The following is a 144,179-nucleotide window of genomic DNA, read 5'->3' as shown; positions in this document are numbered from 1 at the left end:
AGAAAATTTTCTCAACCTACTCATCTGACAAAGGACTAATATCCAGAATCTACAATGAACTCAAATTTACAAGAAACAAACAAACAACCCCATCAAAAAAATGGGTGAAGGACATGATCAGACACTTCTCAAAAGAAGACATTTATGCAGCCAAAAAACACATACAAAAATGTTCATCATCACTGGCCATCAGAGAATTGCAAATCAAAACCACAATGAGGTACCATCTCACACCAGTTAGAATGGCCATCATTAAAAAGTCAGGAAACAACAGGTGCTGGAGAGGATGTGGAGAAATAGGAACACTTTTACACTGTTGGTGGGAGTGTAAACTAGTTCAACCATTGTGGAAGTCAGTGTGGCAATTCCTCAGGGATCTAGAACTAGAAATGCCATTTGACCCAGCCATCCCATTACTGGGTATATACCCAAGGGACTATAAATCATGCTGCTATAAAGACACATGCACACGTATGTTTATTGCGGCACTATTCACAATAGCAAAGGCTTGGAACCAACCCAAATGTTCAACAACAATAGACTGGATTAAGAAAATGTGGCATATATACACCATGGAATACTATGCAGCCATAAAAAATGATGAGTTCATGTCCTTTGTAGGGACATGGATGAAACTGGAAACCATCATTCTCAGTAAACTATCGCAAGGAGAAAAAATCAAACACTGCGTGTTCTCACTCATAAGTGGGAGTTGAACAATGAGAACACATGGACACAGGTAGGGGAACATCACACTCTGGGGGCTGTTGTGGGGTGAGGGGAGGGGGGAGGGACAGCATTAGGTGATATACCTAATGTAAATGACGAGTTAATGGGTGCAGCAAACCAACATGGTACATGGATACATATGTAACAAACCTGCACATTGTGCACATGTACCCTAAAACTGTTTTAAGTATAATAATAATAAAAAATAAAAAAAGATAAAAAAAGATATTTTAAACTTTCATTAAGATTTTTTAGTAATATTGATATTATATGAAAACTATTTTTATGTTGTCTTATAAGTCAAAGAAGTGATTATGTTAATTTATTAAGATTCAATATTTTTTAATGTAATGGAAAATAAAGTAAAAAATAAGTGAAATCATTACAGTATTAAAATTGAATTTTATTATTGTGAATTGGTGATTAAGAATCTCGATTTTTTTTTTCATGTTATCCACTAGGAGTTTTATAATTTTACATTTTACATTTAGGCGTGTGATCCATTTTCAGTTAATTTTTTTGAAGAGTGTAAAGTTCGTGTCTAAATTCATTTGTTTTTTTTTTTTTTTTTTTTTTTTTTTTTACATGTGGATGTCTAGTTGTTTTAGTCCCGTTTGTTGAAAAGACTATTTGACTCCTTGGTATTTTGCTTTTGCTCCTTTGTCAAAGATGAGTTCCCTAAACGTGGGCGGATTTATTTCTGCTCTCTATTCTGTTACATTGATTCATTAGTCTATTATTTTACCAAAAAGACATTGTCTTGATTACTGTAGTTTTATAGTAAGTCTCGAAGTAGAGTAGAGTCACTTCTGTGACTTTACTCCTTCATTGTTGTGTTAGCTATTCTGAGTCTCTTGCCTCTCCATATACATTTTAGAATCAGTTTGTTAATGCCCACAAAATATCTTGCTTGGGTTTCTATTGAGATTGCATTGACTCTATATAACAATTTTGGAAGAACTGACATCTTGAAAACATTAATCCATATTCTGCATGAACATGAAGCATCTCTACATTTATTCAGCTTTTCTTTGGATTCTTTCATCAGATTTTGTAGTGGTTTAAAAAACTAATCCTGTATATATTTTGTTTGAGTTAAGCTAAGTATTTCATTTTGAGGTCAGCATGAAGCAGCTTATCAACTTGGTATTACACTGCACAAATTACAAGATTTCAAGAACAAAAAATTATTCAGTTGAAAAATCAACCAATGAAAATCCATGAGTCCAAAATTAAGAGAGAGAGAGAGAGAGAGAGAGAGAGGAAGGAAGGGAAGCTAGCTAAAAATTGCCATTTGAAGCAGCAATGAAACTAACCTACTCCTTTGAAAATTGGTAACTAACAGGAAAAGTTAAAACATACATTTTAATTTTAAATTAGAAATTGCAATTTGCATAACCAACTAAACCCTGTTGACGATGAAAAGTTCTATTTTGGATAAGAATAACAGCTAATAAATGATAGAACAAACAAATCACCATTCCACAATCCCCTCTAATGAAAATATTAACTCAGACAAGGATTATAAATTGATGTCAAAACTATTAGTCATATAGTTAATGAGAGAACAGGAAATTGTATGGTGATATCAAAGTGATATCACATTTTAGCTTCTAGTTGCAAAGAGGGAAATGTGAATATACAGTTGAGGGGTCAGACTATCATGATCCTACTCAAGCAATGAGTCATCAATATTAATACAAGACAAACCGTATGGTATGTGTTGTCTGACAAGATGGAATATAAAGTGTACATTACCAGTTAGGATGTGTTTTTCCAAACTTGCTTAACTTAAACATTTTAGCCATTATATCTAATTTTCATATTACAGGATCCACAAATGACAAACAACTTAAATGACACCGTAAGAAAGGAACCCCACAAATATAGAAAAGTTGGCTTTTAGTAGGACCTCAAGCCAGGTTTTCTCAGAAAGCAAGAGTCATTAAAAGTGACTTGCTAGGTAAATGCAGCTGAGGAAAAGCAAAAATCAAATGAAATATGTGCCTCTCGAATGGATTATCTTAAGACCAAACTGGTTGCAAAGACGTATTGGAGACATTTGAGGAAATTTTCTCATACAACTTACTGTAATATAAGATAAAAATGTATTCTTTTGGAAGATGGAAATTATTAACTGAAGAAAGCATATTATGAAATTGTATGTATAATTTCATTTTGGTAAAAAAAAAATGGACATTCATATATAAGTAGAACAAGTGTCTGCGAGAATATATCAAAAGGTAAGACAAACTATCCTCTCAGATTGGATATGTGTTTTTAAATTTAAGTTTTTGTGATCTGTGGTCTCAAAATTTCTGCAAAACGGAAGTTGCTTTTGTAAAGTGATATTATTTATTAAAAATAAAAATATCACCCCTATATGATACATTAGCCTATTAAGAAACCATTCGTATGATCTAAAGTGGTGACTAACATCAGGCAAAGCAGATATTGTGACAAGCTGGATGATGATTATTTTGAGGGAATAGAAAGGGGGCCATTTGTGCATGTATAAAATCAGTTCACAGCAAAACAAAGCAATACAACAGAAACAACTCAATATAACTGTGGCTGACACCAACAGTAGTTTTCTTGATGAATCCCTAAAGCAGAGAGGGTTCTTGGAACAATTTTGCTGAGGATGCCATCAAGTGCTAGACGTTTGTCTGTGCGCTTTTATCATGAATTTGAAGACTGAGCTACAACACGAGTAAATCCTGACACCGTTTTGATGGTGACAGATCATGAAATATTCAGGATGGAGACATCTCACCATGCCCCTCAATCTCATTAACACTTTATGTTGGTTATTATGACCTTCTGCATCTGGACAGCTTTCTGTTAATGGGAAGGAAACATTTGAACTTTAAAAATCTTAACTGTATGAAGTCAGCCCAACCATTTGGATATGGAAAGTAAACGTCAATACTGATGCTGATATTTTCAAAACTAATATATGAACCTCTCATAAATAATAAACATATCTTAATTGGTACCTTAGAGTTCTATCTTTGAAAAAGGAAATATTTAGTCAGCATTCTAGTTTTTTACTCTTTGTATATGCTAAACTTTTCTTTTGAAGAAAATGCTCTCAAGAACATTTTCATGGTTCAGTTATGATACCTGAAAATGGCAGTGTCTTCCCAAATAAAGTGCTTGCCCCCAAGTTTATGAGACATCTGTAATAATGGCAAAGGGTTTTATTTTTATTTGGAAAATATTTTACAACAAAGAATCCTAATTATTTTAAGGATGATGAAATTATAAATTTCTATGTATAATCTATCTCACATACTTATATACATTTATACATTATTTTAAAAGTCACTATGAGTTTCAATTTTAATCTTAATTTTTTTTAAGTTTTCATTATGTATAGCCTTTTATATTTCTAGGATATTTTCAAAGACAGACAAATATTAATGTATACTAATGTGCATCATAGAATTTTGATTATAAATTTAAGTCAGGCACTTCATTCAGCATCTTTATAATATTAAAAGTCATAAGTTAATCAGGTATCCACTGATTAGGGAGTAGTTAAATACATGTTGAGAGCTTGAAATGTAATCACTAGGGAAAATAAGTTGATATACAGAAGTGTTTCTCAATAAGACATAGTGATTTTTGCCCCCGCAGAGGGCCTTGGTGATGTCTAGATTCATTATTGTTGCCACAGCTGGGGGAATGGAGGTCCTGCTACCACTGTCTAGTGTGTGGAGCTCAGGATGCTGCTATACATCCTATAATGCACAGGACAGCTCCTAGCAGCAAACAGTCATCCTAGCTAAAGTGCCTAGAGTGCCAAGGCTGAATAAACATGGTCTATATGTATGTTGACAGAGAAAATATGCACCTATATATTTAAATAAAAATAAAAAACAAAACAATACATTTAAAAGATTTTGTATTAGAAATTATATAACCACTGAAAACCTATAATTTTTGTAATGATAAATCAAGACATTCTAGACACTATGCTATTTTACATGAATGATTCGATTAGATCTTCATAACAACCCTGTGAAGTAGGTTTAGCAATTAACTTTGCGTAAGGAAGCCAAGACATAGCAAGTGTAAAAAACTGGCCTGCGGTGGCTCACGCCTGTAATCCCAGCACTTTAGGAAGCTGAGGCTGGCAGATCACCTGAAGTCAGGAGTTCGAGACCAGCCTGGCCAACAGGGTGAAGCCCTGTCTGTATTAAAAATACAAAAATTAGCCAGGTGTGGTGGTGTGCACCTGTAATCCCAGCTACTCGGGAGGCTGAGGCAGGAGCATCACTTGAACTTGGGAGTCAGAGGTTGCAGTAAGCTGAGATTATACCACTGCACTCCAGCCTTGGCTACAAGTGAGAAACTCTATCTTGAACAAAAACAAAAACAAAAACAAAAAACTGGCCAAAGGGCACTAAGCAATAAACTGGACTTAGCTCTAGACAGGGTGAGGAATTTACACCAAAGGGTAAAAGGTGCTATCTTTGAAGGAAAGATTAGAGGAAGAGTTCACTTCTTATACATTTGTATTTTATTATTATTGTATCATATATACATGCTTTTTAAAAATAAGGTGATCCTATATAGCATCTAATGAAAAAAGACAACCTGTTTTTCACTAGGTCCGATCTCTATGCCCCATTCCCTAGAAGCAACAATTTTTGACTCATTTAGCTCTTTCTTTTTTTTTTTAATTTACTTCCATTTTCCCAAATAAGCTCATAGCTTTATCTGTGGACTTCCTAGTATAGTATTAAGTGGAGCCCGATGTACTCTTCCTCAAATCATAAACACCCATCTCTTATTTTTCCACTCAAGCTATATAATAACTTTCAGCAGACTAATATTACTGTCTTCACCATATAACTATGCCAATTAATATTACAACTGGAATGCACTTTGATTAACTGTATAGTTTTTCACCAGTTAATAATTACATAATTTCATTTTTTTCTTTCCTTTTTAACTATTACTAATTTATCCCCAAACTCTCAAGTAAAATGTTCATCATAACGCCACTAAGCACGTCAGGTAAATTACCTCTGTCATTTTTAAAATTTGAAATCTCCCCTCCTAGGTGTCTTTTTTTCTCCTCTTCTAATGGGAACTGAATGTTCTGTGTCAGATGCAGACCATTTATTCCAGGATGCCCTCCCCGTTGTCCCTGGGAGTGCCTTCCCCTTTCTCCTTTGCCAGCACCCACCCCGCCGTCTCCTTGACAGTCATAGCTTCCTCTTCTTCAGTTTACTCCTTCAGTCCATTGAACAGCATCTTCCTCTGTTTGTTTGTTTTTGTCCTTGTTCTTATTAAAGCATTCTTCGCATATCTGACAAACATCATCAGTTTTAATGTTAGAGTGACTTCAAACTCTAAGAATGGGCAGGGCTCATCACACTGGGCCACAGAGTGACATGAACTAGTGCAATATGGTGGTTTAATTGGGGAAACTCCAAACAACAAGAAATATAAGTGTGTTATCTATCCTTCCACCTCCAGCATAATTTTGCAACTTCTTTTCCAGAAGCTGAGGGAGGAAATTAGAGTACACAGCTGGGTGTAGGTTTGTACACAATCTCCCTGTCTTCAATATGGCACCTCATTCATCCCCCTCAGTTCTTTCTGGTGTCCCAGAGTCCAGGGCTCTTGAGCCTTTCTGCCTCAGCTTGCTTTTTTGCTTCCAGGAAAGGAGATTGTTTTTGTATAAACAAAATACATTGTACAGATAGTAAACTTCTAGCCTTTTCTGCCAGTAAGAAAAGAATAGTTGCCTGACATAGAGGGATGTGGTCATTAAGTGTGGGGATGTATATGTTCCTTAACATTTTTTTAGGAAAGCCTAAAATCTTGTACATTTTAAAATCATTTCCTAGATCTCTGCCTTCAAACAGTGTTTTCAATTCCTGAGACTTTCTGATGGTCTGTGACACAATTTGGCCTCTTTGCTCCCCCTTCCTTCTTTCTGCCTTTGATAACAATTAACTCCACTTGACAAGCCAGGATGGTTTTAGGTTTAAATTAACAATTAAAATCATAAAACACAATACAGTTCACCTAGTACCAAGTTTACTTAGTTTTTAAAAAAGAGTATAGCACAGGGAGAAGACCAAACTTAGCAGCAAGCAGCTAGCAGATGCCTCGTGATTCCCAGAGGCAGACTCCAAATGTCCCAGTCATTTCCCATTGGATCTAAGTCTTCATGTGGGAGGAGGCTGAGGAGAGCCATAAACTGGTGTTTTTAGTTATACCTCATTTTTATGCAGCACTCCCAGAGGTATTTGACTAATTCTCATTCCCTGGTGAAACTGCATCTCATCAATTGCCCATTATGCTTCAATTACAGCTTATTTATCAATTTCATGTTATTCATCAATAATAGCTTACTTAATAAATAATCTCTACAACCAGGCAAGGGAGTTTGATTTGGTACAAGCTAACTTCTGCAGGACCTTCATTTATCTTGGAGAAAGAATACCAGACTTTCCTTACATTGGTCTTTCAAGGAGGAGTTATTTGAGGGTCAAATTCTCAGGCATCCTTAAAGCTAAAGGAAAGACAACAGATGAGCTGTTAATGCTGCCATAGGTACTTAACTAAGTGGAAAAGTGGAACGTAAGTTCACTGTCACTTATGCATCTAATTTGCATCTTCCAAATCTTTTTTGACATTTTTTCATCTGCCATCCTTCCTCTCCCTAGTTCTCTCTCCTTGTTGATTTGATTCCTCTGCCATCCTTTTTTTTTTTTTTTTTTGGTATAAGAGAGGATGCAGAGAAGAAACATATGCATCTTTAATCTGTAATATGCAAATTTATAAATGCTATAAGAATGCTTTGGATACATACATGTTTTAAATCATAGAAGAAAAGACTGAAAGAAATAATGTTTCTCAGGTATGTAAATTAATTTTATACAAAATTTTTTGGAAAAAAAAGGTATATTGTTTTCACCAGCCATTAAAATGTGATTTGAAAGTGGTTTTATGGGAGAAGACATTTGCTCGATATGACAACCATTTCTCTAATTAGAATCACATAGGAAATAAATTCTGCATGTGCGTTAGATGTGGAAAATATGGATATGCTACAGTGGTCTTCTGAATCCTTAATGAAGTAGGCAATCACAACCTGAAACAAATTAGTAGCAGCAGTTAATACTGAAATATATATTATTGGGTAAGTTATATACAATGTGATGCAAACAGTAGTGTATTCGTAAATACCATTAGATGCATATCACATAAAATATCTCTCTGTCTAATGTTTGTGTATAAAACACCTTCTGACTTTTAATATCCAAATTTTATGGAGCTTACACACTTTATACAGGAAAAAAGTATATTTATGTTCCATATTATTAATATAACATTTTTAAGAGAATACAGAGCTTATACAGATTTCAATAATAATCCAAATAAAAGAAGTAAAAAGAACATCAGAACCAATCTATGGATTTTTGAATTGAATGTCAATGAAAAGAGATTGTGTTTGGATATTAATGGTACTAAAGGAGGTATCACAGCATCATTTTTCTGTGTGAGACACTCTGCCATTTTATTTGTCCTGATGTCCTTTCCTTGGTGCCTTTCAAATTTAGACCTTGCTGTCGCCCAATATTAAAATGAATCTCAATAATGTGTTAAAATTATAAGATGGAGCAAAGCAAGCTTTTTAAAAAAAAAACTATACACACATACAGAAGTATGTTTTGTGTGTTTTATTATTATTTTAGAAATTGTTGAGAGTTTACAGGGTTAAATTCTAATGCATTATGTGTTTCTCCATTTAAAATAATGGCAAATAGGCTCTTGGTTCACATTTTCATACAGAACGGATTACCCATGTTAGGTAGGAAATGCCTGTGTTGTATTTCAGTGCATATTAGTAGCTAAATGTTAAATCAAACTGTAAAATAAAGTTGCATTAATTCATACAGTGTAATGCAGTCAAAACAGGAAACATGGTACAAAACAAGTCATGTCCTTATATTTAAGTAAATTCCTTTGCATTTAGCAAATGCTTATCTTAGTGAAATCTTGTACAAAACATGTAGCAAGATAATGCTTAAGCTATTTTTTATGTGTGGACTTAATCTTTTAGGTCATATTTGTTCATTTTTGTTCAACACATTTTTATTTTAAATGTTATTGCTTGATCTAAATGTATGGTAAATATACATTAAAATCTCCCAATACACTTGTGAGATTTTTAATTATGCTTTGAAATACTGTTATGTTATATAGTTTAGGATTATATAGATCATATCAGTATGAGATTTTCATTTATTATTTATTTCTCTAAATTTTGGACTCATGGATTTTCATTGATTTTTCAATTGACTAATTTTTTTATTCTTGAAATTTTGTAATTTATGTAGTGTAATAAGAGGCTGATAAGCTGCTTCATGCTGACCTCAAAATGAAATTCTTAGCTTAACTTAATCAAAATATGTACAGGATTTTTTTTAAAAACACTACAAAATCTGATGAAAGAAACCAAAGAAAAACTGAATAAATGTAGAGATACTTCATGTTCATATAGAACATGGATTAATGTTTTCAAGATGTCAGTTCTTCCAAAGTTGTTATATAGAGTCAATGCAATCTCAATAGAAACCCAAGCAAGATATTTTGTGGATATTAACAAACTGATTCTAAAACGTATAGGGAGAGGCAAGAGACTCAGAATAGCTAACACAACATTGAAGGAGAAGATAAAGTCGGAGAACTGACTCTACTTCAAGACTTACTATAAAACTACAGTAATCAAGACAGTGTCTTATTGGTGAAAAATAGACTAATAATATGAAAATCTCTGTGGAATGAATAGAAATATTTTCTAAAAATAGTCCTAATCTTTTTGCTTAGGACTGCTTTTGCTATTCAGGGTTTATTTTGGTTCCATGAATTTTAGAATTGTTTTTCCTGATTCTGTGAAAAATGACATTGGTATTTTGATAAGGATTGCATTGACTCTATAGATTGCTTGGAGCAGTATGGTCATTTTAATGTTATTAATTATTCTTATCCATGAAATGAATGCAAATATTTCTTTCACTCTGTAGGTTGTCTGTTTTCACTCTCTTGATTATTTCTTTTGTGGTTCAGAGCTCTTCAGTTTAAGTTGCATTTGTTTATTTTTCATTTATGTTGCCTGTGCTTTTGAGATCTTAGTCATGAATTTCCTGCCTAGACCAATGTCCAGAAGAGTTTCCCTGAGATTACTTCTGGTAATTTTATAATTTCAGGTATTACATTTAAGTCTTTAATCTATCTTGAGTTGATTTTTGTATATGATGATATAGTGGTCCAATTTCATTCTTTTGCATATGGGAATCCAAATTTCTTGGAACCATTTATTGAATAGGGTGTACCTTCCCCACTATATGTTTTTGTTAACTTTGTTAAAGATTAGTTGGCTGTGGATACGTGACTTTATTTCTGGGTTCTCTATTTTGTTCCACTAATTTATATAACTGCTTTTATACCAGTAAAAGCAGTAACAGTAACCCAATATCTTTTGGATTAGTGTAGCTTTGTAGTATAATTTGAAGTCAGGTAATATGACGACTCCAGCTTAGAAATTTTTGCTTAGGACTGCTTTGGCTATTCAGAGTTTATTTTGGTTCCATGACTTTTAGAATTGTTTTTCCTGATTCTGTGAAAAATGACATTGGTATTTTGATAAGGATTGCATTGACTCTACAGATTGCTTGGAGCAGTATGGTCATTTTAATGTTATTAATTATTCTTATCCATGAGCATGGGATATTTTTCCATTTGCTTGTGTAGAAAAAATTGTAGAAAAAAAATCAGGGTTTATAGTTTTCCTTGTAGAGATTTTGTACCTCTTTGGTTAAATATATTCATAGGCATATTTTTTGTAATTATTATAAATGCAGTTGCCTTCTTGATTTGATTCTCAGCTTGATCGATGTTGGCATAGAGAAACATGACTGACTTTTATATGTTAATTTTTGATCCTAAAACTTTACTGAATTCTTTTATTAAGTCTAAGAGATTTTGGTGGAATCTTTTGGGTTTTTTAATATAAAGCCATTTCATCAATGAACAGGAATAATTTGACTTCATCTTGCCTAATATGGATATCTTTTATTTATTTCTCTTGCCTGATTGCTCGGGCTAGGACTTCCAGTTATTATGTTGAATAGAAGTGATGAAATTGGGCATCCTTGTCTTGTACCATTTCCTAGAGGGAATGCTTTGAATGTTTCCTCATTCAGTGTGATGCTGTCTGTGGTTTTATCATATATGGTTTTTATTATCTTAAGATATGTTCCATCTATGCCTAGTCTGTTGAGGATTTTTATCATGATATGATGCTAAATTTTATCAAATGTTTTTTATACATCTATAGGGATGATTACATGCCTTTTGTCCTTAATTCTGTTTGTGTGATATATCATATTTATAAAGTTGAACTATCTTTGCATCTGTGATATAAAATCCACTTTTTCATGGTATGTTATCTTTTCAGTGTGCTGTAGTATTCAGTTTGCTACAATTTTGTTAAGGATTTGTACATCTATGTTCATCAGGGATGTAGTCTGTAGTTTTCTTTTTTGTTGTGTCCTTGTCTGATTTTGGTGTCAGGGTGATACCGGCTTCATAGAATAAGTTAGAGTGGGCTCCTTCCTCCTCAATTTTTTGGAAGAGTTTTAGGAGGATTGGTATTCACTCTGCTTTGTGTGTTTGATAGAGTTCTGACATAAATCCATCTGCTTCTGGGCTTTCTGCTGTTGTTGGCATATAATTTTACTACTGATTCAATCTCACTACTCATTATTGGTCTCTTAGGATTTCCATTTTTTTATGGCTCAATCTTAGGGTGTTGTGTGTTTTGAGGAATTTATCCATTTCCTCTAGGTTTTCTAGTTTTTTTGCACAGAGGTGTTATTAGTAGTCTCTGATTATTTTTTGTATTTCTGTGATACCAGTTGTAATGTTTTCTATTTCATGTCTGATTTTGTTTATTTAAATCTTTTTTTTTCTTTTTCTGGTTAGTCTAGCTAGCAGTTTAAAAATTTTGTTAATCTTTTCAAAAAAAAAACTTTTCATTTCATTGATTTTATGTTTTGTGTCTGTTTCATTTAGTTCTGCTCTGATCTTTGTGGTTTCTCTTTTCTTCTAACATGGGTTTTGTTTGTTCTTTTTCTAGTTCGTTAAGGTGTGACATTAAGCTGTTAATTTGAGATTTTTTTTATTTTTTTCATGTGTGCTTTATGTATCCCACAAGTTTTGGTAAGTTGTGTTTTCATTTTCATTTGTTTCAAAAGATTTTTCTAATTTTGGTCTTAATTTCTTCATTGGCTGATTGCTCAGGAGCATGTTATTTAATTTCCGTGTATTAGTATAATTTCCAACATTTCTCAATATAGATTTCTAGTTTTATTCCAGTGTGGTATGAGAAGATACTTAATACAATTTTGATTTTTTAAAATTTATTGAGGCTTTATTTGTGGCCTACATTTGTTTTGAAGAATATTCCATGTGCTCATGAGAAGAATGCATATTCTGCAGCTGCTGGGTGAATGTTCTGTAAATGTCTGCTGGGTCCATTTGATCAAAAGCCCAATTGAAGTTCAGCGTTTCTTTGTTGATTTTCTGGAAATGTATTAACAATCCCTGGTTCAGATATTTTTTTTCTCCTCCATTTCTCCTATCTTCTTCTTTTCAAAATCCTACAAATGTTCACATTGTATCATATTTGCATAATAGTTATTTATTGTTGTATATATTAGAGATTATATCTTCTTTTACATTTTAATTTCTAATTATTTATTTTATAATCACCTGATCTTGTCTTATTTCTATTTTTAAAAAATAATTTATTATTTTACATTATTTTTATATTATTTTATATTTTTTAATGGATGCCTTCTTTTAACTCTTTGAACATCCTCAACATATTTATTTTCAATAATATCAGCTATTCTAGTATTTAATTTCATGTGCTGTAGGTTTCTTGTCCAATTGTTCACTTTAATTTGCAGGTTTTCTTTCAATGGGTCTGTCTCTCTCTCTCTCTCTCTCTTTCTCTCTCTCTCTCTCCCCACCCTCTTTTTCTCCTCCTCTTTTTTAAATTTTTCTGTTTCTTCTATCCAAGTCTATTACAATTACCTAAAGCATAGTTGTATAAAAGTATTCCAGTTATTGCCATGTGAGGATATGGGGCTTGAGCTCGATATCAGTCATCTGCTTCTGGACCTAGACATCTCAGTTTCAGTCTCTCCCCACCATTTTACACTTATGTTTTACTTCTTGACTGGAGAAATGTGGATTCTATAGTTGAGCTTGGCTACGTGATTTTAGGTTTCTTTCACATTTGTTATGTTTTATTGCAGTCTTCTAAAGTGGAGTTTACTGGTGTCATGCTCACCTGAGCGACTATATCTTAATTGTATGTTAAAATACTAAATGATTCAACTAAATCATTATATTACTTTTAAAAATCTAATGACATTTTTTCAATGTTTAGATCTACATTTTTAACTGGATTAGATTCTGATATACACTGCCTTTGCCAGTGCTAAAGCACATACTCTCCTCTAAAATATTTATTTATTTATTAAATATAGACTTTTGAATTAGCTGTTACACTTATTCTACTAAAATTGAAGTGAGGATTATTTTCATAATAATATTGCATTTTGAATCATGACTTTATATTTCTTCCTTCATTGATGTTGGAATTAATAAGCATTTCATATAATTTCTATCTCCATCTTTCTATCTACCTACCTACCTACCTTTCTATCTATCCATCCATCCATCATCTATTGAAAGAGCATATTATGACTCAATATTGATAACTTGGTGCTCATACTGTTGGATTAAGCCATGGATATTAGGCAAGTTATTTATCTTCTCTTTTCTTTGGGAACCTTAATTTCTTAAATAAGAATCATAATAGTAGAATGGCTATGAGATAACACCTTAAAAGTATTTAGAACTTTCCCTGAAGGAAAATAGGCATTAAATAAAATGTAAATACTATTATTGTTTTGTTAAAATGTAAAATACTATTGTTATTTTTTCTATGATGCTAAAATAGTTTTGATAGTTTTGTTTTTAAAATACCAGCAAATTAATTTTTGCATTATTTGCATAAACCAATAATCCTTAAGTATTTTTTTTTTTATTATACTTTAGGTTTTAGGGTACATGTGCACAATGTGCAGGTTTGTTACATATGGATCCATGTGCCATGTTGATTTCCTGCACCCATTAACTCGTTATTTAGCATTAGGTATATCTCCTAATGCTGTCCCTCCCCCCTTCCCCCACCCCACAACAGTCCCCGGAATGTGATGTTCCCCTTCCTGTGTCCATGAGTTCTCATTGTTCAATTCCCACCTATGAGTGAGAACATGCGGTGTTTGGTTTTTTGTCCTTGCGATAGTTTACTGAGAATGATGTTTTCCAGTTTCATCCATGTCCCTACAAAGGACACGAACTCATCATTTTTTATGGCTGCATAGTATTCCATGGTGTATATGTGCCACATTTTCTTAATCCAGTCTATCGTTGTTGGACATTTGGGTTGGTTCCAACTCTTTGCTATTGTGAATAGTGCCACAATAAACATACATGTGCATGTGTCTTTATAGCAGCATGATTTATAGTCCTTTGGGTATATACCCAGTAATGGGATGGCTGGGTCAAATGGTATTTCTAGTTCTAGATCCCTGAGGAATCGCCACACTGACTTCCACAATGGTTGAACTAGTTTACAGTCCCACCAACAGTGTAAAAGTGTTCCTATTTCTCCACCTCCTCTCCAGCACCTGTTGTTTCCTGTTTTTTTAATGATGGCCATTCTAACTGGTGTGAGATGGTATCTCACTGTGGTTTTGATTTGCATTTCTCTGATGGCCAGTGATGATGAGCATTTCTTCATGTGTTTTTTGGCTGCATAAATGTCTTCTTTTGAGAAGTGTCTGTTCATGTCCTTTGCCCACTTTTTGATGGGGTTGTTTGTTTTTTTCTTGTAAATTTGTTTGAGTTCATTGTAGATTGTGGATATTAGCCCTTTGTCAGATGAGTAGGTTGCAAAAATTTTCTCCCATTCTGTAGGTTGCCTGTTCACTCTGATGGTAGTTTCTTTTGCTGTGCAGAAGCTCTTTAGTATAATGAGATCCCATTTGTCAATTTTGGCTTTTGTTGCCATTGCTTTTGGTGTTTTAGACATGAAGTCCTTGCCCACGCCTATGTCCTGAATGGTATTGCCTAGGTTTTCTTGTAGGATTTTAATGGTTTTAGGTCTAACATTTAAGTCTTTAATCCATCTTGAATTAATTTTTGTATAAGGTGTAAGGAAGGGATGCAGTTTCAGCTTTCTACATATGGCTAGCCAGTTTTCCCAGCACCATTTATTAAATAGGGAATCCTTTCCCCATTTCTTGTTTTTGTCAGGTTTGTCAAAGATCAGATAGTTGTAGATATGCGGCATCATTTCTGAGGGCTCTGTTCTGTTCCATTGATCTATGTCTCTGTTGTGGTACCAGTACCATGCTGTTTTGGTTACTGTAGCCTTGTAGTATAGTTTGAAGTCAGGTAGCATGATGCCTCCAGCTTTGTTCTTTTGGCTTAGGATTGACTTGGCGATGCGGGCTCTTTTTTGGTTCCATATGAACTTTAAAGTAGTTTTTTCCAATTCTGTGAAGAAAGTCATTGGTAGCTTGATGGGGATGGCATTGAGTCTATAAATTACCTTGGGCAGTATGGCCATTTTCACGATATTGATTCTTCCAACCCATGAGCATGGAATATTCTTCCATTTGTTTGTATCCTCTTTTATTTCATTGAGCAGTGGTTTGTAGTTCTCCAATTAAAAGAACTAGAAAAGCAAGAGCAAACACATGCAAAAGCTAGCAGAAGGCTAGAAATAACTAAAATCAGAGCAGAACTGAAGGAAATAGAGACACAAAAAACCCTTCAAAAAATTAATGAATCCAGGAGCTGGTTTTTTGAGAAGATCAACAAAATTGATAGACCGCTAGCAAGACTAATAAAGAAGAAAAGAGAGAAGAATCAAATAGATGCAATAACAAATGATAAATGGGATATCACCACCGATCCCATAGAAATACAATCTACCATCAGAGAATACTACAAACACCTCTATGCAAATAAACTAGAAAATCTAGAAGAAATGGATAAATTCCTCGACAAATACACCCTCCCAAGACTAAATCAGGAAGAAGTCGAATCTCTGAATAGACCAATAACAGGTTCTGAAATTGTGGCAATAATCAATAGCTTACCAACCAAAAACAGTCCAGGACCTGATGGATTCACAGCAGAATTCTACCAGAGGTACAAGGAGGAACTGGTACCATTCCTTCTGAAACTATTCCAGTCGATAGAAAAAGAGGGAATCCTCCCTAACACATTCTATGAAGCCAGTATCGTCCTCATACCAAAGCCAGGCAGAGACACAACCAAAAAAGAGAATTTCAGACCAATATCCTTGATGAACATTGATGCAAAAATCCTCAATAAAATACTGGCAAACCGAATCCAGCAGCACATCAAAACGCTTATCCACCATGATCAAGTGGGCTTCATCCCTGGGATGCAAGGCTGGTTCAACATACACAAATCAATAAATGTAATCCAGCATATAAACAGAACCAAAGACAAAAACCACATGATTATCTCAATAGGTGCAGAAAAGGCCTTTGACAAAATTCAACAACCCTTCATGCTAAAAACTCTCAATAAATTAGGTATTGATGGGACGTATCTGAAAATAATAAGAGCTATTCTATGACAAACCCACAGCCAATATCATACTGAATGGGCAAAAACTGGAAGCATTCCCTCTGAAAACTGGCACAAGACAGGGATGCCCTCTCTCACCGCTCCTATTCAACATAGTGCTGGAAGTTCTGGCCAGGGCAATCAGGCAGGAGAAGGAAATAAAGGGTATTCAATTAGGAAAAGAGGAAGTCAAACTGTCCCTGTTTGCAGATGACATGATTGTATATCTAGAAAATCCCATTGTCTCAGCCCAAAATCTCTTTAAGCTGATTAGCAACTTCAGCAAAGTCTCAGGATACAAAATCAATGTACAAAAATCACAAGCCTTCTTGTATACCAATCACAGACAAACAGAGAGCCAAATCATGAGTGAACTCCCATTCACAATTGCTTCAAAGAGGATAAAATACCTAGGAATCCAACTTATAAGGGATGTGAAGGACCTCTTCAAGGAGAACTACAATCCTTAAGTATTAACTTTAAAATATTGAAATTAAGCAATTGTTTATTTTTTAATCATGTTACATGATATTAAAGACAACTTTTTAATCAACTTTGGACTTGTACTCATTCTCTGTGAGTTTGCTAACAGAGTCTAATACACCGCGGAACTGATTTTCTGGAGCTTGAGTTCAGAAACTAGAGAACTAGACTTTTGGTTTTGGGGCTGTGTAATTGGGGCTTCCCTTGGAGTATGGTGTAAGAACAGGGAAAGGACCTGGTTTCTGGTACATCTTGTGGCTAGACTGATTTTTGCTACACTGATAGGTGTTGGATATTGCCCCTCCCTAATCCTCACACCCTACTCACAACCCAGCATGCCACTTCATAAAACCTCAAGAGCGCTGCTTCCCCTGCAGCATTGGTCATGAGGAATATTTTTTGCTATGCTACTGTAAAGGCTGTAGTACTTATATAATGAATCTGCAGGCATCAATATTCTTTTCTGAAGTCCAGCCACATCCCAGGAGTTTAAGTGGAAAAGAGAAGCATAATCTATCACTCCTTAGTCTTCTAAGGTTTAGGAAATCATTCTCTTTCAGAGTCAACTAGAGTTAAGTTCCTTGATGGGAAAATCCAGTGGGTTCCAAACTTACCTTCACTTTAGCATCAGTTTTACAATTTGCTGATGCCCAGGTACCACATAAGGCCAATTAAATGAGTTTAATTTATTTTAAAGTAACTTAGTAAGCTCCGATGTGACTCTAATATGCAGCCAGGATTGATAACCACATTTTCTAAATAAAAGCTTAATTCATCAGTTCTCAAATGTTAGCAGGTGTCAGAAACACCTGTAGGGCTTGATAATACATAGATTATTAAGCCTCACCCTCAGAGTTTCTCATTAAGTAGGACCAGGGTGGGCTCGAGAATGTGTGTTTCCACAAATTCTCAAGTGATACTGATGCAACTGGTGTTGGGAGGGGCCCTGAGTTAGGTTTTCTTCAGTAAAGGCTCTGAAACGTGGGAGAGCTGTTAACAAAAGCTGAAGTTGAGGCCAGAGAGAGACAGTAGACAGGAGAGGATGAGAAGAACTTAGGTGAAAAGTCACATTCCGAAGACCCACGGTTCATTACCATCCTGCAGATTTGTTTGGCTTTTAGCTCACGTGGAATTTTTAAACAAAACAAACCCATTGCCAACACTTAAAAAATAAGGAGATTTTGTGGCCAAATCATGATTATTGACTTCCTTTTAAAAATCAGATTTCCCAACTTGGGGCATGTATTCCTATAGAGGAGCTGTGAGCTGAAGCTAAGCAGCAAATGCTCATTCACCCCAGGCATGCAGTCTCTTAATTTGAAAGTGTCTCTACTGTCATGCTTCACTTTTCTGTGCCCTTCACCTGACTTCTGCAGGCATTTGAGTTTGAGACCCTTGATTAATATCTTATATTCCAAATTTTTAGCTCTATTTCCAAAATTTAGTAGATAGGAAAGTACTTCTCATACTTTGCTTAATGGGTATAGAGCAGAAAATAATAATACATTTTTAAAAGTTATCAGGTCAAAGTAGAAAATTCTAAAATAAACTGTTAAAAATAAAATAGCCTGTCCAATTTTTAGAGCTGTCAGGGTCTTTGGAGATCATGAATTTCAACCACATAATTTTGCAGATAAAGGTACCAGATTCCAGTTTAATATACTAAATTCTAGAGATGATAAATGACACATCTAATGTCTTGCATCTGGTCTAATATTCATTTTACTATACTCCATTGTGGGGTTAGAAACTCAAATTCTTCAAGCTCCAGGCAGCTAAAGCAGAATATTAAAGCTGACCACCTAAGTACCAAGGCCAGTGACAAGCATATGTCCAGTCTGGAAGAGGACATGCAGTGTCCATCAACTGGGGCTAAAGGGAAATGGGGGCCTAGAGTTAGGGCAACACTGCTAATTTGTTTAAGAAGCTATAAATCTGTCTGTCTTTGTTTTCTAATCACCTGCAAGCCAAACAAAATGAAACAAAACAACCAAAACACTGAAATTGTCTGCAAAAAAGGTGATCATTTGAATACGAAAATTTGATCATGTCACTTAACCCATTCAGATAAATCAGTGGATTCCTGCTGTTCTAAAGACCAGTGTCTTTAACAACACTATGAGATCCTAGTGTTTCCACCCAGTTCGAATCCCCCTTTGCCTTCACCTGTCATTTCCAAGCACTAGGAACTTCCCTTAAACAAATTTCACTTCACTCATCATGGCTCAAGCTCTTTAGATTGGTCATGTCACCATTACATGTCCTTTAGAACTTCTTAATTTTTTTAATGTCTCTCACAATACTTTGTATATTTAAAGATGCCATTGTTTTTATAACCTTCTCTACTTCCAGATCATAGTCTCCATGGGATTCCTGTTCCAGCAAATGTGCCTGGCAAATAATACATGTTCCTAATATAAGCAAGATAAAAGTCACAAAGAGAAAGCAAGGCTGTTTAAGCTTATTACTTTTGGGAGCAGAGTTAAAACGCACTGAGCTAACAATTCCAATAGTTCTGGGGCCTGGCATTTGCATGACACTTCGTGGATGTATGAACTTATATATGTGTCTTAAATTCTATAAGGGTTAGTATACTTAAATATGAAATAAGTATAACACTTTTCTTATGGGATTGTTTTGCAAATTATCTTTGGAAGCTATCATACAGAGGGATGATTAGCATTACTCTTTTTGTGATTTAAATAGATGAATATTTGACTCTTCCAGGATTTAAAACATTTATTATAAATTTCAAGTAATTTCTTATAATTGGATCTGCCCAAAACCAGAATGCTAGGTCTCAAGAGATAATGTTTTCTCAGTGTTTGAACATAATCTAGTTGACCACTTATGAAAGAGCTTAGGCTGTCAGCTACAAAAGTTAGCCTAGGGCTGCTTCTGAGATGCTATGTTTTTGTAACCCAGTGAATTAAATTCATTAAGCAAAAATGATTCTCACCATTTTTTTATAGTCACAGCGCCCAGTTAATTGACTTTCTTTTGCTATTTTAACTGATTATGTTGTGTCCTTTTAAACCTTGCAGCTTTACTTCAATACTCTAACATTCTGCAAGCTGACTTCTATTGAAACATATAAAAAGAAAGTGGTCTACAATTTACTCTCTACATTTCAATATTGGTGTCAGGGAATTACAGGCTTTAACCTTAACTCTATTGTTTCATGAACAAACATGATTCTTCAAGTATTGTTTCTTAGCTGCCCAGAGGGAGATTCTTTTTCTCTGAGAAGAGAATCTTACACCAAGCTATTAGGATGTGAAACAAAGAAAGTGGCTTAAACTATTGAGCCCGTCTTTGTATTTTGAACTGATGCCAAGAATTATGGAGCCCAAGAAAAGTATGTTTCAAATTAAGTACCATCATCTTACGTGCTATTTCTCTATTGCAGTAGTCTCCCCTTACCTGTGGTTTCTTTTTCTGAAGTTTCTGTTATCCATAGTCAACTGCTGTCGAAAAATATTGAATGGAAAATTCCAGAAACAACTCATAAGTTTTAAATTCCACACCATTTTGAGTAGTATAATGAAATCTTGTGCTGTCTCACCTTCTGGGGCTTGAATTATCCCTTTGTCCAGCATATATATTTTGTATATGCTCCCTGCTAGTTACTTAGTAGCCTTCTAGGTTTTCAGATCAGCTATCGTGATATCACAGTATTTGTGTTCAAGTAACTTTAATTTTTCCTTTATAAGGGTTCCAAAGTACAAAAGTAGTGATGCTGGCATATTGTTAAAATTGTACTATTTTATTATTAGTTATTGTTAATCTCTTACTATGCCTAAATTACAAGTTAAGCTTTATCATAGGCATGTATGTATAGGAAAATCATAGTGTGTATAGGGGTCTGTACTACCTTCAGTTTCAAGCATTCACTGGGGGTCTTAGGACATATACTCCTCAAATTAGAGAGAATTACTGTACTTATTACCGAACATTTTTGAAAACTTGTGCTAGGCGTGGTGCTTGAGAAGCTCCTAGACTGGAAAGCCCCTGTAATTATGCAAACTCAAGATTTTGGATGGTTCTAGAATTCTTGATATTAGAAATTTCAAACCTGGAGATTACACAGAAGTGAGATATCAGAGTAGATAGTTATTGGTTAAAATATTGTTTAAATGGCCTCCTGGGATGGTAATGTTAGTGGCAGCAAATTCGTACTGGTTTGCAACAACTTCCATTCTTGCCTCCTCAGAAGAAAGTATTTGACTGAGGGGTATTAGGCAGAGTGAAAGACCAAGGCATGTTTTAGAGCAGGAGTGAACGTTTATTAAAAAGTTTTAGGGCAAAAATGAAAGGAAATAGCACACACTTGGATGAGGACCAAGCAGGCGACTTGAGAGAGTTGAGTGTACGGTTTGACCTCTGACTTGAGGTTTTATATGTCGGCAAGCTTCTGGGGTATTGCATCCCTTCTCCCCCGAATCTTCCCTTGGGGTGGGCTGTCCATATGCATAGTGACCTGCCAGCACCTGGGAGGGGCTACATGTGCAGTGTGTTTACTGAAGTTGTATGCATGCTTTCTTGAGGCATTCTTCCCTTACCAGTCAAGTGTTCCTGTAGGGACATACACAAGTTAAAATCAGCCATTTTGCCTCTTAGTGTACAAGCTTGACTCCACTCAGCAAACTCCTGAAATCTTATCGGGAAGCTGCTAATCACTAGTTTCGGGTGTTTCTATCCATTGGGAGACTACCGTTCCCTGGTGCCAGCTGCAACCAATTATTTTAGAGAGACAGTCAACAACTACCGGCGCATCACCTAATGGTCACCTGACATTCCTGGTGGTAGTAGGGGGCCTCTCTGGCCCTGCTCATGTCTGTCTGACTAGCTACTGTAACAGTAAGATATAAATGCCTGAGGGCATCATGGATAACAAAATAAATCTACTTTACCAGTAATTATTGGTATCCTATAGCTATTAGACTGAGATTAGATGTGTTTGAGAACCGGGCGCAGTGACTCACGCCTGTAATCCCAACAATTTGGGAGGCCGAGGTGGGGGAGGAGGGTGGATCATCTGAGGTCAGGAGTTCAAGACCAGCCTGGCCAACATGGTGAATCCTCATCTCTACTAAAAATACAATAATAAAATATAATAATAATAATAATTAGCTGGGCATTGTGGTGGGCACCTGTAATCCCAGCTACTCCAGAGGCTGAGGTAGGAGGATTGCTCAAACCTGGGATCGGAGGTTGCAGTGAGCCAAGATCGTGCCATTGCACTCCAGCCTCGGCACCAAGAACGAAACTCTGTCTTGAAAAAAAAAAAAAAAAAAAAGAAGAAGTGTTTCATAAGGTAGCCTGGCATAATTTGGTCTGGGCTCTTACCTGTTTCTTGTCTGTTGTTCTGTTTTCTTCATTATGACCATGTTTCTCTTCCACTAATGCTAGCAGAAGGCCTTTACATCTGTTCACATACCACCTGGAAAGGATTAGCTCTCCTCCCTACAACAGTTGAAGGAAAGCACCTGTTCATTCTGATTTGATGAACCAGATCCAAATACCATGACCAGGTAATACCTAGCTTCCCAATTGTGCAAGTCCTCATACATCTTTTAACTAAGCTGTGTAGTTTTATTCCTAGGTTCAAAAGTTTGGGGCTTCCTCTTTACTCTCCTCTTCTTCACTGTCTCCTATCTCCTTTTTTATCCTTCCCTTTTCCTCTCTTACCCGTCTCCTGTTTCCCCCTTCCTTTCTCCCCTCTTGCCTTTCCCATTTCTTCCCTTCCTCCGTTTTTCTCTCCTCTCTCCCCACTTTTCTTACCAGTGTTTAGTATTTCCCCTCTTGCGCCACCCTTTTCTAACATTCTCTTTCCTTTTTCCTTCCCTAGCTCTCTCATCTCCCTAGCCGTCCCCCCATCAACCACTGTGTGGTTCTGTCCTTACCCCTCACCTTCCCTAGAAAGGGCAGAATGACTGTAATCTGAATTTGCTGGGCCCTCCACACTCTTTATTCTTGTTTTCTGAAGGCCTGATCAAATTCTTGTGATGTCCCCAAGTAGTTATGCGCCTCCTATCTGTGTGCCTCCTGGATACTTCCCACAGGTTATTGTCGACAATGGTGTCCTAAGAGTTGTGGTTCCTCAGGCACCAGAGTTTCACCCTAGTGGTCACATAGTCATCTGCCCTTCTCCACATTCTTCTCTGTCTGGTTTCATTCCTGTCCCAACCATGATGCCCCCTCCATCAGGCCATGTATACTCACCAGTGACTGGAGCTGGAGACACACAATATATGACAGCTATAGTATCAGTCTTCACAAGTATAGGAAGATGTAGATTCTTACTCTATACATGGAAGTTCCTAGCACTAAAAAGAACAAAGTGATTCTGGTGATGTTTGTGGTAATTCATGGATACTTTAATCATTTGTTTCTATAACAAAGATATTTGCTTTAAAAAATATTTTATTGAAATATTTTATAGATAAAACTGGTTTGTCATCATAAGAATTATAAGAATCAATGAATATGAATAAAGTATACCTAACTGTGCAACCAAATAGCCAGACAAAGAAATAGAATACTCCCAGGAAAACAGAAGCATCTACTCATGTGGCTCCTCCAATGACTGCCCTCAAATATGTTAACACTATCCTGAGTTTTAATACAATCTTTTGCCCATTTTTGAATTTTATGTCAATGGAAGCAGATAATAGATATGTTTTTGTTTTCCAGCTTTTTTGTGCAGTATATTTGACAGTCAACCATCATAGTTTCAGGTGCTTTTTTTTTAATTTTAAAAATAAATGTTTAATTTTCTATTTGTTTTGTTGAACTTCATGATGTATGCATTTTAGGTTTCAGTATACTATGGGTTTTTTTTTTTGCATGTTTGTTTGTATTTTATTGTCTCTAATTTGTACTATTTTACGAGTTCTTTCCCATAGTGTCTCGGAAAGTATGCATCGTTTTATAATTTTATAATTTTGTGATTCCTTATCTAAATCTATTTCTTCTAATTATCAATGTTGAAAATAGGAGATATTAATTTTAAAACCTCTCCATAAAGAATGTGAGGAAATGATAATAATTTACTAATTTCTATTAGTAACATGTGCTGGCTTATACTGCAGTTTTATGCCCAGCTTTTTATTTCAAATTATTATTAATTTAAAAAATAAATAGTTACTGATGACATATAATCTTTTTAAATTTTCTGTAATTTTGGCAGAAACTGGGTTATTTTTTACAAAACTTTTTATCTTACCTAATATGCACAGAGGTAGGTTTCATTTTTCAATATAGGTGTAATAGTGTGAGTTATTGCTAATAGAGTGCAGGTCCATGTGATAAATGCATTTCAAGCATAACCAATAAAAGCTTTGTTTGATTTGTCAACCTTAGTCTTTCTTGCATGGTCCAGCAGGACACAAATGGCCTTACAGAAGATTTCAAGGCTCTAAGAGATGAAGAAGTCATAAGATAGAATGTTGCTCATAGATCACTGGCCTTGCCTTATTTGTGAGCTGGAAGCAAACTTGTATTATGTCACTAAGATTTGGTTCCCCACCCTGATCACACAGGTAGCCCACTCTAATTCAATAACCTTATTAAAGCAATTACTTAAAATTAAGTACACCCCTCAAAGGCTTCAATGCTTACCAACCATCTTCTTAAACCATGGTCCCTTTGATTTGAAATTTTAAATTATGCTTTAACTTTGTGTTAAGTTGGAAACTTTTTCGAACAGTATTTATTATTATTTATAATTGAGCTATAAATTTAACTTTTTTGAAACCCTTAAAATGTGCTTATACCTAAGTGTAATTTGGTTATATTTATCTGTTGGTGATAATTTTTATACATATAAACTATCAAATTTTCTTCAGTGTAAGTGCTTCTGCTTTTTTGAAAAAGAATCCTCTGTTTTTTACACAAGATAAAATGCACCTAGGAATCCAGGAAGCAGTCGGGAGAGAAGTTAGATTAGAGTGGGGAGGCAACTAGCACAGTGATGAAACAGCCCAGCCCTGAATGAACTTGCACACTGTTATGTCACTCCATTCCTGACTAGGCATGCCCAAACCTTGAGGATTCTAGAGAAAATGCTGATTCCTGTCACACCACTGCTACATTTCTGTGGTATTTCTTTTTTTTTTTTTTTTTTTTTTTTTTGAGACGGAGTCTCACTCTGTCGCCCAGGCTGGAGTGCAGAGGCGCAATCTCGGCTCACTGCAAGCTCCGCCTCCCGGGTTCACGCCATTCTCCTGTCTCAGCCTCTCCGAGTATCCGAGTAGCTGGGACTACAGGCGCCCGCCACCACGCCTGGCTAAGTTTTTGTATTTTTTTTAGTAGAGACGGGGTTTCACTGTGGTCTCGATCTCCTGACCTCGTGATCCGCCCGCCTCGGCCTCCCAAAGTGCTGGGATTACAAGCATGAGCCACCGTGCCCGGCCTTTCTGTGGTATTTCACAGGGCTTCTACAATCTTTTGTTTTGCTACAAGTTTATTGAAATGTCTTGTGTACTCTATGTGATCTATAACCTTCAGATCTTTTTATTAGAAAGTAAATGTAGTCATTTAATTTAATGTTATTTCAATTTTATGAAGAAGAAGGGAAAAGTACTTGCCTTTTCCTGAACTGGAAGGCTTCATGCTATTCTTAGCCTGTGTAAGTAGTTTTAATTAATCAATTAATTTAGAGATAGGATCTTGCTCTGCCACCCAGGCTGGATTGCAGTGGGGCAATCATGGCTCACTGCAGCCTCAACCTCCCAGGCTCAGGCAATCCTCCCACCTCAGCCTCCCAAGTAGCCAGGCACTGTAGGCACATGTCACCACATCCAGCTAATTAAATTTTTTTTTTTTGTACAGACAGGGTGATACGGTTTGGATTTGTGTCCCTACCCAAATGTCATGTCAAATTGGAGGAGGGGCTTGTGCGAGGTAATTGGATCATGGGGACAGATTTCCCCCTTGCCGTTCTCGTGATAGTGAGTGAGTTCTCATGATATTCAATAATTTAAAAGTGTGTGGCACTTCCTTCTTTTTCATTCTCTCTTTTTACTGCTCTACCATGGTAAGATGTGCTAGCTTGCCCTTCACCTTCCACCATGATCGTAAGTTTCCTGAGGTCTCCGAAACATGCTTCCTGTTATATCCAAGGAACTGTGAGTCAATTAAATCTCTTTTGTTAATACATTGCACAGTCTCAGGCAGTTTATAGCAGTGTGAAAATGGACTAATACAGAAAATTGGTACCAGAAGAGTGGGGCACTGCTATACCGATACCTGAAAATGTGGAAGCAACTTTGGAACTGGACAATAGGCAAAGGTTGGAATAGTTTGAAAGGCTCAGAAGAAGACAGGAAGATGTGGAAAAGTTTGGAACTTCATGGAAACTTGTTGAACGGTTGTGACAAAAATGCTGATAGTGATATGGGCAGTGAAGTCCAGGCTGAAGAGGTATCAGAGGGAGATGAGGAACTTACTGGGAACTGGAACAAAGGTCACTCTTATTTTGCTTTAGCAAAGACACTGGTGGCATCTTGCTCCTGCTCTAGAGATCTGTGGAACTTTGAACTTGAGATTTTGAGTATCTAATGGAAGAAAATTTCTAATCAGCAAAACATTGAAGAGGTGGCCTCGCTGCTCCTAAAAGTCTGTGCTCATTTGCATAAACAAAGAGAACTTATATTTAAAAAGGAAGCAGAGCATAAAAGTTTGGAAAATTTGCAATCCAGCTATGCAGTAGTAAAGAAAACCCATTTTCTGGGGAGAAATTCTAGCCAGCTGCAGAAATTTGCCTAAGTCAAGAGGAGCCGAATGTTAATACCCAAGACAATGGGGAAAATGCCTCCAGCACATTTCAGAGACCTTTGCATCAGCCCCTCCCATCACAGGCCCAGAGACCTAGGAGGGAAAAATGGTTTCCTGGGATAGGCCTAGGGCACTGCTGCTCTCTGCAGCCTTGGGACATGGTGCCCTGTGTCCCAGCTGCTCCAGTTCCAGCCGTGGCTAAAAGAGGGCAAGGTACAGCTTGGGCCATTGCTTCAGAGGGTGCAAACTCCAAACCTTGGTGGCTTCCACAAAGTGTTGGGCTTGCAAGTGCACAGAAGGCAAGAGTTAAAGTTTAGGAAACTCTGTTAGATTTCAGAGGATGTATGAAAATTCCTGGATATCCAAGCAGAAATCTGCTGCAGGGGCAGAGCCCCCATGGAGAACCTCTACCAGGTCACTATAAGGAGAAATGTGGGCTGGGAGCCCACACACAGTCTTCATTGGGGCACTGCTTCATGAAGCTGGAGAAGGGAGCCTCCCTCTTTCAGACCTCAGAATGGTAGATCCACAGACAGCTTGCACCATGTGCTGAAAGAGCCGTAGACACTCAATGCCAGCCCATGAGAGCAGCCACAGGGGCTGAACCCTGCAAAGCCACAGGGGCGGAGCTGTCCAAGGCCTTGAGAACCCACCCTTGGCATCAGTGTGCTCTGGATATGACACATTGAGTCGAAGGTGATTATTTTGGAGCTTAAGATTAAATGACTGCCTGCTTGGTTTTGGAATTGTGTGGAGCCTGTAGCACCTTTGTTTTGGCCAATTTCTCTCATTTGGAATGGGAATATTTACCCAATGCCTGTACCCCCATTGTATTTTGGAAGTACTTAACATTTTTTGGTTTTACAGGTTCATAGGTGAAAGAGACTTACCTTGTCTCAGATGAGACTTTTGACTGTGGACTTTTAAGTTAAGGCTGAAATGCATTAAGACTGAGGGATTATTGAGAAGAGATAATTGTATTTTGCAGTTTGAGAAGGACAGGAGATTTGGGAGGGGCCGGGGCAGAATGATATGATTTGGATTTGTGTCCCTGCCCAAATCTCTTGTCAAATAAGAGGAGGACCTTGGTGGGAGGTGATTGGATCATGACGGCAGATTTTCCCTTTGCTGTTCTTGTGATAGTGACTGAGTTTTCATGAGGTATGATGTTTTTAAAGTTTGTAGCATGTTCCTCTTCACTCTCTCTCTTTTGGTCTGCCATGGTAAGACACGCTTGCTTCCCCTTCTCTGTCCACCATGATTGTAAGTTTCCTGAGGCTTCCCAGTCATGCTTCCTGTTAAGCCTGCAGAATTGTGAATCAATTTAACCTCTTTTATTCATAAATTGCCCAGTCTCAGGTAGTTCTTTATAGAAGTGTGAGAATGGACTAATACACAGGATCTCACTAAGTTGCCCATATTGGTCTCAAACTCCTGGGCTCAAGCTGTCCTCCTGCCTCAGCCTCTCAAATTACTAGGATTAAAGGCGTGAGCCACTGCACCTGGCTTATTTAATTACTTATTTATTCGATTTTATTTTACTTCTCTTGTTTGCTTCCTAGTTAATGTATTTTTACAAAATTTAAAGGTTTATTGTAGTAGAATTTACAAACAACATGATGTTTTGATATACCTGTACATTGTGAAATGATTATCATTATCAAGCTAATTAACTTTTTTTGTCACATCCCTATTACCAACTGTTCTGTGCGGGAAACGCATGAGAGGAGAAGAAAAGATACACACACACACACACAGTATCTTTAAGGGGAAAACAACCTTTATCCCATGTAAATGGAAATGCAGTATAATAAGCAAACAATATAATAATAAGCAAATGATATAAAAAGCAAATTGATATAATAAGCAGATTGAATATAATAAGTAAATTTCAATGGGAATCGAAGAAGGGAAAAGATATTTACACTCAGCAGACTATGATGGATTCACCACCAGACTGGGAAGCAACAGCCTGGGCTCCAGAGTCAGACACTGCACTCACCAGGCTATGGAGGATTCACCATCAGACCCAGCAGCAATGGCCTGGGCTCCAGACTCAGCGGCTTATCCGTGCACAGATGGGGAGAGGTCTCAGGAAGCTTCAGCGCAGTCTGGGACCCTAGCTCTTTTTGTAACAAGTTGTTTGGTATGAGGTCCATTCACAAGGGCCCTTCATGACTGGGCTCAAGGAACACAAAAAAGGTCAACTTGTTTTTGTGATTGTCTATTGTTTTTTTAATAACTACCATATAGGAAGAGATTGAAATAGAGGTTTCTCCAAAACAGTGCTGGATGAAAGCCTCAAGGGGCTCAGACAACCTGTTCCAGGACTTGGTGACCATTGTTTGTGTCCATGTTCAATTGAGTTCGAAATTAATTTTTAACTTTTCCTCTACACCTGGCCTCAATTTGATACTCAATTGTAGGAAAATACCCTTAGAGATACACGGGGAAGTCATAGTTGCTATAGGTCACAGATACAGGGTAAGCAGAGGAGAATTAAAAGCACAATTAATAAAAACCACACCATCACAGCTTTGCAAGGAGAGTAATATTGTGAGAATTGTCAGGGATACACACATAATATTAAGTATGCAGTAAGGCATAAACCCCTCCCTGGGCTGTGGTAAGCATATCTAATGTCATTCGATTTTCCAACACAACAGTATGCAGCTGAGCAAATTCATCTGATAACAACACAAGTCCAGTGCTACTATCGTTAAGAGCTTTTTCTACATGTAATCTTAATATTTTAATTTGTTGCTGAGGCAGGATTATACCGGTGGCAGGGGTGAATACTGTGATAGGGTACCACCACCAGGGAGTCCGGCACATTTATTACCAGTGATGTTTGTAAGCATTTTAGATTACTGGGGAGGGGAATATCATCCCAGATGGTGAATAGAATTAATGGCCACCCTCAAGTGCATCTCCCCGTCCAATGTGAGGACAGATATCACTATCCAGAGGACCCACATACCCAAAGGGCCCCCAGGGGACAGCAATGGTTTGACTATAATTGTACTGTTGCAATATGTTATTTAAGTAACAAAGATGCTGTGTTTCATTGGGCTTGGACAAAAATAGACTGGTTTGGTTTGGTTAAAAGAAGTCCAGGTTGTACTACAGGTGCTATCCTCCTGACCCCATTGGTAGTGACATAGCCACTCGGAAATATTGGCAGAGATAATTTTCCAAGGTAATTCATTCCCTGCAGCTGGCAACTTGGTGCATAACCAGCAGTGACTGCGGTTAGCTTGTGTTGCAGTGGTGGCTACCTAGGGGATGAACTCATTCCCAGCCTCAGACATGATGACCCAAGTACCGATTACTAGCAGATAGGTTATTCTCTGTAATAACAAAAGCAGAGGGGAACATGATACCATTTTTCATCTTTAGGAAATTGTACTTTGCCTTCATGTTCTGCTCCCATAGCTACAAGGTCACCAGCCTTAGGGATGGGATCTGATAGACACTGTACTCGTATTTTGGCACCAGGATTTAAGTTGCCCACTCTGGTGGACCTGAATTCTCCAGTTCTATATGTTGTTTCTATTGGGGCAGAAATTTCCTTGGGGGTTAATTGTTGACAAGGTACCACTAACAATTAAGCAACCTGCATCTGCAGTTTTATAGCAAAAGACTCTGGAGCGATATTGTATAAAATGATTTCTAACTCTCCCCGGTACTTACTATCAATTATACCACCATACATTATAATGCCTGCCATTGCAAGGCTTGAATGTGTTGTAATCCATCCGCATTTAAGTTTGCAGTTATGGTGGAAATTTTGGCCTGTTGATCTGCCTGCTGATTAGTCTGTCAAGAGAAAGCAGAGGTGCTTAAGCATCAACACAGAAAACAGTGATAATGGTAGTGTGCGCTAGGATTAGGATATCTTCCCAGTATTGTTTTTCCCAAACCTCTTTATTCTCAATTAACCATTTATTTTGTTGCTGTTGGGGCATCCAGGTAGTAAGACCATTTGCTACTGACCAAGAGTTGGTATTCAAGTGACAAATCCCTCTGGCCTCCTCCTGAATAGCTTGGATGGTGGCTACTAGTTCAGCCAGCTGGCTGCTCCCACCACTTCCTTCATTCTTTCATCAGAAATGCTTATGTTTTTAACAGGATTACAAGCCACAGACTTCTAGCATCGGGTCCCACCAATATATCTGGCAGATCCATCAGTAAACCAAGCATGTTTCTGATCCTCTGGTCTTAGTTCTTATAAAGGATTTATCCCATTGGGCGGGCGAGGTTTCCTTCCCTATCTGCAGGACTGGAAAGTTTTGAACATTCTCATGTAAAAGTGATACCCCCTTTGGTTTTGGCTTAGCCTGGTCTTGTATGTACTATTTCCATTTTGTGATGCTACTTTTTTGGGTCTGCCCTATCCAGTGAGTTTTGAGGGAACTCATGAGCCAAATCATAATAGGAATTTTAGGCCTCGTAAAGACATCATGGTTGAGGCAGAGGTGCTCTGTTTCCAGCAAAGCTGAACAGCAAGCTGACGGTTGCTTTTCGAAAGGGATGTAAGCTTTGCTGGCCTCTGGCAGCTCCCGGATGCAGAACCACAAAGGTACCCTCTTCCCATCTTGTTTTTGCTAAAGCCTCCAATTAGCATGTTGATCTAGGACAGTTCCTTGCAGTTTTACTTACCGATCCCGTATGAGTCATAGATTTAGGGCCAGTTGCACTGGTTGTTTAGCTTGTTCAAAACCCATGCTCTCTTTCTTTCCCCAGTGAAAGTCGTAGCATTTTCTAGGGTCTTCATGCAGATGTTGTAAAATGTTACCGACGTGAGGAATAGGATGCCTCCATAATCCAAACAAGCCAATAAATTTCTAAGCCTCTTTCTTAGCGATAGGGGTTGCAAATTCTAGTATTTTAGCTTTAGCCTTTGGTAAGACAGACTATTTCCCTTATTCCACAGGATGCCAAGGAATTTTACAGTTTGTGCAGGTCCTTGAATTTTACTAGGATTAATTTCCCATCCTTGAGATAGGAGCTGGATTTTTACCTGCTCCAAACCCCGTCTGACTAGTTCTTCAGTTTTGTCCTGACCAAGGCCACTCAGACAGCTGCTTTTTTCAGCAATAGGCTGATCGCTTTGAGCCTGATCAGTCAAGACATAGGCCTGGCATTGGGCCAGCGCCAGTCTGGAAGTCAGATTAGCATTTTTCTTTTCCAGCTTACATTTCTTCTGTAGCAACCAGTCCCTATCTTGACACATAAACTTATAAGCAGTAAGCAAGCACCATCCATGCCGGGAAATTCCCTCAGCATCCCCTTTACCATCTAGGGTCCCTGCAGCACCTCACACACAGCCAATGATTCAAAATGCACAAATTTAGATTCCCAATTTTCACAAAGGCCAGTTACCCTGGACCATTCAATCGCCAAGGAGGAGAACTGGGGGAGTTCCCATCCCAGGGCATGGGATGTCCAGCCCTGTCCTTGTGTCCAAAAAGTGGCATACTTTCCTTTTCGAATCTTGTTCGTGACGCCAAAAATGTTATGTGCGGGAAACGCATGAGGGGAGAAGAAAACACACACACACACACACAATACCTTTAAGGGTAAACAACCTTTATCCCACCTTTATCCCATGTAAATGGCAATGCAGATATAATAAGCAAATGATATAATAATAAGCAAATGATATAAGCAGATTGATATAATAAGCAAATTGCAATGGGAAGGGGAAAAGGCAAAAGATATTTACACTCACCAGACTATGGAGGATTCACCACCATACTGGAAAGCAACAGCCTGGGCTCCAGAGTCAGACACCGCACTCATTAGACTATGGAGGATTCACTACCAGACCAGGAACCAACACCCTGGCCCCCAGAGTCGGCCACTCGTCCGTGCACAGAGGAGGAGAGGTCTCATGAGGCTTCGGTGCAGTCTGGGACCCTGGCCCTTCTTGTCAAGAGTTGTTTCACATGAGGTCCAGTCACGAGGGCCCTTCGTGACTGGGCTTAAGGAACACAAAAAGGTCAACTTGTTTTTGCAGTTGTCTATCATTTTTTAATAACTAACATATAGGAATATAGGAATAGATTGAAATAGAAATTTCTCCGAAACAGTGCTGGATGAAAGCCTCAAGGGGCTCATACAACCTGTCCCAGGACTTGGTAACCATTATTTGTGTCCATGTTCAACTGAGTTCAAATTTAATATTATATTTCCTCTACGTGAACAGAAGAATTTAAATGGTTTTTAGAAGCAGATTCCATTGACCTTTTCTTTTTTCTCTCCCTGTTTTTTTTAAAAACTTGGTCTTACTGAATAGTAAACAAATTCGAAGACCTAAATCAAATACAATTTATAACTTTAAAAACTTTTGTATTTCTTTGTTTTTAAGCAATTTTTAAAATTTCCAGTCGTCTCTTAAATGCTCTTTTGATTGCTATTCTTTTATTTAACACAGGAATAACATTCAAGGATTGTACTTAGTTGATTTATTTTTGAGCATTTGCGTTTAACAACTTTTTGTTTACCTTTCTCTAATAACTAAAGTTTGCTTGGTGCTTAACTCTGAGGATGTATTATATTTTTTCCGCTTCAAATCTCTACAGTTAATATTCCTGTGTAATCTACATTGGACAAGGTTAACACCGTGCCATTTTTCTTCTTCTGCAGGTTAGTGAGTCATTATTTATCATAATTATAAGCATCTTACATTTCCACCTTAATATAGCTAGATGGACATCCTTTTCATTAGTTTAGTCTAAGACTCAGTGAGCTTTTTTATGCCTCTTAAAAAAATCAGCTTTGTGCCTTTTCTATCTGCAAATTTTTTACTTTTCTATGATTCTCCTTTTCTCATGTTGATTCAAATTAATTTCACGAAGGCTATAGCCTCATGATTTTCCTTGAGAGTACAAATCAGATATTTTCTAAAGTTTTCTTCTAAATTTTCATGCAAATACACTTTTAAAGAGGAAATTATTCTGAGTCTTCATACATTAGGTGTTCTCTCCCAGTGTTGAGAAATTTTCCCTAGTCTATCTATACTCACTGCGGAGGTATGTTTGTTTAGGATTGATTTACAAAACTTTAGCAATGGACATGGGTATTGTAAAAAACCACTGGATCCTTTCCAAAGAATTTCACAGTAGGTCACAGATTTAGGTTCTGAGTATCTGTTGTTTTTGTGCTATAGAGGGATTAGAAGTATTAGAAAGTGCCCAAGAATCAAGTTTATGGTGTGATTGTTTTTCTGTCAATCTGATGCTAATGTTATGCCATTAGCAGAAGTGCTTACAGGTTTGCTATTCGGGTGTTTTTTTATATGAAGGTTTTGATGCCAAATCCAAGTTTAAAAATATGTATTTTAAATTTAATTTTTTATGTTTATAGATTTAGCGGTACAATGCAGTTGTATTACGTGGATATGCTGCATACTGTTGAAGTCTGAGCTTTATTGCACCCATCACCAAGATAGTGTACATTGTACACAGCATGTAGTATTTCATCCCTCCTTCCCTTCCCACCCTCTGTCCTTTTGGAATCTCCAATGTCTATTATTCCATTCCTTATGTCCATGTATACCCATTGTTTAACTCTCACTTATAAGTGAAAACATGTGAGCAGTTTTTGACTTTCTGTTTCTGAGTCATTTCAGTAAAGATTATGACCTCTAATTCCATTCCTGTTAGGGCAAAAGCTGTTATTTTATTATTTTTTATGTCTGAGTAGTATTCCATTGTGTGTGTGTGTGTGTGTGTGTGTGTGTGTACACATATGTGCGTGTGTATATATATGACTTTAAATTTAATATATATATAGTGTGTGTGTGTGTGTGTGTATGACTTTTTAAATTTAATTGTCAATTGGTAGACATTTTGGTTGATTCCATATCTTTGCTATTGTGAATGGTGTTGCAGTAAACAAACCAGTGCAGGTGTCTTTTTGATAAAAGTAATTTATTTTCCTTTGAGTAGATACACAGTAGTAGGATTGCTGGATCAAATGATAATTCCATTTTTAGTACATTGACAAATCTCTATACTATTTTCCATAGAGGTACTACTAATTTACATTTCCAACAGTGTATAAGCATTCCCTTTACTCTGCATCTTAACCAATATCTGTTGTTTACTGGTATAAGATGGTCTTGAATTGTGGTCTCAATTTGCATTTCTCTGATAATTAGTGAATTTGAGCATATTTTCATGTTTGTCAGCGACTTAAATGCCATCTTTTGAAAGTTTCTGCTTGTGCCCTTTCCCACATTTTAATGGAAGTATTTGTGCATTTTTTTTTCTTGTGGTGGTTGTTGAGTTGATTTTTGTAGATTTGCGATATTAACTTTTTGTTGGATGCATTGTTTACAAAGACTTTCTCCCATTTCATAGGCTTTCTGTTTACTCTGCTGATTATTTCTTTTGCTGTACAGAAGGTTTTTAGTATACTTTTAAATCTATATATATTTCCATATATATTTTCACAAAAAGATGTATGGTGGTTATTTTAGTAAATGTGCTGGAGGAAATGAAGAGCAGCATCCAAATGTCTATAAATATGTGCTCATCTTGCCTGGAAATCATGTTTTTAAAAATTTTAATTAAAGATATTAGGTTATGACAGAGAGATCATAGTAATTATTAGCACAGCCCTTAGCAAGGTGATGGAAGACATTTGCCTAGAATTAACCTGGTGGAAAAAAAAAACACACACAACTCTGAATAACTTTTGATTATACAGGCTGAATAAATGAGAAATTTTATTCATTTGTAATGTGAGTCTCCATATATTTCTTATGTTAAAAAAGGTCATGCAAATTCAAAATTTTGAATTGATAGGATCCAAGTTAATTTCAATAGTAGGATAATATGTGGCAGCTGTAGAATAATGGCAAATAAAGGCTATTAATGTTTGGAAATTTTCAAATAAACAAATTAAAAAATTTTAAAACATACAATGAATATACTAAATAGAAGAGAGCTGCTTTTCACTGTTTAATGGCAGAGTTTTCTAATTTGTTTGTATCAGTTTTGGACTGGAAATTTCGTGGCATCATTTTCCAGCTGTGTGGTCATGGCCAACATCACATAGTGCCTGTGAATACAGTCTTCTTCTTTGTGAAATGTGGAATCAGAGCCTACTTCATTGATTTTGTGAGACTGGGGAAAATGCATGCCAGTGTGGTAGAACAGCTGAAAGAAATGCTCAGTAGTTGGTAGCCATAAATGCCACTAATACTTTGTAACAACCTGTTTCCTTGAAAAGAGAAAGAAAAATAGATTTTTTTCTAAAATAATAATTACAAGTTGAAGCATATTTTATTATACTTTTGGTTTAGAACATGTCAAAACTGCAGAAAAGTAATTTCATGCAAAACACATTGATAGGAAAAAAAAGAGAGATATTGGCAGTATCTTCAAGTGATTTGTCCTGACTTTAAAAGTTTCATGTTAGCCTAGGCTGTCACTTTGGAATACAGGACTCATTTTAATATCTGTCATTCTGTCAGTGCTTCAGAATAAATTTATGCTCTGAAAATAGATATTTCATTTCTATTTTGTTGAAGTTAGAAATTATATTTTCAAAACCTGTGAACATAAGGTTCTATCCTGGCATATGCACTACACAACATCTAACTTGTATGTGATATTTCAGTGACAACATACTGAAAAATATTTGCTAGCAATCATTCTGCAGTGTTCAGAATAATGTGATTTTTAAACTTCAGACAGTTGTATTATTTGTAGATCACACATCCATTTAAAAAATGGTTGAAAAAATGATAGCTATGTGGCAATAACAGAACAGTAAAAGAAAAGAATTGGATTGTTGTAGGAGAAATACATTTTAAAAGGTACTTCATTTTTTTTCCACAGTATTTTTCAAATGAGGGAAAATAAATTAAATGCCAATTCTTAGTGCCAATTAATTCCTCAACGAATGGCAGAGTGGTTATGTCTACACACACCCATACAAGTCACTTGTGAAATAAAACGAGTCTGTTATGAAAATGTAAAAAATTCAATTTACTCTTCTGTCTCATGAAGTTAAGATCGACAGAATTAAGCTAGAGGGAGAGATGGAGAGGCAACTTTTGTGAAAGAGAGATAAAGGGAAGGAGAACAATATCAAAAAGCATTTAGCTTTGATTATCTTGCATAACTCTAAAATATTCATTAAGGGTCTGGGGAGATATTGTCCAAAGTGGCTAATAAGGATTATTTCATAGAGTATGCACTGAGGGATATGGTCTTCCATCTTTTCTAGCATTGGATTACAGCTGGGGATATTCTAGACCTAAACTACTTTTGCAGTCCTGTCTTTCCTACAACGAGGATAGCGACTCGACCTTTGGTCATTGGCTCTTAGCTTCCCAACACCTATGTTAATCTTTGAGGTTTCCACTAAACCAAGAAAACTGCTGAATGATATAAAATCACACTCCCCACTCACCTCACCTCCCATTCCTGCCCCATGACCCTTTTGCTGCTGTTTCCAAAAAGCATGCAAGCGGACCCTTTGTATTTTGTGAATTTCACTAATGGAGAAATATGAAATTTCTTAAAAATGAGGAATCTAAATCCTTTATAAAGCATGGATAGTTCTTACCATGATAGTCTCAATTTTAGAGTTCCTGTTTATTAGTAGATTTTAATAATTTTACGTAACATAAATAGTTAAATTGCTTTCATAATAATGTGGACAAAATTCCTGGATATTTGATTTTTTTTCCCTATTAACTTTAGCATCATATAATCACCCCTAAACCAAATAAATCTGAATGAATAAATCTGCCTCTAATTTAGAATTAAGGTACATTTGTTTCTTGAAATCTTTTTGTAAAATTTTAGGACCTAGAAGGCTCATCCAATTGGATTACATTTTAGATTTAAGAATATAATACTTTAAAAAAGAAACTGTATTAGAATTTATTTTTTAATGAAAAAAAGAAGAAACCATCAAAGAAATGCAAATCAAAGCCACAATGAGATACCATCTCACACCAGTTAGAATGGCCATCATTAAAAAGTCAGGAAACAACAAGTGCTGGAGAGGATGTGGAGAAATAGGAACACTTTTACACTGTTGGTGGGACGGTAAACTAATTCAGCCACTGTGGAAGACAGTGTGGCAATTCCTCAAGGATCTAGAACTAGAAATACCATTTGACCCAGCCATCCCATTACTGGGTATATACCCAAAGCATTATAAATCATACTGCTATAAAGACACATGCACATGTATGTTTATTGTGGCACTATTCACAATAGCTAAGACTTGGAACCAACCCAAATGTCCATCAATGATAGACTGGATTAAGAAAATGTGGCAAATATACACTATGGAATACTATGCAGCCATAAAAAAGGATGAGTTCATGTCCTTTGTAGGGACATGGAAGAAGCTGGAAACCATCATTCTCAGCAGACTATCACAAGGACAATAAAACCAAACACCGCGTGTTCTCACTCATAGGTGGGAATTGAACAATGAGAACACGTGGACACAGGAAGGGGAACATCACTGGGGCCTGTCATGGGGTGGGGGGGAGGGGGGAGGGATTGCATTAGGAGATATACCTAAGGTTAAATGATGAGTTAATGAGTGCAGCACACCAACATGGAGCGTGTATACATATGTAACAAACCTGCACGTTGTGCACATGTACCCTAGAACTTAAAGTATAATAAAAAAAAATTACAGAAAAAATAAAGAAACCAGCCAGAGTTCTTCCTTCCAAAACACACCTGTTTTTTTAATAGTTGCTTTTTTTTTTCCATTTTATTTTTGCATTGTTTTACTCTACTTTGGTCCCCTTTCCACCAATTTTCCAAAGGAATGCAAGTGTCTGTTCCTTCCTTTAGGACTTACTCAGGCTTATTCAGCAGCAGGACAGCAATGGACTTGGAAATGTAGCTTAAAGCAGAATTTCAGTATCCAAACAGGTCTGGATAGAATGTTGGGTACAAAAGACCCCAGTAGCAATAAGTTTAGGGATGGGAAAACAACTTAGAAAGAGTCAGACGAGTTCTAAAGACTGGGAAGGCAGTTTCAGAAATTTTAAGAACGAGTAAAACAGCATTTGTGTGCAGGGAATACTAAGGATGCACTTTGATTACTGTGCAGAGCTAGGAAGCTGGAAGTGTTATTGGGTATCCCACAGTGATGACTACAAAAATGCTCGGGATTATTTTTGCAGCTAAATAGAGAGGCAATACCTGGAGTTTCAACTTACTTCTGTGAAAGTTAGAGGCTGGTAGGCCTCTTTGCAGGTTCCAAAAAAATAAGAACATGTTTGGTTTTTAAAATTAGATTTCATTCCACAAAAAGGACACAGCAACAACACTCTGAAATCACATTTATTTCCACCCCCTTACTAAGTTTTTAAAAAATGTGTTTAGTTTATTAATAGATTTCTCACATGCCTTGGGGCTCAGGACACACCACCCCAAAATGTGCTTGTAGGAGACCAGAGTGTGCCACCCTAAAACATACTTCTTTGGCATATTTTGAGCTGGGTTATTCTGAGAAACTGCAGACACAGGAGTAGTTCTGAAAAGCTATGCTTTTGTTAAATAAATTTACATATATAAAGGAAACCTATTTTAGTAAAAGTATCTTTATCAGGAAGATGACTGCTCCCAGACAACTTTTATTACCTGAGAGACTTTTTATCTGCATAATAAGATACCCTTTATTCACCATTTATATGGTTTAGATGTTCTGCCAAAATCAGATTTTGAATCGTAATCCCAACTGTTGGGGGTAGGGCCTGGTGGGAGGTATTTAGATCATGGGGCTGGATCCCTTATAAATGGCTTGGACTATCCCCTGGGTGACGAGTTACTTCCTGCCCTGAGTTCTTGTGAGATCTGGTTAGTTAAAAGTGTGTCACACCTCTCTCCCCTCCCTCCCTCTCTCTCTTTCCTACTTTGACCATCTGATGCACAAGCTTCCACTTTGCCTTCTGCCATGAGTAAAAGCTTCCTGAGGCCTCCCCAGAAGTTGGGAGATGCCGGCACCATGCTTGTACAGCCTGCAGAACTGTGAGCCAATCAAACCTCTTTTCTTTATAAAGTATCCAGTCTCAGGTATTTCTTTATAGCAGTGCAAGAGTGGCCTAATACAATAATATGTTTCTTCCTCTCACCCTAACTTGTGTTGCCACCTCCCACTAGAAGCTCGAAGCCCCTATTTCTATCTGTAGCTCAGGATGTTATACAATCTTCAATCATCTGACCCTTCCTCTAGTCTCACACTTTGTGAGACTCTCATGTGTATGTATGTAATTAAATATGTTTTTTCCCCTTTTAGTGTCTATGTCAATTTGATTCCTAGCCCATCCAAAGCACCTAAAAGGGTGGAGGAAAGCCATTTTCCACTCCCCTACACCTGCACTTATCATTTGTATTCCACTGATTTTGTGGGTTTTAGTTTGTGTCTTTATAGTTGTCCATCATTCATTCTCGTGTCCTTCTGATTCTCAGATGGTCTGAATATCACAATACTTTCTCACAGGCATTTAGATATTTTAAGTCAAAATGCCTGAGAAACAACAACAGACAGAATACTTAGCTTAGATATTATTAGTTGGTCTCCTCCAGGGAGTTGACCCAGAGAGAGATGCTCACAGGACTTTCCTCACTCACATCTAGTTCTTCCTGCTGGGAAAGAGATACTCAGAGAGTGTAGGAACCTGTGGAGCTTTTCAGTCGGCCTGCTAAAGTAAGGAAGGCTTGGTGATCACTTAGATGGTAAGACTTATGTGCACTAATTTTTTAATTTATTGTGGATTTATATAAATGAAAGTGTTTTGTTTATTGTGTTGCAAAGCACAAGGATAATCATACTGTAATAATATCATATTAAAGTGTAAAGGGAACATGAAAGATGCAACTGAACTCTTTTACATTTGTTTATTATAAACTAGTTTCTGCTTATGGCATAAAATTTTGAAAAATATAAAAAATTAAAAGAAAGATGAAATGCTTTATGTGTTTCCTTACAAAGACAATAATTTTATAAATTTTTAATACTTTTTTCCTATGTACTTCTGTATTTTTAAATTATTCATATGTAACTTCAATGTCTGTGAGTTCTCCATATTTTTAGGATCACCTAAAACTTTAATTTTTAATGGAAAACACTCACATTTCCCATCCTACTTTCAATCTGGTGCCCTTCTTAAGATATCTATAAATTTCTATATGTGCTCTGCCCACTGTCCATCTGTGGTCCTCCTTCCACTGTGTTCTCATATACTTTCTTCTTTCTTGCAGTAGTTAGTTAATTTTTTTTTCTGTCCAGGTTCTCCCATGTATGATCTCCAACCCTTTACCATTGCCCAATGCACTGCTGACAAAGCTCTGTGGCACATGGCTATTTCAATGAAGCCTTGCAGAAAATGCAGGGAGAGTACAACGCTGTCTGAGCAAGTTGAATTATAAAGATCTGTCTTCCTGGTCCTCTGTCCTCAGCACTATAAAGAAAGAGCAGAATATTTGAAATTAGTTTTTCTTTGACTTGTTTAATTTGAATTATTTGGTATGGCTCTTCCAGCCTTTTATCTGATTCAACCTTTCACTGCCACCTAACATTTTATTTCCAAATAGATGAGGAAGAGTAAAGCTGAAGGAGTCCAGGAACTTTCAACCAAAAATGTGACACCCTGCCATGCTGGTTTTTTTTTTTTTTTTTTTTTTTTTTTTTTTTTTTTTTTTTTTTTTTGTGATGGAGTCTCACTCTGTCACCCAGGCTGGAGTATAGTAGCACGATCCTGGCTCACTGCAACCAACACCTTCTGGGTTCAAGCTATTCTGCTGTCTCAGCCTCCTGAGTAGCTGGGATTACACGTGCCCACCACCACATCTGGCTAACTTTTGTATTTTTTAGTTGGGATGGGATTTTGCCATGTTGGCCAGGCTGGTCTCGAACTCCTGACCTCAGGTGATCTGCCTGCATTGGCCTTCCAAAGTGCTGAGATTATGAGCGTCAGCTGCTATGCCTGGCCAATCAATTATTTTAAATTAAAAACTCTTGAAAGTCAGCAGATGCTGGAAAAGGCTTTTACTGTAACTTCATAAAGACTGGACCTTCCAAAGACAACACATGTACCTTCCAATTCCTTTCTGAAGTCTTCTTACCTATTGACTGAGGAATGTAATATTTGTACAGATTTTTGTCAGGAACCACTGTTCAATCTTGCAGACCCACTCGATTCCCAAAAAGTATCACTTATTAACCACTGTCTGAGCATGAAACTCACTCATTCTTTCTAAAATCATTTGCTTCCCACAAAGTTGTCACATTTCTTCCTATCTCCTCTTCCCTTATGCAAAATAATCTGTAATAATCTGGACCTCACTGGGTTATTGGTTAATCATTCCTATGCAATTCCCGCATGCTATGCATGTTAAGTAGATCCGTATGTCCTGTCTTAATGTCTATTGTCAGTTCATTTTCAAGAAACCTTAGAGAGTGAAGGGGAAGATTTCCTTTGGCCCCTACAAAGCACAAACCCAGATACTAAGAATACATATTTTGGAAAATAACAAACTTGTGTCCCACTTACCTGTAATGGTAGCAAATTAATTAACATAAGCAAAAGTTAAGCTTAATTTTTCTTAAAATTAGTATAAACAGTCTAAATGATTAAAAAGCAAGATGCAATATTCCTTCAAATAAAGTTTCTTTTATAATCCATTTCTTAAACGCCATTCCTCTAGGGGTAGAACAGAGAACATGTGTTGCTGACAAGTATGTAAATAGTGGTAAAACAAAACAACAACAAAAAAACAAATCTGTGGAACTTTTTGACAAGGCATACGCTGATATGGTTTGTTTTATTTTTAAAATGGCAACAGGCTAAGTATCCACTGGAGCTTTCAAATGATAGAATAATTCCCAGCCACCTATAGTTTCAATCTCAATAGAAACTACTCTACTTTGTTTAGAGCACAAAAATAATTCTGTTATTTCCTTTGCTTCCAAAGACTTTATATATATATATATATGCACCTGAAGAGGGTATAAGCTTGCCAAACTCCATCAAGCTTTCAAAGAAGTCAGAATAATGGCAGGTGGGCCTTTGAGGAGAATGTATACAGCAGACTTTGGAGACTTGTGTTGACGGGTGTTTATTTTTCCTCTCCTAAATTTTTTTAGGCAGGTTTTTCTGAATATGGAACTTTAAAATGACTCAGTAGATAATAGGCTCACCTGAACTCACCTTACTGTGACTTACATAAATCCCCTATGGGAAAAGCATATTTTGGATGACCTCTCTGTAAGGAAAGCTCAGACTCTGGCCTCATGGAGGTATAAACCTCCCTTGGATGGAGTCCTTTTATATGCTACAAAGTGTAGAGCTTCCACATCTTCCCATACCGTAGACAGGCAAGATGTCTCTATGAATTACCAAATCCAAAGGCTGAATCCTTACCATTATTTATTTTTTACACTTCTAATGTTCCTCAAGGCTTATTTTTCATCAAATCTTATCTAAGAAGGGAAAGAGGACATGAATGGAAACTGAAGATGGGAAGATGGAACTGTCTTTCACCACTTCTGTTGTTTCGGCCCCTAGAAGAATCCTGTTTCTGCTGAAAGGTGGCTTGTCAGATTACAGAATGTGATATGTTACTTAGATTGGTTTAAACCAGTTCCTGCATGAAAATGTTTGTCTGTGGACATCTTGGAATGTGAGGTTCCTGTACAACTCTTTGTTTTCACTTGCCTACTACCCTTCTAGCCTGAACTTTACTTAGCTGGCGTGATTTATGGGACATAGAAATCTCTCTCTCTTTTTTCTTTTTAAGGCAGAGTTTCACTCTGTCACCCAGGCTGGAGTGCAGTGGTGCCATCTTGGCTCACTGCAACCTCTGCTTCTCTGGTTCAAGCAATTCTCCTGCCTCAGCCTCCCGAGTAGCTGGGATTACAGGTGCCCACCATCATGCCTGGCTAATTTTTGTATTTTTGTAGAGACAGGGTTTCACCATATTGGCTAGGCTGATCTTGAACTCCTGACCTCAGGTGATCTACCTGCCTCCGCCTCCCAGAGTGCTGGGATTACAGGCATGAGCCACCACTCCCGGCCAGAAATCTCTTAAATACAGGCATGGATCCAAGTGTACTAGCTGAGCCTAGTGGGGAAGGTAAAAAACTGGAGAAGGATCTCTTGAAAAGGAAACATAAAATTATTCAAGGCTTGAGTTAGGATCCAAAGCTATTGAAGTGGCTGGGGTGAGGGAGGGGAGGTTGAGCAAAGAAATGTGTCAGGGCATCAGTATGGTTTGCATGGGCAAATAGAAAGGTGTCTGGACAATTAGAGGGCACAGGAGATAACCCTTTCCCTCGATTGATCTTTTCTCTGCGCCTTGAAGCAAATCTCACTGCAGACTAGATCCTTGTAAAGAGCCGTGTGAAGCAAATATCTCTGCTACTCCACATCTAGGGTCTTTGGTTTTGACCCTTGCCTAGCCACTGCTGTTCCTTAAAGCAGACCATGCTGCATTCACATCCACATTTTGTACATCCTATTTCTGTTCCTGCAATGACCTTTCTCTTCTCATCCATATGGTAAGATTTTACGTAAAATCCTCAAAATGCAGCTTAAGCCCCTTCTACATTGTCAAGTATTCGTTTTCTGTGGACATTGTAATAAATTATCACAAACTGGGTTATTTAATACAAAAGAAATTTAAGTAAACAGAGGTATAAAATCAAGGTGTTTGCAGGGCTACCCTCCCTCCAGAGCCTCTAGCAGAGAATCCTCTTCTGTTTCTCACAGTTTCTGGTGGCTTCCTGAGTCCCCCGGCTTGCAGCAGCATAGCTCCAATCTCAGCCACGTCGTCACATGCTCTTTTCTCTGTATATCTGTGCCTCTGTGTCTCAACATTTATTCTAATAATGACACCAGTGATTGAATTTATGGCCTACTCTAATCCAGTATGACCTTATCATAATTTACATCTTAATTACACCTGCAGATAATCTATTTTCACATAAAGTCACAGTGCATGTTCCTGTCAAAGTTTGCCTGCTCCCATGAAAAAATTACTTTCTCTGTCCTTTGTCTCCCAGCATGGTTTACTATATCCATGTTTTTGAAATAATTATACTGTATCGTAGTTTTTTTTTTTTTAATGGAGTTTCGCTCTTGTTGCCCAGGTTGTAGTGCAATGGCATAGTCTTGGCTCACTGCCACCTCCGCCTCCCAAGTTCAAGCGTTTTCCTGCTTCAGCCTCCCAAATAGCTGAAATTACAGGTGCCTGCCACCACTCCCAGCTCTTTTTTTAATGTCTTTCCCTTCTACCTGATTGATAGTTCCTTAAATACAAAATATATGTGTCATGCATTATTGTAACCCTAGCACTCCTCACAGAGTCTAGTTCACAGTTGGTGCCAAATAAGTATTTAATGGTTTGCAAGTAAGTTCTCAAAGACCTAAAAATTGAGACTTCACAATATACTCTCATCTCTATGGAGGATCATTATTCCGTATAGCTATTGAAATATATTCTGTCAAAATATATGGACATTTTCTCAGTGAATGTTCCTTTTGGCAGTTATGATATTTTTACCTCTCTCCCATTTATATCTTCATATGTAGCACTGCTTTTCTAGAAAAATCAGGAAGCAAGCTATTCTGTATGTTATTTTTTTTCCCAAAGGAATTCAATCTATCTTATGAGTGAACAAAGCATTCTTTGTTTATGCTTCTCTTTTGAAAAACTACTTCTAAAGTAGTTTCTAAAATAATTAAATCTGTCTTACTATGATAAAGTATTACTATGCCTCCTTCAGTATGCTGTTGATACTCAAATCTTTATTATGAGCATAAAGTGTTTTACTGAGCTGAAATAAAATGGCATGCTCAGAACCTTGAATAAGCTTCATGTTTAATAGCCTCATATGGTAAAACAATAGACAGCATTGATGCAGACCTACGTTTGTGCCAAATTCTAAGCACTTTTTATAATTTAGTCTTCATAAAAAGTGATAAAATTGACACTGTTAGTCCTATTTCACAGATTAGGAAACTGAGGTATATAGTTATTATGTGACTTGCCCAAAGTTATGCAGCTAGTAAACATTAGAACAAGGATTCAACCCAGTATTATTGTGCAAGAATAATAAAAAAAAAAAGAATGCAGCAATATTGCCTTCTTGGGCTTTCCTCAGCACACTGTGAACTTGCTGGTTCTTAGGTTGACTATCATCTTTCACATAAAACTTTACCTTCCCTTTTTACTTTCCACTTCTGATTTTAAATGTGCTTGTGTGCCAGGAAAAAATCAGAGTAGCAAGGCCTGGAAATCTGCAGCTGTGTACCTTTTGCTGGCTTTGATGCATATGGAACATGTGTCATGCTATCTTTCTCATGGCAGAGTCCTGTGATAGAAGCTGGGCCCTCTGTGTACCAGCACCTTTCTTTATGTTCATAGGCAGTTGGGCTGCCCTCAGTTTAGTATGTACCATATGGAGTTCCTAAGTGGGCTCCCTAGTCAAGGCATTATGAAGAGAATGAAAGAATATTTAGAGACAGCTGATGAATATGAACTGCAGGAGCAATGGTGGAGCCTCGTCCTTAGACACGGGGAGTGAGTAGAGGGAAGGGTGGAGGTGGGTTGGACATGAAGGACATTAAGAAGGTAACTCCACTGGTAATTCGTAACAAAATAGAAAATTTAAAAGGTATTCTTTGTAGTATTTCTTTATAGGTTTCACTGTCTCACTTTTTCTCCTAATGTCCAATTATCAGCCCTTCTTCCATTGCTCATTCAAAAAGTTAATTAAGAGTAGTATTCAAATACAGTTTTGAAAGGGCAGGAAGAGAGAAATGGGAGAGAGACAGAGAAACAGGGAGAGAAAAAGCAAAAGTTAGAATCTGTAAAGAACCAAAAGGTTAAGACAGCCAAGTAGGATTTTCACAAGTTCTGGAATGTCTTTGGCTGACTTTATAAACTGTCGACTGTATGGTGAAGGAAGGATGGATCAGTCTAACTGAAAAATACAAACTGTTATAGAACCTCGATCAGGGGTATATTCCAGTGAATTGAGGCTCCCTGGTGAATTGTTTCCAGACATGCCTTGAGGAAAATAAATATGTCACCGTATGAACACTTTTCCCTTAAATAGCCTAATTAATTCTTTTATCTTTTATGGTAGAAATGTTGTTTTGTGTCATTTCTAGTCTTATTTTCTTAATTACAATTACAAGGGCATGTAGACTATAACAATTCATAGAACATTGTATTTGTAGAATATAAAAATATTTATTGATTTGGCGTGTCACATTAATGTTAACACTAGCTTTAATTTTCCAAAAGGATGTTTCATGAAAAACTAATGTTTACCCAAGGGAGTAAAGATGTGCCATACAATTTGCCCCAAGCCTCAAGCACATCAACTATGGATTCTCAAGAAATACTTGTTGATAGGTTGACTAGTTGGAGAAGATGTCTGAAACTTGAGGCCCTCTTTACAACTCTGCCCTTTAAATTCTTTATCATATGCCTTCTCTCTGGCAGGTTGCACTTACCTTCCTCATTTTTAGAGGCTATATAGCCCTTCTGATTAGAGAGCAGCTCCTTTTTCTCCCTGCTTCTAATCTCAATCTTCATGACTGCAACGATCTGCACATTTAGACATTATTAACTAAAAATAACTGCCCTAAAGAAAACTGAACTAAGAAACCAGGACATAGAGAAAATCAGGTAGTTGTGTCTATAAATGTCCAGGCTTTCAGAGTGACCTATGACATTCATCAGGTGGAGGGACATGAAATAACACAGATGTGAAGGGCATATAGGTGACAGTTATTAATATCAGGGAGATTGATTTCATATCCTTGAAATGTACCAACCTTTAACTCCAGGTTCAGCAACTTCATAATTTACATAAGTACAGTCTGTGTCAGTTCATTAGCAGGTCATTAGTAAGTCTGGAGAATATGTTCTAAAATGTTCTCAGGAAAATCTCAGGGGAATGCACCAGAAAATGAAATTTTGCTGAACGCCTGTTTTAGAGAAAGTTAGGATTGTGTGTGTATGTGTGTGTGTCCCTCTGTGTGCGTGCTTTCTTTTGCATTTAATCCACCTTCATTTTAGGTAGTGGTTTTGGTCAGGACTCTGTGGGTTAGCACCCTGGGGCAACATGAAGATTAACTTCTGAGAAGTGAGTAGGGATTCAAAACAAGTTTTTACCATATTGTGTTTGACCTGCATGTTCTTAAGTGCCTGTTTCATGCATATATCCAGTTAGGTATTTTTTACAGGATATGATGTTTGCATGAATACATCTTATAAATGTGATGTTCAAGTTTGGTATTCTTCATTTTGGGCAAAAGTAGAAGATAGATAATCATTCCTAAACGATTGTGTGCTCCATTGAAATGCTTCCCTTCAAGTACAAATTGCTAAATATGGTGAGGGCATCTGTCCAGCTAGTCCAGGTATTTGCATTTAAAGCCACCATGAATACAGGCAATAGACTCGTAGAGGAAAAAATAAAATAAAAAGTAAAATATGTACTTTATTACTATTCAAGTTAACTTAAGTTTAGGTGGCCAAGACCCAGAACAAATTGGGGGACTGAGACAATAAAGGAGAGTGTGGAGGAAAAAAGGCAGAATGTTTAACATCTTATAGCAAAATGCCGTAAATAAATAGTGGTACTTTTTTTTAACTGCCCCCTCAAAATGTATAAGAGCTTGGAAATCACTGTGAAGGGGAAATAGGTACAGGCACATGCCATTTTATTGTGTTTTGTTTTATTACTCTTTGGAGATACTGCAATTTTTACAAATTGTAGATTTGTGTCAACCCTGCATCAAGCAGGTCTGTTGGCACCATTTTTCCAATAGTATATGTTCAGTTCCTGTCTCTGAGTCATATTTTGGTAATTTTTGCAATATCTCAAACTTTTTAATTATTATTATGTCTGTTATGGTGATCAGTAATCAGTGATCTTTGAAGTTACTGTTGTAATTATTTGAAGAACTACAGACTTGTTGAAGGTTCAGGATTTTTTTCTTTTTAGATTTAATGCTATTGCACACTTAATAAACTACTGTATAGTGTAAACCTAACATTTATTTGCACAGGGAAAGCAAACAATTTGTATGACTGGCTTTGTTACCATATTCACTTGGTCACGGTGGTCTGGAACCAAATCTACAATAATGCAGAGGAGCGTGCCTGTATCATTCTTCCTGCAGTTTGGGAATGGTCATGTGAACTTTCACTGTAATATTTACTTTGGTTAAAACAGAGAGAGAAAAAAACGTTTCAAGGTATAAGGTGTGACAGAAGGAGGTATACCTTTGAGGTCATGTTTAAATAAGAAACTTCCGGAAGTCATCATCACCCCGGGCAGGGATATACATCTACCTGCCTGTAACAAAGTCATTGACCTCCCAATAGCATACGAGGAATAGAAACCACCTATAAAGTATCACAGGTCACAACTTTGTCATGCATTCATTCTAGTTCCAGACTTCTGTTGACTTTATGGGCACCGGACATTTCCACCATGCCTGGATTCATAGTTGCTTTAAACTACTTCCAAAACATTGAACCCAGCTTACTGAATCCATACTGACTACTGCCTTTATCATATTTTCAAAGATTTCTAGGGCTTCGTGTTTTTGGGACCTCATTCCTTCATGCTCATTTACTTCTTCCTACTCTAATTAAGTTACTGGTTTTGTGTTCATTATCACTCACATGTTGGGGTATCAATCTTCATTATTCTTGTTAAATTTGCATCTCAGGTCAAGGTGTCTTATTCTGTGGGTCACCAGCATGCACAGCCATCTCACTCATGCTTGGCTGACTGTTACATTCATGTCCTCCTTCAATATTTGTTGTATGAATGCATACATTATGATGGCCTGATTAGTAAATAGAAATCAAGTTTTAATAAGCCAAAATAAAACATTTCTTCAAGCATTCTTAAGCATTTATTTTGTTTTGCAACTTTTCAAAAAGTGAATATACTTTCCTCATTAAGTATATTTAATCGTAACTGTTTTAATAAAAATAGATGATATAAAACATAAGGGTCACCCAGGCTGACTTGTTTTGTGAAGCAGATATCCTTTTACAAGATCCTCCTCAGCTTGACTGTATTATAAGTGGAAGAGGCATTTGATACACCTAACCTTCCAAACACTGTAGTTTAGCTTAGCTAAGCCTACCTTAAACATGCTCAGAACACTTACATTAGCCTATAGCTGGGCAAAATCACCTGACAACACAGTCCACTATAGGGAATCAGGGGGTTTACCTTCCTGATGGCATGTCTGACTGGGAGCTGCAACTCCCTGCCCTGGCCCAGCACCTTGTGAGAGTATTGTAGCACATACAGCCAGCCAAGGAAAAGATCAGTATTCAAAATTTGATGTGCAGTTTCTACTGTATGTGTATAACTTTCGCACAATTGTAAAGTCAAAACAATTTTAAGTCAAACCTCAAGTGAGGGACTATATTCTTTCTTCATGTGGGAGTAGCTGGTGGCGGTTTTCACATAACTTAGAGATTAAATTCTTAAACCGTTGATTTGAAAACTGCTGTTAAATCTGATGAGCTTGAGCACAGAGTTATTCTTGGGCTTCTTATATACAACTCTGACTTTTAATGGTTTATATCAAATGTGCACTGTCCTAAAGTTTGACTCATGATTTGGTGTGATATCTCTACTCCCACCTCCATCATAAGTGAGCATCTATTAAAAACTAAACAATATTATATTAAGGTCAGGGAATTAAAAAGAATAAAAAACTCACAAAGAGACGATTTCAAGGTAGGTAGGAGGAGGAGAATTGGCTGGAAAATTGTTGCTTACTTGGCAACATGAAGGTCCCTGGTGAGACACATTGATTACAGAGTGGGGGAGATAAGAAAGAAAGAACAGAAAATATGCTTCTCTGCCTCCTGGCTTCCAGGGGGCCTAGTCCCACTGGAATCTTTTTTGAGAAAACAAAAAAAGGTTCTGTAATATCTGTATTGGTGATGAAACCACAGGATTTTACGTGGTGAGCCTTGTCTGTCTTCTATAAAAATTCATAAAAGCAACCCTGTGCCTTCTGCTTAGGGATTAGTAAATTGCCTTACTCCTGGGCGAGCTCTCCCGCAGAGTTGATCTGAGCACTGTCTACTTGTGAAGCTGACATATGCCCCTGCCTTAAGATCAGCATCCCGGGGGGCAATCCAATAAAAGTTTACACCTTTCTATTGTGATTATTTTTCTCTCTTTTTTTTTTATTCTGGTGAAGAATTGCAGGCATATAAAAGTAGGCTGCAATTACCTGTGAAAGATTCTAAACAAGCTGTGTCCATAAGAATTTTGCTTTGCTTATTAGGCTATATTTCTAATTTTTGTTTATGAATGAGTTAGAAAGGCATTCACTGAATGAATGTCACTTTTAAATACATAAGAATATCTGGTGGGAATTCCAAGCTTATTCTACCTTGATGCATAACACAATTTGCGGAGGCACCATTCATATTTTGTGCTATGTGAAGGCCACTCTTGGGCACAATGTGAGTAGACGACATTGACATAGAACCTCATACAAATGTTGTTTCCCTATGATGTTCTAAATTGTGGGAATTTATTTTATGAGCAGAGATAGTAAAGCATTGGTTAAGGGAATAGAAAGATAGCTTTGGTTAGAATACTAACTGCCTTACACTTTTTTTATCTTGGATAAGTTACCTAACTTCTCTAAGTTTCTCTCCCCTAATGATAATACAGATTAATACCATTGTTTTTCTCATAAGACTTTTATGGAGGTAAAACATAATTTACAACATAATGCATCTTAAACACTTAACTGTATTGATTACATTAAAAAGAGGATGATTATCATTAAGATGTATTCATCTTATTAAAAATGATTCATAGTGACGGTGCACGGTTAGCTCATGGAAATTAATATCATAGGGATAGCATTATTAAACTCAATATATTACATAGACACAAACTAACTCGTGTATCAGCCAGAAAAAATACATCTTGAAAATGGATACGTTTTTTAATTGTTTGTAATACATCTTGAAAATGGATACATTTTTAATTGTTTGTAATTACTGAAAATATTTTGACATTATCACTTATTTCAAGACCTTAGAAAAATAATTCATCTTATGCTTAAGTGGTACATCCCTGAGCTTTGCTCCAATACTGACAATCCCATCCTTTAAAGCTAGTTTTGAATTTCAATTTAAGTCTAGTTAGCTGGCAAGGCAGATGTCTTGAGATTGCTATAAAATAAGAGCATATGGTCTCATATCTGATATTATGAAAGCAGTAGAGTTTGTTGGTTAAGAGCAAGGTTCTGGTGTCAGCCTGGAAGGATTTGAATTTTGGTTCTTTTATTACCAGTTATGTGAATTTATGCAACTCATTTAACCCCAAGTGGTTCAGCTTCTTCATCTCTAAAATGTTGAAAATAGTATCTATTATATTGTTGTGAACCTTAAATGCATGTAAGCCATTTATAATTGCTTATGTGAGACAATGCATTTCTGTATAGCAGAGTGGAACTTCCGCTAGTGGAGTACAGTGATTTCCTCATCTGCAACACTAAATTCTATTATTATTAATTATTATTTTATTTTTATTTTTTGTAGAGACAGGGTCTCACTACGTAACCCAGGCTGGTCTCAAACTCCTGGGCTCAAACGCTCCTCCCTCGTTGGCCTCCCAAAGTGCTCTGATTATGGCCACGAGCCACTGTGGCCAGCCCTAAAATTTAGTACAGGTTGACAGCAATTAGGCAAGGTACTGTCTATCAGTATGAATAATAATAAAAATAAATAAGTAATGTCTGGAATCTAATCATCTACATCAATCTAATCTGAAATTTAAATTCATATTAGTCTATAGTAATCTTTGATACTATCCAATTGACAATAATATAATTGGCACTGGAAACACAATATAAGGGTCAATAATTTAGTTGGGAAAACAAATCAAAGAAACAGTGAGGGTCAAGAAAGAGGTTTGAATATGTCTTGTCAAATGCCTTGTTATAAACATGCTGACAATGCATTTTTATTAAATCAATTGCCCTTTTTTTAAAATGGCACTACACAAATAACCCATTATACTAGCTAGTATGTGTAACAGGACTATATTGACCAGGTAAAAGTGTGTATTTGGAGTTGACCAAAAAAGCATCACTGAAGACAAAAAGGGATCTTAGAGCTTTTAGTGTCAATGAACATGAAGACTAGCCTGAGTTATTCGATTTGGCTCCAAGTTCTAGGTTTGGTTTGGGATAGCCCAGGCTATCTTCCCCTTCCATCAGTGGCAACTTCACGTACCAATGGTAGAAGAGTAAGAGGAGCAAACAGAAACACACCACTTCAGGCCTAAGTGCTAAACTAGCTGATTGTCATGTCCACCCAAATTTCATTGGCCAAACGAGCTCACAATCAATGAGGCAGGGAAATGTACACTGCCTCTAGTGAAAGGAGCTGCAAGATCTCACAGGGTGTGTGGACACCTTGAGCAATGAAGAATTGGAACAAAAATTCAACTCACCACGCATACTCTTGAGTTGAAAGCTATTACTTCCACCAACTTATGATGTTCTTATTTGAGAAGCAGAACTGAACAAACACACTGGCAGCCATTCAAATACCAGAAGATAATTGTTATAATTATCTGAGGTTTTTTCTAAGCTGGATATCATGAGCTCTTTCCTAAGTTCGCTATTCACAGTATAATGATTAGATCCTCTCATCATGAGCGCCCTCTTCTGGACTTGTAAATCATTCCGGTGTGCCAGGTTTTCTTAATACGTTTCAACAGGTACTGAACAGAAAATTTCAGTTACTGTGGATGCTCTAGAGCTCGAATTACCTTATTGCAGCTGAGGATTTCCCTAGCCTCTTAAAAGCCGTATTTGTTCAGACTTATCTTGTTAATTAAAATTACCAAAATCTTTTTTTATAAGATCTGTTGTCAAAGCAAGTTTCTTTCAAGCATTATTTGACAAGCTAATCTTGTTTTTATATCTGTTGAAATTCATACTATGATTCTTGTGATCATACCTAGAAAACAAGGGAAAAGAAAATAGAATGGTGTGGATAACAAGAAAAGCCTTTCTTTGTATTTCATTCCAAAGGTATTTTTTTTTGTCAACGCAACATAATGAAATATCTTAACTTATTCTTGCTCCAGTTCCTACTGTTCATGACTTAAAGTTTGTATCATTTCTGTCTTATAAAATCTGCAGAACTTTCTCCTTCTGATACGTTAAGACAGTTACATTTATTATTTAAACTCCAGTTCTCTTTCATCCTAACACAAATTACATTTTAAAGAATGTTATATAATATATATTGCATTAGATGTTATTTGATTAGAGTATGAAAGCACAAATTCATAATCAATTCATAATTATATTTTAAAAATTGTGCAGAATCATGCTACATGTTCTTTGAGACTGCATGGATACATTGATACTTTGAGACTGCAAATACATACTTTGAGACTGCATGGATACATTGATAAGGATACAGAAATACATTGAAATACATTGATAAGGATACAGAAATCTTTTGGTTAATAGTAATAATATATTAAATCTAGTGCTCAGAGCTAGGTAATCCCAAAGCTTAATTACAAAGATAAAACTCAGGATATAATAATTCACTTCATTTTGGATGAATTCAAAACCCTGAATATAAAGAAGTAATATTTTCTATGAAATTGGTGATGTGAAAAAAATTGAGAGAAATCAAGATTGATAATATGTATTAACACTGGTAATGTTGAATACTTAAAAATTCTTTACATAAGATATTTAGAAACTAGTTGAATGGTTGTGACAAAAATGCTGACAGTGATATGGACAGTGAAGTCCAGGCTGAAGAGGTATTAGATGGAGATGAGGAACTTACTGGGAACTGGAACAAAGGTTACTCTTGCTATGCTTTAGCAAAGACACTGGTGGAATTTTGCTCCTGCTCTAGAAATCTGTGCAACTTTACGCTTGAGATTTTGGATATCTGGTGGAAGAAATTTCTAAGCAGCAAAACATTGTGTGTGTGTGTGTGTGTGTGTGTGTGTGTGTGTGTGTGTGTATAATTTTTTTTTTTTTTTTTTGAGCCAGAGTCTCACTCTGTTGCCAAGGCTGGAGTGCAGTGACATGATCTCAGCTCACTGCAACCCACCCCCCACTTGCAGGCTCAAGCCATCCTACCAACTCAGACTCCCGAGTAGCTGGGACCACAGATGTGTACCACCATGCCTGGTTAATTTTTTGTATTTTTTGTAGCGATGGGGACCTCACTGTGTTGCCCAGGCTAGTCTCGAACTCCTGAGGTAAAGTGATCCACCTGTCTCAGCCTACCACAGTGCTGGGATTACAGGCATGAGCCACTGTGCCAGGCCAAAAAAGTAACATATATTTTTATTATTATAAAAATAGGAAAAATATCTTATAGGAAATATAAAATATTGTCTCATAGAAAAAATATCAGTCACCATATCTTGAGGAGTATCAGCTTGTATATTTGCCTATCAGTCTTAAAGTGAGAGTCTAACTAGAAAAAAGTTATTTATGATATTCTTTATTCATTTGTAAACATTTGTTTCATCCACCATATACTCAGTATTACACAAAACACAGGTAACAGAGCTGGTCATGCCTTCATAGATGGCAATCTTTTCATCAAACTGCATATGAATTAGGACCACCACCCCACCTTGACTTCTCTAAGGGAAGTGCTTAAAATATAAATATTTTGCATGATCCTGAAAATTTATAAATATTATGAACATTTCAGCCATATTAAGAGATATAAAATATAGTAAAGCACAAAGTATCATTAAAAAAACATTTGAAAATGTCTATGTAGCAGAACGGTGTTGATTCCTCATCCCTTCCCCTTTCATCAGATAAAACTTTAACTAAAACATTTCGTCATAGTTTGACATTTTTCTTTCTATCATCTATTTATCTGTCTATATATCTATCTATTTATCTGTCATCTACTTATCTGTAGCTATTTCTATCTATAGATTGTTAGGATGGAATAATCTTAGTCTATCTCTTAACATTCTATAACCCCAATTCATACTGTAATTATATAATTTTGAGAGATAGACATACATATGTGTATAGATACTTGGATATCTCTTGCTCTGTATACACATGCCCAGTATAATTTTGCACGTGTTTAAAATTTATTTATTTATTTATTTTTATTTTTTATTTTTTTTGAGACAGAGTCTTGCTCTGTTGCCCAGGCTGGAGTGCTGTGGCATGGTCTCAACTCACTGCAACCTCCGCCTCCCAGGTTCAAGCGATTCTCCTGCCTCAGCCTCCCAAGTTGCTGGGATTAAGGGCACCTGCCACCATGCCCAGCTAATTTTTTGTATTTTTAGTAGACAGGAGGTTTCACCCTGTTGGCCAGGCTGGTCTCGAACTCCTGACCTCATGATCTTCCCGCCTCGGCCTCCCAAAGTGCTGGGATTACAGGCATGAGCCACCATGCCTGGCTGTGTTTAATATTTATGTAGATATATTGCCATATGCATTTTATGGATTAAAGTCTACATTTATGTATACAATAAAATATGTAGTTTCTATCATATTACGTTACTGTACATGTTTTTAAACCTTACTTAATAGTATATTGTTCTATAAAACTATTTTAACTTGCTTTTCTATTTTACTCAGTATTATATTTGGGAATCATCTATATTGATATATGTGCTTTTTCTCATTTATTTCACCTCTGTTTGCTGTTCCATTGTATGACTATGTTGCAATTTAGCCTTTCTATTGTTTATTGACAAACAGATTGCTTACAATTGTTGATTGTTACAATGTCTCCTTGAACATTTTAATATCTGATGTCTATGCATATGTTTAAGAATTTTTTCAGGGTATATAACTAAGAGTAGAATTCCTCTATGTATTTGACAACTTTAAAATTCAGAAAGCTCTTAAAGCAGAAGCACATTAAGATAGCATCTAATGTTTGAGTAATAGTGTAACAGATTTCATCATGTCTTTTCTGAGTCAGGGTTTAATTGTGTAAATATTACTAAATATATCAGAGACCTGGTTGCCTCAGGGACATGGAAGGAAGAGATACAGAATGAAGAAAAAAAAAGAGTGGACTAGGGTCTCTAAAGTTAACATTACAGTCTTTATGATTCATTATGCTCTAGATTCATTTTTTCCTGAGCTTATGGCTACAATTACGTTTTGGTCTTAGTATGTAAATACATTAATATATCAATAAATTTACCAAGGAATGTTTATTGCTTGATTCCTACATTTGTTCTTCTGCATTTTTAGAAACCAATCTCATTTACCTAACATTAGCTAACAGTGAATGCTTCTTACTGTATTAGAAACTAGTGCAATTAGATTACCATTATCATAAGGGTCACATTAATACATACTTATGTCTGTAAGACAATGTATCTTAGAATTATAGAATGTCAAAACTTGAAAAAAAACCTTACAAATAATTTACTTCAATTTCTCATATGGCAATTGGGAAAAATTAAAGCCTGGTGATGCTGAAATAATTAGCTCAACGTTCCACACGATTTAGTAGTAGAGGAAAGACTAGAGTTAGATTACAGAGGACTGAAAGTCAAGTGTTCTAGTCCTCATTCTACTCTAGTGTATGAAAACGTTCACTATCTACAGGATGGTGTTCATTTCACTGCATGCCATTTTTCTTGTTCGTATTGGTATTTATTCTCAAATCATTGTGAAGAACTTGATTCATTTTAGTATTCTTTTAGGGATATTTTTAATATTAAAAGTTAAATTGTTTAAATCTATAAAAGATGCTATTAAGAATACAGTCACATTTTCCAAATGAGCTATCATAATTGGAATGCACAGAGTTATATAAACATCAGAAAAACAGTTCAATTTTGTGATGGGAAAAATAACATAATAAAGAATACTCAAATGACAAGAAAATAAAAAGTTCATTAGAACACTCACTGAGGTCTGGCCCCTACTTCCTCATCCCCCATGAAGGGGTTAATTGCAGGCTACAATTGCCAATGCAGGGATGGGGTCTCTGCAGCTGATGCTGATGTTTCTGCAGACAGAAACGCTGGGAAAATGCAGATTATGTCCCTGGGGACACTAGAGAGCCAACCAGAGTAATTGAGCTCTGTCATCACGTCCAAGGGTTAAATACAGAGGCAAAGGAGAAGACAAACCCAAGAGATTCCGAAGCTTAAAAGTAGATGGAGTGAAAACCCGAGGCAGTACTTTTGCTTTTGAAATATTATATTCATAACTGGGAGACACTTTTGGCACTCTCACAATTATCACTGATGGTAATAGCAAAGACAAAACAAAATTAACAAAACCACAATAACAATGACAACTGCAACAATAAACCCAACAGCTAGTAGCCTAGAGATCATTTTGAGCTCCTCCTAGTATTTTGTACATTGTATGTAGATTGTAAGCATCAGTACAGGGTTTAGGTTCTGCAGATTTAGTTGGGAAAGACTGAACAATTGAAATTTTTTTTGCGGTTATCTAATATAAATCTTGGAAAAATATGATCAACAAATTGCATGTGCTAAAACAGCAGGAGGAGGAAATGGATCATTGTCTTGTGGGAATATTATTACTATTTCAAAAGGACTAGGCTCTGCAGGGCTGAAATGCACTTGAAAAAATAGGCCAATAAAAACAATATTTGGGGCAATAGAAATCATTGTTCTTAAACAATTAAACACATGCCAGATAAGATTAAGATTATGCCTTGTAAGTAAATAATAATATCAAACTGTCTCTGGAACTTAATAGAACTTACCTTCAGAAATTGAATTTCTCATAAGATATTGGTTGTGTTCTATGGCTGTTTTACTCTAGGAGAGAACATCTGTGATGATTTTAAGAGAGGAAGCTTATCCAAGACAACACCTCTCAAGGTAGCAGCACGTTTCATGCTTGAAATCTGGAGCCATCTGGATTTCTTAATTAAAGTAGTGACTCTAGCAACTTTTTCTAAATTAAACTGAAAGCTATGAGTTTCCTACTTGCTATGCCCTTTATTGTTATTAGATATTAAATGTTAAACAACATATTCAATTTGTACCAAGACTGAGACTTCCATGCTAAAAGGGGAGGTTTGGGCTTTACTGACTGTTATATTAGTAACTAAGTTGATCTTAACATCATCTTATTTAATTTTATTTTTCTATAAATGAATTTTAGTTGATAATTATATGACAAACTGAGTACATAGCTATAAATTTCCTTAACAAGTTATCGACATATTCATGTTTATAATATTTATAATTTATTTCAGATACTAGCTGATTAAAGTGATTTTAAAATGGTTTAAAGAATGGGCAGATTTAGAAGTGTTTAGATCAGAGATCCTATCATTTTCACTTTGGATAATCTGAAAATTTGGTGCAAGGCTGAAATGAAACTATTTTAATTGCAGTCATGCACCACATAACAATGTTTTAGTAAATGACACGCTGCATATTCGACAGTGGTCCCATTGATTATAGTGAAGCTAAAAATTTCCTATTGCCTAGTGACATCCCAGCCATCCTAATGTCATAGCAAAATGCATTTCTCTTCTGTTTGTGGTGATGCTGGTGTAAACAAACCTACTGCACTGCCAATCATATAAAAGTATAGTACATACAATAACGTACAGTACCTAATACATGATAATGATAGTAAATGACTATGTCAGTGTGTTATCTATTTACTATACTATATCTTTTATCATTAGAGTGATTTTGTTGGGTTATTTAATATAAATCCTGGAGAAATATGATCAACAAATTGCGTATGCCAAAACACTGGGAGAAGGAAATGGATCATTGTCTTGTGTGGGCATGATTACTATTTCAAAATAGTAGAGTGTACTCCTTCTACTTAAATGAAAATTAACCATACAACAGCCTCAGGGAGGTCCTTCAGGAGATATTTCAGAAGGTATTATTATCATAGGAGATGACAGCTCCGTAAGTGTTATTGTCCCTGATGTTTCTACAGTGGGACAAGGTGTGGAGGTGGAAGATAGTGTTATTGAAAATCCTGACCCTGTGTTGGCCTAGGCTAATGTGTGTGTTTTTGTCTTAGTATTTTTTAAAAGTTTAAAAAGTTAAAATAAATAAAATTTATAGAATAATTATGCAAAGAAACAAAATATTTTTACAGCTGTACGTTTTTGTGATTTAAATGAAATGTTATTACAATAGAGCCAAAAAGTTGTTTAAAAATTGGAAGTTTGTAAAGAGTTACAGTAAGCTAATGTAATTTATTATTGAAGAAAGAAAATATTTAAAATGAATTTAGTGGAGGCTAAGTGTACAGTGTTGAAGTCTACAGTAGTGTACAGTGATGTCCTAGGCCTTCACATTCACTCACTACACACTCACTCACTCGCTCACTCACCCAGACCAACATTTAATCCTGCAAACTCCATTAGTGGTAAGTGCCCTATATAGGTATACCATTTGTTATACTTTCTATCTTATTTTCACTGTATCTTTCCTATGTTTAAATATGCAAACACAATTGTCTTACAATTGTCTACAGTATTCAGTATAATATGATGTAGAGGTTTGTAGCTCAGGAGCAATAGGCTACACTATGTGGTCTAGGTGTGTAGTAGGCTCTACCATCTAGGTTTGTGTAAGTACAATTTTATTTTCACACAACGATCAAATATCCTAAGGGCACATTTCTTAGAACATATCCCTGTCATTAGGCAACACATGACTTTTATTATCTAATATAACTCTAAGGGGGAGAAACTTCATATTGAGAGGAGTTAGCCAGCTTGCTTTAGTAAGACAGTAAGGGAAGTGTCCCTGGAGAACCTCCGACCCACACCACAGGTGGTTTTATAGATAAAAGAACTTGCACAAGGGGCTTGCCTAAACATGCCCACAGTGGAAAATACCATTCCTTAACACATGTGCAATAAAGGAAATAAATCAATATGGAGCAACTTAGACTAAGGGCCTGCATTTGCACTGGAAGGACGGAGTGGAGCTGCCAGGAATTTGCACCTTAAGCCCTGGTATTCAGCTGTGAAGGAGGCAACCGGAAACCTGCTTTCAGGACCCTTCTCTTTGCTGAGGGCTTTCCTTTCACTTAATAAATTCTACTTCACTGACTCTCCAGTGTCCCCCCACTCCACCTAATTCTTCCTGGTTGTGAGACAAGAACTCAATGGAGCAGAAAGACTGAAATAATATTGAACTAGAATGAATGAACTCTTTTAACATTTAGGGTAGTTTTAGTTACTTATTGACTACTAAATTACCAACTTGGATAATTGTTCAGTTATAGAAAATTTGAAGGAATGCTTTGTATTGTATTGTAATAATGAGAGCTGTAAGCTAGTTGTTTTCATCATTGTGCAAATTAGAGTTTGTTATAAAAATAACCAAGTTACAGATTTAAAAACAAAATGAATCCATTGATTAGGAACCACAAAAAATGCAGAACTATATGGAATTCCAGGATCAGCCCCTTCATTTTTTTTGATTATAATATAACACTTTTCTCTCACATTGGAAAGACTTTACAGCTCCAACACACTAGACCTCGAAAATATATTTGATTACTGCATAAACAGACCAGATTAGAAGCCATACCCCTTTCTACAACCCACTAAAAGTTATATGTTTAATCTTTTTCCTGTGATTTAAATATGGTCTTTTAACAACATGCAAGTTTATCATATAGTGTTTCACAGATTATTTTCTTCTTGGGATTTGGTGGGAATTTGTAACAATTCTGGCTTATCTCTTGTGCCAATGAGTTCTTGGTCTGAAACAGAAGGCATCAAACAATCAAAATTCTTGCCAGGATAAATATTTTCACATATAAGGGATTAGTTCATAGGCCTTTTAGAAACATGGCATAATGACAAGACTTGTATATATTTTAAATTCATAGAATGTATATTTTGATTTCTAGCCATCTGATAATTCATCCAACTACATTGAGTTTTCCCATATCTTTTGACCATTGATTTTGTGCAGGCACAATGCTGAAGATGCAGAATGTAGATCTGAAAGATCTCTAGCCCAGAGAATCTCCTGGTTTATTGGGGTTTACAGAGAGATGTTGATGTCTATCTGTGGTATCTGTTAACAGATGGTTACAGATAAATAACAAAATTGCGTGACGAGAACTATGACAGAAGTGTGCATGGTATTTAGGGAGTTTAAATTTGGGTAATCAAGGGAAAGCATATCATAGGAGGTAATATGTAAGTTGCAACCCAGCATGACAATATGGCAAGGTCACATTTCAGGTTCAAATTGCTCTGAAATCAGATTTTAACCTCTCAACTGTGTCAACACAATTTGTTATGTGACCTCATTATCTTTATTTAGTCTGTCTTGGCCTAACTTTCTTCTTTGGTCCTTACCCTAAAGTTTTTCCTTTGTCTTAGCATAAATGTTGTTTCTTCATATTAAATAGAATTGTATGTTTCATAGTTTTGGTAGTAGGATTTTTTTAATATTAAGAAACAATCAAATATTAAATAGTTTGCCTAAATTTACCCAGCTATTGAACAGTGGAAGAGTAATCTGAATCCAAACAAAGGTGACTCTAGACTCTGCTCTTAACGGCAGCCCTATTACCAATCCCCTCAACATGCTCAGAACTTCCTTACAGTCTTTAGAGGACCTTTTAATTCTTTCAGGACTGTTTAAGTTGTAGCTATTAATAATTTTTATTTAGAGACATTTTCCCCAAACTTGTAAATGATTTCAATAGTTTAAATTGAGGGACATTTGTAAAAAGCTGGGGATTGCAGGCATCAGTGGCCGTGGCAGATAAAGCAACTACAACATCAGCAGCCTTGGCTAGTGCCATAAAGCCTTGACCAACGCACCTCCTTTCCAACTGGGCAAACCCTGCTTCCAGCAGATGTTCTTCTATGGCCTCTTCTGGCACTTCTTGGGTATCATCAACCCTCTCACACTCTTTTTAACTGAGGTATACAGTTCTATGAGTTTTGACAATCATATTCAGTCATATATCCACCGCCACAATCAAGATAAGAAGCAGCTTCATCACCCTAACACGTTCCTTCAAACCTTCTTATATTCAATTCCTCCCTGTCCACACGCCCTGGCAAGCAATCAACTATTTTGTTTCTGTTGTTTTGCTGTTTCCAGAATGTCATATAAATGAAATCCTGCAGTATGAAAATAATAATAATTTAAACTCTAGTAGCCTCTGCTTTTCTTTGGAGGGTCACGGTCTAGCACGTAGGATCAGGTAGGTAAGCCACACTTCAAAATAATCCTAACTTCTGTGTGGAAGACTGAGGACTTTATTTAGGCTGAGAAGAATTGTGGGTAGTATGTTCTGAAGATGGACTAACCCACAGAGTCAGTGCTTCACTTCTACCCCAAAACTTACTATCCTCTATTACTTCAGTAGTATGACTGTAAAATGTCAGTAGCAGCATCACAAGACGAAGACTCTCAGGAAAGACATAATTAAGTACACTTGTCTTACTTTGTGTCAAGTTTTTTTTTTTTTAAATTCTATACTTTAAAGAATTAAACTTCAAATATGCCATTGAGAGTTTTTACCAACTTATTGCAGAATTATAATATAAATATGCAAAAGTGTAAAAAAGTATACAATGAATTACCACAAAGTGAACACATTTATATAATCCTCATCCAGGTTAAGAAATGGAACACCAGAAGTCACCCTCGTGCCCTGTGCTCTTCATTATATATTCTTCCATCTTTTAATGTAATCACAGTGAAATTTATCATTGTGCATGTAGCAGAATTTCATTTGTTTTTATTGTCGCATAGTATTCTATTTTGCTAATATGGCATAATATATCTATTTTACTCTTGATAGATATTTGGGTTGTTTTCATTTGGGGGCTTAAATTAGTCTCCTAAACTCTTTTAACAAAGAACTACAAATTATATCTTAAAACAACAGAAATTTATTGTCCAAAGTTCTGGATAATAGAAGCCTGAAATCAAGGTAATGATAGGACTATGCTTCCTATGAAACCTGTAGAGGAGAAACTTTCCTAACCTCTTCTAGCTTCTGGTGTTTGCTGGCAATCCCCAACATTCCTTGCATTGCAAATGGATCACTCCAATCTTTGCCTCCATAGTCCCATAATCATCTTCTCCCTGCGTGTCTCCCCTTTTCCTAAGGACACCAGCCATATTGAATGAAGAACCCACACAGTAAGACCTCATTTTAATTAATTATATTTTTAAGAATCCTGTATTTCCAAATGAGGTCATATTCTGTGGGTTAGCACTTCCACATTCTCTTTGGGGAGGACAATTTCACCAGTAACAGGGCTATTATAAATAAAACTCTACGAACAGTCTCATTCATGTCACTTGGTGTGCACATGGATGAATTTCTGTTGGATATATACATAAAAGTAAAATCGGTGGAACAAAGTATATGCATATCTTCACTTTATTAGTTACTACCAGGTGTTAGTGCCAATTTACGTTACTCTCAATAGCATGTGAGAGTTCTAATTCTCTTTCCCTAATGTGAATTTCTGAATCTTATTTTATTTCAGTCATATGAGCAGGTCGTTAGCAGTATCTCTTTATGGTTTAATTTTCATTTATCTGATTATTAATAAGGTTGAACACTTTATCTTAAGTTTATTGACCATTTAGAAATGCCTGTTCATGATTCTTGCCTTTTTTCTATTGAGCTGTGTAATCAAATGTTCTTACTGATTTGTAGGAGTAGTTAATAGAATATACAAATAACTATTTTTTCTCATGTATTACAAATATCTTCAACCCTATGCCTTACTTTTCACTCTTAATGATGTTTGTGAATGGACAGGATTTTTTTATTATAATGCAGTCCAATTTATCAATCTTTTCATCTATAGTTAGTGCCTTTTTTCTTGTCTTATTTAAGAAATCTTTTCCTAACTCAAGGTTATACAGATTTTTTTCTAAATTTTTTCTAGATATTTTCTTGTTCCATATTTCACATTTAAATTAACACTATATGAAATTAATTTTGGGGTACAATATGGATAAGAGTCAATATTAATTTTTCCAATATGGATATTCAATGAATCCATCACCATTTATCAAAAAGCTCATGGCTTGCCCACTGCTCTTTGTGCAATCTTTTTCGTAAATCATTGTTCATATATGTGTGGGTCTGTATTCATGTTCTCTATTGTGTTCTGTGATTATATTAATCAAATCAATAATTGAAGTGTTTAAAAGCTGGGCCTCAGTTCATTTGAGGGCTTGCTAATTTCTGCTGCAGCCTGCTGTTAGGAATCAGAACTTTGGGGACCCCACTGACATCCTATATGATTACTAGGGCTACTCCTCATCAGCCAGCACTATAACCCAGCATTTGTTCCCCTAGCCCTGTTATTCAGCTGAAAGCTCTGCAGAGCTTCCCCTCCTCCAGCCACTTCTTTCAAATTGATAAGTGCCCTCAGGGATGAGTGGCCCCAAATGTCTAGCTCACTTCTCTGGAAATTTGGTCCTCAAAATCAGGAGTTCTCACTGCCTTGGAAGCTCTCCAGTGGTTTGAACCAGATTTGTATTATTATTTTATCTAACTTATTTTGTTTTAAGAGAGAAGAATAGCAAATTTTTTTGATCATTGCTGGGAACAAAACTACTTTTGTTGGATTTTGGATTATTTACTATTATACAATCTCTGCGTAAAAACTACAGAAAGAATTGATACTTATATTTAAATAATTATGGTGAAGAACATTTACATATGTATCCATACTATGCCAGTTAACCTAAAGCCCTAAGATAAGGAAGAAAAATATTGCAATAATAAATACATGGACTATCACTGTATTCCCAATTCTCTTACTTTGCAAGTGACAGGCTAACACATAAGAAGTCCTCAGTTTTTGGGTCAGGAGAAAAAAGAAAAAAAAAAAAAGGAAGTCCTCACCTTTCATATTTTGTGACCCCAACAATCCTCATTCATATCCAGTACTTTATTCCACCATCTTATTACCCTGCCCATTGTATTGCCTTTGTGAGTCCAATTCAGCTCCTCTATCTCTGCCCTTATTTGTTATCTTTATTGTCCTCTACCTTTCTTATTTCCATTTATTTTCAATTGGAGGGACCTCATTTATTTCCTAGGAATTAAACATTTATTTGATTTTATTTATTTAAAGACAAAGATTTAACTACAAGGATTAATACCCTGTTTGTTGTCAGTGATTTCCTATTAGGTGAGCAGATTAAGCTACTGGAAATCAGAAACATTTTCTTGAAAAGAGCAGAACTCCCAGCCATTAGTACCATGAGACTGTTCCACCATTCTATCAAGCTAGATGTCCCGAATGATGGGGCATATAGTAACCAGTGTGTTCCATAGAATTGGGTCCATTGATGCACTTTATTTGCCATTAAGTATGTTCCCTCTAAATCTGTGATATAGTAGGCTGGATAGCATCCCCTCACAATTTATGTACACATGGAATGTGACCTTACCTGGCAATAGGGTCTTTGCAGATGTAATTAGAAAAGGAACAAGAGGAGATCATACTGAATTAAGGCAGGTTCTAAATATAACAACATCCTTATAAGAGACAGAAAAGGACACACCAAGACAAAGAGAAGGGGATGTGAAGATGAAGGCAGAGAGTTTGATGACACTCACAAGCCATGGATACCAAGGATTGCTGAAAGCCACAAGAAACTAAGAGAGACTCATGAGAGAGTTTCTTTTCAGAGCTTCCAGAAGGAGCCACCTCTACCAATACCTTTTGACTTTTGGAGATGCTCAGGCCTGTCTTACATAGACAGTGCTTCTATTTTATGTTGAAATGCTATTGTGCATATATACTTATATGATTTGGTAGATTCTATATTACCCAGTTCATGATATTAAATATGAGTTCTGTAGTCACTTGATATCTCAAAGTCTGCCACTCTTCAGTTTCTATCAGGCCAGTAGCAAGCCAGGAGCTGTTTTTCAAATATAGTCATGTGTCCTTTAATGACAGGGATGTGTCATATTGTGTTATCCAACAAACATCATAGGGTATACTGACACAAACCTAGATAGGATAGCCTACTATATACCTAAGCTACAGAGAATGTCTACAATGCTCCTAGTCTACAAAACCTACACAGTATGTTACTGTATTGGATACTGTAGGCAATCGGGACACAATGGTAAGTATTTGTGTACCTAAACTTTAAACATACAATAAAAATATAAAAGATAAAAAATGATATTTCTGCATAGAACACTTATCATGAGTGGAGTTTGCAGGACAGCAGTTTGTGCTGGATGAGTCAGGGAGTGAGTGGTTAGTGGATGTGAAGGCCTAGGACATTACTTTACACTACTCTAGACTTCATAAGTACTGTACACGTTAGGCTACACTGAATTTATGAAAAATATTTTTTCTCCAATAATAAATTAACCTTAGATTACTGTAATATTTTTTACTTTATGAACATATTTTTTAACTTTTGACTCTTTGTGATAATACCTATTATAAAACACAAACATAGTTTAGAACTGTACAAAATATTTTTTCTTATATTCTCATTCTTTAAGCTTTTATTCTATTTTTTTAACCTTAAATTTTTGTTTAAAACTAAGACAGAAACACACATATTAGCCTGGGCCCTCACAGAGTCAGGACCATCAATATCAGCATCTTCTACCTCCATATTTTTTCTCACTGGAAGGTCTTGATGGGCAATAATATTTAGTGGAGCTGCCATGCGCTATGGTAGCAATGCTGTCTTCCGAAATAGCTCCTGACATTGTTTATTGTCATTTTTATGGATTAGGTAATATACATAATTTTATATGCCATATTTTTATACAACTGGCAGCACAGTAGGTTTGCTTATACCAGCATCAATACAAACACATAATATCAATGGATATTGCTTCACCGAGTCTTATATTTTCTCTCTCTTGGTATGACACCCAGAGAATCCACTTCCCACATGTTTCTCAGGTTCCTGCCAATACTGATTAGCAATTTTTTTTTAGTTTTTTAATATAATTCCTTTCTTATCATACTTTAAGTTCTAGGGTACATGTGTATGATGTGCAGGTTTGTTACATAGGTATACATGTGCCCTGTTGGTTTGCTGCACCCATCAACTTGTCATTTACATTATGTATTCTTCCTAATGCTATCCCTCCCCCAGCCCCCCACCCCCTGACAGCCCCCACTGTGTGATGTTCCCCGCCCTGTGTCCATGTGTTCTCATTGTTCAACTCCCACCTAAAAACCCTAGAAGAAAACCTAGGCAATACCATTCAGGACATAGGCGTGGGCAAAGACTTCATGACTAAAACACCAAAAGCAATGGCAACAAAAGCCAAAATTGACAAATGGGATCTAATTAAACTAAAGAGCTTCTGCACAGCAAAAGAAACTATCATCAGAGTGAACAGGCAACCTACAGAATGGGAGAAAATCTTTGCAATCTACCCATCTGACAAAGGGTTGATTTCCAGAATCTACAAAGAACTTAAACAAATTTACAAGAAAAAACAAACAACCCCATCAAAAAGTGGGCAAACGATATGAACAGACATTTCTCAAAAGAAGACATTTATGCAGCCAACAGACATATGAAAAAATGTTCATCATCACTGGTCATCAGAGAAATGCAAATTAAAACCACAATGAGATACCATCTCACAACATTTAGAATGGCAATCATTAAAAAGTCAGGAAACAGATGCTGGAGAGGATGTGGAGAAATAGGAACACTTTTACACTGCTGGTGGGAGTGTAAATTAGTTCAACCACTGTGGAAGACAGTGTGGTAATTCCTCAAGGATCTAGAACTAGAAATACTAATTAGCAATATTTTTAAAAGACCCTTTAAATGATCAACTATTTGCTCCCAAGTAGGCTTACTTTTCTCTAAGTTTCCTATAAGTCTGGTGGCAATGAGAGGGACTAAGTCCTGAGAAGGACCAACAGTAACTCATGTGTCACTTAATGGCTGTTATGCAAAGGGTGGCTACCTCCACAAGGAGACAGTATTTTAAGACGCAAGATTTCAGCACTGTTCATAAATGCCTCAATGATCTTATAGCATAGATTAACATTCCATCCTGTAGTGACTGGTCTTCTCATATTAACATGGTATGATAGAGTATTGACGCCGTGCTGCAACTGTGAACAGCTTCCAAACAGACACAGGGGTTGGACCTCAGCCATATTTGTCTTATAGTTATAAAACATGATTTAAAGTTGCAATCATAGTGACCTTATGTTTATCCACATATGCTTTTAATTTTTATTAATAATTCTCATATATTTTTTCTTATGTACGTTCTTAAAATACAGTAGGAGAAGCAGGAGATTTCCGTAATCACTGTTGTTGTGTTAACAATGAAGTGACTCAGATCTTTGATCTCCTTGTGCTTTCCATGTGCATTTCATCTCATGCTGCCCCCAGTGATAATCTGAGTAATTGTGATATCATCACACATCCCACCTGTGTCACATTCATCTCCTCCCTTACCCAGCAAGGTTATCCTGCAGTACTCAAATATATGACTCACACTATACCAGAATCCAATATTGAAGCCCTCTTTCCTGAAGCCACTTCAGTACAAATTACTCTATTCGTCAGGGAGTCAGCAGGAAACAGATGGCACACTCAAATTAGGAAAATTTGAGGAGATTTTATTTACAAAGTGACTAATTACAAAGGTAGGGTGAGGAGTGGGGAAGCCACAAGAGATAGTTCAGGTACCTGGAGCTAGTAGCAGCAGCAGAGCTGTCACCATTAGCCACGAAGAGATTAAGGGAGGGAGAAACTCCAGCCAGCCTGAGGCTACATCAATTAAAGAAAACCAGAAGGATAAATCCCTTTACTCCAATCTCATCTAGCCCAGTGATTTCCTCCTGGCCCATTCTCTTCATGTCTCAGCTCAAAACTCATCTCCTCAAATAATTCTCTTTGTTCAGTCTATCTAAAGTGGCTCCACCATCTCCCTCTCCTCCACTACTCTGTATCTTATGTTTTTATAGCATAAATATGCATATCTGTCTTTTTATCCTGCTACAATCTTATATTTTTGTACAATTCTGTGATGACAGAAATTATGTTTATCTTATTCTTTGTTGTTTTCTCAACAGTCAGAAGTGGGTCTGGCATGTAATACAAAATCAATAAATATTTGGTAAATTATGTAAATGAAGAAATAATTGAAAAATATTCTTAAAAGAAGGTGATAAGAACTGAGGCTGATAGTGGTAATTGATTGGAAAAGAAAAGGCAAATTAGAGAATGTGACTAAAGAGAAATTAAATTAGAAGTGGGGAAAAGAGAGCAAGGAACTAAAGATGATGACACAGAGTCAAACATGGAGTAATAACACAATTGTATTATAATGGTTTTGTAAATATTTCAAAATTGAGGTTGTTTGGAGGAGATTATGTGTTTACTCTTGGAAATGTTTAAAAGGTTTCCTTAAGACTTGAAGCTTTCATGTAAAATGTTTGAAAGATATGGAGATAAGAAAGTGGCTTTTAAGAGATTGCATCAAGAGCAATAACAGAGAAATGATATGGGTGATGACAAATACTTTTTTTTTTTTTTTTGAGACAGAGTCTCACTGTGTCACCCAGGCTAGAGTGCAATGGAATGGTCTTGGCTCACTGCAACCTCTGCCTCCCAGGTTGAAGCGATTCTTCGGCCTCATCCTTCCAAGAAGCTGAGATTACAGGCACCCGCCACCACGCCAGGCTACTTTTTTGTGTTTTTAGTAGAGATGGGGTTTCGCCATGTTGGCCAGGCTGGTCTCGAACTCCTGACCTCAGGTGATCCGCCCACCTCAGCCTCCCAACTTGCTGGGATTATAGGCATGAGCCACTGCACCCGGCCCAGATACATGTTTTATGTGTCTCGTATGTCTGCTGTTTTCTCAAACCATGCCATGTCAACCAATCAATCAACACATATTTACTGAAATCCTTCTGTAGGCCCAACTCCGCTTCATGTATCACCAAAATTGTTTTCATAATGTAATAAGAACAAGTTTATTTTGAAAAGCTTTAAGATCAAGCTCATCTACTTATGTAGACAGCAAGTTAAATCATTCTCTTCCCTGAAGCATGTGCAGATATCAAGTTAGTAAAATAGACGAACAAACAAATGCAGATTTCAATAAATGAAATAAAGGAACAGAAGGGGTAGTGAAGAAGAAAGATGATGTTGAGCTCAGGATACATGCCAGCATTGTGCTAGGTCACTTTCACATTGCATCTCATTGAATCCTCACAACAACTGCCGGAGCTGGATATTAGTGTTCATTTGAAAATGTTTCAAGTGTGGATGTGAGAGGATAGGCAAATTTTCTAAAGTCATTTTACTACTACAGCTAGAAATCAAATTCTCATTTGACACCTAATCTCACATACTTTCCACCACTCTGATTTCTCCACGGAAGAAAGGATGCAAACCATCAATCATTATGTTGCTACTACATGCAAGGCCAGGGGGGCTTTTCCTGAAACAACAGGAGACCTGATGCATATCCCTCACCCTATTAAAAAAATAGCAATTATTTATATCCATTGCCTTTGCTTGTCTCCTTCAGTGCATATTCCAACATTTTAATGGAGATTGACTGTGTTTAATTTAAGTAGACTTGAACTAATGTTACAGGACCTCTTGGACTTATTTCTCATCAAAAAGCTTGTCCTTCCTGTCACCTTTCTCATCCCACCTGTTTGCCCTAATTCTTTTTCCCAGGCTACTCATTTGAGCTGTCCTCTCTGCCTTCTGACCCACTCAACCTCACCCACGCATCTGATGTTGATGCAGGGCTGCAAAACACCCAGAGTCTGAATCTCCTCCTTGGGCAGCCAGACAGAATGGATGGAAGCCAGAGTGATGCCTAGTCTGAACAGATTTGGAGAAACAAGATCTTTCAGATGTACCCATTTAGTCATTTGATAGCCCATTTGAAACTTGTAATCATTCTTGTTACCAAATAACCATTAATTGTTAGCACAGTGTTTGGCAAATTGCATATTGACCTTGGGCATGCACTGATGAATATGGTTATTAAGTTCATTGAACAGTAACAGAATCATAAGGATTACAAACAGAGGCAAGGAGACATGGGCAGGTGGTATTACAGAAGCAGGGGACTAGGGATGATTAATTCATCCTGCTTGTCTTGAGAGAAGTCTTCACAGAGGATACAACACATGGACTGGGTCTTGAAGAATGGTTACCATCTGGCAGGTAGGAGAGGAGTATAGGAAAAAGTCAAAGGAATAGCAAGGTACATAGTAAAGTCAGATAACTGTCATTGTCACAGGAGCCTTGCCTGAGAACTCACTGTAAGAATTACAATTACTGCCTCAACTGGCCTTGTCAATGTGGTTCTGATTATAACACAATACTGTAGTTACTTAATAGATTACAGAGCCTACAGAGATGAAATTTTTTTTGTAGATCTGTGCACTAACCATATTTTAAACTGTGAAATGTCTCCTAACTTCCTCTTATAGCAATATATATTTTGCCATTTTTCTAAAAGGTTAAAGTTTCATGCAGATTTTTGTTTTTTGTCCGGCTCTGAAATGTGACTCTTGCCTGTGGCACTTGAGAGGAGTAAAGTTTCTTTGGGATGGAAAAATCACATTGGAATGCAATGTAGTACCTTTGTTGATTTCACATTTTGTCATCCTCCACTCATTTCTTCATCGGCTGCCAGTTCCTATTACCTTGGCAAATCAGCTGTCTTCCTATATGATCATGCCACACTTAATCACTGTAAAATATATTATGGAATCACTGGTATTCTGTCTGATGGTCTAACGCTCTTGCTCGTCATTAGTCCTTAAGTATAGTATCATTTTGATTGCTCTCATAGTGCAAACACTCTATTGTGTGGAGATAAAAGACTAGTTATTCTTCATGCGTATTCTAACTACCATGCATTGCTTTGTACTCTGTAAATGCTGCTTGGAAATATGACTCCAGTGGCTAGTTACTGAGAAAATTTATAGCATGCTTTCCAGAAACCTAAAGAAAAGACAGATCTAACTGTGGAAGATTTTGGCTCTGGTTTCTCTGGGTTGTCTGTGTTTTATATGTTCTATTTTTTGCTTTGTGATCTAGCATATGTCAATATTGTAGTGGTTTTTACATAATTAAAAATGGCATGGAAAGATAAGAAAATATACTAAGGCAGCAGCTAGGCTTGTCTGACATACACATGGAGACTGCAGGGAAGCATGCTTTCCCTGTCAGAATCTGACACCATTTTGTGAAATTTGCTCAAGAGACCTGCATATTTAATACCTGCTTCCTTTAGTATATATTTTTCATGACTCACTTTTTTTCTTTCAAAATGCAAATGATTAAACTTTATATAAACAACAAGGAATTTCTATCTAATATATAGTTTAAAAGAAGGTCCAGTCATCTAAATATCAAGTTATTAAATGTTCTAAAGATAAATTTTCAAATTATTCACACCAGTTTTAACCATTTTGATACTCTAATTATACAGGTGTGAGCAGATTAAGAATTCAAAATAATGAAGTGATGACACAGAAAACTTAGACACTTCATGGCTTTTTAATATTTTAACCTTCACAATAGCCCTATGAAGGTGGTATTATTGTCCTTGTTGGTTGAGGCAACTGAGACTCAGAGAGATTGCTTAAATTCCAAAGGTTATATAGTTACTAAATGGCACGTAAACAAATACTTAACTTGTTGGGAGGCCGAGGCAGGCAGATCATGAGGTCAAGAAATCGAGACTATCCTGGCCAATATGATGAAACTCCATCTCTACTAAAAATACAAAAATTAGCTGGGCATGGTGGTGTGCACCTGTAATCCCAGCTACTCTGGAAGCTGAGGTGGGAGAATCGCTTAAACCTAGGAGATGGAGGTTGCCATGAGCCAAGATTGTGCCAATGCACTCCATCCTGGCGACAGGGTGAGATTCCGTCTCAAAAAAACAAACAAACAAACAAAAAACTTGAAGCCTTTATATTTTGTCTAATATAATATGTATTGCTTTTCACAGGTGGGGTTCAACTTTAGTACCCTGAAAGATTATTTCCATGTAGTTAATCCATTTGACAATATTCAAGAGACTCAGTACTTGTACCAGGTAGAGAATAAATTAGCAGGTTAGACAGAGGAGTAGGGATTACTATGTAAGTGTAAACTGATTCTGATATGTGATGAAAAAAGTTGCTGTCTTAGAGGCAACCTAACAAAACTGCAAGCAACATATGGACTTACCAATAGTCCAATAAAATAATTTAAGAAATGGTTTACAAATGAATAAGTGATGAGGTCATGGTAAATATAAATTCTAATCAAGGTCATTATATGTAAAAAGTGTTGCTGAGAAAACTTGTAACAAAGTTGCCAGTGGTCACAGGCCAGCTGTGGTGACCAACACTAACCCTGGATCCTACCTTCTTATTAAAAATATTTTGGATGCAAAAAATTAAAGAATTTTTTTAAGATAGTCCAATTGTCTTTTTTTTCCTTAACATACTCTAGCTATAAAATTTATTTAGTTTAGACCCAACATAATGTTTCACTTCATTAAAATACAAGCTTTTTCAACAATAGAACTGATTTTCATTTATCAAATCAACATGTTTGTGATTATTATTCCTCATAATTAAAATAACATGTTAACTTACATGGCTTCAGAAAACATGAAAAAGTATACAGACTAATGTAAAAATATAGTAACTGGGGACATGCACCTGTATGCTCAGAATAATGTTCTCTATAATTTTGTATATCAGTATTTATTACTCAACTTTGTATTAATTTTTCATATCATTGAATATTTCCTCCAAAACATGGTCATAATGATATCCAAAATTTCCTCATATGGTCATGCTGACTTATATAATGAATCTCTACCAATGAGTATCTAGATTGTTTTTATAGGTTTGTATATGATTGAGAATACTGACATGAATATTGTTGTCCTCAAATCTTTGTTCACATATCTGATAATTTTCTTAGGAGAAATTCATAGAATTATAATTACTGGATGACATAATGTACACATTTTAAATGTTTTTGAATATTAACTTCCAGGGAATTAGTAAAAATGTATTCCCATCAGTTAAATATTGGTATATTACTGTGATTTTTAAAATACATGAAACTGAATATTTTCACACATTATTTAACCACATGTATTTCTTATTATATGATTTTCTTGTACATATTCTTTGAAACTTTTCTCTCATTATCTAAAAGTATAATTGTATAGTTTGAAGGCATTTTGTTAATCAGGATATTAACATTTTGAAATTTTACATATTTAAAAAACTGCTTCCATTTAAGTTGTTTATGGTAATTAAAGCATTTTATCAGAATTTTTCAAAAGGTGCTCACATTTACCAGGAATTTTCTTTATGTTTTATCCCTGTGCATTTATACTTAGCAACAATTCTCTAGCTTAAGTACAATTTTATTTGTAGTCTCTTGTGATTTCATTTGCATTTAATTTCTTGTCCAATCCAGAACTTTATTGATCTATGTTAGATTTATCACCTGTTGATATAAAATGTATTGACAAGTAAACAAATCAAGTCTTCTATTTGGTCTTCCCTATGTCAACTTTGCTCCTTTCCAATCCAATCTCTGCATTGCCACCAGAGTAATTTCATATCTCTAGGCCTCCTTTTTCTCATGTTAAGCATGTGGCCACAAATAAGCCATAAACACTGATTCTAATTTTTGAGATCTTAGAATTTTTAGGGGGCAAGACAAAGCCAATTCATAAGAGCAGTTAAACAAATTTGCAAGCTGGCAGTTCAATAAATGCTATCTGGCAATGTGTGGTAAATGACAAATGACAGACATCATCAAACATATATAGATGTTCATACAAAAGAGAGTACTTGAGAGGGCTGATGTAGAATACCTAATGAACTAGGATGAATTTGAGTTAGAGCTTGAGATATAGGTAAAATATACCCAAATATAATTGAATTTAAACAAAAGGAATGGCAAAAAGAAGAACAGTATTGGTAATGTTGGCCATTTGGGGGTAAAATAAATATAACATCTTATTTTAGCAAATAGCTGCTTTGTGGTTGCCATACACCTACAGAATATAATAATAGTGGCTGGTAATAAAAAATCAATAACTGTTATGTGTTACAAATTATATGACCTCTGAACATTTACTTAAATTCTCTAGAGCTCCATTTTCTCATGATAAAATGAAGAAGGTCGATTTCTAAGGTCACTTGGAACGTAGGTAATTATATGAGTCCATGATTCTACGAGTGCTTAAATTTTAGACAGGTTGGTAAACTGGAGAGTGCTGGAGAAAACCATTTATCAGCTATTAAGTCATTCCACACTGGTAGCTGTCTTCTTTTACTAGCTAAGATAGGCAAGCCATTTCTAGTCATCTTATATTCTAATCTTTTTTTTCCGAGCTATGTAACCTCATATGGACTGTTTTTGACTACTTTGCGCTATAAGAAATAATAATTTTTAAGTATTTACTAAGTACTTAAGTATTTATTTTCATTATCTGCACTACTTATACATAAAATAACTGAAAATTATCAAGAAGTGCCCTCAAAATTAACACAAAATTTACATATACATATACCAAGGCATATTAGCCCACAGGTTTTAAAAATAGCTTGGTATAGAAAGAAATTGCCATGGGAAACAATTTTCAGTAACCTCTGCCGGTCAGAATAATCTCAGATCTGTGTTTTGCTGAGGCAACTTTGCTTCCTATACATTTCACTCAGTTGTCATGCCAACCTTCCAATTCTTCTTAATGTGAAGATGGTTGTGTGTTAACCTGGACATTTGGAAACAGAAGTTGTTAACTTCCAAACAGAAATGATGATTTAGGGTGCATAGGGTGAGTTGCCAAATGTCTATTCTAGTCATTTCACTCTAACCAACTTTATAAATGCTTCAGGTCATACCCTGCTTTCTTCTGAAAAAATAATTTTGAACTTACTCATGATTACTGCTGAAAAGCACTCTATATTTCAGTATTTTCCATGGGTAAAAGTTCTGCTAACTTTTTGCAAGTCTTCTTCTAATATCAGAGTAGATATTGCGTTTCATTGCTTATCAAGCAGATAGCATACAGTTGCACATTTCAGGAATATACTGTGTCTATAATTTTGTAAGTTTATATGTCACAAATTTTTCAGGAAGCCCTCTCAATTTCAGATATTGTATTTGTTTCGCGACAGGAAAATCATTTATTTTATAACTAAAGTTAATATTTTAAATAAACTAATAAATTTTTAAGGATTATCAATAGGTACATTTTCTTTGTTCAGAAAATATGGCCACTTTGCAAAAGGAATCTAGGAAAACAGTTATGTCTCTAGTTCTTCAAACAGGCATTTTAATTAAAAAAAAATACATGGTCACTTAAACTCATTCAATTAATTGAATCTGAAAGTGTTTCTCTCAATATCCAATTAGTTATGGATTGTATTCTCCCAAATCTTCTACTTTTTAATTCATCAATCCATTATCACAACACCTGTGTAACAAATCCAAAGCACGCTTCTGCAGACAAGTTTGTGGACCTTAATTAACCTTGTATTCTCTCACTTGGATCCTTCCTGTACCCACTGCTCTCCTGCTCATCGACTCTGGGGCTAGCCACTTCCTGATCTATAGCTTCTGAGCATGTGTATTACCCCTTCAACTAGGAAGATATTTGCTTTCTCCATTTTGATGCTCATTAGTCTCCCTCATCATTTGCCCGTTGCCTCTTTTCAGTCCGCCAGTTAGAAACAATTGAGATTTCAGTACAGCCAGTGTGGTTGAGTCTCTCACTTGTTTCTGCACCTCCACAGGAGTTGTTTTTTTTCTATAGTTGCCATAGAAGACTATGGCTTTTGTTGGACATTGCCAGATATTTTGATATAAAGAATTTGAAATAAGACTTTAGTGTTCATCAGAGCTCTGTTTTATTTGCCAGCTCAAAAACTTTAAGTGCTTTAAACTCTCTCATAGTTATATCACACGAAATAGGGATTTGCCTCATTGGGCTGTCACAGTGATTACATAAGATAACATATGAAAAGTGTCTAGTACTATATTTGGCCAATAGTATGTTCTCAATAAGTAGTAGAACAAATCTAGAAACTCTCAACATTGAATCTCCCGAAATTTTTAAAACATGAGATAATTGGGGCTTTTTTATTTTATTTTTATTTTTTAGTTTTGAGGCAGAGTTTCACTCTTGTCACCCAGGCTGGAGTGCAATGGTGCGATCTCGGCTAACTGCAACCCCTACCTCCCAGGTTCAAGCGATTCTCCTGCCTCAGCCTCCTGAGTAGTGGGGTTATAGGTGCCTGCCACCATGCCCAGCTAATTTTTGTATTTTTAGTAGAGATGGGATTTCACCATGTTGGCCAGGCCAGTCTCAAACTCCTGACCTCAGGTGATCCACCCACTTTGGCCTCCCAAAGTGCTGGGATTACAGGCGTGAGCCACCATGCCCAGCCAGGGCTTCATTTTTTTAGCTTCTTTTCCTATAGGTGCAATAACATTTCTTTGGGCATCACTCATCACTAGAGGACAGAGAAGTCACTAACTGTACTCTGAAAAACCCCCATCCCATTGCTTGTAAGCTTGTAAGGAATGTGGTCTTCTCCCTTAAACTAGATCCACAGTCTGACTTCACTCTTTGAGAGGTGACATTAATACTATAATTATTGCCTCCACGGATTGGATCAACATTAAATCAGCCCTAAAGAGAGGGCTATTTATGTGTATATGAAGAGACTTTGTTCAAAATTCTTTCTTCTGAAGTGGGTTGTTAAGTTACTACTGGTTTGGCGTAAGTAAGCCACATTTTCTTTTCCTGAAGGTATTTTATAGAAATTTAAATCATAAGGTAAATTTCCCAACCAAAGAAGTTTATATGTTAGATGTTAATTTTTCCTTCATTATAAACCAAGTAAGCTCCAAGTTTTAAAGTAGAGAGCCATGAACTTCTTCCATCAATCGAGGTAATTCAGACTGTTTCGGAAGCTTCTCTCTTTTTTAATACCATAGAAAAATTAACATTTCTTCAAAATCTGGGAAATAGAGAAGGTGATATGTCGATATGGGAAAAGAGAAAAAGGAAAGGCTTAAGTGCTTTCTTATTTCCAGTTCTTTAGTAAAATAAACAACAACTACATAGTTCTAACAAACATAATATAATAGACTTTTTCAGCCAATCTGAAGAGAATTGCCAAAAATCTAAACTCTATATTTCCTGGTGGAAGGGACGACCCTGAAACCTAATAGATGGAATAATATGGCTAACTTATATAAAGAAGTCATTGAAGAAATTAAAAAGTAGTCGGGAAGGAGTGGCACTGGGGACCGGTGTGCAAATCAATGCAATGAGAAAGGGCATTCTCACTTATAAGATGGTAAACAGCCTTGGAATTTCTGCGGGGTCAGAAATTGTGAAAGCTAGGTCAAAGTATACTCAAATGAATATAAACAACTTTCTTAGAATATAAATAATACTCAGAAAATGCTACACTATAAGCATAATTTAATGAGAGAAGAAGACCACTCTATGATTATATCTGAAATAATACAGAAAGGAGGACACTCTGCAACCACAAAAAAGTAAATTATTTCCTTTTTTACATCTAACATGAGTTGCCCCTTTTTTTAAACCAATGGCAATTCTAGTCCTGTATTCATCTTTCTGTTTCCTAATTATAATTATTAAGATGGCGAGTCACCTAATTACCTCAGCTTCTTGACAGCAACCAACAAAAGAATGGACTCTGTTTCCTAAGCTACTAGGCAGGGAGAATTATTCCTGGAGTGTCGAAGTAAAGAGCTCTGAAACATACTCCTCCATAAAAGAAACAAGCACGCTGGAAACACTTGTCAAAACTTACGTTTTTTCAGAGATCTGGGAGTTAACCAAGAGCGTGCAACATTACAAGAAATATTTAATTTAAAAAAAGAATTTCAGTTACAACAATATTTTTGTGTCATTTTAACTTATTCCTGTTTCTTTCTCCCTAGTCCTTAGATAGTATTGGAAGCCAACAGCCTCACAATCATGGTAGCTATGAAACCAACAGCCAAGCAGCCAGCGGACACAACAGAATGGGTTTCAAGCTCAATAAAAGCCCAATTCCCAGAGAACTGCCATTATTTGACTTGACTAAAAATTCCCGGAAAACCCCTGCTCACAATGTTTGTCTTTATATATCCTGACTCAGAGCTTGCTCAGTATGAACAACTATTCTCCTGGTGCATTTGCCAAGAAGAGGAAGAAGGAGAAGAAGAAGGAAGGGTAAGGGGAAGAAGGAAGAGAAGGAGAAGGAAGAGAAGGAGGAGGAGAAGGAGGAGAGAGAGAGGGAGGAGGAGAAGGAAGAGGAGGAGGAGGAAGAGAAAAAGAAGAATCAGTGGCAGTTATTTAACATCACAGCTGTCTGAGTCAGCAACAAGAGCTGAGGCATAAGAGGCAGATCAAAAAACTTAAAAGGAGAAGCTAGAAATAAGATGTCCATAAGGGGTTTTGAAAAACTCCAACATATATCTAGAAAATTAGTTCATGCATATGTGCAGAGCTGAGGGCATACCCAGGAAAGATTTGATAAGGTGTTAATCTCTCACTGGGAGTCTGTGGGGAACACTGGGGGTCTGCACAAGCAAGAAGTAAAGGCTAAGGCAGAGTTGTAAACTGTCAGAATATTGAATGCACACACACACACACACACACACACACACACACACACACACAGTCTCAAAAAAAAAACTAGGAAACGTAATGGTTCAAGGACATTAAGAAATTCTCTATAAATTACTTTGGACAGTATGACCATTTTATGATTATTGATTCTTCCTATTATTCCTAACCATAAGCGTGGAATGTTTTTCCGTTTGTTTCATTTTTGATTCATTCAGCAGTGTTTTGTAATTCTCATTGGAGACATTTTCACCTCCCTGGATAGCCGTATTCCTAGGTATTTTATTCTTTTAAAACAATTTTGAATGGCATTATGTTCCCAGTTAGGCTCTTGGCTTGAGTGTGGTTGGTGTATAGGAATGCTAGTGATTTTTGTACATTGATTTTGTGTCCTGAATTTTTGCTGAAGTTGTTTGTAAGCTTAAGGAGCATTCAGGTGGAAACAATGGAGTTTTCTAGATATAGAATCATGTCATTTGCAAACAGGAATAATTTGACTTCCTCTCTTCCTATGTGGATACCTTTTATTTCTTTCTCTTGCCTGATAACTCTGGCCAGAACTTCCTGTACTATGTGGAATGGGATTGGTGAGAGAGAGCATACTTATCTTGTGCCGGTTTTCAAGGGGAATGCTTTCAGCTTGTGTTCATTCAGTATGATGTTGACTTTGGATTTGTCATAGGTAGCTCTTATTATTTTGAGTTCTGTTCCTTTAATATCTAGTTTATTGAGAATTTTTAACATGAAAGGATGTTGAATTTTATCAAAAGCTTTTTCTGTGTCTATTGAGATGATCATGTGGTTTTTGTCCTTAGTTATGTTTACGTGATGAATCACATTTATTAATTTGCCTATGTTGAACCAACCTTCCATACCAGGAATGAAGCGTTCATGATCATGGTGGATTAGCATTTTGATAAATGCTGGATTCAGTTTGCTAGTATTTTATTGAGTATGTTTGCATTCATGCTCATCAAATATATTGGCCTGCCATTTTTGTTGTTTTTGTTTTTGTTGTATCTCTGCCAGGTTTTGGTATCAGGATGATGTGGGCCTCATAGTGTGAGTTGGGGAGGATTCTCTTCTCTTCAAGTTTTTGGAATGGTTTCAGTAGGAATGATATCAGCTCCTCTTGTACTTCTGGTGGAATTTGGCTGTGAATTCATCTAGACCAGGGCCTCTTTCAGCAATCACAAAAAAGCAAAAATTGGCAAATGATATCTACTAAAGAGCTTCTGCATAGCCAAAGAAACTATCAACAGAGCAAACAGACAACCTATAGAATGGGAGAAAATTTTTACAAACTATGCATCTGACAAAGGTCTATTATTCAGCTTCTATAAGAAACTTAAACACATTTACAAGAAAAAAAATTAAGAAGTGGGCAAATACAGTAACAAACTTTTCTAAAGAAGAGATACATGGAGTCAAGAAGCATATGAAATAAAAGCCCAAAATAAATAATAATTAGAAAAATGTAAATCAAAATCACAATGAGATACCATCTCACATCACACCAGTCAGAATGGCTATCATAAAAAGGCAAAAAATAACATGTGGCAAGATTGCAGAGAAAAACAAATGCTTATATACTGTTGATGGAAGTGTAAATTAGTTCAACGATTGTGGAAAGCAGTATGATTATGCCTCAAGAGCTAAAAACATAACTACCATTCAACCCAGCAATCCCATTACCAGGTATATACCTGAGGAATATAAATCGGTTTACCATAAAGACACATGCATGTGAATGTTCATTACATCACCATTCACAATAGCAAAGACATGGAACCAACCTATATGCCCATCAATGCAACTTATGCCCATCCTATATACCTATCAATGGATGTAGAAAATGTGGTACATATACATCATGGAATACTATGAAGCCATAAAAAAGGTGAGATCATGTCTTTTCAGGAATGAGAATGGAGCTGGAGACCATTATCCTTAGCAAACTAATGCAGAAACAGAAAACTAAATACTGCATATTCTCACTTATAAATATGAGCTAAATAGTGAGAACTCATGAAAAGAAAAAAAAAGCATTATAAGGGAATAGTATGAATAATTACATGTAGAAATATTAAATATACTAAACTAACAAATAAATAGATTAAATTTCTAATTAAAAAAATTCTGGCTGAGTGCAGAGGCTCATGCCTGTAATCCCAGCACTTTGGGGGGGCTGAGGTGGGAGGATCACTTGAGCCCAGGAGTTTGAGACTGGACTGGGCAACATAGAGAGACCATGTTTCTACAAATAAATAAATAAATGAAAAATAGCCAGGCATGGTGGCCAGTGCCTGTAGTCCCAGCTACTCTAGAGGCAGAGATGGGAGGATCACTTGAGCCTGGGAGGTTGAGGCTGCAGCGAGCTGTGATTATACTGCTGCACTTCAGACTAGGTGACAGAGAGACCCGGTCTCAAAAAATAAAAGAAAAGAAACAAAAAGGAAAAAAGGAAAAAGAACATTTTCCATGAAGAAAAGACTAGGACCAGATGACTTTATAGGTGAATTTGACCACATGTTTAACGCAAAATGAACACCACTCACAAGCTCCTTCAAAAATTAAAAGAGAAGGAATCATGTTCTGACTTATTCTATGAGGCTAGTATTACCCTGTTAACAAAGGCAGCCAAAAACATCAGAGGTAAAGAAAACCACTGACCAATATCTCTTATAAATATAGATGCGAATTTTTTAACAAAATCCTAGCAAATTGAATCCAAAAACATGTAAAAAGAATTATATAACATAACCAAGTGAGATTTATCCTAGTAATGCAAAATTAGTTCAATGAACAAAAATAAATTAATGTAATTTAAAGTAATATAATAACAGAATCCATATAATCACAATAAGCTCAGAAAAATAATCTGACAAAATCCAACACCCTTTTCTGATTAAAAAAAAACTCAAAAAACTAGGAATAGAAGACAAGGGCACCTATGAAAAATCTACAACTAACAATATATTTAATGGTGACAGACCAAGAGCCTTATCCTGAAGGTTGGGAACAAGACATGTATGTCCAACTATCAGCACTTCTAATCATCCTTATGCTGGAGATTTCAGGCATGGCAATTAGGCAAAAAAATTAAATAAGTCATCCAGTTTGGAAGCAAAATAGTAGAAATATCTTTATTCTCAAACAAGATGATCTGGTATATACAAAATGCACAAACACACACACACACACATACAAATACACACACACACCCATGCTATTAAAACTAACAAATGAATTCAGCATTGTGACATAAGAAAACAAAAGAAGAAATCTTCATGACCTTGGATGAGAAAATTGTTTGTTAGACATAACACCAACCAAAAGAACAATCAACAAAAGAAAAATAAATAGGTAACCTGTACTTTATCAAATTAAAAATACTTATACTTCAAAGGACTGCATTAAGAGTGAAAAGACAACCCATAAAATGGGAGAAAATATTGCAAATCATTTATATGTTGAGACTTCTATCTAGAATATGTAAAGAACTCTTAAATCCCAACAACAAAAGATAAAGAATCAATAGTACATGGGCAACAGACATGAACACACATTTCTCTAAAGAAAATATACAAATGGATGATATGCAAATGAAAAGTTGCTCAACATCATGAGTCATAAGAAAAGTTAAATCAAAACCACGTTGAGATACCATTTCATACAGAATTGGATGGCTAAAATAAAAAATAAGATAATAACAAATGTTTGTGAGTAGGTGTAGATATTGGAATCCTCATACAATGCTGATGGGATTGCCAAATGGGAAGTCACTGTAGAGAACAATTTGGAAATTCCTCAAAAGTTTAAACATAGAGTGATCATATGGTCTGGCAACTTCACTTCTAGATATTTAAAAGAATTGAAAACATATGTCCACACAAAAATCTGTGCATGAATGTTTATAGCAACATTACTGATAGTCGACAAACAGTAGATACAATCCAAATTTTCATCAACTGAGAAGATAAACAAAATGTCACGTATCCACTCAATAGAACATTATTTAACAATAAAATGGAATGAAGCAACGATATATACATGTACTTTCAAACTTATGAGAGAAGTTAGTTACAAATCCACATATTGTATGATTTCATTTATATAAAATAAACTTCATAGGGAAATCCAAAGAGACAGAAGCAAATTTGTGGTTGCCCAGCACTAGGTAGAATGGGAGGTGGGGAGTGACTGCTGACAGTTACAGTGTTTCATTTGGGAGTAATAATAGTGATCTAAAATTAGATAGTACTGATGGCTACACAACTCTTTGAATATACTAAAACCCAATCAATTATATGCTTTCAAAGGGTGAATTTTATGGTATGTGAATTATTTCTCAATGAAGCCATTTTAAAAAATCAGTCAGCACAAGCCCAAATCTCATAAACAGCCTTTCCAAATTTCCTCTTACCAAAAGGCGCCACTCTCTATACTCTCTTTGCAGTAAGCTAAAAAAAACTTACCCTTTCTATTTTTACAAGAAAACTTTTTACTGAAGCATAATATACACACAGAAAATTGCGCAAATTATACACATAGCTCAGAGAGTTATCCCAATGTGAACACATCTATACATCAGTTATCTAGTTAAAGAATTTTAATGCTCCCAATACAGAGAGCCCCTCTTGTTTATTATTGTCTGTACTATCACTAATTAATAACTCTGGAGTAGATCTAAAAATCTGAAGTACGTCTACTGAAATCAAACTAAGCTAGAGCTGGGAATACCTTGAAGGCAATTAGGTTTTTATTTTGTAGCCTGTGAGTAACCTTGCTAATTTTCTAGTTTCAGAAGCAAGATACAGAAAATAATGTCCCTCTAATCATTACGTCTTTCCTCTCAAAATGTAACTACCATCCTGACTTTTACCACCATTGTTTCTTTTTTTTTTTTTTTTACTATTTTTGAACTTCATACAAATTGAAAAGGCTACATATATTACTTGATATTTAGCTTCTGCTGCTCAATATTATGTCTGTGAGGTTTGTCAATATTCTTGCAAGTAGCAGTAGACTGTTCTTTTTCACTTTTTTTTTCTTCAACTTTTAAGTTCAGGGGTACATGTGCAGGATGTGCAGGTTTGTTACACAGGCAAATGTGTGCCGTGGTGGTTTGTTGCTCAGATCATCCCATCACTTAGGGTTAAGCTCCAAGTCCATTAGCTATTGTTGTTGATGCTCTCCCTCCTGCCACCGACCACCCTCCACAGGCACCAGAGTGTGTTGCTTCCCTCCCTGTCTCCATGTATTCTCATTGTTCAGCTCCCACTTATAAGTGAGGACATGTGGTATTTGGTTTTCTGTTCCTGCATTAGTTTTCTGAGGATAATGACTTCCAACTCCATCCACGTCTCTACAAAAGATATGATCTTATTCCTTTTTATGGCTGCATAGTATTCCCTGGTGTATATGTACCACATTTTCTTTATCCAGACTCATGGGCATTTAGGTTGATTCCATGTCTTTGCTATTGCAAATAGTGCTAGTGCTGCAATGAACATACATGTGCATGTGTCTTTATATGTCTTTATTTCTTTGGGTGTATACCTGGTAATCAGATTGCTGGGTCAAATGGTATTTCTGCGTCTAGGTCTTTGAGGAATCACCACACTGCCTTCCACGATGGCTGAATTAATTTACACTCGCACGAACAGTGTAAAAGTGTTCCTTTTTGTTTGCAACCTCACCAGCATCTGTTGTTTTTTGACTTTTTATGAATAGCCATTCTGACTGGCATGAGATGGTATCTCACTGTGGTTTTGATTTGCATTTCTCTAGTGATTAGTGATGTTGAACTTTTTTCCATGTTTGCTGGCTGCATGTATGTGTTCTTTTGAGAATTGTCTGTTCAATTTACCCTTTATTGACTATGAATGTGTTTGTCCTTAGGTCTTTGGCTAGAGAATTTTACCAATTCCTCCATCACTTTTACTGATGATGATAATGGACAATAATATATATTCACAGTGAATTACAATTTACCAGTTTTTTTTTTCTTCTGTGCATCATGCATTTTTCACAAAAGCCTACTGAGGCATTACTACTAAAGACTATAAGACATAGGTTATTCACCAAATCCAAAGTTACAGGGCTTATTGAGATATTTTCAGAAATTGAAACCAAGTCTCCAAATTTTAAAATATTTTAATTCATTTTGAGTTTGTGAGAAAGAATAGTCACTTTGCTTTAATTTATCAAGACGAAAGTGGTACTCACTTTCTTCAGTAGGTAAACCTTGATTTTCCTGCCAAAATAAATACTAAGGGTTGCCAGTAGTAAATTCTGATCAGGGTCGAATGTGTAGTATCTGGAGAGATAGCTGTGAGTAGTCAAACCTACTTTATTAAATTCCACTGAGGTAGTACTGCTTTGGAAGGAGCTTGCAATGTGGAATCAGACATGTAGGATGTCTTATAATCAACCATTTATTTATAATGTGACTCTAAAAAGAATCACGTAACTTTTGTTTTCCATGGTTCCTTTAATAGTCTGACCTAACTAGTAATACTATTTCTGAGAGATTATTTTAAAAAGTGGGATAATGTAAATTGAATGTGGCACACGAGAAAACTTTATAAATGGTAGTTAGTGTTTACTACTGTCTGTACTATTATTAATTAATAACTCTGGAGTAGGGCAAGAAGTCTAAAGTATGTCTACTGAAATCAAACTAGCCTAGAGCTGGGAATACCTTGAAGGCAATTAGGTCTTTATTTTGTGGCCTGTGAGAAAACTTGCTGATTTTCTATTTTTAGAAACAAGATATGGGAAAGAAAAATAGATATGAAATATTTCCTCTGAATCCCTGTGTTCTCATTTTCTCAGAATTACTCAGCTGTAATCTATGCAAACACCATTTTAACTATTTCATCATGAAACCAGCTACTGGGATTGAAGCCCTGGAGCTATAAGAATCAGGAAGGCACCCATATTAATGAAAAATGACTAGGTCTCATTCTGCCATTATACTTTGTATATATTTATATTCTTTTACATAAATTTTTAAATTTTAAATTGTTGTGGGTACATAGTAGGTATGTATATGTATGGGTTACATGAGATATTTTGATACAGGCATACAATGTGATGTACCCCATATCAGGGTAAATAGGCTATCCAATACCTCAAGTATTTATCCCTTGTGTTTCACACAATGCAATTATACCCTTAGGTTTAAAATGTACAATTAAATTACTTTTTACTGTAGTCACCCTGTTGTGCTACCAAATACTATGTCTTATTTATGCTCTTTAACTGTACTTTCATACTTCTGCGTATGAATATCCAGTTTTTAAAGCACCATTTATTGAAAAGACTGTCCTTTTTCCAATGTGTGTTCTTCTCAACTTTGTCGACAATAAGTACAGTGTAGATATATGGATTTATTTCTAGGTTCTCTATTCCATTCCACTAGTCTGTGTATCTATTTTTATGTCAGTACCATGGTGTTTAGGTTACTAAAGCTTTGAAGTCAGGTAATGTGATTCCTCCAAATTTTTTTTCTTTTGCTCAGGATAGCTTTGGCTTCTTGGTCTTTTGTGGTTTCGTGTAAATTTTAGAATTTTTTTTCTATTTCTGTGAGGAATATCATTGGTTTTTTTAAGAGGGGTTGGATTCAATCTGCAGATTTCTTTGGGTAGTGTAGACATTTTAACAGTATTGATTCTTTCAATCCGTAGATATGAAACATCTTACCATTTTTGTGTGTCCTTTTCAATTTGTTGCATCCATGTTTTATAATTTTCATTCATAGAGTTTCATTTCAGATCTTTCACTTATTTGGTTAATTTAATTATTAGGTATCTGATATTATTTGTAGCTATTTTAAATAAGATTACTTTATTTATTTATTTTTCAGGTTGTTCAGTGTTGGCGTATACAAATGCTGTGGATTTTGTATGTTAATTTTGTATCCTGAAACTTTACTGAATTTGCTTTTTAGTTCTTACAGTTTTTTTTGTGTGTGTGTTTGTGTGTGTGTGTGTGTGTGTGTGTGGTGTGTGTGTGTGTGTGTGTATAGTCTGTAGGTTTTTCCCAACATTGAGATCATGTCATCTGCAAAACAGTATAATTTGACTTCTTCTTTTCCAGTGTCAGCGCCCTTTATTTATTTCTCTTTTCCAGTTGCTCTAGCTAGGATTTCCAGTATGATGTTGAGTAAGCGATGAAAGTGAGCATTCTCGTCATGTTCCAGGTCTTAGAGAAAAGGCTTCTGGTTTCTTCCCATTCAGTTAAATACTATCTGTGGGTCTGTCATATATGACTTTTATTATATTTAGTTATGTTCCTTCTATACAATTTTTGAGGATTTTTGTCATGAAGGGATGTTGAATTTTACCAAATGCTTTTTTAACATCAGTTGAACTGATCATATAGTTTTTGTCCTTCATTCTGTTGATATGAGGTATCACGTTGATTGACTTGTGTATGTTGAACAATTCTTTCATCCCAAGGATAAATCTCACTTCATCCTGATGAATGATCTTTTTAATGTGTTGTGAAATTTGATATGGTCATATTTTGTTGAAGACTTTTGTATCAATATTCATCAGCGATATTGGCCTGTAGTTCATTTTTATGTGCCTTTTGTTTTTGTTTCAGGGTAATATTGGCCTTGTAGACTGAGTTTCAAAGTACTCCCACCTCCTCTATTTTTTGGAATAGTTTAGGTAGGATAGGTAATAGTACTTCTGTAATTGTTTGATACAATTTAGCAGCAAAGTAATCAGGGATTGGGTTTTCTTTGCTGGAAGTCTGTTAAGTATGGCTTTGATCTTGTTGCTTGTTATTTGTGTTCAGGTTCTAGACATCATCCTGGTTCAGAAACCAATGTTATGTCCAATTATGTTTCTAGGAATTTATCCATTTCTTCTAGATTTTCCAATTTATTGGCATGCACTTGCTCATAGTATCACTAATGATGCTTTAAATTTCTGCAATGTCAGTCATAATGTCTCCTTTTTCATCTCTAATTTTATTTATTTGGGTCCTCTCTCTTTTTTTGTAGTCTGGCTAAAGGTCTGTCAATTTTATATATATATATATATTATTATACTTTAAGTTCTAGGGTACTGCCAATTTTATTTAACTTGTTTTACTTTTTTATGTTTTATTGATCTTTTGCATTGTTTTGTTCAATTTCATTTATTTCTGCTCTGATTTTTATGATTTCTTCTACTAATTGTTGGTTTATCATGCTTTTCAGTTCTTCAAGATATATTGTTTGATTGTTCATTTGAAGTTTTTCTTCTTTTTTGATTAGGAACTTATAGCTATAATCTTCCTTCTTTGTACTGCTTTTGCTGTATCTCATAAGTTTTGGTATATTGTGTTTACATTATCATTTGTTTCAAGAAAGTTTTCAACTTCCTTCATAATTAACTTTTTATCCTGAATTAATTTTGTATTCATAGACATACTGCCTATCATTCAGGAGCATATTGTTTAATTTCCATATATTCATATCATTTCCAAAATTCCTCTTTTTTTTTTATTATACTTTAGGTTTTAGGGTACATGTGCACAATGTGCAGGTTTGTTACATATGTATCCATGTGCCATGTTGATTTCCTGCACCCATTAACTCGTCATTTAGCATTAGGTATATCTCCTAATGCTGTCCCTCCCCCCTCCCCCCACCCCACAACAGTCCCCGGAATGTGATGTTCCCCTTCCTGTGTCCATGAGTTCTCATTGTTCAATTCCCACCTATGAGTGAGAACATGCGGTGTTTGGTTTTTTGTCCTTGCGATAGTTTACTGAGAATGATGTTTTCCAGTTTCATCCATGTCCCTACAAAGGACATGAACTCATCATTTTTTATGGCTGCATAGTATTCCATGGTGTATATGTGCCACATTTTCTTAATCCAGTCTATCGTTGTTGGACATTTGGGTTATTCCTCTTGTTATTGATTTTTAGTTTTATTTCGTTGTGGTTAGAGAAGATGCTTGATATTATTTATGTTTTTTTTTTTGAGATGGAGTTTCACTCTTGTCACCCAGGCTGGCTTGCAGTGGCGATCTTGGCTCACTTGCAATCTCCATCTCCCGGGTTCAAGTGATTTTCCTGCCTCAGCCTCCCGAGTACCTGGGATTACAGGCACCTGCCACCACACCCAGCTAATTTTTGTATTTTTAGTAGAGATGGGGTTTCACCACGTTGACCAGGCTGGTTACGAACTCCTGACTTTAGGTAATGCACCCGCCTCGGCCTCCCAAAGTGCTAGGATTACAGGCGTGAGCCACCACACCCGGCCTATTTCTGTTTTTTTAATGTTTTAATACTTGATTTGTGAGTTAACATATGGTACATCCTTGAGAATGATTTATGTACTGAGGAAAAAAACTGTATATTCTGCAGCTATTGGATAAAATGACCTGTAAATATCTATTTGGTCCATTTGGTCTGTAGTGCAGTTTAAGTCTCATGTTTCTTTGTTGATTTTCTGGTGGGAAGATCTGTCTAATGCTGAACGTGGGGTATTGAAGTCTCCAGCTATTATTGATAGATGCAGGACGCAGGTAAGGGAACCTGTACAGGGTCTTGCCTGGGCTTGCCTGCAATGAACTGGGGGCCTGCATAGGCATTTTGAGAAAGGGGTGGAGCCATCAGGAATTCATGCCTTATGCAGGGGGAGGAGCCAGGCCTCTTCAGCTCATGTGTGGTGGCCTGGTATTTAATCTGTGAGGTGGGAGCCTGTTAGCAGAATCCCCTCCTTCTTTGCTGAGAGCTTTCTTTTTGTCTAGCAAGTGCACTCTCCACACTCTTTGATGTGTCCCTGTGCCTAATTTTTCCTGGTCATGAGACAAGAACTGGATTTTAGCTGAACTAAGGAACAAAAAAGTCCTGGATCATTATTGCATTGGCATATATCTCTTTCTTTAGCTCTAATAATATTTTCTTTATATATCTGAGTGCTCCAGTGTTAGATGGATATTATTTAGAATTGTTATATCCCCTTGCTGAATTTACCCCTTTATTATCATCTTTGTCACTTCTTAACTGTTTTTTGTCTTGCAATCTATTCTGTGTGATATAGCTACTTTTGTTCTTTTTTGGTTTCTATTGGCATGGACTGTCTTTTTTTTATCACTTTATTTTCAGTCTACAGGTGTCTTAATAGGTTATTTTTTTTCTTAAACACAAAAAATCATTGAATTGTAGTTTTTAAATCCATCCAATGTATGTCTTTTGAGTGGAGTGTTTAGTCCACTAATACACAATGTTATTATTGATAAGTAAGGACTCACCCCTACTATTTTGTTATTTGCTTTCTGTTTCCTTTCTTTGTGATCGTCTCTCCTTCTTTACTTTCTTCCTGTCTTCCTTACGATGAAGGTGAGTTTCTCTGGTGATATGACTTAATTTCTTACTTTTTATTTTTTGTGTACCTGTTATATGTTTTTTTGATTTGAGGTTACCATGAACTTTGAAAATACTATCTTAGAACCCTTTATTTTAGGCTGATAACAACTTAACACTGTTAGCATAAACAAAGAAGCAAAAAAAAAAACCTCTCCATTTTAAATTTATCCCCTTACTTTACAACTTTTTGTTGATTCTGTTTCTATATTATTGCAATATATGTGCCATAAAAATTATATTTATTATTTTTATTGGTTCATCCTTTAGAGTTTTTGCTTAAGATAACAGTAGTTTGCACACCACAGTTAGTGTTGTAATATTCTGTGTTTTTCTGAGTACTCACTATTATCAGTAAGTTTTTACTTTCAGATTATTTTATATTGCTCATTTTCTTTCTCATCGATGTACTCCTTTTAGTATTTATGGTAGGACAGGTCTTGTGTTTATGAAATTCCTCCACTTTTGTATGTCTGAGAAAGTGTTTATTTTTCTTTTATGTTTGAAGGATATTTTCACCAGATATACTATTCCAGGGTAATTTTGTTGTCTTTCGGGACTTTAAATATGTCATGCCACTCTTTCTGGCCTGTAAGATTTCCACTGAAAAGTCTGCTGCCACATATGTTGCAACTCCTTTGTATGTTTTTTTTTCTTTCTCTCTCTTTCTATCTCTTGGTCCTTTTAGGATCCTTTCTTCATTCTTCATCTTTGGGAGTTTATTAAATGCCTGGGGGTAATCTAATTTGGGTTAAATCTGCTTGATGTTCTATAACCTTTTTGTGTTTGGATATTGATTTCTTCCTCTAGGTCTGTGATGTTCTCTGTTATTATCCCTTTAAATAAACTTTCTACCCCTATCACTTTCTCTAACTCAGCTTTAAGGCCGGTAACTCTTAGATCGGAGGTTATTTTCTAGATCTTGTAGGTGTGCTTTATTTATTTATTTTTTTTTTATTTCTCTTTTCTTTTGTCTCCTCTGACCGTGTATTTCCAAATAGCCTCTCTCCAGGCTCACTAAGTCTTTCATCTTGAACAGTTCTTTCAGCTTGATCAATTCTGCTGTTAAGAGACTCTGATGTATTCTCCATATATCAATTACATTTTTCAGCTCTGGAATTTCTGCTTTATTCTTTTTAATAACTTGAATCTCTTTGTTGAATTTAACAGAATTTTGAATTCCTTCTCTGTATGTTTAATTCCTTTCAGTTTCCTTCACACAACTATTTTGAATTATCTGTATAAAATGTTGTATGTCTCTGTTTCTCCAGAATTGGTCAATGGTTGCTTATTGATATAGTTTGGCTTTGTGTCCCCACTCATATCACATCTTGAATTGTACTCCCACAATTCCCACATGTTGTGGGAGGGAACCATTGGGAATAATCAAATCATAGAAGCAGTTTACCCCATACTGTTCTTGTGGTAGTGAATTAGTTCTCACAAGATCTGATGGTTTTATAAGCATCTGGCATTTCCCCTGCTGGTACATTATGTCTTTGCCTGCTGCCATCCATGTAAGATGTGACTTGCTCCTCCTTGCCTTCTGCCATGATTGTGAAGTCTCCCCAGCCATGTGGAATTGTAATCCAATAACCCTCATTCTTTTGTAAGTTGCCCCGTCTTGGGTATGTCATTATCAGCTGCATGAAAATGAACTAATACAGTAAATTGGTATCAGTAGAGTGGGGTGTTGCTGAAAAGATACCCGAAAATGCTGAAGCAACTTTGCAAGTGGGTAACAGGGAGAGGTTGGAACAGTTTGGAGGGCTCAGAAGAAGACAGAAAAATGTGGGAAAGTTTGGAACTCCCTAGAGACTTGTTGAATGGCTTTGGCCAAAATGCTGATAATGATATAGCCAATGAACGCTGGGCTGAGGTGGTCTCAGATGGAGATGAAGAACTTGTTGGGAACTGGAGCAAAGGTGACTCTTGTTATGCTTTAGCAAAGAGACTGGTGACATTTTGCCCCTGTCCTAGAGATTTGTGGAATTTTGAACTTGAGAGAGATGATTTAGGGTATCTGGCAGAAGAAATTTCTAAGCAGCAAAGTATTCAAGAGGTGACTTGGGTGCTGTTAAAGACATTCAGTTTTATAAGGGAAGCAGAGCATAAAAGTTTGGAAAATTTGCAGCCTGACAATGTGATAGAAAAGAAAATCACATTTTCTGAGCAGAAATTCAAGCTGGCTGCAAAAATTTGCACAAGTAAGGAGTAGCCTAATGTTAATCCCCAAAACAATGGGGAAAATGTCTCCAGGGCATGTCAAAGGTCTTCATGGCAGCCCCTCCCATCACATGCCTGGAGGTATAGGAAGAAAATGTGGTTTTGTGTGCTGGGCCCATGGTTCCCGTGCTATGTGCAGCCTAGGGACTTGGTGCTTTGCGTACTAGCCACTCCAGCCATGGCTGAAAGGGGCCAACATAGAGCTCAGGCTGTGGCTCCAGATGGTGCAGGCCCCAAGCCTTGGCAACTTCCACATGGTGTTGAGCCTGCAGGTGCACAGAAATCAAGAATTGAGGTTTGGGAACCTCCACCTAGATATCAGAGGATGCATGGAAATGCCTAGATATCCAGGCAGAAGTTTGCTGCAAGGGCAGGGCTCTCATGGAGAACCTCTGCTAGGACAGTGTGGAAGGGAAATGTGGGGTCAGAGCCCCCACACGAGCACCACTTAATGGAGCTGTGAGAAGAGGGACACCGTCCTCCAGACCCTAGAATGGTAGATCTACTGACAACTTGCACCATTCACCTGGAAAAGCCACAGACACAATGCCAGCCCATGAAAGCAGCCAGGTGGGGAGCTATACTCTGCAAAGCCACAGAGGTGGAGCTGCCCAAGACTTTGTGAACTTACCTCTTGCATCAGCATGACCTCAATATGAGACATGGAGCCAAAGGAGATCATTTTGTAGCTTTAAGATTTGAGGGCCTTGCTAGATTTCAGACTTGCATAGGACCTGTAGCCCAAAGGCCAATTCCTTTCATTTGGAATGGCTATATTTACCCAATGCCTGTATTCCCATTGTATCTAAGAACTAACTAACATGCTCTTGATTTTACAGGCTCATAGGCAGAAGGGACTTGCCTTGTCTTAGATGAGACTTTGGACTGTGGGCTTTTGAGTTAATGCTGAAATGAGTTAAGACTTTGGGGGACTGATGGGAAGGCATGATTGGTTTTGAAATGTGAGGACATGAGATTTGGGAGGGGTCAGGGGCAGAATGATATGGTTTGGCTCTGTGTACCCACCCAGATCTCATCTTGAATTGTACTCCCATAATTCCCACATGTTGTGGGAGGGAACCAGTGGGAGATAATTGAATCATGGAGGCAGTTCTCCCATACTGTTCCCCTGTTAGTGAGTGAGTGTTCATGAGATCTGATGCTTTTGTAAGCATGTGGCATTTCTCTTGCTGATACATTCTCTCTTTTCTTGCTGCCATCCACATAAGATGTGACTTGCTCTTCATTGCTTTCTGCCATGATTGTGAGGCCTCCCCAGCCATGTGGAACTGTAAGTCCAATAACCCTCATTCTTTTGTAAATTGCCCAGTCTCAGATATGCCTTTATCAGCAGCATGAAAGCAGACTACTACACTTATTTAGTCATTTTGTGAGGTCATTTTCCTGGGTTATCTTGACACTTGTAATTGTTTGTCTGTGTCTGGGCATTGAAAAGTTAGGTGTTTATTGTAGTCTTTGTAGTCTGAGCTTATTTGTACCCTTTGTTTTTGAGAAGGCTTTTCATATATTTGAAAGCCCTTGAGTGTTGCGATCTAAGTTGATCTGCATTAGGGGACACCCCAAGCCCAGTGGCACTGTGGTTCATGCAGATTAGAGGTACCACCTTGATGCTCTTAGACAAGATCTATGAGAATTCTCTGGATTACCTGGCAGAAACTCTTGTTCTGTTCCGTTACTTTCTCCCAAACAAATGCAGTCTCTCTCTCTCTCTCTCTGTTCTGAGCCATTTGGATATAAAGGTGGAGTGACACAAGCACCTCTGTGGCCACCAACACTAGGACTGTGCTAGGTCAGACCTGACCCAGCACAGTACTGGGTCTCATTCAATGTCTGCCATAACCACTTCCTGGCTACCTCCTATATTGTCTCAAGGTCCTGGGGTTCTACAATTAGCAATTGGTGTAGCCAGCCAGGCTTGTTTCCTTCTCTTCAGGGAAGCAAGTTCTCCTAGGCCTTGGGCAGTTTCAGAGGTAATGTCCAGGAGCCAGGAACTAGAGTCAGAAACCTTGGAAGTCTACCTTTCATTCTATTGTACTGCAGTTGAGATGACACTAAAACCACAAAATGCAGTTGTTCCCACTCTTCCCTCTTTTCCAAAGGCAGAGGAACCTCGCCCTGTGGCCACCACCACCACAAGCCCACGGGGAGTTCTGCTAGGCTATCTCTTATGTTCCCTTAAGGCCAAATGGCTCTTCAGTTAGCTTGTGAATGGTGCCTGAGCTAGGACTCACTCATCAGCGCAGTGGGCTCCCTTTGGGCCCAGGGCAGTTCCGGAAATGCTTTACAAGAGCCAAGTCCTGGAATCAGGGACCCTGAGAGTCTGCTTGGTGTTCTACCCCTGCTTTGGCTGAGTTGGTACCTAAGGTACATACGACAAAGTCTCCTTTATTTTCTCTCTGCTTTTATCAAGCAGGAGTCTCTTCCTATAGCCACCATAGCTGGGAATGTGCTGAGTCTTCTCTGAGGCCAGCAAGTTTCAGAGTCTCACCCAAGGCTCATGACGTACTACCTGGGTATCACCACTGATTATTCACTGAAGAGCCCACCCAGGGGCTCTTCAGTTAGCCAGTGATAAATTCTGCCAGTACTAGGTCCTTCCGTTTGGGGCAGCAGTTTCTTCTGGTCCAAAGTGTATTTAGAAATGTCATCTGGGAGCTAGCGCCTGGAAAGGGAACTTCATGACTCCAACTGGTGTCTTATTTCTGCTGTGGTTGAGTTGATTTCTGAGATGCAAGACAAAGTGCTCCCCACTCTTCCCTCTCCTCTCCTCAAGTGGAAGGATGGGGTCTGTTTTGAAGCTTTGAGCTGTGCAGCCTGGGGTTAGGGGTGTTGTGGTGCCAGCACTCTCCTAGCTTCCCCAGTTGCTGTCTCAGTAAGTCACATGACCCTGAAGTCCCCTGGCTCTGAACTCAGTTCAGCACTAAAAGTTGCATAGCTGTTGCAGTCCTTGTGGTCTACACTGCCTTTCAAGTTTATTTAGAGTTCCAGAGCACTTTAGCCCATGGTGGCAAGGCTTGCAGGAATTCAGGTTCTTACTGCTGGGATGGGTGATTCCCCTCTGGCTAGGGCTGGTTTAAAATATTCCCTTCACGAGCAGGCATGAACTGAGTTCATCCCATTTTAACTTTCTGCTATAACAGGGCAGCACTGAGTTCAATGTAATGTCTCACAACTATTGTGCCCTCCCTCTCCCAAGAGTTCAGATTCTGTCTCTGCACCTCGCCACCACTTCCAGGGGATGGGGTAAGGATAGCTTAGCATTTGAAGACTGTTTTTTCTACCTCTTCAAGTGCCTCTTTCAGCAATGGGAAATTAAAACCAAGTACTGTGAGTGCTCACCTGATTTTTGGTTCCATTAAGGTGCCCGTTTTGTGTAGATAGTTGTTAAATTGGTGTCCTTTTGGTGGGTGGGTGGGTGGGGTAGAGATTGGAAGAGCCTTCTGTTCTTCCATCTTTCTCTCCTCCTCCTATATTTATATTCTTCACCAAGAATTGCCAAATTCAAACTTTGGACAACATATCAACAGCTTATATTTAAATAGTACCTGGTTTGAAAAATTCAAGGTTTCTTGTAGCCAGTATTTATTTTACTTAGTCTCCCAAATACCCTCTGAGTTATTTACAAAAAAAAAAAAAAAAACCGCAAAAACAATAATATTATTCTAAAATACATATAGGGAGACTAAGAATGAGAGAAAATGAATCAACTTATGAGACTGTATGTTGGGAAACTTATAAAACTGTGAGTGCAGCCTGCTTACCCTTCCATGGTTGACATAAGTGTGTGTCTTATGCCTGAAACGTTTTCTTACATGCAGATAACTAGTCCTCACAGCTTGTTCCAGGCATATAACTTTGAACATATCTTCCCTGTTCTGGGTTTCTTTTGTCCATTCTTGTTCTGCTTAAGCGTATGTATAATACAGCACCTAACCAACCACACTGCTATCTATAATCCAAGTGAGGAGGGAAATGGATCATTTATCTTCAGCATACAGTAGGGAAGTATGGACCATCTCCCTGCATGAGCTAGATACAGGCTGAGACCTGTTGGCCGTGGGGAACCTATGCTTACTGCAGAAGCTGATCTTTCTCTGTGTCTTCTCTGAGTAAATTCTTGTTCCATCCAGTGCATGTGTGATGGGTGAGTGTGATATGTTGTCCATGTTTCTGTTAGTAACTGTGACGCCTTCAAACAATGCAATGAATTGACATCCTAGGACTGTTCCTTTTGGTAGGCACTGTTGTGCTCTTTGCTATTCTCTTCACAGTGGGACTCTTCCCCTGGGGATGGTAAGAGGGATCACTTGCTGAACACTGTGTGAGTGACTGTGTGAGTGAAAGTGTTCATGGTTGCTGACCTTGGTGCTACCATTATTAACTTGGCTGTGACCAATAATCTTTCCATGGCCTTTTCCTCTGACGTACCTTGTAATCTACATATTGCTACTTATTGCTGGAGAGAAATGGCAGTTTTGTTGTTCTTGTTGGCATAGTTAATGTGTGGACTGTCTTTTCAAAGTACCATTCAATTTGATTTTTCTTCTTAGGTGTGTTGCCAATATACTATGTATTTATATGAGTTTTAGCATTCTTACAGTTTCCCTGCTTCTCCTTCATTAAAGTGATTTTGATAACTAATTTCTATTTTTAAGCCAATAATTTCTTTTTTCATATTTTACAGTTTCTAGAAAATAATTTCCTATATATTTTTATATTTTTCTGAATGTAACTGTTGTTTCCAGTTTGAGAAATAGTGCCTGAGTTCTGACTCCTCCAATTTTTAATTTGTCAATAGGCTTACGAAATTTTCATTCAGTGTTGCATTTTATTTTTTTTGTAGGCATGTGGCCTAAAGATTTTATACTTGTTACTGTATCATTTGAAACTACTGCAATTTGAGAAATTCTGTGTTATACCCTTGAAATGCATTAAAGAGAAAAATTGGAAATGACATAAAATTAATTTTAGAGAAAATAAAGGATGCATTTACTTTCCCTTTATAAATATCTTATATTCTCAATCAGTGTTATTCAATTGAATTTTCTGTGATAGAAATATTCTATGACTATGCTCACCACTATGGTTAGACACATGTGGTTATTGAACATTTAAAATGTGGGTATTGCTAGTCGGGAATTAAATTTTAATTTTACCCAATTCTAATTAACAATTTAACATCTAAATAAGCACATGTGGCTAGTGTTTATCATAATTACGAGTCAGGTCTAGGTCTTACCATTAATATGTGTTTTATACAGTTTTCCGATATTACCGACTTGGAAAATGGTTCATCCGAAGTTAAAAGACCTATAGAAAACTAAAAAAAAATCAATATTGTCATGGAAGCAACGTGGAATTTGTAGTGATACAGAACTAAATTTACATTGAAGAAAGCCTTTTAATCTCCTCTAGGTTCTATGAAAAGAGTATTAGTGCCTATTCTTCTTATAAATGCGTGTTGTGTAGAGTTAAATCAAATGTGCATGTAAACTTCAGCAAAAGTAAGGGACTCAATCAAAATTAGTTGCTATAAATCTATCCCAATTTGGGTATCTACAGGTTTTGTCACAGAGCATTTTCAACTGATCAATTTGGAAATCCTCCTCAAACAAGCATATGGATACTTGCATGCTTTTCTTGCAAGCACACATTAACAGTTACATATAACATGGTAACATATAATATGGTAATATGTAAATGGTAATATTTAGTAGTGTGCAAGTATTTCACCTAGTATTTATTTTGTAAATACAAATACATGTTTATATTATGACTTATGATTTATTTCACTATTTGCCTCTTGATTAGAGATCTATTTGTGGTGAGACACACACACATATATATATATACCCCCACCTCTTCTCCTTCCTCCTTGGCCTACTCAACATGAAGAGGATGAGCATAAAGACCTTTATAATGATCTACTTCCACTTAATGAATAGTAAATATATTTTCTTTCTCTTATGAATTTTTAAATGACATTTTTTCATTCATTTAAGAATATATTATATAATACATATAACATACAAAATATGTGCAATCAACTATGTTATTGGTAAGACTTCTAGTCAACAGTAGACTGTTAGTGGTTAAGTTTTTGAGAATTCAAAGTTACAGGTAGATTTGCAACTACACTGGGATCAGCACCCCTAACCCTCACATTGTTCAAGGGTCTCTTCCTCCGTGATCTCTCTTTCTGTATCTATCTATCTATTATCTATCTATAGAGAGAGTTGACATTGTATATGAGTGTGTGTTTGTATATGTAGACAAATAGATATGCTTTGATTTTAACTATATATATAGTTAAAAATATATATAAACATATATAAACATATATATAAACATATATATATATATATATATGGAACTACAAGCTTCTACTTTTCTGAAATCAGAAAAGTTGAGTCCTGTGATTAAAGTTAAAATTTCTTAATAAATGTGCACATCTAGTAATCCTGCCAGATGCAAAAAGAGAGGAAGACAGTGGCTTCTGTCATTCTCATGCCATCTGATCTCCTATCAGTGCCTCCTATTGGCAGAAACTAACAAGAAGCTAGCTGTCACAGGGCCTGGGAAATGTAATCTGCATACTCCCAGCCACAGCATTAAAGAGCAAATAATTTGGATATGGGGCTGAAAAATGAAAGGTTTATTACAGGTATAGTTTTTGTTAAATGATGAAAGCTCACAAAAATTATATAATGGCTAGCTTGCTTGGTGATTTCCAAGTTCCTTGGATTTGTGATTTGGTGTCTGGCTATACTTTTAGAACATTCTTCTTCATTTTTTCAAATATATCTTCTGTCAATTTCTCTCTTCTTATATCTAATATTTCAATTAAGAACATATTAAACTATTTGATATTGTACTATGGCTCTTGCATGCTCTTTAACTTTATTTTCTCTGTGTTTATGTTTGGTTAGTTTCTGTTTACATATTTATAAGTTGATCTACTCTTACTTCACCTGAACTGAGTCCACTGAGGAGCCTATTGAAGACATTCTTTATCTCCATTACTGTGTTTTTCTTCTTTTTCATTTCCATTTTATTCTTTCTTATAGTTTTAATAACTTCTAAAATTTCTTATTACTCTTGTTTTTAGAGCCTTTAAACTATTAGTTATATTAATTTTAATTCCATGTCAAATAGTCTCAACATCTATGAAATATCTTGGTCTTGTTTAGTTGATTATTTTGTCTCTTGTAGTATTTTTTTCTGGTTTTTGATATGCTTTATAATCTTTGTTATTATTATTATTATTTGAGATGTAGTCTCGCTCCATCACCCAGGCTGGAGTGCAGTGCAGAGATCTCTGCTCACTACAAGCTCCGCCTCCCGGGTTCACGCCATTCTCCTGCCTCAGCCTCCTGAGTAGCTGAGACTACAGGCGCCCGCCACCACGCCCGGCTAATTTTTTTTGTATTTTTAGTAGAGATGGGGTTTCACCGTGTTGGCCAGGATGGTCTCGATCTCCTGACCTTGTGATCCGCCCACTTCTGCCTCCCAAAGTGCTGGGATAACAGGCATGAGCCACAGCGCCATGCCATCATCTTTATTTTACAAATCTAGACCTGTTAAGTGACTGTGGTAAATTAATTTTATGCCTGAGAATAGGCATGACTTTCTTTCTGTTTTACCTTTAGTATGGGGACTTGATATAATGTATTTAGGAGTCAAGTTGAGTTTGAGACTTGATTTTGCTATAGTCACCCTCAGGGCACTGCAAACTGCAAGTACCTCAAGTTTACTGTGGGAGCTCTTTTGCCAGAGGCTTTTTCTCAATGTCTACTCTGACCTAATATACGTCTTCCCTTTACACTGTGTCTCGGCACAGTGCTCCCTTCTGAAACTTTCCTAGTATTTCATTTCATTCATTCACTAATAATTAGTAAGTGCATGTTTTATGTATGATTGGGTAAGAATCTCTAAACTTTGTATTTCAACCTGGGGTGTTAACATTTTTATTCTACAAACATTTAGGACTATTTTGCCTAGTTACCCAAACTAGAAAAACACTTTTGTGAATTTAATTTCAGTTGAATTTTCTTTACAGATTAATTGAATGTAAACAAAATATGAAATAGTAAACAATCAGATCTAGAAAAAGGAGGTATTTTCTATTTTTTAGATTATTCTTTCATCCCCTGAGGTGGCATTTTATACTAACACATGAATAGATTTATTGTTGAAAAAATGCATTCCCTGACTTGCTGAAGCATTCCTTCTGCAAAAGATCCTTTGAAAAGCACATCCTCTGAATGAAAAGGAACAAAAGTAATTAAAACCTCACTTATTTTGCCACTATGACAGGCCCAAAACAATTTGAATGAAGCCAAATCAATAAATCAAATGAATGGTGATTTAAAATATCAACTGCTACTGTTAGAAGAAAATTAGTTTCTGCCTTTTTCCCCCACATGAGGGGGAAAAAGACTTGAGCAGACAAGAGATCAGTTCAAAAAATAGCCAAAATGTGTGAAGTCTACAAGAGTATAACATTTATATGTTCCTATAATATTTTAACATAGACATACTAAAATATTGACTACTGAAATTAATACATATTTTAACAATTATTTAGAATTGTTTTCTAGTTTTTATTTGATTCTAATATATTATTTAAATTATATTTTAATTTTTATTTAGAAATTTTATTCATGCTTTCAGCTCTAATCATTACCTCTTCCAAATCATTTCTTAACCTTTTAGAATATACATCTCTCTCTCTAGATATATATAGAGAAAAAGATGTACATTAATATATTTAAATCTATATTTATACCTACCTCAACATTAAAGTCTGAATCTCTCATTTTCCCTGTATGTAGAGTTCCAGAAATCTGTAGGTTAAAGCTTAGATATTTATTCTGGCATCCAGCAGTGCATTTTGAACTACTGACCTGATAGTTTGTGATGTAAGATATGCTGGATATCTAAATTTAAAATGTCCTAAACTTCTTTTTTTTTCCCCCTGTGGACTCAAGACAAACATTTCTCCTGACTCCCTATTTATACTAATATCCCCAACCTCACATCTTGGAGTTATATTCAATTCACTCTCCAGCAACCAAAGGCTTTAACCTTTTTTTTTTCTGCAAATAGCAAGACTTTGGCTAAATTTTTCTATTTCCTGAAAAAATCTTTACTGAATCTCTGTGTTGATTTCTGACACAAAGATGCAGTTTCTGCTATATATCATGTATTCATTCAACTGGTATTATTAAACATCTACTTTATAAGAGGCATTGGGAAACTACAAAGGAACAGGATTGATATGCACCCTGAACTCAGAGATTATAGAGTCTATATAAGAAGGCCAATATTAAATAGTTATATTGTAATTTATTGACACATGAGTTCTTAACATAATCCCACTTGCCCTGCAAAAGAAGCTAAAATTTCACCTCCTTCCAAGGAACTTTTGTTAGCTCTTCTTCAGTCTCCATAGCCTGGTCATTTATACTGTATTTATAATACCAATCTTTTATCTAATTTTAAATTACTTAATAATATTTACCTCATTATATGCTCATCGAGGATATTCAACTCCAAATTTCACAGTATCTGGAACAAATAGAAAACCAATAAATGTGGTGAATGTTGAGTAAGGATTGAGCATTCCTAACAGAAAATTTGAAATCTGAAATGCTCCAAAATTCAAAACTTTTTGAGCACCAACATGATGCCACAAGGAGAACATTCTACACCTGCCCTCATGTGACAGGTTACAGTCAAAACACAGGCACAACACGCAGTATATTCAGCATCCCCATAGTAAAAAGACTACTTCGGCCCTCTTCAGCTACAAAATATATTTTCCACACATGCCCGGATTTCCCCACACAGACATGGCCACAAAATGGAACATGAAATGAAATGGCGTGGGTGCAGGCTGGATGTGCCAATGCCCGGATTTCCCCACACAGACATGGCCACAAAATGGAACATGAAATGAAATGGCGTGGGTGCAGGCTGGATGTGCCAATGGCGTGTTGCCATGAAGTTCTTAAAGCCAAGATCTTTGTGCATGAATCACTGTATTTTATTGTTGTTGTTGTTGTTTACTTATTCTCTGCTCCATGTTATAAAGATGTTGCTGAAAATGTCCAAAAAAGTTCTGCATATACACTATGGGCAACAGTGATAATAAAGAGGAAATCTTTATTTTTATCTATAGCACAGAATGTTAACCTGTTAGAGAAACTGGATAGCATAAAATTTCTTACAGAAGACATTTCTGTAATGTAATATAAGACAGTGTGAAATGTCTTACAGAAATGTGAAATGGCTTACGGAAGAGTATGGTATTGTAATGACCACTATGTATGATGTGAAGAAACAGAAAGATAAACTGTTGAAGTTATATTCTGAAAGTAATGAACAGACATTAATTAAAAATTAAAAAGCAGTGCATAAAGCTAAAAATGAAGGTCTCCATTGTGTAATGAAAGAGTGGGTCCTTTCACAGTGAATACACGGCACTTATGCTATGCTGATCGTGAAACAAGCAAAGATCTATTACGGTGAACTGAAAATTGAAGAGAACTATAAATATTTAACAGGCTCGTTGCAGAAATTCAAGAAAAGAGCATTCTTTTCTAAGATTTGTTGTAATAAAACAACTACTGATCAAGAAGCAGCAGAGAAATTCATTAATGAGTTTGCCACGGTCATTGCTCATGAAAATCTGATGCCAGAACAAGTCTATAATGCTGACGAATCATCACTATTTTGGCCTTTTTGCCCTAGAAAGACACTGACTACAGTGATGAGAGAGCTCCTACAGGAATTAAGGAGGTCAAGGACAAAATAACTGTACTTGGATGTGCTAATGGGGCAGGCACACTAAGTCAACTTGCTGTGATAAGCAATAGCTTGTGTCTTCACTGTTTTCATTGGATGAATTTCTTCTCAGTCCATTGCTGTGCTAAGAAAAAGGCATGAATCACCAGAACATCGTTTCTGATTAGTTTCACAAATATCTCGTAGTAGCATCTTGTGCTCCACTGCAGGGAAGCTGGACTGGATGATGACTGCATAATTTTCTTATTCCTTGACAACTGTTCTGCTCATCTTCCAGCCGAAATTCTCATCGAAAAGCATGTTTATGCCATGCGCTTTTCCCTAAAATGTGATTTTATTAATTTAGCCATGTGACCATCATGTCCTTAGATCAATGAAGAGTAAATATAAAAACACTTTCTTGAACAGCATGCTAGCAGCAATGAACAGAGATGGGGCATGGGAAGTTTTCAAAAGGGGTTTAGCATGAAGGATGCCATATATGCTGTTGTCAATGCTTGGAACACAGTTACTAAAATGACAGTTGTGTATACCTGGTACAACTTCTTGCCAGTGACTATGTTCAGTGATGATAATTAATGAGGGGATGACTTTAAAGGATTCTATATGTCAAGTGATAAAAAAATTGATTTCCTTTAATATGCAAAAAATATACCTTCAGAGTCTGTCAGTAAGCTAGAATAAGTGAATATTGAAGCTTTATCATTGATAACGATGCTCCAGAGTTGTTCATGCATTGACTGATGGTGAAATAGCAAATGGTTGTGAATCGAGGTCGTTGTCATAATAGTGAGATCACGATGCTAGCACTGCAGAAAAAGTGCCTAGAGATGACATGGTAAAAATGTGTGAAGGACTTATTGAAGAACTAGAGCATGGTGCATTCATAACAGAACAAGAAATCCTGTCAGTTTATAAAATCAAGGAGAATTTCTAAAACAAAATCCGTTGTTAATAAGGCAGATGAGTCTGGAGGAAACATTTTAAAGAGCTATCCAGCAGAATGCCTCCTTATCCCTAGATGATTTACTTCCAGGTTCCTCAAATGCTTCTGACATTTTCCTCACCAAACAAAACAAAATACAATGTACAGTAAGCTTTTAATCAAAACACAGCATCTTAGGTGGAGACTGAAAGCTTGCCATTGTTCGTGGATTCTGTGGTTCAACATCTGATACAGGTATTCTGGTGATGCTACTGTGCTGCTTAGCTAACCTGAACATTTTACTTTTTTACTACATTAATGGTATGTCATATTTTTTACTGTTAAGCACTTATGTGTAAATAACTGTAAGAAAATGATTGCTTATTGGCAACGTATAAACTCAATCAGGAATGACAGTGGTGTCAAACAACCACAGATTGTCCATAAGGTTTGCTGGGATAGTGCCACCTTTGGTTTCTGATGGCTTACTGTATACAAACTTTGTTTCATGCACAAATTATGAAAAGTTTGTATTAAATTACCTTTAGGCTATGTTTTTAACATATATATGAAAAGTAAATAAATTTTATGTTTAGACTTGTGTCTATCCTCAAAATATTTCATTAGGTACATGCAAGTATTTCAAAATCTGAAAAAATTGAAATTTGAATCACATCTGGTTTCAAACATTTTGAGTAAGGGATACTTAACTTGTATACAACACCAAGTGTATATGTTTTATCAAACAGACTGTTTTCAAATTCCTTTCTGCTCTGTTTTTCTTGTTTTTATTCTTCATTGCCAAGAAATTACACAGTTGTCAGCTGCCTTATTATTATTCACTAACATAGTGTTACACATGTTGGATTATTTTATTCCATGATATGAAAATAACAATAAAATGAAACATAGTGCATGATAAACAAACGAGTCCAGGAATTACTCCAAAGTAATTCTTCCTATCATCTTATGAATGCATGTAGTAGGTGAGCATATAGAATAAACAAAACCTGCCTAATGCATTCTGATGTCTTCCTTTGTTTACGTTTTGTTTTGATTTAAAAACATGTGAAAAACAGTCAAATTATAAAATTAAAACAAATCACAGAGCACATGTTATGTCAATATATTTTTTAAGAAAAGAATGGAATGTTATTGGTTGATCATTTTCTTATTAATCACAGTAGGGGGCAAATGTAATCTATTCCTTCAATCCAAATCTTCGCTAAAAAATGACAACACTCTACCACTGAAAATAACCTAAGAATGTGCCACAGACTAAGTGAGGCTCCAGAAGTATAATCTTCTTTTGGCCACTTGATTTTAATAGATTGCTTTTTGAAATTTCCATATCCAAGCTACAAAAGGGTTAATTTTTATTATTGGACTGCTGGAGAAGGTTTTTAAGGTTATTATTCTTAAAAGAAAGGGTGTATCATTGTAACAGATGAATACATTTAGAAAACAGTTTAGTTTTAATGGTAGTCCTATTTATTTTCATGCAAAAACAATGATCCTTAGTGAAGAAACTGGCATCTTTGGGAAGATGGCGTTTTTATAGAATCAAGGTTAGACTGGCAAGGCAGTTGCTTAGTGAGATGGAACTAGTAATTCTATTTTATTGTTGACTAATTGCTATTGTATTGCTTTTCCAAATTCATTTAAATGAAAAGTTAAATAGCACTTAATTTGACCTTGTTTTCACAAAGTTTTTTTTCATTTTTTGGATTTATTATTATTTTAATTAACGTGATAATTGTACATATTTATGGGGTAGAGTGATATTTTGATACATGTATACAATGTGTAGTGATCAAATCAGGTTAATTAACATACTCATCACCTGAAATATTTATTATTTATTTGTATTGGGAACATTCAAAGTCAATTCTTCTGTTATATAATGTATAATAAATGATCTAATTTGATATATAAATAATATAATACTATATAATAATATAATTATTGGTAATATATAATACATATTTATATTAATAGAAATATATTATATAATATAACATATATAATAAACAATATAATATATAAATATATAATAAAATCTACTGTAATATATTATATTATATATTTTATTATATAATATATAATGCCATATATTTTATTATATAATATATAATGCTATATATTTTATTATATAATAAACTGAAAATATATAATAAATTGTTGTTGAGTATAGTCACTCTTTAGTGCTTTTAAACAGTAGAGCTTATTTCTCCTACCTAGGTGTACTTTTCTACCCATTGAACAACATTTGGATATCCTCTTTCCTTTTATACTTCTCTGGCTCTAGTAACCACCATTCTACCCTCTACTTCTATGAGATCAACTTTTTTTAGCTTCCACTTATGAATGATAACATGCAATATTTATCTTTCTGTGCCTGGCTTATTTCACTTAACATAATGTGCTCCAAATTCATCCATGTTGCTACTAATAACATAATTTTGTTCTTTTTTTTTATGGCTAAGTGCTATTCCACTTTGCATATATACAATTTTTTTTTTTTTTTTGAGACAGAGTCTTGCTCTGTCGCCCAGGCTGGAGTGCAGTGGTGCAATCTCGGCTCACCGTGAGCTCTGCCTCCTGGGTTCAGGCCATTCTCCTGCCTCAGCCTCCCAAGTAGCTGGGACTACAGGCGCCCGCCACCACACCCGGCTAATTTTTTTGTATTTATAGTAGAGAAGGGGTTTCACCATGTTAGCCAGGATGGTCTCGATCACCTGACCTTGTGATCCACCCACCTCAGCCTCCCAAAGTGCCGGAATTACAGGCGTAAGCCACCGCACCAGGGTACAATTTTTTTTTTAATCTATTGTTTTGTCAATAAACAATTAAGTCTGTATCTTGACTATTGTAAATAGCCTGCACTAAACATGGGAATGCAGATATCTTTTTAATATGTTGGTTTCCTTTCATTCTGTTTACTCACTATTGAGATTGTACAGTAGTTCTATTTTTAGTTTTTTGAGAAACTTCTATCCTATTTTCCATAATGGCTGTACTAACTTACATTCCCACTAATAGTGTATAAGAGTCTCCCTTTCTCCACATTCTCACCAGCATTTATTTTTTATTGGATAGTAGCCATTCTAACGGTAGTAATGGAATGTCTCATTATGGTTTTGATTTTCATTTCCCTGATGATTAGTGATGTTGAGCATTTTAAAAATACACCTGTTAACTACTTGTATTTCTTTTGAGACATATCTATTCAGCTCATGTCCTTTAAAAAACTAATTTCTGTTTTTTTATTGAATTGTTTTAGTTTATTGTATATTCTAGGTATTTATTTTGCTGTGCAGAAGCTGTTTAGTTTTATGAAATTACATTGATATAGTTTGCTTTTGTTATCTATGCTTTTGAGGTCTTTTCCATAAAATCTTTGCCTAGACCAATGTCTTCAAGCATTTCCCTGATGTTTTATTCTAGAAGTTTAATAGTATTAGGTCTTACAGTTAAGTCTTTAATAGATTTTGAGTTGATTTTTGTATATAGTAAGATAAGGGGTCTAATTTTATTATTCTGCATATAAATATCTGATTTTCCAGTATCATTTATTCAAGAGATTGTCCCTACCCCAAAAAATGTTCTTGGCACCTTTGTTGAAAAGCAGTTGGCTTTAAACATGTGGATTTGTTTCTGGGTACTCTATTCTGTTACATTGGCTTATGGATCTGTTTTTATGCCAGTGCCATGCTCTTTTAGATACTACAGCTTTGAGTATATTTTGAACTCTTGAAGTGTGATGCTTCCAGTTTGGTTCTTTTTACTTAGGATTGCTTTGGCTATTCAGGATCTCTCCTGGTTCCATACAAATTTTAGGATTGTTTTTTCTAGTTCTGTAAAGAATATAATTGGTATTTTGTTAAGAATTGCTGACAATTGCATTAAACTTTTAGATTGCTTTTGGTAGTAGGCTCATTTTCAAAATATTCTTCCTATTTATGAACATGGGATTGTGTGTGTGTGTGTGTGTATTCTCTTCAATGCGTTTAATTAGGGTTTTGTAGTTGTTCTTGCAGAGAGCATTTGCTTCTTGTGATAGTTTATTTCTAGGTATTTTATTTATTTATAGCTACTGAGATTACTTTCTTGATTTTATTTTTTTGAGATGAAGTCTCACTCTGCTGCCCAGGCTGGAGTGCAGTAGTGCTATCTTGGCTCACTGCAACCTCTGCCTCCTGATTTCAAGCGATTCTCCTACCCCAGCCTGTAGCTGGTATTACAGGCGCCCACCACCGTGCCTGGCTAATTTTTATATATTTAGTGGAGTCAAGGTTTCACCATGTTGGCAAAGCCGGTCTTGAACTCCTGACCTCAGGTGATCTGCCCGCCTCAGCCTCCCAAAGTGCTGGGATTACAGGCGTGAGCCACCGTGCCTGGCCTACTTTCTTGATTTTTTAAAAAGTAGTTTATTCTTGGTATATAGAAACACTGCTTAATTTTTGTATGTTGATTTTGTATCCTGCAACTTTACTGAATTTTCTTATCATTTCTAAGGAATTTTTGAAGAGATTTTAGGGTCTCGTATGTATAAGATTATGCCATATGCAAACAGAGACAAATTAACTTCATCCTTTTTCAATTTGGATGCTCTTTATTTTTTTCTCTTACCTAACTGTTCTGGCTAGGACTTCTAGCACTATGTTGAATAAAAGTGGTAAAAGTAGGCATTTATGTCTTATTCCAGATCTTAGAGAAAAAGTTTTTAACTTTTCCTCATTAAATATGATGTTGGCTATGGGTTTATCATTTACGGCCTTTATTGTGTTGAGGTGTTTTTTTCTTTGCCTAACTTGTTGAGAGTATTTATCATGAAGGTATGTTGTACTTTTTTCAGATGCTTTTTCAGCATTTACCAAGATGATCATATGTTTTTTGTCCTTTATTCTGTCGATTTGATATATCATGTTCATAAATTTGTCTATGTTAAACCATGCTTGTGTCTCTCTGATAAATGTTCCTTGATTATGATGAATGATCTTTTTAATGTGTTGCTGGATTTGGTTTACTAGTATTTTATTTTTCCATTTTATTTTTATTTTTATTTTTTCTGAGATGGAGTTTCTCTCTTGTTGCCCAGGCTGGAGTACAATGGCGCAGTCTCGGCTCACTGCAACCTCCACCGCCCAGTTTCAAGTGATTCTCCCATCTCAGCCTCCCAAGTAGCTGGGATTACAGGCGTGCACCACCACCCCTGGCTAATTTTTTATCTTTTTTTAGAAGAGGCAGGGTTTCACCATCTTGGTCAGGCTGGTCTTGAACTCCTGATCTCAGATAATTTGCCTGCCATTTGTTCAATTTTGGTTGTATGTGGTTTGGTTGTATGTGTCCAAAAATTTGTTCATATATAGTTGTTTGTAATAGTCTCTAATGATCCTTTGTATTTCTGTGGTGTTGGTTGTAATGTCTTTTTTTTTTTTGGATTCTATTTTCATTTTGGGGGGTCTTGTTTTCTTTTTTCTTGGTTAATCTAGTCAGTGGTTTCTCACTTTTTTTATATTTTCAAAACAACAACTTTTCTTATCGAATTTTTATTGTTTTGTTAGTCTCAATTTTGTTTATTTCTGTTCTGATCTTTATTATTCTTTTCTTCTACTAACTTTGAATTTGCTTTGTTCTTGCTTTTCTAGTTCCTTGAGATGCATCATTATATTGTTTATTTGAAATCTTTCAACTTTTCTGGTGTAGGCATTTATTCCTATGAATTTCCCTCTTAATAGCATATTTGCTGTATTCTATAAGTTATGTTTACATTTTTATTTGTTCCTTCTTAATTTCTTCATTGACATATTGGTCACTCAAGAGTGTATTGTTTAATTTATTTGTACAATTTAAAATTTTCTATTTATTGATTTCTAGTTTTATTCCATTGTGGTCAGAAAAGATACAAAATATAATTCTAAATCTTTTAAATTTGTTGAGACTTGTTTCGTTGCCTAACATGTGGCCGGTCCTAGATAATGTTCCACGTGCTAAGGAAAAGAATGTGTATTCTGTAGTTGTTGCATAAAATGTTCCTTAAATGTCTGTTTGATCCATTTTATCTAAATCATACTTTAAATCTAATGTTTCTTTGTGGATTTTCTGTCCAGATGACCTAATGCTGAGAGTGGGACATTGAAGTCCCCAACTATTATAGTATTGGAGTCTATATATTCCTTCAGATCTAATAATATTTGCTTTATATATCAGTGTGCTCTGGTGTTCAGTGAATACATATTTATAATTGTTATATCTTCTTGCTGATTTATTCCTTTGTCATTGTATAATTACAGTTATTTTATTTACAGTCTGCTTATCTAAGTATAGCTACTCCTGCTCCATTTTGACCTCTGTTTGCATGGACTATATTTTTCTATTTCTTATTTTTCCATTTATTTGTGTCTTTTTAGAGGAAATAATTTTCTTGTAGGCAGCATATAATTGGGTCATTAAAAAATTCCTTGAGCCAGTCAATCTTTTAAGTGGGGGCATTTAATCTATTTACATTCAAGGTTGTTACTGATAGTTGAAGACTTACTCCTGCAATTTTGTTAATAGTGTTCTGGTTGTTTTGTATTAATATATGCTTTGTTCCTTTCTTCCTCTCTTATTGCTTGTCATTGTGGTTTAGTGGTGTTCTGCTGTTATAGGGTTTTGAATCTTTTCGCTTTCTCCTTCATGTGTCTGTTCTACCAGTCATTTTATACTTTTCATGTATTCATAAATATAGCATTATAGGGTGACTGTAATTAACAACAATTTATTGTATACGTTTAAATCACTAGAAAAGCAGATTTTGAGTGTTCTCAACACAAAGAAATGTCAAGTGTTTGAGGTGATGGATAAGCTAATTACCTAGATTTGAACATTATACATTGTACACACATATCAAAATGTAACATTCTACCCCATAAATATGTGGGATTATTATGTGTCAGTTAAAAATGATGAAAGCAAAAGAAAAAAGCTGAGAAATTAACCAAAGTTTGCCAATAAAATAGTTTTTGGAGTGATGTTCTTTGCTGCTCCTATAATCAGTCTGGTCAATAACTGTCAACTTGAGAGAAATACATGATGATAATAACATAGGGATAAGTAAGTGTCTTTTCTCAGAGAATTGTCTGATCTATTCTGATCACATCAGTGTCATGTGGTCAAGGGCTATGTTGAAATTAACTATGACTTGTTTAAATTATGGAATCAGACCATTTCAGTAATTAAAGTATTTCATAATGTGTTAGGGTGTTTGAGTAGATGAGCACTCCAAAGAAACACACAAACACACGCACAGACACAAGTGTAGGTGGAAGTTCCAGAAAATGTGTAATTTCAGAGTTTGTCGTCATATAAAACCACTCTGCAGATAATATAATTTCAGATACATATAACAGTTATTTACATAAAGATCTTTTCCATTTAATAACACCAGGGAGGATATTATGAATAATTATGACAGATGTAGTTTGAGGAGTAAACAAAATGAGAACATTTATAGTCCAAGAGAAAATGAATGCCAATTATTTTGGGGATAGTGAGTTTTATTTTGAATGTAACCTCAATAATATAGAAACACATTTGCAACCTGGGTATTATTCATATATCCCCTGTATCACCTACCATTTGTTCTTACACATATTTGCTCTTATTTCTTACACATATTTCCATGAGATTTAAATGATTTCCTCAATAAAACATTTACAAACTGCTTTTGAATTGGGATTATTCACATACTAAAGTTTCTTTATATTAATAAAATGGCTGTGGTTTGATTTTCTTGTTTGCACATTTTTTTCTGAAAGCTCGATTTGCTAGCATGGCTAAAAATACTAAACATATTGAATGTGTTCACCATTAATGTTCCAGTTGGGGATTTTGTGGTGTGTGTGTGTGTGTGTGTGTGCTGATTATTTTGTTTAGGTGAAGATACTTCAGTCCCCTAAATCCAATGAGGTGGTTAGCTTTAAGAGATTACCTTTTAACAATACAGAATGTATGCCTTTTTCTCATAGAAAAAGTTGCTTTAACCATTATAATGATTTTGCACATGTATCCCACAAGAATATAGTACGATTGGAAATGGAGTATCTGACTAGAATTTGAGGAAACAACAAGAACATCATCTTCGGAGACTGAAGCTAATCGAACCAGTATAAGAGGAATCAAAACAGCCAGTCTTAGGCACTGACTTCTTAGTTTCAATGAAAAAAGAATACTAGCTATGAAGTAAATGTTAAACCATGTGTATAATGTTATAACAAAAAAAGCATACAAAAGGAAGGTGAAGATAGAAGAGAAAAGCATATGTCACTTTGCTTTCTACATTTTTTAAGAAATAAGATGCTCTCAGTAAGTAAAATCATTTGCATTTTTTAAATAAAGGCCTTACTCTTATCAACTGCTAGGGCAGATGATGAGCGGAAGTGCAAGAAAACCCCACAGGGTATCACAGGTTAGAGCCATGATTCTGAATACAGAATGTGTCCTCAGGTTTCCCAAGGTTATTGAGGCACACAGACCACCGGAAGTGGTTTGAAGCACAGGGCAAGAGAAAACAAATGTCAGGCTTGTTCTAGGAGAGCTGAGGGTCAAATTCTACTTCAACATTTTTTGAGCCAGGAAATATAAGACAGAGATATCAGAGCCATAAACCTGGTAGTCCTAAGAGTGGTAGATCAGCAAGAGTGAAGGAGGATGGCTACATAACTTACAGGGCCTGGTACAAAATGAGTGTGTGCAGCCCTTTATTCATAATTATTAAGAAATTCAAGATCAGGAAAAATGATAAACCAAGTATGGACCCTTCCAAGTGCTGAATCCTGTGCAGTTGAACACATATAAATGTGGCCCTGGGAGAATGAAGCAAAGCAGAAGGATTCACATCAAGGCATCATTTCATCTTTTAAACAATGTGAAAAAAAAGACAATAAATGCTGGGAATCATATTCATATTGTTACATTTAAGTGTTTTTTTTTTCCCTTAAGCTTTATAAAAGTTTGTTTTCTGTGGCAAGGCAATGCACAGGCAACACTATTTTACATGACCAAGTAGAATGTTTTTAATATTAATTATTGAGTACATGGTGCAAAATCGTGATTTTTGTGATTCATTTAACTTTATTTAAGAGAAATTATTTTATAATTTTAGCTTGTAGTCTGTTTTCATCCACAGACCAACTAGGAATGAAAGGATATTTTTATTATTCAAATTCAAGGACATTGCATGATACATTAAAAATTACATTTGGGTTGTTTCATTAACGTGATATTCAAGACTGTCAGTGAATCAATTAAATTAAATTATGTAAATTTTATATTATGAATGTATCAAGCTACTTGAAAGATAATGAATGTTTTCCTATTTGTAAATCAAGAGTTTATCTAAAGTTTATTTGGTACTAACTGATATGGTTTGGCTCTGTGTGCCCACCCAGATCTCATCTTGAATTGTACTCCCATAATTCCCACATGTTGTGGGAGGGACCCAGTAGGAGATAATTTGAATCATGGGGGCGGCGTCCCCCATACTGTTCTCGTGGTAGTGAATAAGTCTCACGAGATCTGATGGTTTTATCAAGAGTTTCTGCTTTTGCGTCTTCCTCATTCTCTCTTTGCCTGCTGCCATCATGTAAGACAGGTCTTGCTCCTCCTTGCCTTCTGCCATGATTGTGAGGCTTCCCCAGCCACATAGAACTGTAAGACCAATTAAACCTCTTTATTTTTTAAATTGCCCAGTCTTGGGTATGTCTTTATCAGGAATGTGAAAACGGACTAATACACTAACATTGATATAGTTTGTGTGTGTATGTGTGTGTGTGTGTGTGTGTGTGTATATGTGTTTTCTTATCTTCATGTTTTAAAACATTTCACCAAGGGTGGGAAAAGCAAGTAATGAACCTGAGCCACCTAGAATTGCAATGTGTTCTATGTGAAGGAGAAAAAGCCAATGATCTTTGAGGAACAATAATAAAAAATAATCTAATTCTAGGGACGTTAAACCATTTCTAGCAGCTAGATATTTATGTATTTCTAAAACTAATAAAAGGTCTTTCATGGGGTTAATTAGAAATGAAGGTAGTATCTATTCTGATCCCATCACAGTTGTCATTTGTCTAACAACACACATTACATATTAGAGGGGACAACTCGCTTCAAAATTGTTGCAGAGGCCGGAGCCTTTTCAAAATAGATTTTCTATGCCTGAGAAATGACTGTTATAAGCAATTTACTCTTAAGTTTTGGGCTTTAATACAAATATACATTTTTTCTTCCTAAAAACATTTTAAAAGCCTCTGTATTTGAAGGGCTAAAGCTACATTTCAACCCTGGCTATCCATGAGAATTACATGCAGAGGTTTTAACAATCCCCACTCCCAAAGATGTTGAATAAGGACGTGGCATAGTTTCTGTAGTTTTGTACTGTTTACATTCCCCAAGTAATCTCAATGTCTAAAAAAAAATTTGAAAACCTCTGGTTCTGAATCCAGATGTGTATAATTTATATTGTCTAAAGATAGAAGGATATTTGTTGCATTGATAATGACAGATCAAAGTACTCCAAACTCCTAAACCTTGGGATCCCTTTCCTTTGTGTAGTTTCATATCTTAGGTCTGATAATTTTGAAGATGAACATCTGAACAAGATGGATCACATTTATCCTTCTGTGGCGAAACCTATGATGTGTTATGTCTTTTAGGGGCTGAGGATAAAGCCGCAAGGTTCTGCACTTACGGAGCTTTGGTGAACATATGCTCATTAGTCTGGTGGGAAGTAGAAATGGCATCACTGAGGGGGTTCCTGAAAATGGCCAGGAGCCACTATTTGTGACAGATAATGAGGAGTCAAAACTTTACACAGTGACTGAATCTGAAGTAGCTGAATAACTCAAGCATGAGTTATGCTTGCCAAGCAGCAAACTTCTGTCTCCTGTGCGTATGACTGGCCCTAGTGAGGAGGAAAGTTAGAAAACTTTCCATAATCATGGATCTGTAATCATGAAATCCACAAAATAATAGTTTAGTTAGCGGATCCAAATCACTACGGTAAACAGCACACACAACTGAAGACCACCAAACGGCTTTTATGATACCATGGTCACAGTGGTGAATAGCATGGAGACTAAGAGCATAAGAGCCTGAACCTAAATCGTGTCCCTACTGCTTGTGAGCTGTGGAACCCCAGGCAAGTTGTTTTGGCTTTCTAGGCTCAATTTCCTCACCTGTAAAATGGGAATTTTAAAATTAGCTAATTTGAGTTGTTTGGAGTTTTCATTAAATTAAAATGGGAATAGTGTTTAGTATGTTGTAAGTAGTCAGTATATGTCAGTGATTTTAATTATTTTGGGGTAGTGCAACTCTGATACTCCAAAAAAGACTAAGAATATTCCCAGTAATTTTGCACTTGCTATGCTAAATAGCTTATAACTCAGAGCTAGCGGGACACACCCGCTATCAAGAGCTGTGAAGGGGGTGACTTACCACCAGGCGCACTTCCATCTGTTGATTAAACATGCCGTTGAAATTAAAGTTGTCACACGCTAATTATAAAGCTGGTGTTGGCTAATTCATGTGCCTTTGAAATATACTCCCAGAGTAGCAGGTAAACAGTGTTGGCAATTATAACATCTCATTAATTCTGTAAAAAGTGATAATATTAGTTTGAATTAGGTGGTTAATAGTCCCCTTTTCCAGAAAAAATGAAAATGATGGAGGAGTTGAAAAGCTTCCAATCTGCTACCAGATGTACAATTTAAGTATAAGGAGAATCCTAGAATTTGAAACAAGGAGGTTTTCCTTGGCAAGCAAACCACATGCTGAGTGTAGTTTGATGACTGAAACACCACTTCTGTAACAGAGAAGCTCAGTTTGTTGTAGGTTCCAACAAAATTATTCCCCAGAGGGTCAGACAAATGGGAATATCTTTTGCACCTCACATTCGTTGTAGACAGCCTAGATTTCACTGGGCTAGTGCTGCAAGTCAGCACCACTTAAGAGAATTCCGGGACTTCACAGGCTATTCAGGCCAGCTGTTCAGCGTGTGTCTTATTGTCTGGGTTATTAATGCACTAGTTAAGACTAGGGTAGAAAAAAATTGTTAACGAAAGGGGCATGGAAGATTCCTTTCTTATTTATTGTACATTAAACATGCTTTTCGTGGCTCTCTTAACAACAGAGAGCATTTACAATTTTTTTAAACAACAGTCCACTTTTATTATATGTATACCTTCACGTTTATACCAGCAAATTTTAGAATCTTCAGAGTTTTCAGAGGCTTTGTAATGTAATCTGTTTGGTACTGGTTATGAATCTCCTAAATTGCTTGTTCAAATACTTCCTTCATCTGCATACTGTAGTCTCTGGATTGTCCACAGCTTTAAATTCAGTATCAGTTTCCCTTTAAGATTCTTTGCCTTGCTTATTGGCACTGAAGTTTCATAACAATTGCTGGCTGTCACCTAAGGCAACTCAGCTATTTCCTTCAGATTTTGACCTCAAGAAATTCCGGGTAAACATATGACTATTCTGACACGGCTTTCTTAACCCTGTATCTCAGTATATAGTCCATTAGAGACATCATTCCCATCTAGGATTTTAATTGTAATGCAAGGAACAAGCAGATCAAATCAGAAAAATATTAAGTGAAAAACACAAGCAAAATGTATAGCATTATATCAATAGGATTTTGGTTGACTTCTTAGTAGAAATAAACGTGCGAGTTTTCAGAGGGAATGCTTCCAGTTTTTGCCCATTCAGTATGATACCAATTGGCTGTGGGTTTGTCGTAGATAGCTCTTATTATTTTGAGATACGTCCCATCAATACCTAATTTATTGAGAGTTTTTAGCATGAAGGGTTGTTGAATTTTGTCAAAGGCCTTTTCTGCATCTATTGAGATAATCATGTGGTTTTTGTCTTTGGTTCTGTTTATATGCTGGATTACATTTATTGATTTGCGTATGTTGAACCAGCCTTGCATCCCAGGGATGAAGCCCACTTGATCATGGTGGATAAGCTTTTTGATGTGCTGCTGGATTCGGTTTGCCAGTATTTTATTGAGGATTTTTGCATCAATGTTCATCAAGGATATTGGTCTGAAATTCTCTTTTTTGGTTATGTCTCTGCCAGGTTTTGGTATCAGGACGATGCTGGCTTCATAAAATGTGTTAGGGAGGATTCCCTCTTTTTCTATCGATTGGAATAGTTTCAGAAGGAATGGTACCAGTTCCTCCTTGTACCTCTGGTAGAATTCGGCTGTGAATCCATCAGGTCCTGGACTCTTTTTGGTTGGTAAGCTATTGATTATTGCCACAATTTCAGAACCTGTTATTGGTCTATTCAGAGATTCAACTTCTTCCTGGTTTAGTCTTGGGAGGGTGTATTTGTCGAGGAATTTATCCATTTCTTCTAGATTTTCTAGTTTATTTGCATAGAGGTGTTTGTAGTATTCTCTGATGGTAGATTGTATTTCTGTGGGATCGGTGGTGATATCCCCTTTTTCGTTTTTTATTGCATCTATTTGATTCTTCTCTCTTTTCTTCTTTATTAGTCTTGCTAGCGGTCCATCAATTTTGTTGATCTTTTCAAAAAACCAGCTCCTGGATTCATTAATTTTTTGAAGGGTTTTTTGTGTCTCTATTTCCTTCAGTTCTGCTCTGATTTTAGTTATTTCTAGCCTTCTGCTAGCTTTTGAATGTGTTTGCTCTTGCTTTTCTAGTTCTTTTAATTGTGATGTTAGGGAGTCAATTTTGGATCTTTCCTGCTTTCTCTTGTGGGCATTTAGTGCTATAAATTTCCCTCTACACACTGCTTTGAATGTGTCCCAGAGATTCTGGTATGTTGTGTCTTTGTTCTCGTTGGTTTCAAAGAACATCTTTATTTCTGCCTTCATTTCATTATGTACCCAATAGTCATTCAGGAGCAGGTTGTTCAGTTTCCATGTAGTAGAGCGGTTTTGAGTCAGTTTCTTAATCCTGAGTTCTAGTTTGATTGCACTGTGGTCTGAGAGACAGTTTGTTATAATTTCTGTTCTTTTACATTTGCTGAGGAGAGCTTTACTTCCAACTATGTGGTCAATTTTGGCACAAGACAGGGATGCCCTCTCTCACCGCTCCTGTTCAACATAGTGCTGGAAGTTCTGGCCAGAGCAATCAGGCAGGAGAAGGAAATAAAAGGTATTCAATTAGGAAAAGAGGAAGTCAAATTGTCCCTGTTTGCAGATGACATGATTGTATATCTAGAAAACCCCATTGTCTCAGCCCAAAATCTCCTTAAGCTGATTAGCAACTTCAGCGAAGTCTCAGGATACAAAATTAATGTACAAAAATCACAAGCATTCTTGTACACCAATAACAGACAAACAGAGAGCCAAATCATGAGTGAACTCCCATTCACAATTGCTTCAAAGAGAATAAAATACCTAGGAATCCAACTTACAAGGGATGTGAAGGACCTCTTCAAGGAGAACTACAAACCACTGCTCAATGAAATAAAAGAGGATACAAACAAATGGAAGAACATTCCATGCTCATGGGTTGGGAGAATCAATATCATGAAAATGGCCATACTGCCCAAGGTAATTTATAGATTCAATGCCATCCCCATCAAGCTACCAATGACTTTCTTCACAGAATTGGAAAAAACTACTTTAAAGTTCATGTGGAACCAAAAAAGAGCCCGCATCGCCAAGTCAATCCTAAGCCAAAAGAACAAAGCTGGAGGCATCACGCTACCTGACTTTAAACTATACTACAAGGCTACAGTAACCAAAACAGCATGGTACTGGTACCACAACAGAGACATAGATCAATGGAACAGAACAGAGCCCTCAGAAATGATGCCGCATTGCTACAACTATCTGATCTTTGACAAACCTGACAAAAACAAGAAATGGGGAAAGGATTCCCTATTTAATAAATGGTGCTGGGAAAACTGGCTAGCCATATGTAGAAAGCTGCAACTGGATCCCTTCCTTACACCTTATACAAAAATTAATTCAAGATGGATTAAAGACTTATATGTTAGACCTAAAACCATTAAAATCCTACAAGAAAACCTAGGCAGTACCATTCAGGACATAGGCGTGGGCAAGGACTTCATGTCTAAAACACCAAAAGCAATGGCAACAAAAGCCAAAATAGACAAATGGGATCTCATTAAACTAAAGAGCTTCTGCACAGCAAAAGAAACTATCATCAGAATGAACAGGCAACCTACAGAATGGGAGAAAATTTTTGCAACCTACTCATCTGACAAAGGGCTAATATCCAGAATCTATAATGAACTCAAACAAATTTACAAGAAAAAAACAAACAACCCCATCAAAAAGTGGGCAGAGGACATGAACAGACACTTCTCAAAAGAAGACATTTATGCAGCCAGAAAACACATGAAGAAATGCTCATCATCACTGGCCATCAGAGAAATGCAAATCAAAACCACAGTGAGATACCATCTCACACCAGTTAGAATGGCCATCATTAAAAAATCAGGAAACAACAGGTGCTGGAGAGGATGTGGAGAAATAGGAACACTTTTACACTGTTGGTGGGACTGTAAACTAGTTCAACCATTGTGGAAGTCAGTGTGGCGATTCCTCAGGGATCTCGAACTAGAAATACCATTTGACCCAGCCATCCCATTACTGGGTATATACCCAAAGGACTATAAATCATGCTGCTATAAAGACACATGCACATGTATGTTTATTGCGGCACTATTCACAATAGCAAAGAGTTGGAACCAACCCAAATGTCCAACAACGATAGACTGGATTAAGAAAATGTGGCACATATACACCATGGAATACTATGCAGCCATAAAAAATGATGAGTTCATGTCCTTTGTAGGGACATGGATGAAACTGGAAAACATCATTCTCAGTAAACTATCACAAGGACAAAAAACCAAACACCGCATGTTCTCACTCATAGGTGGGAATTGAACAATGAGAACTCATGGACACAGGAAGGGGAACATCACACTCCGGGGACTGTTGTGGGGTGGGGGGAGGGGGGAGGGACAGCATTAGGAGATACACCTAATGCTAAATGACGAGTTAATGGGTGCAGGAAATCAACATGGCACATGGATACATATGTAACAAACCTGCACATTGTGCACATGTACCCTAAAACCCTAAAGTATAATAAAAAAAAAAAAAAAAAAAAAAGAAATAAACGTGCGAATTGTAGGAAACTACAGTATAAATTATGTAGTTTCTTCAACAAATATTTTGCTTGGCAGAGGTAGGGTAACAATGATAGCAGAACCAGAGGATTAAAAAAATATTAAAAAGGATATTTAAAATATTAGGCAAAACTAATAAGTATTAGACATTCTAAAAATCTAAATTTCATATTGATATATTTTTATATATTATTATTTTTATTTTTACTCTTTTCAAGCAGTTTTAGGTTAATAGCGAAGTAAAATGGAAAGTACGAGGAGTTTCCATATAAGCCCCCCCACCACCAGCTTTCTCCACTATCAACATCCTATACCACAGTGGTACATTTGTTACAATCAATGGACTTACATTGACTTATCTAAAATATATGTTTTTAATGTTGATTAATTTGTAATAGCATGTGCATGCATACGTATGTGTGGTGTGCATCCATGTATAATATTTTTTAATAGTGATATTTTACCTGTTTGAACTGTATTCATTTGGCAAAGAAAGATGAATAAAATAAAATAAGATAGAAATGAATTTTGATAATTTGTAAGGATATGCATATTCATAATTATATTTGAAACAAACAAAACCATTGATTTTGCAGCTTTATTTTATTTTTAATTGATATGTAATAATTGTAAATATTTCTGGGGTACAACGTGATATTTTGATACATTTGTACAAACCGTAATGATCAAATCACGATGATTAGCAAATCTATCACCTCAAACATTTATCATTTCTTTGTGGTGAAAACATTTAAAAGCCTTTCTTCTGGGTATTTTGAAATATACAGCACATTATTGTTAGCTGTAATCACCTTATTGTGCAATAGAACACCAAAACTTATTTTTCCTATGTAACTGTAACTTTTTACCCATTGACCAACCTCTCCCCATTCTCTCCTCTACCCTAATCTTTCTAGCCTTTGGTAACCACTATTTTAATCTCTGATTCTATGATATCAGCTTTTTTAGAGTGAGATCATATGCTGTATGTCTTTCCATGTCTGTATTTTTTCATTTATAATATCTTCCAGGTTCATCCTTGTTGTTGAAAATGACACGATTTTCTTTTTTATAGATTAATAGTATTTCATTGTGTGCATATATTTCATTATGTGCATATATATTTTCTTTATCTGTTTATCCATTAATGAACACTTCAGTTGCTTCCATATCTTGGCTATTGTGAATAAGTGCTTTGAATAAACGTGGCAACAAAGACACAGAAATGACCAACAGGTATATGACAAAATGTTCAAAATCACTCATCATTAGTGAAATACAAATCAAAACACAATAAAATATCACCTCACTCCAGTTACAAGAGCTGTTATGAAAAAGACAAAATATAACAAATATTGGTGAGAGTGTGGAGAAAAGGAAACCCTTCAACAGTGTTGGTGGAAATGTAGATTGGTACAGCTACTGTGGAAAACAGTATGGAGGTTCCACAAAAAATTAAAATAGAACTACCATATTATCCAGCAGTCCTACAAATGGGTATACTCAGTATTCTTTGGATATATATATCCAAAGGAAATGAAGTCAAGTATATTGAAGAGATACAGAATCATCCAGTTAGGTAAAGTAGTTGAGATGAAAAGTTAAAAATGGTAAATTAATATTAATTATTTTAAAATAAGAAATTTAGATTCAGCAGGTGAGATAAACAGGCCAGGATCAGTGGCTCACACCTACAGTTCAAGCAGTTTAGGAGGCCACAGCAGGAGGATCACATGAGAACAGGAGTTTGAGACCAGCCTGGGCAACATAGGGAGACCCTGTATCTAAAAAAATTTCTTTTTAATTAACTGGGCAAGTTGGTGCACACCTGTGGTCCCAGCTACTTGGGAGATTGAGGTAGAGGATCACGTGAGCCCAGGAGTTCTAGGCTGCAGCAGTGAGCTATGATTGTGCACTTCAACCTGTGTGACAGTATGAGATCCTGTCAAAAAAAAAAAAAAGAAAAAGAAAAAACAATAAAAGTGAGATACACAGAAGACTTCCATAGCTGGCCAAACGGGAGTTTGGATTTTTCATTAGTTTCTTGCTATTTTTCAGTTATTTTCTCTAACTCCATAAATGGATTCCCAAAGCCTGCATTGCGTTTTCCTGAGTCTGCAATTATGGTGGGTGCAAACCCAGCAAGATACATTACAGGCCTTGGAAATTAATTCCTGGAAGCATCATGTGGGACTTGAAGAATCATAACAGTCCAAGTTGACAGGCGAGTTGTTGAGATTTCAACTGCCCATGCATATCTCTTTATCTAGTAGAAAACTCTTGCCTATAAACGGTATTGCCTTCTCAGTAACACCCTCCAGGTCCAGGAAGTGGATTGTAATCTCTTAGAAAACTGTATTGCCTGTCACGAGTCATTTGTGTCTATTGCCTTGCAACGTTAGCTTCGGAGCTCAGCAAGCATGAGCATTCCTCTAAAAGACTGTAAATTTCACGCACAAACTCCTTATTAGACCTCATAGTAACCACCTAAATACTTCAGTTAATCATATTGAAAAGAGGACCAAATGGAAACTAGTGTTGGAACTTTTACAGTAGCCTTCATAGATAAAGGGAAATTACCCACATTTTAGGGCTCATCAAACTCCACAAATAGAGTTATTTGCCCTTCTGATTGTGGAAATATATTCATCTCATATCATTAGAAGATAACTTCTGTTACATTTCTTATTATTGGAATAATATCTTCTGTAAGGTAATTTTTAATCTCTGCTGCTTCCACAATTGCAAGAAAGACTAGTATTGTATATCATAATGTCATTTGCTTTCTAAATGTTTTATTTAATGATCTCCTTAAACTTAAAATATCTACAAATAACAGCAGTTTAGAGAGAACATCAAACATATTTATAATCTGTATCTTGTTTCAAATGTCTCTTGATAACTCGGTATAACCTTGCTTGCATCACTTATATATTCTCTGCCTTAGGTTTGAAAGATTGTGGTAATTATTTTAGGATAGAAATTTTCAGTGTTTTGAAATAAGTTACACAACCCCAGTTCTAATCCAGTTTTCATCACTAATAATCTATATTACCACAGCAATGCCATGTAACATTTTTAGATCTTGATCTTTGCTTTTATAGAAAACACATATTGAACATAGTGAATGCAAGACCCCTTCCAACTCTAGGAATTAAATATAGGAATATTTAAATTCGAGTCAGAATTTTATAAAATAAAAGTTTTGTTGTGATTCCTTTTAGTTTTGAAGTAATTGTGTTTAACCTGAAAATATTTACTTGCCCTTACTCGATCTCTTAATGCTTTAAAGGAAAGAGAAGCTATCTATCATGGACTATTGCATTTGAAAGTAGATTTAAACTCATAGAAGCCGAGTAGAATGGTGGTTACCGGGGCCTTGGCTGGGAGTTGATGGGGAGGAGAGACTGGGGAGATGTTGGTCAAAGGCTGTAAAGTTTCACATAGGTAGAAAAAAGTTTAGGAGATCTATTGTACAACTAGACATGGTGTACATAGTGATAATAGTTATTATAACAATACATTGTATATTTGAAAATTGCTTAGATAGTAGATTTTAAGTGTTCTCACCACCACAAAATGACAATTATGTGAGATAACAGAATGTTAATTAGCTTGATTTAGCCATTCCACAATGTATATGTAAATCAACACATATTGTAACAATGAATATATATTTTTGTCACTAAAAGTAAATTAAGAAAAAACAAACAATAATTTGTGAAAAAATTAAGCATACCAAAATAATGTAATACTTTTTTTATTATTATACTTTAAGTTCTGGGATACATATGTAGAATGTGCAGGTTTGTTACATAGGTATACATGTGCCATCAACCTGCCACCTATATTAGGTATTTCTCCTAATGCTATCCCTTCCCTAGCCCCCAACGCCCCCAACAGGGCCCCATGTGTGATGTTACCCTCCTTGTGTCCACATGTTCTATTTGTTCAAGTCCCAATTATTAGTGAGAACATGTGGTGTTTGGGTTTCTGTTCCTGTGTTAGTCTGCTGATGGTTTCCAGCTTCATCCATGTCACTGCAAAGAACATGATTTCATCCTTTTTTATGGCTGCATAGTATTCCATGATGTATATATGCCACATTTTCTTTATCCAGTCTATCATTGATAGGGATTTGGGTTGGTTCCAAGTCTTTGCTATTGTTAACAGTGCTGCAACAAACATATATGTGCATGTGTCTTCATAGTAGAATGATTTATAGTCCTTTGACCCAGTAATGAGATTGCTGGGTCAAATGGTATTTCTGGTTCTAGGTCCTTGAGGAATCACCACACTGTCTTCCACAATGGATGAACTAATTTACATTCCTACCAACAGTGTAAAAGTGTTCCTATTTCTCCACATCCTCTCCAGCATCTGTTGTTTCCTGACTTTTTAATGATCACCATTCTAACGGGCATGAGATTGTATTTCATTGTGGTTTTGATTTACATTTGTCTAATGACCAGTGATGATGAGCTTTTTTTCATGTTTGTTGGCCACATAAATGCCTTCTTTTGAGAAGTGTCTGTTCATATCCTTTGCCAACTTTTTGATGTGGTTGTTTGTTTTTTTTTCTTGTAAATTTGTTTAAGTTCTTTCTAGATTCTGGATATTAGCCCTTTGTCAGATGGATAGATTTCAGAAATTTTCTCCCATTCTCTAGATTGCCTGTTCACTCTGATGGTAGTTTCTTTTGCTGTGCAGAAGCCATTTAGTTTAATTAGATCCCATTTGTCCATTTTGGCTTTTGTTGCCATTGCTTTTGGTGTTTTAAACATGAAGACTTTGTGCATGTCTATGTCCTGAATGGTATTGCCTAGGTTTTCTTCTAGGATTTTTATGGTTTTAGGCTTTACGTTTAAGTCTTTAATCCATTTTGCATTAATTTTTATATAGGTTTAAGGAAGGGGTCCAGTTTCAGTTTTCTGCATATGGCTAGCTGGTTTTCCCAACACCATTTATTAAATAGAGAATCCTTTCCCCATTGCTTGTTTTTGTCAGGTTGGTCAAAGATCAGATGGTTGTAGATGTGTGGCATTATATCTGAGGCCTCTGTTCTGTTCCATTGGTCTATATATCTGTTTTGGTACCAGTACCATGCTGTTTTGGTTATTATAGCCTTGTAGTGTAATTTGAAGTCAGGTAGCTGATGCCTCCAGCTTTGTTCTTTTTGCTTAGGATTGTCTTGGTTGTATGAGCTCTTTTTTGATTCCATATGAAATTTAAAGTAGTTTTTTCTAATTCTGTGAAGAAAGTCAGTGGTAGCTTGATGAGAATAGCATTGAATCTGTAAATTACCTTGGGCAGTATGGCCATTTTCACAATATTGATTCTTCCTATGCATGAGCATGGGATGTTTTTCCATTTGTTTGTTTCCTCTCTTATGTCCCTGAGCAGTGAAGGTAATGATTTTTTAAGCAATATTACTGTATCTGGTAAAATGTCCTCAGCTTTACAACTCTTCTGGTGAGAAAACACATACACATATTTTCATGGGCTGACTACAATAATGAGAAATATAATATGTATTGGTTTCTACAGTCTTACAGATACCGAAACTGGCATGCCTTACTTTTCATTGTAACACTTTCTTTGCATTATGTTGAACTAACTTTAAAAGCTCACATAATAATGACACAGCACATATCAATAAGTTAACTTGGTGAATATCAGCCACCTACTCCTCTTATTATGGCTCCACAATCAAAATATAAAGAAAAATCTTCATTTTAACACTATTCATAATCCAAGTAATATACCACATCTGAAAACCCTAAGCATTAATATTTTTTGTTTTATTATTCAAATTTTATTAAATATTATGCACAAATCCAATAAAGAAAGGACTAAGATGTTCAGCTAAACATGAGAGAGATACATTACAATTCTTAAACATGTAAGTTGGGGCAGGCCATTTTTTTTTTTTGAAAAGTCAGTGAATTCAATGAATGCTTATCTATTACAGTTTAAATATTTTCCAGAATACTCTCGATGTTTATGAGCTATTGTCAAATAAAAGGTGAAATTTGCATAACATAAAATTAATGTATTTCTAATTAAATAATTTGATGGCATTTAATACATTTACAGTGTTGTGCAACTATCACCTCTGTCTAGTTCTAAAATATTTTCATCACTCCAAAAGGAACTCTGTATCCACAAATAGTTATTCTTCATTTTCCCCTCTCCCTGGCAATCACTAATCAGCTTTCCCTCTCTATGGATTTACCTATTCTGCCTATTTCATTTAAATGGAATCACAGTATATGTAACATTTTGTGTCTGGCCTCATTCACTCAGCATGTTTTCAAGATTCATTCATATAATAGCATGTATCATCACTTTTCATGCTGAATAATATTCCATTGTATGTACATGTCACATTTTGAGTATCCATTCATCCACTTATGAACATTTCTATTGTTTCCAGCATTTGGCTCTTGTGAATAGCGCTGCTGTATACTTACAGCATGTACTTGTTTGAGTCCCTTTCCAATTCCAATTCTTGAGTCCATTTCTTGAGTTCATTTCCATTTCCAGCTCTTTTGGATACATGTCTAGGATTGTAATTGTGGGATTATATGGTAATTCTGTAAGGTTTTTGAGAAACCACCAAATTATTTTTTCCATGTGGCCAAACCATTTTATATTCCCCTCACCAGTGTAGAAATATTTCCATTTCTCCAATTTTTCACGATGACTTATTTTCCATTTTTTTTTCTTTTTACTTATAACTGTCCTATTGCGTATGAAGTGGTACTTCATTGTGGTTTTGATTTACTTTTCCCTAATGACTAATGATATTGAGCATCTTTTCATGTATGTGTTGGCCATTTGTATATTTTCTTTGGAGAAATGTCTATTTAAGTCCTCTGCTTATATTTTAATCAGGTTGTTTGTCCTTTTGCAATTTCGTTGTAAGTTCTTTTTATATTCTCTGTACTAGACCCTTATAATATAGATGAATTGCAAATATTTTCTCCCATTCTGCAATTGTCTTTTCATTTTATTTATAATGTCCTTTGATGCAAAAAATGTTTTAATTTTATGAGGTCTAATTTATCTATTTTATTATTTTGTTGCTCATGCTTTGGGTGTCATATCTAAGAATCCATTGACAAATCCAATAGATTTGTCATGAATATATACTACTGTGTTTTCTTTACCATTAGTTTATGGTTTTAGCACTTATATTTAGATTGAACTATTTTGAGGTACTTTTTTATGTATGTGTGGCAGTTCTCAAAATTTATTATTTTGCCTGTGGATATCCAGATATTCCAGCACAATTTGTTAAAAAGTCCATTCTTTTCCGGTGATGATCTTGACACCCTTGCCAAAAATTAATTGGCAATAGATTCATGGTTTACTTCTGGACTCTCGGTTCTATTCCATTAATCTATATATGTATTATTCTGGTATCATACTGTTTTGAATTTGTTGCTTTGTAATAAGGTTTGAAATCAGGAAACATGAGCCATTCAATTTTTTTTTCTTTTGTAAGATTGTTTTGGCTATTGAGTCCCTTGAAATTTCATATAAATGTGAGAATTGCTTTTATCATTTTTGCAAACGAGGCTGTTGGGATTCTATAGGGATTGCACTGAATCTGTAGATTTCTCTGGGTAGTATTGACATCTTAACAATATTAATTCTCAATCCAAGAATGTAGGTTGCCTTTATTTTGATTTTTTTTCTAGCTGTATTGAGGTCTAATTGACAAATAAAAACTATATATATTTAAGATGTGTATAATGATTTAATATATGTATACATTATAAAAGAATTACCATAATCCAAATAAGTAATTCATATATCATCTCACAGTTATGTTTATTTTGATGAAAACATTTAAGATCTCTCTTAGCAAATTTAAGGTTTATAATTTATTATTATTAACTATAGTAATCATGCTGTACACTAGAACTCCAGAACTTATTCAGGTGTAACTAAAAGTTTGTACCCTTTGGCCAACATCTCTCCATTGAATCACCACTCTACCAATCCATTGTAACTACCATTCTACTTCTAAGAGTTTGAATTGTTTAGATTCCCCTCATAAGTTATATCATGCAGTATTTGTCTTTCAGTGTCTGATTTATTTGACTTAGCATAATGTATTTGATGTTTATCCATGTTGTTGCAAATGAAAGGATTTCCTGAAGTTTGAATAGCATTCCATCGTGTATGCGTGTATGTGTGTGTATATTTATGTGTGTGTGTGTGTGAATATTTCACATTTTCTTTATCCATTCATCCACTGATGGACACTTAGGTTGTCTGCATATCTTGGCTATTATAAATAATGTTTCAATGACCATGAGAGTAGAGATATCTCTTCAAGATCCTTATTTCTACTCCTTTGAATATATATCTAGAAGGAAGATTACTGGATTATACGGTAGTTCTGTTTTTTTTTTATTTTTTTTTGGAAACTTTATACTGTTTTCCATAATGGTTGTACCAATTTGCTTTCTGACCAACGATTTACAAGGGCTTCCTTTTCTTCATGTTCTCAACAATACTTGTTATCATTTGTATTTTTGATAATAGCCCTACTAGCAGATATAAAGTAATATATCATTGTGGTTTTGATTTACATCTTCCTAGTGACTAGAGGTGTTGAGCACTTTTCATATGCCTGTTGCTCACTTTAATATCTTTCTTGGAAAATGTCTATTCTTCCTCACTTCTCACTTTTTAATCAGGCAATACCTCTTTATACTATTGAGTTGTATGAATTTTTAATATATTTTGGGTAATAACTTCTTATGAGATATATGGTTTGCAGATATGTTATTTCATTTTATGAGTTGCATTTCATTTTGTTGTTTATTTTTCTGTGCAGAAAATTTTAACTTGATATAGTCACAAATATTAATTTTTGCTTTTGTTGCCTGTGCTTTTAGTGTCATAGCCAAAACAGTAATTGCCAAGATAATGTCTAAAAGGTTTTCTCCTATGTTTTCCTCTAGGAGTTTTACAATTTTAGGTCTATACTCAATTCTTTAATTTACTTTGAGTTAATTTTTTTGGTAAAAGATGAGTTCAATTTTTTTTATTTTGCATGTCCATATCCAGTTTCACAACACCATTTATATGAAGAGGCTATTGTCTCCTCATTGTGTATTCCTGGCACCTATGATGGAGATTAGTTGACTATATATATATATATAGTCATATATATATATATATATATGCTTATCTCATATATATATATATATATATATATGCTTATCTCATATATATATATATATATATATATGCTTATCTCATATATATATATATATGCTTATTTCTATATTCTCTTTCTGTCCTATTGGTCTAGGTGTCTGTTTTTAATGCCAGTACCATACTGTTTTCATTACTATACCTTTGAAACATAATTTGAGATCAGTTACTATGCCAGCTTTGTTCTTGTTTCTCAAGATTGCTTTAGCTATTATGGGTCTTTTGTGGTTCCATGTGAATTTTAACATTTTTTCTGTGTCTGTTACAAATACTATTAGAATTTTGATTGTGATTGTGCTGAATCTGTAGATTGCTTTTGGTAGTGTGGGCGTTTCAAAAAATATTAATTCTTCCAAGCAATGGACATGGGGTATCTTTCCACTTATTTGTATCTTCTCTGATTTCTTTCATCATTATTTTGTACTTTTTAGTGTATAGATTTTTCATCTTCTTGTTAAACTTTATTCCCATTTATTATTTTTGATGCTATTTTAAATGGGATTATCTTGTTGATTTTGTTTTCAAATAGCTCAGTGTTAACATGTAGAAGCACAATTGATTTTTGTATGTTGATTTTGTATCTTGAAACTTTCCTGAATTTGTTCATTATTTCTGTCTTTTGGTGGAGACTTTAAGGTTTTCTGTACATAAAATCATGCCACCTGCAAACAGACAATTTAACATCTGCCTTTCTAATTTGTATGCACTTTATTTTTTTGTCTTGCCTAATCTCTCTGGCTAGGACTTCCAGTACTATTAGTGTGTTGGATATAATGGTGAGAGTGGGGATCTTTATCTTATTCTTCATCGTAGATAAAATGCTTTCTGGTTTTCACTTTTGAGTATGATGTTAGCTATGGCCTTGCAATACATGACCTCTACTAAGTTGAGGTAGATTATTTCTGTATCTAATTTATTGAGAGTTTTTTTTTAATAAAAGGATTTTGAACATTGTCAAATGTTTTTTCTGTATCTGTAGAGATAACCATATGATTTTTATCCTTCATTTTGCTCATCCAGTGTATCACATTTTTGTATTTGTATATGTTTAACTGTCTTTGCATTCCAAGGATAAATCCCACTTGATTGAGGGATATGATTGTTTTAATACGCTGTTAAATTTTATTTGTGTGTAATTGGTAAATACTTTGCATCTGTGTTCATTGGGGATGTTGGCCTGCAATTTTGTGTTTTTTAATGTTATTGTCTGACTTTGGTATCAGGGTAATGTTGTCCTTGTAAAATTAGTTTAGTAGTGTTTGCTCCTCTTTATATTTTTGGTTAAATTTGAGATTGTTGGTATTAATTCTTTAAATATTTGGTACCATTGAGCAGTAATAACACAGGCCCTAGGCTTTCCTTTTATGAGAGACTTTTTGCTTCATCAATCTACTTACTTGGTATTTGTTCAGATATTGTATTTTATCATGATTCATTCTCAGTAGTTTGCACATTTTTAAACATTTATTCATTTTTTTCTTCTTATTTAATTTTTTGGCATATAGTTGTTCATAGCAGTCTCTAATGATCGTTTGTATTTCTATAATAACATTTGTAATGTCTGTCCTCTTTCATTTTGATTTTATTATTTGAGATTTCTCTTTTTTTGTAATCTAGCTACAGGTTTGTCGATTTTATCTTTTTAAAAAATCAATTCTTAGTTTTGTGAATATTTTCAATTGTTTTTCTAGCGTCTCATTCAGCACTTATCTTTGTATTTTCTTCCTTTTAATAGCTTTAAGCTTAGTTTATTGTTGTTTCTTTACATATTTGAGGTGTAACATTCGATTATTTACAGATTTTTTTTTTAGAACATAGCCATTATTGCTGTAAACTTCACTGTTGGAACTGTTTTTGCTGCATCTCATAAATTTTGGTATGTTGTTTTTCCACTTTCGTTGATCTTCAGCAGGTGCCTCTGCTGCCATGTTGGTTATGGTATGTTAGGTGCAAATGCTGATAGAGCAACTGGGTACTGAATCATGGAAAGGTGGGGAGTGACAGTGGCTACGGGGCCTGAGGCATAGGATAGGCCACTGTGGTAGTGACTCAGATGTCTAAGGTGTGGGTGCTCCCAATATAGCAGTAGAAATGGTGCCCAGTGGACAGGTACATGCAGAGAGATCCACCGCGGCAATAACTGGGGTATGGACTAGCCCACAAAGATGGAGATATAGTGGCCCTGGTGTTTGAGGTAAAAACACATGAGCGGTGGAGGCACAGAGCTAGAGACTGGAGTACAGGGGCGGTGGCTCAGATGTCTAAAGTACAGGTACTCATGTAGTGGTGGTGGAGCCACAGCATGTGGCATTGGTGTGTGCAGAGCAACTGAGGCTCCAAGGTAAGGTGCAGTCTTTGGTGGTGAACGCTACTGGGATCTTTCTAATCTATTTTTCTCCCACCAAGAAGTCATGGCTAAGGGAATCCTATGGGAACTGAGAATGCCTTGCAGGCATTCTAAATGTCTAAATGTCAGTGCCCCCAGTGTTTGAAGTGCAGGCGTGCAGTGTGGCTGCAGAGCTGGGATATGGAATACAGACATGCGTGGAACTGCTGCACATAGATTTGAGAGGTATGTTGGCCCTGGTCCCAGGGTAATAAAAAAGAGGCTCACTCTTGCGGATGGTGGGTGCAGCAGCATATCCTCTCCAAGGGGCCAGTAAGCAGTAATGGCTTTTATTTATCTCAGTGACAAAAGATGCCAGTGTCCTTTGCGGAGCAAGTATCTATTTGCTGTCTTTTGTGAGAGGATGAAGGCTGGTATCTTCTCCTCTGTCAGACTGCTGACATCACTTGAGTATCGTTTTAGATGTAAATTTTTCTTGAATGCACTTTATTATGTTAAGGAAGTTCCCATCAGTTGATAATTTTTAGAGTTTTATTTTTTTATGAAGTGGTGTTAGATTTTGTCAAATACTTTTCTGAGTTGACTGATATAATCACGTGGTATTCCCCTATTGTTTTAGTTACATGTATTATATTGATTGATTTGCTTATGTTGAAACACTGTATTACTAGGATAAATCTCACTTGGCCATAGTGTAGAATCTTTTAATATGCCGCTGGATTCGGTTCACTATTATTTTATTGAGGATTTTTACATCTATATTCAAAAGTCATATTGTCCTGTACTTAATGCATTTGCTTTCTACTTTGATATAAGGGGTAATATTAGCCTCATTGAATTACTTGTCTATCTTACTCGTTTTTTTAAGAGCTTGAGAAGAATTGGTGTTAATCCTTTTTTGGCAAAAAAAAAAGGGGGGGAATATTTGTATTTAATTTTTGTCGGGTATTTTCCCCTCCCACATCAGTGAGAGAATAACAATGGATTATGCCTCCTACTGTGTGGGTGATTTTTCAATGCTCCCTCCTTGGGAATCAGCCTCATTTTTTGGACAGTTTCCTGCTGCTTCTGGGAGCCACATAATTAGCAGCATAAAACTGAGCTAGAGGAAGTCACATGGCATATGTTATATGCTTGAAAATACTAATTTTTAAGGTCCTATAGTTTAATATTGTAAATTAAGACACACAAGACAGATCAACAACATAAGTATATATCAAAACCTCCTATAGCCCTCCTCTCCTCCATTATATTTTGAAAAGAAAATAAAATTTAAAAAACAAGAATAAAATGAAAATGATAAACCGACTTCAGGGATTCTTCTAAATCTGCTGGATAATTCAGGAAAGCATATATTATACTTGGTACCTATAGCGTAGCCACAGTTTTCCCAAATCCACAAGTCACTTATTGATTGACTTGCATAGTTTGATACCTTTGGGCAGTTTAGCTTGAAAGATCTGTTATTTGAGACTTTTAAAAGACCTAATTTGGTGCTCAGTAATTCAAGCAAATCCTCTTGGTATGAAAATGAAATTCCAGGCATTGAGAGTCAAAAGGATGAGAAGAGCTGGCCTCCCTGTAAAAATCTGCATTCATGTCTATGTAGCTGAGCCTGGGGACATGCAGGCCCACATGCTGCTGTTTGCCAATTAATCACAAGTACTTGGCTTGAATACTTAACAACTATGACCAAAAAGCTGTAGTTTGTTGCCCTTCAATCAATATAGTCAAGCTTTAAGTCTAATTGCCATTGAATTAAAGCACATGGAGCATTTCAATGTAAAATGACAGCCAGGTGTGACTGTTATTCAAAATGAGATTTTTATATTTGCTGCCCTGAGTAGTGCTACGTGAAGTATAAGAACATTTATAGATGCATCTTATTCAAAGGAACCTAGAATTATAAGGTATTAGAGTCATCGATAAATCTAGGATGGTTTTTCTTCTTTCACTTAAAAGACATTTATTGAGCACCTGTACTGTGCCAGGCAGAGACCTACGCACTGGGGATAGAATTGTAAACATTGTTCTCCCACTCCAGCAGGGTGAAGAAAAGACAATAAGGATATTAGCAAATAGATGGGCAAGATTATTTCAGTTAGCAACAAAAGCTACAAGGAAAAGGAAAAGGATTTGTAGAACGTAGAGAGTGAGGAAGAGTGGATAATTCCAACTTTTATTAATGTAGGAATCTCCACCATAGCAAAGGTTAAGGGTGATCATTTTGCCTTTACTTGCACACGTTGTACCCTCTGAAACTTTTTCTCAGTGGGTGTGTCACTCCTACCTCACGTCCCCTGCCCAAGTGTAATGCACCTTGCCCACTTTGTTATCTCAATATTTTCCATCATTAAATGTAGAACTTGATTGCAGTCATTTGTCTACAATTTTTCTTCTCCCCAAAACTATGATGTCTCTAAAGCAGAAATTGGTCATATTTGATTCATTTCGATATCCCATCTACCCAGCAAAGACTTAGTATAAAGTATGCAGTCAATACAAATATTTAAAGAATAAATGAACTAGGGAATGAGACACGAGCCAGCCATTCTATTTTATGTACAATCTTATTTCTCAATTATTTGTCCCCTACTAAATTTTAAGTCTTCTCTTCATAGCTTTCACCTGAGCCTTCTTTTACTCTCTTAGCAACACATGAAGGAATCTCTTTAAAGATGTCAATGTATCTTTCTTTCATGCCCTCTCATGCCCAATAATAGGTAATGTTTTCAGGCTAAAGAACCTCTGTTGCTTTCCTCTGGTTACAATATTTAAATTTTTACCATTTTTGCCAACATACTCTTAATTAACTCTAGTATTTTAGTTTTTCTTTCAAAGAAAAGGTCTTAAAAATTATTAAATCAGCTGTGTTCTGAGCATTGCAAAGGCCTATGGTATAATTACATCTTACTGTAACCAATAGTGAGTGTTTTTGATGCCTGGTTAAGGACCTGAAGATAATAAGTCAATATGTAGATATGATATGACTTGGTATTGAAAATATATTTTTTATTTATAGCAATTGTTTCCTTCCTCTGTTCTAGGTATCATAGAAATGAAAATGGATTTGAGACTCAATAAATTTAGAATCATCAAAGGAATACAGAACCTATATGCTTTGTATGTGTGTATGTATGTACAATATAATCTTGTATCGGTTCTGTTTCTCTTGTCCTGACTGATGCAAGGTGTGTGGTAAGAGTGATTATAGTGCAATTATAGGGGGTAAGGTCAAATAGAAGCCTCCCTCTGAAACTCACTACAGCTTAGCCTAGATAGCATATTTGTAAAAGTGTGTGTGTGTGAGTGTGTGGGTACATATGTGTATAAAACACTCCAGGTGGAATAGCAGAAGTTAGTGATGATTTTAATAACATAAAAGATGCATGTGTAGTGTTTCTAATATTTTCATTTATATCAAGTCTAGGGCCTATAAAAATTAAATGATCATGGAGGATGACAGTGGGTTTTTGAAAAGCTATCCTAGTAGCAGTCCCATTTGCACCTACTATGATATATATGATGTCTTTGTTAGAGCATACTGACATAAGCTAAGATGAAAATAGTACATCTAGGCCAGGCACAGTGGCTCATGCCTATAATCCTAGGACTTTGGGAAGCTGAGGCAGGAGGATCACTTGAGGTCAGGAGTTCGAGACTGGCCTAGCCAACATGGTGAAACCCTGTCTCTACTAAAAATAGAAGAATTAGCCAGGCATGGTGATGCATACCTGTAATCCCAGCTACTCAGGAGGCAGAGGTTGCAGGATTGCAGCGAACCAAAATTGTGCCACTGCACTCCAGCCTGGGTGACAGAGTGACACTCCATCTAAAAAAAAAAAGAAAAGAAAAAGAAAAGAAAGAAAAAGAAAATAATTCATCTAGTATCACAGTCAAGCAGTCAAGCATTTGGGAGGTCTCAAGTAAACCACATCAACTAGAGGCTCAGACCTGCGCATCATCCACAGCTTTTTCCCCAGTAGCTCTTCCTCAGCTTACATCTATGGCTTCAGCAGCCATCACCATTACAAGTTGAAGGAGAAGAGAAAATATGCTTGTTTAATGGAATTGCCAGCTTGAATTTTGGATGCAGGTGAAAGGTGCTTTTTAGCTGCACTAAAGGCTCACTCAGAGATAACAGAAAGAAAGCAGTGAGGGGTAAATCGGCAGGAATGTAGTCTGTGTGCCTGGCCAGTCACATTGTCTATAAAAAGAAGTAGCCTGAAGGGTGTAGGTACATGTGTGTACACAAACATGTTTGCAGGCATACTTCATTGTATCATACATTGTTTTCTTACACTTCTTAGATATTTCAATGTTTACAAAATGAGCATTGTGAAAACCCTGTGTTGAGCGAGCCTATCAGTGCCATTTGTTTTCTAACAGCATGTCCTCTCTTTGTGTCTCTGTGTCACATTTTGGTAATTCTTGCAATATTTTGAACTTTTTCATTATTATATCTGTCATTGTGATCTGTGATCAGTGATATTTGATGTTACTGTTGTAATTATTTTGGGGTGTCACAAACCACGACCATATAAGATAGCAAATTTAATCAACAAATGTTGTATGTGTTGTGACTGCTCCACAAACTGGCCGTTCCCCTATCTCTCTCCTTCTTCTAGGTCCTCTCTATCCCCAGAATCAGAAATATTAAAATTAGGCCAGTTAATAACTGGATTAGCCCATTTTCACACTGCTGATAAAGACACACCTGAGACTAAAAAGAAAAAGAGGTTTAATTGGACTTACAGTTCCACATGGCTGGGGAGGCCTCATAATCATGGTGGGAGGTGAAAGGCACTGCTTACGTGACAGCAGCAAGAGAAAATGAGGAGGATACAAATGTGGAAATTCCCGATAAAACCATCAGATCTCGTGAGACAGAATCGCTGCCACAAGAACAGTATGTGGGAAACTGCCCCCATGATTCAAATTATATCCCACGGGGTCCTCCCACAACACATGGGAATTATGGAAGTACAATTCAAGGTGAGAATTGGGTGGGGATACAAAGGCAAACCATATCATTCCACCCCTGGCCCCTCCAAATCTCATGTTCTCACATGTCAAAACCAATCATGCCTTTCCCAACAGTCCCCCAAAGTCTTCACTCATTTTAGCATGAACCTAAAAGTCCACAGTCCAAAGTCTCATCTGAGACAAGGCAAGTCCCTTCTGCCTATGAGACTGTAAAATCAAAACAAGCTTGCTACGTCCCAGATACAATGTGGGTACAGGTATTGGGTAAATACAGCAGTTCCAAATGGGAGAAATTGGCCAAAACAAAGGGATTACAGGGCCCACGCAAGTTCGAAATCCAGCCGAGCAGTCAAATTTTAAAGCTCCAAAATGATCTCCTTTGACTCCAGGTCTCACCTCCAGGTCATGCTGATGCAAGAAGTGGGTTCCCTTCTTGCATCTCTGACCCCACATTTCCCTTTTGCACTGCCACAGTAGAGGTTCTCCATGAGAGCCCCACCCCTGGCACAAACTTCTGCCTGGGCATCCAGGTGTTTCCATTACATCTTCTGAAATCTAGGCGGAGGTTCCCAAACCCCAATACTTTTTTTTTTTGAGACGGAGTCTCGCTCTGTTGCCCAGGCTGGAGTGCAGTGGCGCAATCTCGGCTCACTGCAAGCTCCACCTCCCGGGTTCACGCCATTCTCCTGCCTCAGCCTCTCCGAGAAGCTGAGACTGCAGGCGCCTGCCACCACGCCTGGCTAATTTTTTTTTTTGTATTTTTAGTAGAGGTGGGGTTTCACCGTGGTCTCGATCTCCTGACCTCATGATCCGCCCGCCTCGGCCTCCCAAAGTGCTGGGATTACAAGCGTGAGCCATCGCGCCTGGCCAATACTTTTTTTATATACTTTAAGTTCTAGAGTACATGTGCAGAATGTGCAGTTTCGTTACATAGGTATACATGTGCCATGGTTGTTTGCTGCACCCATCAAACCATCACTTATATTAGGTATTTCTTCTAATGATATCTTTCCCCTAGCCATCCACCCCACAACAGGCCCCATTGTGTAATCTTCTCCTCCCTGTGTCCATGTGTTCTCATTGTTCAACTCCCACTTACGAGTGAGAACATGTGGTGTTTGGTTTTCTGTTTTTGTGTTAGTTTGCTGAGAATGATGTTTTACAGCTTCATCCATGTCCCTGCAAAGGACATGAACTCATCCTTTTTTATGGCTGCATAGTATTCCATGATATATATGTGCCACATTTTCTTTATCCAGTCTATCCTTGACAGATATTTCGGTTGGTTCCAAGTCTTTGCTATTGTGAATAGTGTCACAATAAACATATATGTGCATATGTCTTTATAGTAGAATGATTTATAATCCTTTGGGTATATACCCAGTAATGGGATTGCTGGGTCAAAGGTATTTCTGTTTCTAGGTCCTTGAGGAATCGCTACACTGTCTTCCACAATGGTTGAAGTAATTTACGCTCCCACCAACAGTGTAAAAGCATTCCTATTTCTCCACATCCTCCCCCGCATCTATTGTTTCCTGACTTTTTAATGACCACCATTCTAACTGGCATGAGATGGTAGCTCATTGTGGTTTTGATTTGCATTTCTCTAATGACCAGTGATGATGAGTGTTTTTTCATGTTTGTTGTCCACATAAATGTCTTCTTTTGAGAAGTGTCTGTTGATATCCTTTGCTCACTTTTTGATGGGGTTGTTTTTTTCTTGTAAATTTGTTTAAATTATATGTAGATTCTGGATATCAGTCCTTTGTCAGATGAATAGATTGCAAAAATTTTCTCCCATTCTGTAGGTTGCCTGGTCACTCTGATGATAGTTTCTTTTGCTGTGCAGAAGCTCTCTAGTTTAATTAAATCCTATTTGTCAATTTTGGCTCTTATTGCCATTGCTTTTGGTGTTTTAGACATGAAGTTTTTGCCCATGCCTATGTCCTGAATGATATTGCCTAGGTTTTCTTCTAGGATTTTCATGGTTTTAGGTCTTACGTTTAAGTCTTTAATCTATCTTGAGTTAATTTTTGTATAAGGTGTAAGGAAGGGATCCAGTTTCAGTTTTCTGCGTATGACTAGCCAGTTTTCCCAGCACCATTTATTAAATAGGGAATCCTTTTCCCATTGCTTGTTTTTGTCAGCCAAACCCCAATTCTTGACTTCCATGTACGTGCAGTCTCAACACCATGTGAGAGCTGCCAAGGCTTGGGACCTGCACCCTCTGAAGCCATGGCCCTAGCTCTATGTTGGCCCCTTTCAGCCACAGCTGGAGCAGCTGGGACACAGGGCACTAAGTTCCTAGGCTGCACACGGCACAGGGACCCTGGGCACGGCTCAGGAAACCATTTTCTCCTAGGCCTCTGGGCCTGTGAAGGGAAGGGCTGCCATGAAGACCTCTGACATGCCCTGGAGACATTTTCCCCATTGTCTTGGGGATTAACATTCTGCTCCTTGTTACTTAGGCAAATTTTTGCAGCCAGCTTGAATTTCTCTTTAGAAAATGAGTTTCTCTTTTCTATCACATTGTCAGGCTGCAAATTTTCTGAACTAAATCATATTCAAGTTCAAAGTTCCACAAATCTCTAGGGCAGTGGCAAAATGCCTCTAATCTCTTTGCTAAAACATAACAAGAGTCACCTTTGCTCCAGTTCCCAGCAAGTTGTTCATCTCCATCTGAGACCACCTCTGCCTTGACCTTATTTTCCATATCGCTATCAGGCTTTTGGTCAAAGCCATTCAACAAGTCTCTAGGAAGTTCCAAACGTTCTCACATTTTCCTGTCTTATTCTGAGCCCTCCAAACTGTTCCAAACTCTGCCTGTTACCCAGTTCCAAAGTCGCTTCCACATTTTTTGGTATTTTTTCATCAATGCCTCACTCTGTTGGTACAAATTTACTGTATTAGTCCATTTTCATGCTGCTGATAAAGACATACCTGAGACTGGGAAGAAAAAGAGGTTTAATTGGACTTACAGTTCCACATGGCCGGGGCGGCCTCAGAATCATGGTGGGAGGTGAATGTCACTTCTTACATGGTGGCAACAAGAGAAAATGAAGAAGATCCAAAAGCAGAAATTCCTCATAAAACCATCAGATCTCGTTAGACTTATCCACCACCACAGGAACAGTATGAGGGAAACCGCCCCCACAATTCAAATTATCTCCCATGGGGTCCCTCCCACAACATGTGGGAATTATGGGATTACAATTCAAGATGAGATTTGGGTGGGGATACAGAGCCAATCCATATCGTAACCCTATTTTGGCTTCTAAGTATTCAAATGAAAGGAAGATAAATCTTTAATTAAATGAAGAGTCAATTAGTGCAGCAAACTTTGTTGTTTTATTTTAAAACATTGCCACAACCACCCCAGCCTTCAGCAACCACCACTCTGTTCAGTCGGCAGCAATCAACATTGAGGCAAGACCCTCCCTCCACTAGCAAAAAGATTTTAAGTCCCTTAAGGCTCAGATGATTGTTTGCATTTTTTTAGCAATAAAATATATTTCACTGAGTTATGTACTTTTTCAACATAATGCTATTGCCCACTTCATAGACTATAGCATAGTGTAATGTAACTTTTATATACTGGGAAACCAAAAAGTTATGTGACTTGTTTATTGTAATAGTCACTTTATTATGGTGGTCTGGAGCCAAACCCCTGGTATTTCCAAGGTATGGCTGGATGTGCGTATATACTCACATAAACACACAGACATACAAGATTACAAGTAGTGGTGAATGGGCTTACTCATTAGTCATGGTTCTGAAAGGAACTAAAGAGAGAGCTTAAAAAATCAAGAGTGAAATTACGTTCAGAAAAAGGCTTATAGTTGGGTGAACCTATGGGGATTTGGTATAAAACACACATAAAAAAAAAAAAAAACTACAAATGAGAGTCTAAATAACCAAGTTAAAAAAAAATCACTGCCAGTTGATGTCCACTAATCTGTCATTAGCCCTGTCAGTAATAAAAAAAAAAAAAAAGTTGCATGAAGAAAGAGAACATGGTGGTAGGAATGGATGTTATGCATGGGTCCAAACAGCCAGAGCTTTTATTCACCAAGGCTATTCTAGCTATTGCTAATGCCACCTGTCCAATCCACAAACATCAGAGATTCCTCAGGGACATCAGGTACCAGTTATTTGAAATTAAGTTGATTACATTAGATTTATTTTACCCTTCAAGAGATAATGCTTTATCTCAACTCTTCAGCACATATTCTAAGAATAAGTTTTTCCTTCCTATTTGCATGGCTTCACTCAGCTCTGATATCTAAAGGCTGACAGATATTTGAGCCATTAACACAATAGCCTGAATGATACTGCACCGAAACAAGCGCTGCTCTTTACAGCAAGTATGAAAGTAGACTCATGACTATAGGGTCCGCTGGTCTTATGACATAATATGCTATTCAGGAGCTGACAGCCCAACTGAGATATGCAACTTGGAGATGATACCTTGCACAGGTGAGGTACCAACCTCCAGGACTCAGTATATATATCCTAGGTCAATAATTATTATTTGATACTTTGTCCTTAATAGGCAAAATAAATTGGTCAAAGGACCAGAGAGTGAAATCGAAGTGGCTCTGCTTACGACCACTTCCAGTGACCCGCTTGGGGAATTTGTGCTTTCGCCTCCCACAACTCCAAGCTCTGTGAGCTTACAGGGGTCCTAGTTTTGAGACAGAAATTTCTTCCAAAAGGAGAATCCCATTTATTCTTAAGACATAGTTTGCACTCTGTAATGTTGGGCTCCTCATATGGATAGTCTAGAGACTATTAACAAGGATAGGGATCACCATTCTGTAGGTATAATTATTTTGATAATCAGGAGGAGGTAGAACTGTTGTTACCTGGTGTATGCAGGAAAGAGCACGTTTGGCATCCAAATAATACAATTTGGTGTGTCTTGATACTCTCTTGCCAGTTTCAAGGATAAATTGACTAATTTTGCAGCCATGGCCTCAGAAAGTGTGGTGACCAGGAGCTTAGACTCCCAATTGCTGGGGTTCTGGGTCTCCTCATTAGAGTGTCTAGTTGATGGTGAGGGTAATAAAAAATTGGAAGAAAAAAAGGACATATTTAGTATCATCCAAAGACTGAAAAGCTCTGAAACTGCGCTTCTCACCTTCAGACAAAATAGAAAATAATATATATATGTTGCAGTCAGAAGGGGTTACCAATTATTTACTAATCTTCCTTTTGTGTTTTCCTATGAAAGGAAGTCAAGAAGGTTCCTGAAGTAAAAGTTCCTAAAATACATCAAATAAGACTGTGGACCCAAGTGGAGTGAGGGCTGGGTTATAGCAGATGCTTTTGGCAGACTACCCAGAAACTCCTCCTTTACAACACTACATTACTTGCATTCCCCCAGCAGCTGGCATTATCAATTATTTTCAGCTCTCAGCTTACCCCTTCTCTAAAAATTACCCTCAACTGGTGAGCTACTTATTAAACTCCTTTCCTAGGCACAGCTTGCAACTGATCATAATTCTGAGACGTAATAGCCTCCTGGCCCTTTTGCCTCATTGCAGAAAGTCTAAATGGTCAGTTCAGCTCCAGAGCTCTGT

Source organism: Nomascus leucogenys, chromosome 20 (assembly GCF_006542625.1).
Source record: "Nomascus leucogenys isolate Asia chromosome 20, Asia_NLE_v1, whole genome shotgun sequence".
Taxonomy (NCBI): domain Eukaryota; kingdom Metazoa; phylum Chordata; class Mammalia; order Primates; family Hylobatidae; genus Nomascus; species Nomascus leucogenys.
Note: the sequence above shows the minus strand (reverse complement) of the source record.